Source organism: Vulpes lagopus, chromosome 7, assembly GCF_018345385.1.
Source record: "Vulpes lagopus strain Blue_001 chromosome 7, ASM1834538v1, whole genome shotgun sequence".
NCBI classification, from domain to species: domain Eukaryota; kingdom Metazoa; phylum Chordata; class Mammalia; order Carnivora; family Canidae; genus Vulpes; species Vulpes lagopus.
This window is the reverse complement of record NC_054830.1, coordinates 109,452,868-109,596,647: the sequence shown is the minus strand read 5'-3', so window position 1 is coordinate 109,596,647 and position 143,780 is coordinate 109,452,868. Positions and strand designations below refer to the sequence as shown.

The window sequence follows — 143,780 nt, the reverse complement described above, 5'->3', positions numbered from 1 at the left end:
TCTCGCGATGTGCGTCTGCGTGTGCGTGCGCGGTCCTTGCGAGCTCGCGCACGCCTCCCCTCGCAGTCCTGGGCTGTGGCGGCCTCTTCCTCCTGCGTTTGGGGCAGGACCCTGAGAGGTGGCCGCGGCGAGAGCTGAGAGTCAGCGTCCAGTTCGCCGCCAGCGGCCTCGCTGCCTGCCCCTCTGACTTGGGCTCTTCGCGCAGTGCCGAGGCGGCGGGCTGTGGGAAGGGAGCGGGGCCGGCGGGAGCTTCCCAGCTGATGGGCAACCCCTGGGCGCGCTGAGGGGCCGAGCTACGAGCGGCTGAGGTAGGTGGGCGCGCGGGGTTTTGTCAGTCTGGCTCCGAGCGGAGTCGGGGCGGCGGGAGCTCGTGGAGAAAGGCGAGGAGGCGGCCAGGACGGGAGTGGCCCGGCCCGCCGGTGCGGAGAGGTCTCCGACCCACGTCTGAGGAGGGGCTCTGGCCCAGCCCGCAGCGGGAGGAGGGGCCCCGGACGTAGCCTGCTCGTCCCTCGGCGTGGAGCCATTATTGGGGGGAAATGCCTCCTGCGGCGGGGGGGAGGGGTCACCCTTTCTTTTCTTCGAGAGGTCTAAATTAGCCGTCCTCCGTGCTCCCCGTGTTAAATTAAAGCCTGCCGGCTTCGAGATAGACGTCTAGATTGAGTGGCCTGTGGACTTCTGCAGCTTGCACAACTCCCAAGTGCACGGATAGCGGGCTCTGAATTTTGCTTCTTGGAGATTACACGACTCTTTCTCTAGTGTGGGCGTGTATCTTCTGCAAAGTTTTTATTGCTAATACATTAATAATCTCTTTCGGTTACAACAGGTAATGCATTTCCAAACGGCTCTCGTCAAATAAGGATTCTGGCCCCGGGGAAACTGCGCGTGGGGCACAATTAAGGGGTAGAAAGAAGACAAAGAAGGCCGTTATTTATGATCTGTCCTGGTATCAAAACTTTCCGTGGTGGGACAGGATGCGTAGTTTCTGGCATTCGTCTTGGCCTTTGCTGAATAGGCTTTGAGTGATGTGGGTCACAAATGGACTTTGGTTTAGAATTACAAAAAAAAAAAAAAAAAAAAAAGGTTCTATGTAATCGTTACAACCCAAACCAACCTGAAAAAAATCTTTGAGAATTACGTGATGTTTGGATCTTTGGAAGAGAGCAAAACTTGGATTTCTTGAAAGGAAGATTTCCTGCATGTTTAGAAAGCTTCAGGAATGCTTTGTGAAGTTACTAAAAATAGTTTTAGTTCTTTATGTTGGCAGTAATGAGTGCCACATTCAAGAGAAGAGAGGAATTGCTTCATAAAGAATGGCTCACCCAAGGACTTTTGGGTTTAAACGCAGTAAAAGAGCTTTGAGCATTGCAAGTTTTTGTGTGTGTGTGTGTGTTAAGGTTTATTTATTTTAGCGGATGGGGGAGGCTCTGGGAGCAGCCGAGGGCAGGAGGAGAGAGAATCCCAAACGGACTCCCCGCTGAGCTTGGAGCCGGACGCGGGGGCTCAATCCCACGACCCAAGCGGAAATCAAGAGCCAGTCTCAACCCACTGAGCCACGCAGGCGCCCCCGTGTGTGGTTTAAAAATCCTGATTTAGTCTTAGTTAAAATATGTCGAAGCTCTTAGTTGACTCCCTTATATTCAGTGAACCATCTTTAAGGTAATTAATCTTTGAGAGTCTACGCTTTGTTACGTAACTCTTGGCTTTCTTTCAGTCCAAACTTTATAGAAGTGTATTCATTCTGACTCTCTTAAGAAATGTGGCCTGCATACTTTGAACTCTGTACTGTATTGTGGGAAGTCTTACAAAGAAGGAACAGTAGGCTGACAAGCCCTGAAGTAGGAGTAGGAGACATTATTAAAAGTAGGATTAATTAATGCCTGTGTATGTAAATAGTACTTACAGACATTCATATCCTGTGTGTGTGTGTTGTGTGTGTGCAGATGATGATGCACACAAGGATCTAGTGGTGTTGATTCCCATCTTAAAAGGTTGGAATTTGAATATAGAAAGGATTGGTTTTTTTTTTTTTTTTTAAATTTTTTATTTATTAATTTATTTATGATAGGCACACAGTGAGAGAGAGGGGCAGAGACACAGGCAGAGGGAGAAGCAGGCTCCATGCACCGGGAGCCTGACGTGGGATTCGATCCCGGGTCTCCAGGATCGCGCCCTGGGCCAAAGGCAGGCGCCAAACCGCTGCGCCACCCAGGGATCCCAGAAAGGATTGGTTTTAGTTAGCTCTGTTTTCTTATTAACTACAGAAGTGACTGTCATGGTGAATTTCTTTTCCAACTCTTTTTTGTTTAAGAGAGAGCTGGCTCACCAGATACATGGTGAGCAGAGTAGGGAGGGACAGAGGGAAAGAGAATCTTAAGTTCCACATTAGTGTGGAGCCCCACTTGGGGCTCAGTCTCGCCCCTGTGGTCATGACCCTAGTGAAATCAAGAGTTGGACACTTTAACCAGCTGAGCCACCCAGGTGCCCCTCTTTTCTAGCCTTTTTTTTTTTTTTTTAAGATTTTATTTATTCACGAGAGACACAGAGAGAGAGGCAGAGACATAGGCAGAGGGAGAAGCAGGCTCCATGCAGGGAGCCCCATATGGGACTCCATGCAGGACTTGATCTCCGGACTCCAGGATCACGCCCTGAGCCCAAGGCAGGGAGCCACGCAGACGTCCCTCTTTTCTGGCTTCTTACTTAATCAGTTATTGAGTAAACAAAATGCTGATTTTTTTGCCAGCAGGGAAGGAAAACACAAAATATAGATAGAAGACTAGCCCTTAGCAATGATCTTTAAGTCAGTGTATCATTGTTTTTCCATTGGAATAAACAACTTTACTCCTGTTTTGTGTTCTAGAGCTTAGAATAGTGTTTTGCATGGAGTTGGCTCTCGATAAATGTGAGCTGTGTCAGAAGTAAATTAACATAATACAAACCAAATGCCTAAATTCCTAGAGAAGATTAAAGGAATTGGTGGGAGGGGCTTTTTTTTTTTTTTCCAAGTTACAGGTCTACTTTTTATTTATTTTTTAAAGCTTTATTTATTCATAGGCAGAGACACAGGCAGAGGGAGAAGCAGGGTCCATGCGGGGAGCCTGACGCGGGACTCTATCCTGGCTCTCTGGGATCACACCCTGGACTGAAGGCGACGCTAAACCGCTGAGCCACCCGGGCTGCCCTACAAGTCTACTTTTTAAGTAGTGTATTTTTTTTTTCAGTGTTTGTTCGTATCTGAGTAGAAGATACATGGCAGCATCTTGCCTTTAAAAGCCTAATGTAATATAAACTGAGACTCGGTATCTCTGTATTAGCTGAGTGCTAATGTATCGTGAATGTTCTGCTACACTAAGAGAAGGTAAAGTTAAGGGAAGTAAGGTCCAGAAGAAAGGTTTAGTAAATTAATGATAGGAACTGAAAAAGCATGAAATGTAAAGCACTGAAATAGACTGTAGGAAGAAATGTTTTCTTCCTTTACTGTCAGTGCTACTTGTGGAAGGGAACTTGTACCTTTCTACCTCTTTTTTACTAGAGCTTTCTTTGCAGCAGAGGAATTTGTGAATAATAAAATTGAAAAGGGCATCACTTTTTCTCTTAAAATCTTCTCAGAGGTCTGTTTCTTTTTTTTATTTTTTATTTTTTTGCATGTTGTCTCTAGTTCAACCTTATTGGCCATAAACTAATATTTTGATTCCTGCCTAATTCCTGTTTATATTTCTGAATTAGTTTATAACTTGAAGGGGGAAAGGAATGTGGTTAGTTCCTTCACAAATTCCAACATTAGCTTTTCTTGAATATGAAAAACAAAGCTGTTTGACTTTGTAGATATTATCAGCAGAAAGGTTTTGTGGATTTTTGGAGAGAGGAGCTAAAGACATGAATAAAAACTTAAACAGGAATTTTTTTTTTTAAGATTTTATTTATTTATTCATGAGAGACAGAATGAGAGGCAGAGACACAGGCAGAGGGAGAAGCAGGCTCCTCGCGGGGATACCGATGCGGGACTCATCCCAGGTCTCCAGGGTCACGCCCCGGGCTGAAGGTGGTGCTAAACCTCTGACCCACCTGGGCTGCCCAGAATTTTTTTTTTTTTTAAGATTTTATTTATTTATTCATGAGAGACACACAGAGAGAGGCAGGCTCCATGCAGGGAGCCCTATGTGGAACTCGATCCTGGGACTACAGGATCACGTCCTGGGCTAAAGGCAGACAACTCAACCACTGAGCCACCCAGCATCCCTAAACAGGAATATTTTAAAATGGGTCTTATGTTTTCATTTTAGTAGACCTGGGTGATTCTCATGGTAGGGGTTGAGTTTTGCCCTCCAGGAGATATTTAGCAACATATGGAGAAACTTTAGATTGTCAAATTGGGAGGGAGAAGAAGAGAATGTAGCTACTGACATCTAGTGGGTAGAAGCTAGGGATGTTCATAAGCATCTTAAAATACACCAGACACCCACCTCCCCCCCCCACCAAGAATTGTTTGACTCAAATGATAATGCTATTATTGAGAAACCCTGATGTATTTGTAGATTACATTGAAATTGTTGATCTGATGTCAGGTTACCTGAATTCCTTTTTGGCTTTACCACTTCCTAATGAGTGCCATTGTCAGGTTGCTAAAAATCTCTCAGTTTCTGTAAAATAGGTCTAATAATAGTATGTTCCTTATAGAGTTGTGTGGATTAAGTCAGATAATATGCAAAGTCCCAAGCTTATTACCTGGCACATAGTAAATGTTCAAAGACTTAACTTTCAGCTCATATTACTACATGGTGGAACACATTTTGATGATCTCTCTTAATTTCTGAGCTGAAATTAGAATTTGAGCTGGTGAAGTGATGATTAATAACCTATTTCTTATTATATCCTTAGGGACTGAGTGAAGAATTGCTCCTTTTAATATTTGTGTTTAACTCAATCTTGTTTTACAAGACTTCAGCCATAAACAAGTAGCTTTTTATTATAGATATTCTTTCTTTATAGTTAAGACTTTTTTTTTTTTTAAGATTTTATTTATTTATTCATGAGAGACCACAGAGAGGCAGAGACACAGGCAGAGGGAAAAGCAGGCTCCCTGTGGGGAGCCTGATCCGGGACTTGATCCTGGACCCAGGATCATGCCATGAGCCGAAGGCAGACACTCAGCCACCGAGCCACTCGGGCATCCCTATAGTTAAGATCTTTTTTTTTTTTAAGTTTATTTTATTTTTTTTTTAATTTTTATTTATTTATGATAGTCACACAGAGAGAGAGAGAGAGGCAGAGACACAGGCAGAGGGAGAAGCAGGCTCCATGCACCAAGAGCCCGACGTGGGATTCGATCCAGGGTCTCCAGGATCGCGCCCTGGGCCAAAGGCAGGCGCTAAACCGCTGCGCCACCCAGGGATCCCCCTATAGTTAAGATCTTAAGATAGTTGGCAAGTAGCTTTGTATGTGTTGATTTTCAGGAATTATTTAGTAATTTAACAATTCAATTCTATGACTTGATTCTCATTTCCTTTTACCTTTATAACAGGTTTTGGTGCAATTTTACATATAGTATAGGCAAACATTAACAACTTGGGGGCTAGATCTTACTATATACATCTGTGACTTTTTCTAAAACTGAATTAGAACCTGTATCTTTATACCTTATTGAAATATAATACTGTAGTGTCACCAAACTCATTCTCTATGTGTCTAGATAATATGGCTGTTTAGGGCTGGCTTGTTTTGGTGGTGATTATAATACATACTTTATAAAGAGAAAAAAATCATAGGGATGTCTTCACAGACAAAACAGAGACTGGTCTGTTCATTAGTCACAGGGCTCTTTTAAGGGAAGAAAATCCACAATGTTTATAATCAAGGAGGAAGCAGTATTGTACATTCAACTTTCTGTCTTGATAACCATACCTTCAAAATAGGAAGTATTTTATTATAATTGTTACCCATATTTTTGTAGTATAATTCTCACTTGTATAAGAACTCATTTTAGCTAATGGAAACCTCTGTTCACCCTTTATATTAGTACTTCCTCCTATTTAGATAGATTGGGGTTTTTTGTTTTTTGTTTTGACTGATTAGTTAATTTTTTAAAAAAAGATTTTCTGTATTCATGACAGATGTAGAGGCAGAGACACAGGCAGAGGGAGAAGCAGGCTCCCTGTGGAGATCCTGATACAGAACTCAATCCCAGGACCATGGGATCACGACCTGAGCCAAAGGTAGACGCTCAACCACTGAGTCCCCCAGGTGCCCCTGATTGGTTAATTTAAAGGGAGTCAGTACCTTGAGAGATTGTGTTCTTTGCTTGGCACATTCAGTGCTTTATAAAGTGTAGTACACTGAGAATTCTTTTTTTTTTTTTAAAGATTTATTTAATTTAGAGGAAGCATGCATGTGTGCGAGTTTAGGAAGGGGCAGAGGAAAAGAATCTTCAAGCCGACTCCCTCCTGAGTGCAGTGATAGAACCCATGAGATCATGACTTTAGCCACAACTAAGAGTACGATCCTTAACTGACTGAGTCACTTAGGTGTCCCTTTACTAAAGATTCCATATTAATAATAAATTATAAGGGCAGCCCAGGTGGTTCAGCGGTTTAGCGCCACCTTCAGCCCAGGGAGTGATCCTGGAGACCCAGGATCGAGTCCCACGTTGGGCTCCCTGCATGGAGCCTGCTCCTCCCTCTGCCTGTGTCTCTACCTCTCTCTCTCCGTGTCTCTCATGAATTAATAAATAAAATCTTTAAAAATAATAATAATTATAATAATAAGTTATAATAAGGAGGAAGTGTCCACCTTGTGGCAGCTGTGGCCAGATCAGAAGTGTATGTATGTAAGAAATAGGGGATCCCTGGGTGGCACAGCGGTTTAGCGCCTGCCTTTGGCCCAAGTCGCGATCCTGGAGACCCGGGATCGAATCCCACGTCGGGCTCCTGGTGCATGGAGCCTGCTTCTCCCTCTGCCTGTGTCTCTGCCTCTCTCTCTCTCTGTGTGACTATCATAAAAAAAAATATATATATTGTTACTAAGAGTTCTTGTGTTTGTTGTTATCCTTTTAAGGTTTCATGATCTAGAAGAGCCTATAAAATGTAACAGATTTATTCTGTACTTTATCCACTTTTCCAGTTCCTAAGCAGAAAACATGGCTACTAATGTAGTATTACAGTTGAGGTATCTTGTGTGAAGTAAGTCCATATCCTTGATTAAGTTGAGGAAAACAAGTATCTCTGAATCTGTTGATGTGTGTTTGTTTATAAGTGGTCTAGAGTCTTGCCTGTCAGCATAATTTTTTTTTTCTGTCTGTTATTTTAGATAGCCTGTATAGCTTTCGGAAGATGGGCTATTTTCCCACTGAATGCTGTCATACAGGTATATATTTGTATATGTGTGTTTATGGATATTCGTCTTTTATTTTTGGTAGAAAATGATGCATCCTGTTGCCAGCAGTAATCCGGCTTTCTGTGGCCCTGGCAAGCCTTCCTGCCTCAATGAAGATGCCATGAGAGCTGCTGATCAGTTTGACATATATTCCTCCCAGCAAAGCAAATATAGCCACACAGTCAGCCACAAACCAATGGCTTGTCAGAGGCAAGACCCGTTAAATGAAACACACTTGCAGACTACAAGTGGCAGAAGTCTAGAGATAAAAGATGAACTAAAGAAAAAGAAAAATCTCAACCGATCTGGAAAACGTGGCCGACCTTCAGGAACCACCAAATCTGCAGGGTACCGTACCAGCACAGGCCGACCCCTGGGAACCACCAAAGCAGCTGGATTTAAGACAAGTCCAGGCAGACCTTTGGGTACAACTAAAGCTGCGGGATACAAAGTAAGCCCAGGGAGACCTCCAGGTAGCATTAAAGCTCTGTCCCGTCTTGCTGATCTTGGTTATGGCTGTGGCACCGCTGCTTTTCCTTACCCTATGATGCACAGCAGAGCAGTTCATGGGGTAGAGGAAACCAGCAGCGAAGTCAAACCACCCAATGAGTGAATGAGGCAGGAAAGGAGGGCCAGGTTTAGAAGGAAGATTGTGAATAATCCCAAAGCTTCTCAGATTTATTTTGACATACATAATTTTATGGCCTGGGCTTTCCAAATTGTTTCCCCATTTGATTTGTTTTCTTCCTTTTGCTCAGAAACTGCCATATGCTGACAGATGCACTCAGGGCATAAGCAGTGGCATTGTATTTGTATATAGGTTCAAGTGTAATACCTAACTAAATCATTTTTGCTTTTCTTTTAGAGTTCTGGTTGTGTCTCATATTTCATTACTCCTTTGGGCCATTCTAAATAGATGCTTTATGTACTAAACAACTGAAACCATTATTCCTATTAGTTTGTGAAGTAAACCTACAGTATAATAAAGGTAATATCCAAGGTATTTTTAACTGATGGAACAAAGCAAACTAATGATTCAGGATTACTTGAGGTAATGGCTGTGAGTTTTTATAACATTTATTTTCATGAGACAAGACTCAGATATTTGTATGCTTTGGCATTTACATAGAACTTCAGATGTTAAAAATCTTACTTTTATTGTTCTAGGTTTAAGCAGCAGAATCTTATTTATTTTATTTTATTGATTTACATGGTGTTAATTGATTTAACCCTTATTCCTAAAAACTCTTTAGTGTTTGCCTTTAAACAATGATATGTTGTGTATTTCTTAATTGCCTAAGAGCATATATACCAAACACTACAAACAATTCATATTCACAGAAAAATTCAGCTTTTTAATAAAAACTGCATATTACATTTTTGATGAAATATGCATTCTGAGAATAGCATACTTAATAGAAAAAGAAACATTCTTAAGGTCTGCATGTAGCTGTAGTCACTACAATTTGCCTTTCATTTATTTAGTTTTAAAGCATTATGCTTAAGACATTTATTAATGTTCATTTATTAAAAATGTTTTTTAGTTTTTTCCCTGAGAAATTGTCCCATTACATTAGCACTTACTGTGGTTTCAGGTTTATATCTGCCAAAGGACGCAAATCAAGTGGTAGAGTCTAAAACTGTTATAAATAAACTGCAATTGTCTGTCAGAACCCAAATATTAAGGAATACATAGGAATACCATCTATGCATGCATCATGTAAAAAAAAAATATGTTGATAAGTTTCATTGAAATTTAATTGTGGCTCCAGTGAGACCACTTCATCTAAAAGAAAATTTTTCCAACGTTTGCTTTAGAAGCAATATAGAAAAAAAAGGTATTGGGTAGATATGGATGGTAGGGACAGAGAAAAATCACTCTTCTCCCCTTTCTGAAAGTAATAGTCTTTGTTAATAGACATTTTATTTATTCTGAGTTTGTTCTAAATAAAATAAACTATTACAAACTTCGGATTTGAAAAACAATTCCAGTCAAATCGTGGAATTTTAAATGCCTTTGAGATTATAGTATAGATTTGCAGGACCCAAAAACTTTTAAAATAATTAAAATTTTAAAAGGGCACACAATGTGTTGTTGGGCTTGCTCTCAGTTAATGCAAACTCTGATTGCAAATGGATGTCATGTTTCGTACCTTTTTTATTAGGAAAAAAGCAGCAAGCCTTCAGGTGTTCCAGTGATGCCTGACACAATGAGCTGGACTTATGCTGCTCTTTACAGTTAGAGGTGTTGCATTGTATGTGGGGACTGTGTGTGCACTGGCATCTAAGACAGTGACCTCAACAATTTTAGCTTTGCACAAACCATAGAGAACAATATTGGATGACTATATAATCAGTTGTTAACATTCTGGCAGCTAAATTGCTACAAGAGTTTCTCCTTGCAGAAGCTCAAAATACAAAACTTTGAATAATTTACTCAGAACAGTATAACTTCTGACACACACAAATGCTTACATCTTTATTCATATATTCGTGTATCCACTTTTAATATTTATGTGTCATTTAGTTGTTTCTCAAGATGATGTTCAGCAGTTGGCTACTTAGAAATATACTTAGAAGTCTTCTTCTGAGTTCCTGAAAACAGTTGTTTAATTAAATGTTATACTGCAAGGTAATATAACTGTCAAGGATTTGGTTTCCTGTTGTTTTTATACTGTGTCCATTTGACATTTCCTTTCAGTTTATTTTCATTCCTGATTTTGTTGTACATACCCTTCCCTTTCTCTCTTCCCTTTGCTTCATTTATTCCCTTCCTCTTTCCCCATCCTCCAGCACATCTACTCAGTGGTGCTGTGCTGTGTGTCAGAAGATAAAGCAGGTGTATTATTGTATAATGAATTTTGTATACATGTTACTGAAATGGTGAAATCAGCTAAAGGAATTCTGTTCATAACCGTGTTTATTAATATCAGGAGCTATGTCCCAGGATAAAAAAAGGGGGACAAATGGCTACAGTTGTGAATGGTTAACAATGTTTAGAAAGCTGAATTTTCTGTTCATGTAAGTGTTTACCTGGAGTATTAGATCTGTATGGTGGTGAGCATCTCCTGATTCCACTTCCTTTTCTCCTTGTGAACAGTTTATTGGTGCCATGCTGAAGAGAAAGACATCTAAGTGATAACATGAAGTCTTAAAATATAAAATATTTTTACTTCTCTATAAAGACTACATTGTGCATCTTTTGTAACACTGTCTCGTCATGATAAACACTGAAATAGCATGTTAAAAAATTGCCTATACTTTAATATAATCAGTTGGGGAAAACTGGCCTTTTCCTCCAATTGTATGATTGTTTCTTAAAAAGTAAATTGCTAATTTTATATGGTAGAATTCTGTTCTTCACATAATAGGTCTCACTATTCTGTATTAAAACTTGGTCAGAAAATGATCTATTCAAGTAAGTTTGCTTTACTTTTTTTCTTTGAAAACTATTTTAACATGCCTTATTTATTATCATGTTAACAAATAAGCAGTAATACAAATGAAATTTTCATTTTTTGACAGATAAAACCTTGCATAACTAATCTTTGGTATGGGATGATTTTGATACTATCTTTGGAGTTTTGCACTGGATATTAAAAAAATACTGGCACAATGTATTGGAAGAAAACAAGTATCTGATTAATTTTTAATATTTGGGGACATTTTTAAAATCAGTGTTCAGTTAGACTGAAATATTCTTTATATTTTTTATTTACTTTTTAAAGGAAACATCTGTTGAAGTAATAAAAGTAATCTTCATTCCAGACTGATGTTTGTGTGAATTTACATGTATATTTTCATGAAGTAATAGAGTTTCTTTGAGTCAAGGAGGAAAAAACAATTATCTGGACCCATTTGTTAGGTTAAAGGTGATCCATCCAGTGTAAGAAAAACCAGTGTATGAGCTAAAAAAGAAAAAAAAACAAACAAAACCCCTTCTCCTTTATATTCTAAGAAGCTTTAAAAGAATAATTCAGGGGATGTTGGCAATACCTGCTGCTCTGTCAGTCATTGTCTCTATATGCAGTAAAATTTTATCCCTCTATAACATAAACCTTCACAACAGTTCAAAATGTTTTTTTCCTTGGACATAAAATATTTAGATGCTATTATATTTTTGTTTTATTATGGCTTAACTATATGCTATTAAACTCTAGGATGTATCTAAATCTTTCCTTTGCTTTTCCCTCCACCTCCTCCCAAGTAGGTAAATCTGTACTATCACAATGTATTTAATTTTTGGGAAATTTAATGCTGTAGTAAATCAAGTGTGTGATTTATAGTAATCAGACCACTTTGATTCTTTAAGTTTCACAATTTCCTTTTTCCACAGATAATTACAGAGAAAATAATTACCAAGTAACTGATATAAGCACGCTGTCCTCTGCTGTAAAAAGTCCAAATAGATACTGTGTATGTTTTTATGTCCATGAACTTGAGCTACTCGTGTGCAATTATGTGTATGGGAATGGAGTAGTGTTCATGATTTGTATCTACATCATCATATGGATGTATATTTATTAATAAAGTCATTACTTTAAAACCAACAATGTTTACTGCTTTATTAGCACAATATTTGTGAAGTAGAGGAATGGCAAGTAGTAAACCTTTATCATGACTGGATCTTGTATTTTCTTGGCTTTCTGAAATCTCCCCTGTAGTTTGTTTTTCTTAAAATATTTACATAACTGCAGTTTAAAATCCTAACTTATAAACAAATCTCACGTTGTTTGCTTTTTCTTCCCATTATTAAAATGCAGCAGGCTACTAGTTCTGCCAAAGGCTTATATTTAAATTTGAGTATGGTTGATCTTTTTAGTTTAAAATTTTCAGGTATTGGGGCCCCTGGGTGGCTCACTCTTGGTTTCCACTCAGGTCATGATCTCAGGGTCATGGAATTGAGGCCCCTGTTGGGCTCTGCCCTCAGCTCAGAGTCTGCTTGTCCCTCTCCCAATGCTTCCCCCTCCTGCCCCCACTCACTCGCTTGTGCACTCTCTCAAATAAGTAAATAAAATATTTCCCAACAAATTCAGGCATTAAACATGGCTAATTTGTTGTTTTAATGTGGGTTTGTTTTTGTGTTTTGGTAGAGAAGCTTGCACAGGGAGCAGAGGAATGGGGTGGGTAAGGGTAGAGGAAGAGGGAGAAAGAGAATCTCAGCAGGCTGCATGCCCAATGTTGGGCTCATCTTATGACCCTGAGATCATGCCCTGAGCCATAGTCACTTAACTGACTGAGCCACCATCCAGGCACCCCTGTTTTAATGTTAACCTTAGGAAGAACAGCATGTGCATAATTGTAGTTGTTAAATATTGGAGCTATAAAAGGAAAACACTTTCCCCTAATTTTTTGAACATAATTTTTTGAACCTTTTTTATTTTCTCCAAAGCCTGTGCAGGTCACCTAGACAGAGGTTTGCAAACTAAGGCCCACTGTCTATTCTTGTAATTAAAGTTTTACGGAAATAGCCATTCTCATTTATTAAAGATTGTCTATGGCTGCTTTTTTGGCAGAGCTGAGAAGTTCTGACATAAGATCAGCAAGGCATAAAATACTTAATAATGATTCCCTTATGGGAAAGTTTACTGACCTCTCATTTAGAAGGATAAATTGGAGTAGGAAACAGAATCAAAACCTGAAAAAATATGGTTTTTATGCTTTTGAATAGTTGTAAATATTCTTCAGACTATACCTAAAAGCATTTTTATGCGTCTTTTCCTCAAATTATTGAAGTACTTTGGCTTCTATGTGAGAATGTGCTGTTGATTATAGGTTTCCTGTTCCTAATCTAAGGATGAGATCTATACTGTCATAGTACCAGACCATTCTCTGTGGCTCAAAGGATTAGTTATTTACAATGTCTACCACATTTTCTGTAGGTTTTTACATAGAGTTTTATAATAAAAACTTATTCATTATAATTAAACTTGCCAAAATTCTCACTCTCTGGCAATTGTCAGAGAGCAAATCAGTATCCTGTTTGGTTGAAAAGCCAGCCAATTGAAGATTTGTAGGTTAAAAAGAAGGCAATCTCCATTTACCACCTAGAATTCATGCATTGAATATTATTGACATACTTGTGGTTTTGATCCCATTAGTCACCAGTGGTGTGTGAGAATCACGAACAACTTTTGGGAATATAAATGAATTGACACTTGATAGTTTTATGACAACAGAAAAGCATGAATTTTGGAATACATAGAATGTTATACCTTTCGGTGAGAATGTCCTACTAGAATGAAAGTAGGTCTGCACAGGCCACCTGGGTGGCTTAGTGTTTGAGTGTCTGTCTTTGGCTCAGGTGGTGATCCCTGGGTCCTGGGATCAAGTTTAGCATTGGACTCCCCGCAGGGAGCCTGCCTCTCCCTCTGCCTGTGTCTTTCATGAATGAATAAATGATAGGTTACCAAAAAAAAAGGTCTGCTGCTACCATACATTTTCCTTTCTCAGCACCCAGATGTCTTTGTTCTGAGTTGATGAGAATTTCATTCTCAGTATCAGTAGTTTCAAGATGTGCATCATGGGCATCTCATCAAGTACATGGGAATTTTAGTGCCTGATTTTTGCAAGAGCATTAGAGTAGTAGAGGTGAAGTAACACACAAATGCTTGGGGTAAGCTGTTCGCAAACATAGAATACACTACAACGTGGCCTTTTTGGTGATAACCATTATAAAAAGTCACCCTTAAACTTGTTGCTTCAAAATTAATGCCAACCATAAATCCTTTCTGAAAATGAAAACGCAAAACCCCCATTGGAATGAAAGTATAATAGGGTACAGTGGTAATGGCATAAATAAACACTTTACATGTTTTCATTAAGTCACTGCAGTTTTGGGATGCCTGGGTGGCCCAGCGGTTGAGCGCCTGCCTTCTGCTCAGGATGTTATCCTGGAGTCGCGGGATCCAGTCCCGCATTGGACTCTCTACAAGGAGCCTGCTCCTCCCTCTGCCTGTGTCTTTATCTCTGTGTGTCTCTCATGAAAAACTAAAACCTTAAAAAAAAAAAAAAATCACTGCAGTTTTATTGAATGGTATCAAAGGAATACCCCTTTTCCTGGTAGGAAAACTTGAATCCCATGGAAGAAAAGTTTACCCAGAATTACACACCCAGTAAGTGGTAGTCAGCTCTTAACCACTATCTTCTACTCCCCATTGGAAAAAAAATTTTAATGGGGTTCTGCTTTTAGTAGGTATTTTTGTTACCGGCCCTGAGACCAATGTCACTTTGCAAAATTAATATATTCATTTTGTCTTCATGCCAGTGGCTCTTCTGAGAACCTAGGGACTCTGAAGTAGCTTCTAAGCAAGGAGAGTGAAAAAGTTAGACTTTCTTTTTCTCTAATTTGTCTTTTTCATTACTCTTAAAATCTTTAGTCTTTTCTGTTAGTTGTTTATTGCCATTTGAGGTAGGCATGGTTTTGAAAGTATAGTCTGTCCATTTTGTTTTTGAGCTTCCTGGTACTGGTTAGTGATTGCTAAGAAGTTAGTCTATTCCTTTACAGTTAGGCTAGCTTTTCTGGGGTAAGAAGTTGTGTGTAGAGGCGCCTGACTGGCTCAGTTGGTTGAGCATGTGACTTAGTCTCAGGATCGTGATTTCAAGCCCCATGTTGGACATGGAGCCTACTTTAAAAAAAATTACAGAGTAGCAGTCATACCTGTTGCTGCCTTTCAGCTCCTTGTGATCTGTCACAACAGTTTCTTTTCCCTTGTCATTTTTTGTGTTGATTTTATTTGCTAACTTTAATATGCCTCAAATAACATTTCAATCCTTTCTCATCAAAGAAAAAAATATATTTTAAAGATTTTATTTATTTGACAGAGTTCACAAGCAGGCCAAGAGGTAGAAGCAGGCTCCCTGCTGAGCAAGGAGGTCATGGGATCATGACCTGAGCCAAAGGCAGATGCTTAACTGACCGAGACATCCAGGTGCCCCTCAAGGAAAATATTTTTAATTAGTTTTGAAAAATCCTAGTTTATATATTTGTATGACCCTTGGTTCATAATAATGCTGTTTTTGATACTGGAAATTTTAATCTTTATTAGGTTAATGTCTTTCTGAATATCTGAAGTTTCCCATTCCATTTGCCTATCTGCATGTATCCTATGTATCAGGGTTCACAGTGATAGTTTTTTTTTAAGACTGTTTACTTTTTTAAGGATTTTTTTTTTTTTTTTAAGATTTTATTTATTCATGAGAGACAGAGAGAGAGAGAGGCAGAGACTCAGGTAGAGGGAGAAGCAGGCCCCACTCAGGGAGCCTGACCTGGGACTCGATCCCTGGTCTCCAGGATCACGCCCCGGGCTGAAGGCGGCGCTAAACCGCTGAGCCACCTGGGCTGCCAAGGATTTTTTTTTAAGCTCAACTCCATACCCATTATGGGGCTTGAATTTCACAACCCCAAGATCAAGAGTCATGTGTTCTTTTGACTGAGCCAGCCAGGCACCCCTCCAGTAATGATAGTTGTAACAGGGAGCCCAAAATCCAGTGGTTCTGATAAAGGTAGCGTACTCCTCACCACATAAATGTCTTGTGCAGTCTTTCAAAGACCTGGTCTCCAAGTGACTTTTGCCATTTTCAGAAGATGGTTTCCAAGATTACTCTTTATTTTAGCTGGCCTGAAGGGAAGGGCCCTTTAGGTAAGTTGTGTTACTTCTCATTCTTTGACTAAAGGTTGGTCACATGACTGCCTGTGGCTTGCAAGAGGCACTGAGAAGTCTAGTTCACCCTTGGGCAGCCACAATCAGTTACAGATGGAGAGAACGGTTTTAGTGGCAATCTTTACCATGTCCCTCTGGGTAAGGGTTGTGGGCTCCCGTTGGAGTAGAATGAAGAAGCAAAATCCTACAGATTACATGAAACCATACGAATGTTTCTGACGCTAATTTAAATCATTGCCTAGGTGTTTTTTTTTTTTTTTTTAACAATTGTTACTCATTAAAGATTCTGAGTGTCATCTTTGGGCCAAACACTATTATGAGTGCGCTAGATGACTGGTTTGCAGTCTAATGGAAGGTTCAGTCAAGTAAACAGACAATTACACAATATAATTAACGCTATTTCTGGAGTAAATGAGGGAGGAGGCTATAAGAATATCCCAAACAAAATGACATTTAAGCTAATAAGCACTGAAAGGTGAGGCAGATTGATGTGTGGAAGAGGGGAGAGCATTGGAGATGGAAAGAAAACACAAAAGCCTGGAAAGCATGATATTCAACAACAAATAATTATATGGTGAGTGATGGTGGTGAACAAGGGTTGAGAAGGGGAAATGGAATGGACCTGATTATAGAAGGGTCTACAAAATCATTTTAAAGAGTTTCTATTTTGAGGACAGTGGTGAGCCATTGGAAGGTTTTCAAGTAAAGGAATGATTTATATTTGTGGTTTAGGTTGGCTTGGAGGAGAGATGAGAGGCAGGCACAGTGGTAAAGTCTCATTTGGGTGAGATGCTAAGATAAGGATTGGGCAGTGGGGAAGAGAGAGAGGACAGATAATGATCTGAGACACAGTTGATAAAACCTAGTGTCAGTATTAAGGGAAAAGGAGGAATCAAAGATAATGGTGGGGAGGAGTACCTGGTTGGCTCAGTCAGTGGATTATGTGACTCTTAATCTCAGGCTAGCAAATTCAAACCCTATATTGGGCATAAAGATGTGATTTAAAACAAAATATTTTTAAAATAAAGATAGTATTAACTAGACTAGGAACATGGGAGTGTGCGCACATTGGGGAGAGGTTGTTAGATGGAAGCTACCCAAGCCAAGTATGACGATTAAGATGGCCTCTGCCTACATCAAAGGGTTGTTATTTCTTTTTTTTTTTTTTTTTTTTTATGATAGTCACAGAGAGAGAGAGGCAGAGACACAGGCGGAGGAAGAAGCAGGTTCCATGCACCGGGAGCCTGATGTGGGATTCGATCCCGGGTCTCCAGGATCGCGCCCTGGGCCAAAGGCAGGCGCCAAACCGCTGCGCCACCCAGGGATCCCCCAAGGGTTGTTATTTCTAGAATAACCCCAAATCTACCCCTCTGTGGATGAAATTAAATACTGGTTTTATAGCTGATGGAGGGTGTGAAGCAAAAAGGAACTTCTTTTTTTTAATTGAGGCATATTGACATACATTATATTAGTCTCAGGTGAACAACATGATTCAATATTTGTAAATATTGCAAAATGATCTCTATAAGTCTAGTTAACACCTGTCACCATACATAGTTACATGATTTTTCTTGGGATGAGAACTTTTAAAATCTCTCTTAGCAAGTTTCAAATATGCAACATAGGGATCCCTGGGTGGCTCAGAGGTTTAGTGCCTGCCTTGGGCCCAAGGCATAATCCTGGAGTCCCGGGATCGAGTCCCACATCAGGCTCCCTGCATGGGGCCTGCTTCTCCCTCTGCCTGTGTCTCTGTGTCTCCCGTGAATAAATAAATAAAATCTTTTTTAAAAACCCCAAATATGCAAAACAGTAGTAACTATAGTCCCCGTGTTGTACATTACATCCCTATGATTGATTGATTGATTTTTGTAACTGATCCTTTTCACCCATTTTGCCCACTTCCCGCCTGCCTCTGGCAACCAATGATCTATTCTCTGTATCTATGAGTTTATTTTTTTCTTGTTTTAGATTCTGTATATAAGTTAAATCATATGGTATTTGTATTCCTCTGTCTGACTTGTTTCACATAGCATAATGCGCTCAAGTTCCATCCATCTTGTCAAAAATGGCAAGATTTACTTTTTTTTTTTTTTTTACTTTTTTATGACTTAAAAATATTCCTCTGCGCGCATGTGCGCGTGTACACGTACATGTGTGTGCAAACTATATTTTCTTTATCTGTTCATCCACTGATGGCCTCTTGGATTGCTTTCATATCCTTATTATTGTAATTAATGTTGCAATGAGCACGGGGGTGCATATGCCTTTCTGTATTAGTGTTAATCATTTCCTTTGATAATTACCCAGAAGTAGAATTGTTGCATCCTTTTTTTAAAAAGGAAACTTTTTTTTAAAGATTTTATTTATTTATTCATGAGAGACACACAGAGAGAGAGAGAGAGAGGCAGAGACACAGGCAGAGGGAGAAGCAAGCTCCATGCAGGGAGCCTGACGTGGGACTCGATCCTGGGTCTCCAGGATCACGCCCTGGACTGAAGGTGGCACTAGACCACTGAGCCACCTGGGCTGCCCAAATTGTTGAATCCTATAGTAGTTCTAAGTTTAATTTTTTGAGGAATCCCTGCACTGTTTTCCATAGGGTCTGCACCAATTTATATAATCACCAATAGTGCACAAGGGTTTCCTTTTCTCCACATCTTCACCAAACACTTGTTATTTCTTATCTTTTTTGATAATAGCCAACTGTTAGATAATTCTGACAGTTGTGGGAACTAGAACATAGAAAATTTGTTAATATTTTAGGTAAGACAAAAAAATTTTTTTAAAGATTTATTTATTAATGAAAGGCACAGACTGAGAGAGAGGCAGAGACACAAGCAGAAGGAGAAGCAGGCTCCCTGCAGGGAACCCAGTGCGGGACTCGATCTCTGAGCTGAAGGCAGGCGCTCGCCTCTCGATCGCCTGAGCTGAAGGCAGGCGCTCAACTGCTGAGCCACCCAGGCATCCTAAGACAAATATTTTATTAGTTGTTTTCTCTGGCTTAATAAATTCAGTAAATCTTAGTAACTATTGAGCATCTCTGTAGTGTGGCAGCTCACATACTGAACAAATCCCCACCCTTAAGGAGCTCATAGTAGAAAACATATGCCTTACTATGTAGAACATAATTAAGCCATGCGATGGCAATTTTATTCATCCCAAACTGATATTTTAACATGCTTTATCTCTCATGTTAGCTAGTTGATTTTAGTACAAAGACAGTGAAATGACAGCCCATTTGCCTAGTCCTAAGCTTTAGGCTAGTTTCTAGATGAATTTCACAAAAGAAAACTGAGAGTGACTGGCCGACTTTGTCTGTAGAGCATGTGACTCTTGATCTTGGGGTTGGGCATTCAAGCCTCATATTGGGAGTAGAGATTACTTTTTTCTTTATAAAGATTTTATTTATTTATTCATGAGATAGAGAGGCAGACATAGAGGAAGAAGCAGGCTTCCTGCAGGGAGCCTGATGTGGCATCAGGACCCCAGGACCCTGGGATCATAATCTGAGCCAAAGGCAGACACTCAACCACTGAGCCACCCATGCGCCCAAGTCGTGAGATCAAGCCCCACATTGGCTCTGTGCTGGCATGGAGCCTGCTTAAGAGTCTCTCTCTCCCTTTCCATCTGCCCCTGCACCAGCTCGTGCTCTATCTCTCAAAATAATAAATGAATAAATCAAATCTTTTGAAAAAAGAAAACTACTTATAAGCTTGTGATGATGTTGGCTTTATATAATGTTGGGAGTTACTTATGTAACTATTGTGCTCCCTCTGTCATACAAAGAAGTAAGAACTATAAAGTGTTATGCATCCTCAGTAAGCCAGGTACAAAGTTAGCTGATGACTGAAACTGATTATGGTGTTTTGGAGTAACCAACTGAACTACCATCACAAAAACACTAAAAGTCATTATAAACATTTTGTGTAAAAATTTTTATTTCGGAAATTTCAAACATAAAATTAAGCAAAAAGAGAGTATATAGGGGCACCTGGGTGGTTCAGTCAGTTAAGCATCTGCCTTCGGTTCAGGTCATGAGCTCAGGGTCCTGGGATCAAGCCTCACATTGGGCTCCCTGCTCCGCGGGAAGCCTGCTTCTCCCTCTCCTCCCTGCTGCTCCCCCTGCTTGTGTTCTATGTCAAATGATTGTATAAAATCTTAAAAACAACAACAAAGGGACACCTGGGTGGCTCAGTGGTTGAGCATCTGCCTTCGGCTCAGGACGTGATCCCGGAGTTCCCGGATCGAGTCCCATGTTGGGCTTCTGCATGGAGCCTGCGTCTCACTCTGCCTATGTCTCTGCCTCTCTCTCTTTCTCTCTCTCTCTGTATATATCTCATGAATAAATAAATAAATAATCTTAAAAAAAAAAAAACAAAACTAAACAAACAAAAAACCAACAACAAAGTGAATATACAGCCCCTCAATGTGACCACCATCAAGTTTTAGTAATTGAAAATGAAAGCCCCTGGGGCATTTGAATGGCTCAGTTGATTCAATGTCCAATTCTTGGTTTCAGCTCAGGTCATGATCTCAGAGTCATGAGATTGAGCCCCGTGTCCGGCTCTGTGCTGTGCCCAGTGTAGAGTCTGCTGGAGATTATCTTCCTCTGCTCCTCTACTGCTTATGCTCTCTCTAAAATAAAAATAAATAAAATCTTTTAAAAAGCATCCCATGCAAAAAATAAAATTAAAAAACAAGAAATAAACTCAAATAAATAAAAACAGCACAGGCTATTCCTTTTTTTTTTTTTTTTTTAAATAATCTCTACACCCAGTGTGGGGCTTGAATGCACAACCTGGAGATCAAAAGTAGTATGCTTTACCAACTGAGCCAGCCAAGCAGCCCTGCAACTCCTGAGAAGAAGGATATAAATAATTTAGAACAAAAGGGTGGAGGTAGGGCAAATCTGTGGTTTTTTTTTTTTTTTTTTTTTTTTTTGCTTGAGGCAGGGCATCCATCTTCTCTTATCCTCAGACTTCAGTGCTTTTAGTTCTGATACTTGAACTTGCATCATTCGTCCTCCAGTTCTTGGGTCTTTCAACTGGGATTTACACCATTGGCTCCCCTGGTTCTCAGGCTGTATGGACTCAGACTGAATTCTATCACCAACTTTTCTGGTTCTCTGGCTTGCAGATGGCAGATCTTGGGATTTCTAGGCCTCCTTAATCTCATGAGCCATTCCTATAATAAGTCTTCTCTCTTTTCTTTTTTTTTTTAAGTTTTTATTTATTTATGAGGGGCATACAGAGAGAGGCAGAGACATAAGCAGAGGGAGCAGCAGGTGGAGATTATCCACTGTGGGACTGTGGGGAGCCCACTGTGGGACTTGATCCCAGGACTCTGGGATCATGACCTGAGCCAAAGGCAGATGCTCAACCACTGAGTCACCCTGTCCCTCTTCTCTCTTTTTTAAATATTTTATTTATTTATTCATGAGAGAGAGAGAGAGAGAGAGAGAGAGAGAGGCAGAGACAGGAGGAGGGAGAAGCAGGCTCCATGCGGGGAGCCCGATGCAGGACTCAATCCTGGGACTCCAGGACTGCGCCCTGAGCCAAAGGCAGGCGCTAAACCGCTGAGCCACCCAGGGATCTCTATCTCTTTTCTATTGGTTCTATTTCTCTGGAGAACCTTGACTAATACAGCTACCATAATCATTCATTAAGTGAAAAGCTGAAGAGGAATTTTATTTTATTTTATTTTTTATTTTTTTTAAGAGGAATTTTAAAATGGATGAATCAGGCAAAGGACACCTGAATCCACAGACCAATTTTAATACCATAGCAAGAGACAACTAGTTATTATGGGCAAACTAATATGATGCAGTAGGAAATACAAAATATCACCTAAACTGACTAAAACATCAAATTGGAATTTCCTCACACCTGTAGATCTCATTACCAGTTTACAGAAAATACAGTTTAGAGAATTTAAAATAACACCATGTGGATACAATCAACAAAAAACAAAAGTTAGGGGGAAATGACCTAGTTTCAACAAATAAATTACAAGGAGTAAGAAAGGGAAGAGGAACCCACAAGAGAGACTTAAGAGACACATCAACTGAATGCAACTGGGGGCCTTATTTTGATGTTGATTCCAACATTTATGTGACAAAAAGTCATAAAATATTAGCAAACCAAATCTAGCAATATACAAAGGGAATTCTGTACCATAACAATCCTGGGTTTATTTCAGAAATGCAAGACTAGTTTAGCATTTAAAAATCTATTTATGTGGGGCTCCTGGGTGGCTCAGTTGGTTAAGCACCTGCCTGCGGCTCAGGTTATGATCCCAAGGTGGTGGGATCCAGCCCTGCATGGGGCTCCCTGCTCTGCGGGGAGTCTGCTTCTCCCTCTCCCACTGTCCCTGCATGTGCTCTCCTTCCCTCCTTTTCTCTCTCTCTCTCTCTCTGTCAAATAAGTAAATAAATCTTTTAAAAAATCTATTAATGTGGGACGCCTGGGTGGCTCAATGGTTGAGCGTCTGCCTTCGGCTTGGGACATGATCCCAGAGTTCTGGGATTGAGTCCCGCATCGGGTTCCTATATGGAGCCTGCTCTCCTCCCTCTGCCTGTATCTCTGCCTCTCTCTGTGTCTCTTATGAGTAAATAAATAAAATCTTTTAAAAAATCTGTTAATGTGATATACCACATTTACAGAATAAAGTAGAATAAACCATTTATACAGTAATGTCAAATAAGTCATATCAGTAAGTACAGAAAAAGCATTTTACAAAAATCCAATGCCCATTCATGATTTTAAGTTCTCAAAAAAGTGAGAAAAGAGAACCTTCTTAATCTGTAAAAGGCCATGAGGTTTATGTATCATAAACATACAGCTGACATCATACTTAATGATGAAGACTAACAGAATGTTTCCCCCCCCAACATCAGGAACAAGGCAATAATGTCCATTCAGACTATTTCTATCCAATAATATATGGAAAGTTCTACCAGTGCAGTCAGCAATAAAATGAAATTCAAAGTATATAGTTTGGAAGAAAAGAACAACTGTCTTTTTTCACAGATAATATGATCTCAAATGCAGAAAATCTTACGGAAGCCACCCAAAAAACTTCCCAAAATAAGTGAGTTTAGCAAGCTTGCAAGATACAAGATCAAAATGGATTTGGGGGCAGCCCTGGTGGCCCAGCGGTTTAGCACTGCCTTCGGCCCGGGGTGTGATCCTGGAGACCCGGGATCGAGTCCCACATCGGGCTCCCTGCATAGAGCCTGCTTCTCCCTCTGCCTCTCTCTCTCTTTCTGTCATGAATAAATAAATAAAATCTTTTAAAAAATGGATTTTGATGGACTGTGTTTCTATATACTGGCAACGAAACAATACTAAAATGAGATAAAGAAAGCAATACCATCTATAATATCATCAAAAACAATAACATAGGGGCACCTGTGTGGCTCAGTGGGTTAAGTTTCTGCCTTTGGCTCAGGAAATGATCCTAGGGGGGCCTGGGATCGAGCCCTGCATTGGGACTTACTCATCAAGGAGTCTGCTTCTCCCCCTGCCTCTTCCCCTGCTCTCACTCATCCTCTCTCTCCCTCTCTCAAATAAATATATAAAATATTTAACAAATAAACTAAAACCCTAATAACATAACTAGGAATAAATTCAACCGAAGTAGTTTAGGTTCTGTACACTGAAAACTATAAAACAATGCTGAGAGAAATCAAGGAAAACCTAAATATATAGACAAATATACCATGTTCTTGGATTAAAATATTGTTATGATTGCACATCTTTCCAAACAGATGAATACATATAGGGGTGCCTGGGTGGCTCAGTCCGTTAAGCAAAGGGAGGAGAATTCGAAGCAGACTCCGCACTGAGCTTGAGGCTCAACATGGGGCTGGATTCCACTACCCTGAGATTAGGACATGAGCTTAAACAAAGAGTAGGATGCTTAACCAACTGCACCACCCAGGCAACCCTTGGTTTGGATTTCTTTATTTTTATTTTATTATTTTTAAAAGATTTTATTTATTTATTTGACAGAAGGAGAGAGTGAACACAAGCAGCGGGAGCGGCAGCCACAGGGAGAGGGAGAAGCAGGCTCCCCATGGAGCAGGGAGCCTGATGCAGGGCTCAATCCCAGGACCTCAGGATCATGATCTCAGCCGAGGGAAGACATTTAACCAACTGAGCCACCCAGGTGCCCCAAATTTCTTTTTTCTTTTCTTTTTTATTTTTAAAGATTTTATTTATTCATTCATGAGAGACACAGAGAGAGAGAGAGGCAGAGACACAGGCAGAGGGAGAGCAGGCTCTTTGCAGGGAGCCCGATGTCGGACTGGATCCCAGGTCTCCAGGATCACACCCTGGGTTGAAGGCGGCGCTAAACCGCTGAGCCACCCAGGCTGCCCATCTCTGGTTATAGTAAGTTTTGAAATCAGGTAGTAATGTCTTCTTACTTTGTTTTACTTTTCTTTCTTTCTTTCTTTCTTTCTTTTTTTTTTTTTTAAAGTAAGCTCTACATGCAACATGGGGCTTGAATTCAGGACCCTGAGATAAAAAGTCACATGTTCCACAACTGAGGCAGCCAAGTTATTTTTCTTGCTTTGTTTTTCTTCCTCAAAATTGTTTTGGATATTTTGGCTTTCATGTTTCCATACAGAATTTAGAATAAGTTTGTCAGTTTGTACCAATTCCTATGATTTTATTAGGGGTTGTATTATATCTATAGATCAATTTTTTTAAAAAAAGATTTTATGTATTTACTCATGCGACACACACACACACACACACAGAGAGAGAGAGAGAGAGAGAGAGAGAGAGAGAGAGGCAGAGACACAGGCAGAGGGAGAAGCAGGCTCCATGCAGGGAGCCCGACGTGGGACTCCATCCCGGGTCTCCAGGATCACTCCCTGGGCTGAAGGCTGCGCTAAACCGCTGAGCCACCCAGGCTGCCCTATAGATCAAATTTTTTTATTTTTTTTATTTTTTATTTATTTTTTTTAAATTTTATTTATTTATGATAATCACAGAGAGAGAGAGAGAGGGAGAGAGAGAGGCAGAGACACAGGCAGAGGGAGAAGCAGGCTCCATGCACCGGGAGCCCGATGTGGGATTTGATCCCGGATCTCCAGGATCGTGCCCTGGGCCAAAGGCAGGCGCCAAACCGCTGCGCCACCCAGGGATCCCTAGATCAAATTTTTTTAAAAAAGATTTTATTTATTTATTTTAGAGTGAGAGAAAGAGAAGGAAGGCAAGCCAGGGGAGGGGCAGAGGGAGAGGGCAGAGAATCTCAAGCAGACTCTGCCTCATGGTGTGGAGCCTGACATGGGGTTCGATCTCATGATGTCACTTTTAATATTGTGAAGGCAGGATTAGTGACTCAGTTTCTCCAAATACTACATTGGATACACTATCAAACACAGTAAGGTGAATTACAGTTTAAGGATTTATAGCTTGAGGGTTTGGTATTTCCTAAACAGAACTTCACAAATCTGTTATAAGCTCAAGTACTTCTCAAAATTAGATTCAGTGAATTGAGAAGAGAAGGAAGACTATATTGATCATTAGGTGATGGCTTGGATAGGTATTTTTTATGTTCCTTTCATATTATTTATAACAGTATTTTTTTCAGTTACTACTTTTTATTTTTTATTCTTTTTTTTTTTAAAGATTTTATTTATTTATTTATGAGAGACACAGAGCAGAGAGAGAGAGTCAGAGACACAGGCAGAGGGAGAAGCGGCTTCAATAGGGAGCCCGACATGGGACTTGATCCTGGGTCTCCAGGATCACGCCCTGGGCTGAAGGCGACGCTAAACCGCTGAGCCACCTGGGATGCCCCAATCACTACTTTTTAAAAGTTTTTTATTAACACAATATTACGTATAACATCTTCAAGTGTTAATACTATAGGAATCCAAATATTATTACTCACTGTGGTAAGCCAGCCTCCAATATAGCTCCCAATGATCCTTATCTCCTGGTATTTATGTCCTTGTATAGCCTCCTCCTACATTAAATGTGGTGACATGTGTAACTAATGGGATACTGCACGAACGGTGGTGTGTGATTTCTGAGGCTAGGACATAAAAGGTACTGCAGCTTTAGCGCTGCTCTCTTATGTCGCTTGGTCGGAGGAAAGCCATCTGTCATGTCATGAGAACAAAATGTCCTACAGAGAGATCCACGTGTTTAAGCACTGAGCTCTCCTGCCATCAGTTGCCAGCAACTTGTCATCTTGGAAGCGTATCTTCCATTCCCAATCAAGTATTCATTTATTTTAAAGATTTTATTTTATTATTTATTCACGAGAGACACAGAGAGAGAGGCAGAGACACAGGCAGAGGGAGAAGTCCCTCATGGAGCCTGATGCGGGACTCGATCCCAGGACTCCAGGATCACGCCCTGGGCTGAAGGCAGGCACTAAACTGCAGAGCCACCCAGGGATCCCCCCAATCAAGTATTCAGATAACTGTAGCACTACCCACCATCCTGAATGTAATCTCATTTGAGATTCTCAGCCAGGAACACCCAGCTAAGCCAGGGATATTGCCAATGCCTGAGTTCCTAACCCGTATAAATGGTGTAAGATAATGATAATTACTGTTTTAAGACACCAAGTTTTGGGTAATTTGTTATGTAGCAATAGACAACTATGCACTGATTATAAATAATTGTTATAATATTTGTTATATCAAGTATTCATATAACTAAGGAATGAATGGCCAACTCATGAAATTTCCCTTTCAGGATAATGTTAAGATTCAACTAGGCTCATGAATCACTGTATTATACACCCGAAACTAACATCACACTCTATGTTAACTATACTGGAATTAAAGGAAAAAAATTTTAAAAATATTTTATTTAGGGATCCCTGGGTGGCGCAGCGGTTTGGCGCCTGCCTTTGGCCCAGGGCACGATCCTGGAGACCCGGGATCGAATCCCACGTCGGGCTCCCGGTGCATGGAGCCTGCTTCTCCCTCTGCCTGTGTCTCTGCCTCTCTCTCTCTCTCTCTGTGTGTGACTATCATAAATAAATAAATTAATTAAAAAAATATTTTATTTATTCATGAGAGACACAGGGAGAGAGAGGCAGAGACACAGGCAGAGGGAGAAGCAGGCTCCATGCAGGGAGCCCGATGCAGGATCCAATCCCCAGATGGGGATCACACCCTAAGCTGAAGGCAGGCACTAAACTGCTGAGCCACCCAGGCATCCCAAAAACACTAGTTTTTTTTTTTTTATCTCTGCATCTGTGGGTCAGGTCATTTCTGGCTGTGGTCTCTTAGGCAGTAGGAGTTCAGGGATAGCTGAAGGCGGAGCAGAGTATTAGTGGGATCAGGGAGTGATGGTGGACATTCCTCAGTAGTGTCTGGGCTTCTCTGGGCAAGCTGGTTTGAACTTCATCAGAACATGGCAGCTTAAGACAGTTCAACTACTTTGTGTCTCAGTTTAGTGCCTCCATGCAAATCTTCCAGCGAAGAGGGTAAAACTGTGTAGCCTCAGAAGTTACATAGGATCTCTTCACGTACTGTTACATTTTCCTGGCTCCTTGTGAATCACAGGCCCAGCCAGATTCAAGGAAAGGGGAATTTGATTCTACCTGTTGACTGGGCAGGGGCATAATTATTTTAAAGAACAGCATGTGGGAGGAGGGATATTATTGTGGCAATCTTTGGAAAATGTACTTTGCTATAGTGATCTAAAGGAAAGTAAATACTCATTTGTTCATGAGAGAGAAAAACACCGAGAAGGAGTAGTTCTCATGACTCATTAGATTCAAAACAAATTAGGCAAAAAACAAAAACAAAAACAAAAACAAATTAGGCAAACCTATGAAGAGGGACAAACTAAACACTAGGTATGTGGGCGTGTATTTATGCATAACAATTACAATTATTATCAAATTATTATCATTCACAAGAATGAACAATCCCAGGCCAAATGGTGTTGGTACACAGAGTTCATTTAAGCCAAAGGAAGAAGATGATGTCAACTTTTTCACCCCTCAGAAATGAAAATAAAATGGGAGTTTCAAGATAAACCTGAAGGCAATTTTCTTGCTGAAAATAAATGCAAGTGCCCCCTGGTGGTGAGACAGTCAAATATGGATTCTGTCCTGTTGACAGCATTTCCTGCAATGTCATTAGAAGACTGTATACACAGTATTTAACCAAAGACAATTCTAACATCTGCAGAATATCTGTCCCAATAGCTAAAGCACAAACACGGGGTGGGGGGGGGGAAGGACATAATAAAAAGGAGATAGTAAACACAGAGCATTCACTTCGGAGTGTCTAGACAAATCAAATCACTCTCCTTTTTGTAAGTCTTAAACTCCCTTAATCCTCTGTCCTATTGGCTTTTATGCATCTTTGAATTAGGTATGAAGGGTATGGGAAAGAAGAAGTGAAAGAAAATAAGGTTTGGGGCACCTGGCTGGTGCAGTTATTAAGTTGCTGACCAACCATATACTCTTACAAATGTTGGAGTTGGGTGACACCTGGATGTCACCCAGGTGGTTCAGTGGTTGAGCATCTGCCTTTGGCTCAGCTTGTGATCCCTAGGTACTGGAAACAAATCCCGCATCCGGCTCCCCCAGGGAGCCTGCTTCTTCCTTTGCTTATGTCTCTGCCTGACTCTGTGTTTCTCATGAAAAACTAAATAAAATCTTTAAAAAAAATGTTGGAAGTTGGGATTCACCACGTGGCCAAAAAAAAGCCTAGGTCCCTCTCAAAGTTGGGGTGTCAGGTTTAGTCAAAAGTACCCACAGGGGGGCCATTGAGCCTGGTGGTGAGAAGAGAGAGGCTCCCCAACCAGAGTGGGGCTTCGATCTCCTCTCGGGTTTCGGCACCAAATGTCAGGTTTAATCCGATCGGTAGTGAAATGGAAAGGCCAGGCAAAAGTTGGTCGAAACAAGCTTTTAATGGGACACGCTCTCCAGCGAGGTTCCGCGGCCCCCAGGGGAGAGAGAGAGCAGGGAAGTCGCGCCCAGGCAGGTCGCAGGAGGGTTTATAAGGAGTTTTTGGCAGGAGGGTTGGTAGGGAAATATGGGGTGAGGTTTCCTTATTTGGTGATGTTTTTCAGGTTTTCGGTCTTTTCCGGGTCTTTTTTTTTTTTTTTTTTTTTTTGGTTAGGGCAAAGGTTACGGGTTTCCTAAGCTAAGTTAGGGTAGGGCAGCAAGGTGGCGTTGGCGGGAAGATGGGGGTAGGGCGGTGTTATTGGGGGATTGCTGGCCTCGGGTAGGCCATTTTGAGGTCCCCAGACTCGCCAGCCCAACAGTAACTACCAAGGATTTGATGTAAGTTCTTTAACATTTATTTCTGTGTTTTTAACCTCACTTAATGCAAGTCTGAAAGCTGCACTGATGTAGCACTGCAGGATGCCCAAAACTTGCTTTACTGACTTTAGGAGGCCTTTCCCCCTAACTGCTGACCTGGAGAGTCATTGTTTTCATCTCAGCATGCTCTCTTAGGTCCCTCCTCCCTCCCCCCAGCTCTGGAATGCGGAGCCCTGTTCCTCTGCTACCCAGCTCCCCTCCTCATCCGGGCTGTGTGCTTAGAGGTGGCCCAACCTCCAGGGGACGGGGCTTGAGGGGAGGGTCCGGGAGTCGGAGACTGCCCTGCGAGTGGGTTAGTTACACCAACCAACAAACAAAAACTGCCTGCCCTGGGTTCACAGGAGGTAGGATTACGGTTATCAGACTCCTCAAATACAATTACAGGACGAAGAAAGCTACATGGAAAATCCGGGTTGAGCATCTGCCTTCCGCTCAGAGCGTGATCCCGGGGTTCTGGGATCCAGTCCCGCATCGGGCTCCCCGCGGGGAGTCTATGTCTCGGTGTCTCCTTGTACACTCTTACAAATTAAAAAGAAAAAAAAAAAGAAAGAAAGAAAATCTGTATGTTTCTGAGCGCCTAGGCGGGGCAGTCGGTTAAGCTTCTGCCTTAGGCCGAGGTCATGATCTCACTGCCCACTCCTCGCTCAGCAGGGAACCTGCTTCTTCCTCTATCACCTCCCCCTGCTTATGATCTTTTAAAATCCTAAAAAAAAAAAAGAAAAAGAAAAAGAAAAAAAAGAAAATCCATATGTTTCTTAGAGTGAAATAAAAACCTATTTGCTGTTTCTGCGAAACTCAAATTTAGCTGGGCACCCTGTAATCCGCGCGGCCCCGGCAGGCTGGGCAGGCAGGGCAGGCAGGGCAGGCAGGGCAGGCAGGGCAGGGCCGAGGGGAAAGGCGGAGATTCCGGGCACTCGGCGGAGGCCTCGGAGCCTCTCCCGCCCCGGAACGCGGCGCCGTGCAGACGCAGCGCCTACTGCCGGCAGCCAGAGCGCCTTCCGCGCGAAGAAGGCGGGCTGCGGGTCTGTGTTGGAACCCCGTCCCGGGCTTGCGGGTCGGGAAAGCTCGAGACGACCGGAGGTGTCTAGCTCTGGGATCCTGAACCGCAGCGGACGCCAAGGACTAGAGGCCACAAGCCAGAGGCAGGCCGCCCGACTCCAAGATGGCGCTCGCGGCCGCCGCCAGCTTCCAAGATGGCGGCACGGGCTCGCGCTCGTGCTCGCGCTTGCGGCTCCCCTCCCCCAGGAAGCCAGGAGCGCGCCGCGCCGCGCCTCGCCGAGCGCCCGTTGCCCTGCGGCTCGGGCAGTGGTCCCGAACGCTTCCAGCCCCGCGCCATGCGGCTCCTCGGCTGGTGGCAGGTCCTGCTGTGGGTGCTGGGGTCTCCCGCCCGCGGCCTGGAGGGTGAGTGCGGGCTGGGGCCGTGGCCGTGGCCGGCGGGGGGGTGGGGCGGCAGGCGGCGGCGAGCGAAATGACGGCGCGTGGAGGTGGGCTCGGGCGGCGCTCTTTCACCTGCGCGGGGTCCGCGGCGCGCCCCTCGGCTCCTCGTGGCGCCGGCCCGCGCGCCCAGCCCCGCGACGTCCCGACCCCTTTCCGCGGGGGTCGTGTGGGGCGGCGGGGAGCCCGTGCAGGCCCCGCCGCAGGCGTCCGTCAGTCGCGAGAGGCAGCGTGTGGGCGCCTACGGAGGCGCGCCCGTTATTAGGGGCGACACGAATCCGCGAGGAGCCGACCTTCCCGGCGCCCGACGCACCCACCTAGGAGACCGGCTGCGGGAGTAGCTCCGTGTCCGGGCGGGGCCGCCTCCCCGGGGCCTGTCACAGCCTGCCTTTCCGCCTGCAGGGCCCACGCTTTATTTTGCACTTTGACCGATCACTTTTTTTTAAGAAGGCCGCTCTCGGTCAGCTGCCTGTAGGCCGGACAGACCGACGTACCTGGAGGAGGCTGCCCGCGTAAGCCGCTGCTAGCCACGGCACGCTCTCCGGGCACCCCGGGGGGAGGGGCCACGCTGCAGGCCCGGCCCGACCCGCGCCCAAGGCTGCGGCCTTACCCCTGCAGCGCCGGGTCGTCCCGCTCCTCACACGTTGTGCAGGTCCCGACCGTTTGGCCTGCTATTTTTTTTTTTTAAGATTTTATTTATTCATGAGAGAGAGAGAGAGGGAGAGGCAGAGACACAGCAGAGGGGAGAAGCAGGCTCCATGCAGCGAGCCCGACGTGGGACTCGATCCCGGGACTCCAGGATCATGCCCTGGGCCGAAGGCGGCGCTAAACCGCTGAGCCACCCGGGCTGCCCACCTAAAAAATATAGATATTTTTAAAGATTTTATTTATGATAGACACAGAGAGAGGCAGAGACACAGGCAGAGGGAGAGGCAGGCTCCATGCCGGGAGCCCGACGCGGGACTCGATCCCGGGTCTCTAGGATCGCGCCCCGGGCCGAAGGCAGGTACTAAACCGCTGAGCCACCCAGGTGCCCCCCTAAAGTATTTTTTTCTTGTGACGAGAACTTTTAAGATTTACTCTCAGTAACTTTCATATATGCAACGCAGTATTATCAGTATTATTAACTAGAGTCACCATACTGTGAATCTACATTCTCATGACTTATTTTGTACCTGAAAGTTTGTACTTTCTGACCATCTATACTCTCTTTCTTTCTTTTTTTTTCTTTTTCTTTTTTTTTTTTTTTTCTTTTTTTAAAAGATTTTTATTTATTCATGAGATACCCAGAGGGAGAGAGAGGCAGAGGGAGAAGCAGGCTCCATGCAGGGAGCCCGACATGGGACTCGATCCCGGGACTCCAGGATCACGCCCTGGGCCGAAGGCAAGCGCTAAACCGCTGAGCCACCCAGGGACCCCCCCCCCCCCCTTTTTTAAAGACTATTTATTTGACAGAGGGCACAGAAGCAGGGGGAGGAGCAGAGGGAGAGGAGGAAGCAGGCTCTCTGCTGAGCAGGTTGCCTAATGCAGGGATCAATGTGTGGCTCCATCCCAGGACCCTGGGATCATGACCTGAGCCAAAGGCAGATGCTTCACTGACCAGTCATCCAGGCGCCCCCATCTTCACCCACTTCACCCCCTTCCACCACCACCTCTCATAGCCACCAGTCTGTTCTCTGTATCTCTGAGCTAGTTATTTATTTATTTATGAAGATTCCACATGTAAGTGAGAGCATAGGGGAATCTGTTTTTCTGGGATTCATCTCAATTTAGCATAATGATCTATGCATGTTGTTGCAAATGGCAAGGTTTCCTTTTTTGTGGCTGAATAATGATATCGTGTGTATAGATTCTATGTTCTTTATCCTTCCTTTGGTAGACACCTAAATTGCTTCTGTGGCTTTTGTAAATAAGGCTGCAATGAACATGGATGCATATATTTTTCAAATTAGTGTTTTTGTTCCACCTGGAAGTGGAATTGCTGGATCATATGGTAATTATAGTTTTAATTTTTTAAGGAACCTCTATACTGTTTTACACAACAGCTGCCCCAATTTACATTACTTCCAAGAGCACATGAAAGTTTCCTTTTCTCTCCATATCCGCAGCACTTGTTATTTCTTGTCTTTTTGATAAAAGGTGTGAGGTGAGATCTCTGTGGTTTTGATTTGCATTTTGATGTGGGTCTTTTATATCTTATGTCTCTATACCTGCTTAACTTTCTGAACATAGTAATAGAGTTATAATTACTGTTTTAATATCCTCATCTCCTAATTCTGACATCTGCAAGCTTTGGGTCAGTTTTAATTGGTTAATTCTTGTTCTCATTATGGATCTTATTTTCCTGCTTTTTGGAATGCCTGGTAACTTTTGATTGGATGCCGGACATAAGTTTGATCTTATTGAGTGCTAGATATTTTAGTGTTTGTCTAAATATTCATGAGTTTTGTCCTGGGGTACAGTTAAGTTAGCTGAGCTTGGTTTGAGCCTTGCTTTTAAGGTTTGCTAGATGGGTGCACAGCTGTATTTACTGTAGGATTAATTGTGCACAACTACTTTTGCATCCTCTCTCCGGTGCTCTGTGAATTGTGAGGTTTTCTAGTCTAGCTGGTGAGAACAGGTACTCCTCCCAGCTCCCTGTGAGTGGTGGGTACTTACTATTGCCTCTGATCCTTTTGGGTGGTTCTTTGCTTTGCTTTGGGAGCTTACTCCCATGTAAATGTTGACCAGTGTGTTTGTCTCTGCAGGTCTCTGGGTCCTCTCTCTGCAGCTTGCCCATCTCCACTATTCTGTCCTGCAAACTCTAGATTTCTTGGTCCCTCTGAACCCTCAGTAGCATCTCCTCAATTGGAGGAGTCTGCTGGACTTGTCCTGCTCCCCGCCTTCCTGAGCTGTGGCAGGCACTCCCTCAGGTGGTAAGCTAGAGCCCCTGTAGGGCTCTCCTCTGTTTCTCTTCCTTTTCTGCAGGGATCCCTATCCTTCCTTGCGGGCTAACTAGTCTCCTGAAACTTTTGCACATTTTTGGCCTTTTGGGGGTTGTTTCACTAGGGAGGGTAAATCTGGTCTCTCTTCCTCCAACTTAGCCAGAAGCAGGATTCTGAGAGAATGTTTTTCAATGGCTGAATGAATCTGCAAATCTCTATGGGGATATTCTTTGAGCTCTTACACTAAGTGTGCATACCTTAGGAAGCTCCCAGACCTCTCCCCAACTTTAAAGTCAGTTGGTTATTCACACTTGGGTGACATGCTGTTGACAGGGCACAGCCCATTACATGGCTGGTGGTTTCCTAGCCGCAAGGCGAGCTTGTCTGAGTACAGCTGGGCTCATTTGTTTCTGCTGCCCTGTGGTTGGCACTGAGTCTGGCTGCTTTTATTGAGTTAAGGGGAGTTGGAAGGCAGGAGTCACTGTTAAAAAAGGTGAGTGGAGATTGCTCAGTGAATGAGACTTCCCTAGGGTCTTCCCTTGCCCAAAACATTTTGCCCACTCCCTGTCTAGTGGCTCCAAAAGTGGGAGGAAAGTCCTCCTTACCTCTGCTGTTGCCTTGGCACTGTGGGGTGTACCTCCTGGCACTCCCAAGGGTGGCAAGCAGGAGAGAGGCCACCTCATGCAGGAGCTGCTGTATGGCTGGAGTAGTGTTATCAGGTTGGGAGGCACAGCGCTCCCTGAGGTATTATGGGGGCAGGGTAAGGCCTGATCTGGAGTAGCAGTCAGAAGACTTCACTCAGAGACCTGGCTCTGCTGCTTACTAGCTTGCGTGGGTTGGGCCTTATGCTGCTTCTCTGTGCCTCGGCTTGGTCATCCGTTAAGTGGGGATGGTGACCCTTGTCCTGCTGGGCTCTCAGAGCTGTTATAATGTGTGCAAGGTTGCCTTGCTATAGTAGAATCTTCTATAAAGGCATCATTGTTTTGTTGGATATTTTCATCAAGCATATGAAATTGTTGAAGTATTTGTGTTATATTTTCCTAATCGGATATTTGCAGTGGAATGTTCTTGCTTATAATCGACAGGACAAATAGCAGGTATCACATGAAGGCATGTAGTTGTTCATTTGGTATCTGACATTTATTAACCTGGTACCTTTTTCTTCATGATCTGGAGAATGATGGGTGGCCCTCTGATAGTTTTATGGGGAGATTACCTTTTTTCTTGGTAGGGGAAAATTTCTTGTTTGAGGAGAACTGTAATTCTTTGGAGGGTGCGTGTACTTTGAAGTGACTTACACCTGGGAACATGCTGGCATGTTTTAGTTGCTGAGGAAGGCAGTCACTTGCAGTCGGAGGAGCAGCCTGCTCATGCTCTGCTGGCCGGAGTCGTGTCCACAAGTGAGGAAGAGCACCCACGCGGCCCTGGGGGCCAGGACAGGTCAGCGGGAGAGGCAGGCACAGTCCTGGGGCTTGACGCGGATGGCGACCATGTGCTGATGCTGTCCGTGATCCCCGGGGAGACAGACGACAAGCTGAGTTCCGAGCCCAGTGGCGGCACCTGTGGGGCCCAAGGGGAGGAGGACTCGCGGTGCAGCCTCCGAGAGCACCTCTTCTCTCTGGACGGCACGGGGGCCAGCTTCCAGGACAGAGAGGAGGAGTATTACTCAGAGCCCGAGGTGGGCGAATCGGACCCGGCCCCACACGAGGACTCCAATAGCACGGAAAGTCTGAAATCTCCCAAGGTGAACTGCGAGGAGAGAAATGTGACCGGCTTAGAAAACTTTACTCTCAAAGTTTTAAATATGTCACAGGTAAGAAAGGATGGCTTAGTTTCTTCCTCCTTTTCTGCATACTGATTTTCCTATTTAATATTCTATCAGCTATCAAACGGAGGGTCGGGATCTTTATTATTTTCTGACGGCTGCATCAGTGAAAATTGACTTTGCTCTCATGTTTGTAGGGAGAGGAGAGGAGGCAATAGAACTAGTGTCAGTTATCAATTATGCTTTGTAGGCCGCATAAGCCTAGTCACCCTTGGGGTCTTCTCTCCACCAAGCCTCATGATGGAGATCCCAGGGGCATGTGGGTGGCTCAGTTGGTTTAGTTTGAGTCTTGGTTTCAGCTCAGGTGGTGGTCTCAGGGTCGTGAGTTAGAGCCCCGTGTTGGGCTCTGCGCTCAGCCCAGAGTCTGCTTGAGATTCTCTCTCTCCCTCCGTTCCAACCCCCCACTCATGCTCTCTCTGTCTCAAATAAATGAAGAAATCTTAAAAAAAAAAAATCCCATTGGACAGATAGGCACTTAGCATCAGAATCCTAGCATTTTTCTTCTTCCAAATGAGCTATTTATTACAGAGGTAAGTTAAAAATATCTGAATTACTAAGATTGTGATTAGCAGTGTTTAGACTGGTGATACCCCTGGGAAGCAGGTTATATTAATGAAAAGTTTCTTCAAAGACTATGATTCCAGTGTTTTCTCCGGAGTGAGTTGTCCCCAATGCAGCCACGCTTTTCCAGCCCGTTGGATAAATAATAATTCCAAAGAGAACACTAGGATAATGTCTGACTAGTGGGATTGTTGAGTCAGGTAGCAGGATGAGTTAAGGCTGCTTATGTAATATGAGAAGAAATCCTAGCTCTGCACGCTATGACTGCTTATTTTAAATGAGGGTAAATGGTATATGGAGTGTCCATGGCCCCTTGAAGTACAGGGGTCTGCGCTGGCCTCACACCCTCCCCTTAGTGCCTGGTGAACAGTGTGCCTCAGCCCTGCTGGACTGTTTCTTGAGTGTCACACACTTGACCAGGAGAGAGCAGTTTCAGCAGTCTGAGTTAGGGTGGTGGCAGGGATGATGCACCCTGTCATTGAACTAGCCTTTGGGCAAATATATTGATTTGACTGCTTGCAGATCTGGATCTACTGTTCAGTGCTTTAATAATGCCATTAGAATGTGTGAAAGGCACAGGTCAGAGGTGGGGACAATGGCTTGTGCCTTGTGGGTACTTGGTATTTGAATTGACGAATCCCGAAAGATACTGAAATTGCTATATAGTACTATCAAGAAAGCCTACAGGAAAGTTTATGATTTGTTATTTGCCAATACTTTGCTGCTGATTCATGCATTCCTATGGTTCAAAACCCAAAAGGTTCTTTATTTTTTATTTTTATTATTCATGAGAGACAGAGAGAAGCAGAGAAATAGGCAGAAGGAGAAGCAGGCTTCTCGCAGGGAGCCGGATGGGAGACTCGATCCCAGGACCCCTGGATCACGACCTGAGTGGAAGACATACTCTCAACCACTGAGCCACCCAGGTGCCCCCAAACCCAAAAGGTTCTTAAGGGGATATCCTGTAGTCTCCCTATCGTGTCCCTGCCTCCTCTCCTTGGAGGCAGCAGTGTTTCCACTTTCTTGGGCATCCTTCCAGAAGAATGTACATGAACATTTACTGCTGACTTTAACACTTGTTTTTTTTTACTACAGGACCTTATGGATTTTCTGAATCCAAATGGTAGTGACTGCACGCTGGTCCTGTTTTATACCCCATGGTGCCGATTTTCTGCCAGTTTGGCCCCTCATTTTAATTCTCTGCCCCGGGCATTTCCAGCTCTTCATTTTTTGGCACTCGATGCTTCTCAGCACAGCAGGTATGTTCCCTGAATAGAGCTTACATGTCATCCTTCTGGATGATGGTTACAGTTATTTGGAGGTAGTCATTTAAATTCAAAGCTGAGAATGTAGGTGTGAGCATGGAAAGTGGACTAGCAGGAGGGATGGGCAAGGGTGAGTGGTAAAGACTCCTCAGGGAGCTGAGACTCACTTTCTGGAGGCCCCTGAAGAGAAGGGACTGTTGTCTGCATGGTGGAATTTGCCTTTTTTTTTTTAATTTATATATTCATGAGAGACCCAGAGAGAGAGGCAGAGACACAGGCAGAGGGAGAAGCAGGCTCCCCATAAGGAACTCGATGTGGGACTCGATCCCGGAACCCCGGGATCACACCCTGAGCCAAAGGCAGATGCTCAATCACTGAGCCACCCAGGCTTCCCTATCTATCTTTATGTTAATTACATCTGTTGTTTATGGAGGGCCTACCATGTGCTAGATATTGGGGAAAGTACTTTTCTTTTTTTTATTTTTTTTATTTATTTTTATTTATTTATGATAGTCACAGAGAGATAGAGAGAGAGGCAGAGACACAGGCAGAGGGAGAAGCAGGCTCCATGCACCGGGAGCCCGACGTGGGATTCGATCCCGGGTCTCCAGGATCGCGCCCTGGGCCAAAGGCAGGCGCCAAACCGCTGCGCCACCCAGGGATCCTAGTACTTTTCATTTGTATCTCATTTTGTCCTCAAAACGGGTATAGTGAATATGTACTATAATTTCCCCCCAATTTTGCACAGAAGTATGTAACTAGCCCTGGGTTGTATTATATAAATGAGTGAATTACTATGACTAAGTTAATAATTTTTAAAAAAATTTAAATTCAATTTGGTTAACATATACTGTATTATTAGATTCAGGGGTAGGCTTTAGTGATTCATCAATTTCAAGTAACACCCAGTTCTTTTTTTTTTTTTTCTTTTTACACCCAGTTCTCATTACATCACATACCCTCCTTAATGCCCATCACCTATTTACTCATTCCCCCCATCTCTCCTTCAGCAACTCACTTTGTTTCCTAGCATTAAGTCTCTTAAGGTTTGCTTACTTCTCTGTTTTTTTTTTTTTTTTTTTAATATTTTATTTATTTATTCATGAGAGACACAGAGGGAGAGAGAGGCAGAGGCACAGGCAGAGGGAGAAGCAGGCTCCATGCAGGGAGCCCGATGTGGGACTCGATCCCGGGTCTCCAGGATCAGGCCCTGGGCTGCAAGGCGGTGGCCAAACTGCTGAGCCGCCCAGGCTGCCCTACTTCTCTGTTTTTACCTTATTTTTCCTTCCCTTCCCCTACATTTCTCTGTTTTGTTTCTTAAATTCCATATATGAGTGAAATCATATGGTATTTTTCTCTGCCTTATTTCACTTAACTATACTACTCTCTAGTTCCATTGACATCAATGTAAATGGCAAGATTCATTCTTATTTTTTTTTTATATATTTATTCATGAGAGATGCAGAGAGAGAGAGGGGCAGAGACACAGGCAGAGGGAGGAGCAGGCTCCATGCAGGGAGACCGATGTGGACTGGATCCCGGGTCTCCAGGATCACACCCTGGACCGAAGGCGGCGCTAAACCGCTGAGCCACCGGGGCTGCCCAGATTTCATTCTTATTAATGGCTGAGTAATATTCGATTTTATATATATACTATATCTTCTTTATCCATTCATCTGTCAGTGGATATCTGGGCTCTTCCCACAGTTTGGCTCTTGTGGACATTGTTGCTATAAACATTGGGCTGCAGGTGCCCCTTTGAGTCACTATGTTTGTATCCTTTTTTTTTTTTTTTTTTAAATTTTTTAATTTATTTATGATAGTCACACACAGAGAGAGAGAGAGAGAGAGAGGCAGAGACACAGGCAGAGGGAGAAGCAGGCTCCATGCACCGGGAGCCCAACGTGGGATTCGATCCCGGGTCTCCAGGATCGCGCCCTGGGCCAAAGGCAGGCGCCAAACCGCTGCGCCACCCAGGGATCCCGATGTTTGTATCCTTTGGATAAACAACCAGTTGTGCAATTGCTGGGTGGTGGGGTAGCTCTATTTTTAACTTTTTGAGGAACTTCCATACTGTTTTCCAGAGTGCCTGCACCAGTTTGCATTAAGGATGGAATTTAGGGATCCCTGAGTGGCGCAGCGGTTTGGTGCCTGCCTTTGGCCCAGGGCGCGATCCTGGAGATCCGGGATTGAATCCCACGTCAGGCTCCCGATGCATGGAGCCTGCTTCTCCCTCTGCCTGTGTCTCTGCCTCTCTCTCTCCTTCTCTCTGTGTGTGTGACTATCATAAATAAATAAAAATTAAAAAAAAAAAAAAAAAAGGATGCAATTTAAAGGTGGGTCTGCTTGATGGTAGTGGAGGGGCCAGAGGACTCTTCAGGGTTTTGGTCTGCCTGAATTAGCAAGATTAGTGTCACATGTGGAACCCTCCTGAGACTCATCTGCAGTTTAAGTTTCTCCCCTTGGTAGCTGATTCAGCACCCTGTTGTGTGTCTGCTCAGGATTTCTTTCTTTCCTTCCTTTCCTTCCTTTCCCTCCCCCTTTTTTCTTTCCTCTTATTTACATTTATTGTATGCATGTTCCTTAGTGGACAGTCAATAAATTGATTGAATGAATTAATGTAGCCCTTTAAAATGGTGTTTACTGGGCAGCCCGGGTAGCTCTGTGGTTTAGTGCCGCCTTCATCCCAGGGTGTGATCCTGGAGACCTAGGATCGAGTCCCATGTCGGGCTCCCTGTGTGGAGCCTGCTTCTCCCTCTGCCTGTGTCTCTGCCTCTCTCTCTCTGTGTCTCTCATGAATAAATAAGTAAAATCTTTTAAAAAATAAAATAAATAAAATGGTGTTTATTTTTGTTTTATGTTATTCAGTGGGCTTTTGTCTTTTTTATATGTTGAGTGCGATAAGGTATAAAGAGCTTTGTTCAGATGTGTATTTCCCCCAAGGGCTGTGACTGTGCGAGGGTTTTATTTATTTATTTTTATTTATTTTTTAAAGATTTTATTTACTTATTCATAGAGACACACACAGAGAGAGGCAGACACAAGCAGAGGGAGAAGCAGGCTCCACGCAGGGAGCCGGATGTGGGACTCGATCCCAGGTCTCCAGGATCACACCCCGGGCTGCAGGCGGTGCCAAACCGCTGTGCCACCAGGGCTGCCCTATTTATTTTTTAAGAAATATTTATTTATTTTTGTGTGTGAGAGAAAAAGCTTGAGCATGAACATGAGTTGAGGGAGAGGAAGAGGGAAAGCAGACTCTCCACAGAGCAGGGATTCCGATGTGGGGCTTTATCCCAGGACCCCGAGGTCCTGACCTGAGTCAAAGGCAGACGTTTAACCCACTGAGCCACCCAGGCGCCCCGTGCATGGGTTTTAAAGTGTGTCCCTCCTCCTCTGCCTCACATGCCCTTTAGCAGGTTACAGGAGGTGGTGGGTGGATCACTTTGGAAAGTCTGGAACATGGTCAAATTGGTAAAAATGAAGTTGAGTAAAAAAAAAAATTTTTTTTTGAAGATTTTATTTATTTTTTCATGAGAGACAGAGAGAGAGAGAGAGAGAGAGAGAAGTAGAGACACAGGCAGAGGGGGAAGCAGGCTTCATGCAGGGAGCCCAATGTGGGACTTGATCCCTGTACTCCCGGATCATGCCCTGAGCTGAAGGCAGACGCTCAACCACAGAGCCACCCAAGTGTCCCCTCAGACTTTTTAAAATATTTTAATTATTTATTTGAGAGAGAGAGAGAGAGAGAGAGAGACCAAGTGAGCAGAGGGAGACGGAGAGAGAGGGAGAAGCACACTCCCCATTGAGCGCAGAGCCCAACTTGGGGCTCAATCCCAAGAGCCTGAGATCATGGCCTGCGCCTAAATCAAGTCGATGCTTAATCAACTGAGCCACCCAGGCACCCTTCAAGTAAAAATTTTTATTTTATTTTATTTTATTTATGATAGTCACAGAGAGAGAGAGAGAGAGGGGCAGAGACACAGGCAGAGGGAGAAGCAGGCTCCATGCACCGGGAGCCCGACGTGGGATTCGATCCTGGGTCTCCAGGATCGCGCCCTGGGCCAAAGGCAGGCGCCAAACCACTGCGCCACCCAGGGATCCCCCAAGTAAAAATTTTGAGTAAAAATTTGCACTCCACTGATCTTCCATGTGGGTAATGTAACTGCCAACATTTACCTAAACTTGTTTAGGGAGAAAGAAATTGCAGCAAATTAGTAATTCTCACAAGGGCTTCAGGGAAATATCTAGGTGGCCTGGCCCAAGGTAAGAGACTGGTGGAAAGGACAGTCTAGGTCAGTGTCAGACTTGGACTGGGCTCCCCCCACCCCACTGGCAGGGCTGGCCCCTAGCACCAGCTTAAAGCTCTAGGTTTGGGTCTCACCCTGCCGTTTTCTGCTGGCCTTTATCATCTGCTTTCTTCTGTCATCTCCATGCATGCCTCTCAGTGTCTGCTGATCATGGAGAGTAGAGACTTGTTATAAGGCCGGGGCATGTGTTTGCCTCATATGTTAATATTTAAGGTACACCATGTTTACAAAAGAAATAAATCCTGATTTTCCAATACTATCATTTTACTAATGGGGGAAACTGAGGCTTAAAGAGGTTAAATAGTCTGCCTGAAGCTCACACAACTGGTTCAGTGACAGACCTGAGGCTTGAACCCGAGTGTTTTGACTCCAGAGCTTGTAGGACCTACTGTATTATGTAAAGGTGAAGCAGTACCACTCAGATCATGTTATGTCCTGCTCCAGTGGTGAACTTCCTGGTGTGTCTGCTAGACCATAGATCCACGGGTCCTGACTTAACCAAACTAACTGCTCACCCTAAGTTGAATCTCGTATATGAAGGATGGAGATGGGCATTCTGGAGAGTCTGAAATTTCTTTTGTCAAAAAAATTGACATAGTATGCTTTGTCCATGAACTAGAATTTTCTGGTCTGACCACTTTCGGCAGTTAGCAACTTAAATAGTGGAATCACTAGGGGAAGCTTGGTTGACTCAGTGGAGTGTGCACTTCTTGATCTTGAGGTTGTGAGTTCCAGCCTTACGTTGGGGGTAGAGTTTACTTTAAAAAAAAAAAAAGTGGAATAACTGTGTGAAGAATAGTGCCTTATTGTAATAGAAAGCAACTCAGCATAATAGGAATGCCCCCAAATTTAACCCATAAGGAAAAAGATCAGAAAGGGGGACACCTGGGTGGCTCAGTGATTGAGTGTCTGCCTTTGGCCCAGGGCGTGATCCTGGATCCTGGGATCGAGTCCCACATCCCGCTCCCCATAGGGAGTCTGCTTCTCCCTCTCCTGTGTCTCTGCCTCTCTCTCTGTCTCTCATGAATAAATAAAATCTTAAAAAAAAAAAAAGAAAGAAAGAAAAAGGTCAGAAAGAGCTATAAGCATAGAGTTTGAGTATCAGAAACCTCTCTAGGTCACAGGAAACTGATACTGATAAACAGATTAAAAAAATGGATTTATGGCCATCCATTCTGATATGGTAACTGCGTGAGAAAACCTGCTGTTGGTTCTGGTTTTCTGACTGACTTCTTTCTGTGATGATAGCCTTTCTACCAGGTTTGGCACCGTAGCTGTTCCCAACATCTTGTTATTTCAAGGAGCTAAACCAATGGCTAGATTTAATCATACGGACCGAACATTGGAAACACTGAAAGTCTTCATTTTTAACCAGACGGGTATGTAGAAATAATATGCCATTCAAGGGATTTTATTTTACTCAGGTATATGAATTCTGTGGGTTCCTGTCTGCTCTTATTAAGTGAAAGATTCAAGATTGGTTTTCAGATGCAAACCTTCTTTTCTGGTGAACTGCTATGGTTCTATTAAAAGTTTTTCAATCAGTGGCAAGCTTCACATGAATAGGTAATTTTAATGATTATCAATACCTTTATTTTTTATTTTTTAAAAAATTTTTATTTATTTATGATAGAGAGAGAGAGAGAGAGAGAGAGAGAGGCAGAGACATAGGCAGAGGGAGAAGCAGGCTCCATGCACCGGGAGCCTGATGTGGGACTGGATCCCGGGTCCCCAGGATCGCACCCTGGGCCGAAGGCAGGCGCCAAACTGCTGCGCCACCCAGGGATCCCTATCAACACCTTTAAAAAAAACAGTTTTATTATTCTATAATTCACATACCATACACCTGTAGATAATTTCTTTTTTTTTTTAAACATTTACATTTCTTTCTTTTTCTTTAAGATTTTGTTTATTTATTCATAGACAGAGAGAGAGGCAGAGACACAGGCAGAGGGAGAAGCAGGCTCCATGCAGGGAGCCTGATGTGGGACTCGATCCCCGGTCTCCAGGATCACCACCCAGGCTGCAGGCGGTGCCAAACTGCTGCGCCACTGGGGCTGCCCCTTGTAGATAATTTCTTACATACATTTTTCATTAATGTGTAATATTTACCCAAATGTATGCATTAATTATTGGTGTGCTGGGTGATAAATTTTCACAATATGAACACCTCGAGTAACCAGGATTCAGACCCAGAGAGAATGTGACCAGTCCACCCTCAGCACTCCTGCCCACAAAGATAACTACCACCTTGACTCCTGACACAATGGGCTAGTGTTATCTGTTTTTGAACTTTATATTAATGGAGACATCCAGAATGGATTCCTTTGTGCTGGCTTATTTCAGTCACCATTGTGTTTTTGTGAGATTCATCTGCGTTGGTGGGTACAGTTGTATTTTCTTCATTTTTGTTGCTGTGTTGTTCCATTTATTCACCCATATGCAGATGCTATTTTAGTCCCTTAATATTTGCCAAAACATGTAGCCTAATTTTTTTATTCTGTAGAAGTTTGAACACTAAATATTGAAGAAATTTTTTTCTTTGCAGAAGTTTGCTCTTCAAAAGCTTGAATGTCTTAATTATGAGCACCCCACTTTTTCCTGAAGTATATTTACTGGGAATAAAAATAAGTTAAAACATACCTTACATATATATGAAATATACTTATATCTCACAGTAAAGAACAAAAAGCTGAGTTACCTCATATGAGTGAAAGGGTTGTTGGTGGGTAGTTAGCTATTCCAAGTCTTAGAGTTCCATACCCCTGCTTATCAATCAGACGGATATGGAAAGAAGGTGCCATTTTGCTCAACGTTCTAGGAAAACCTAGAACCCAAAAGAAATCAAGGAGTCATAGCATCTTTGGTAATGGCGTATCTTAGTGGTGGTTAGTTCTAACAATGTTTTCAGTAAATGATTTAAAGGCATTTTGAATTTAGCATTCATTCACCTGTGAAAACATTCTGTAGATTCCTGAGACTAGCTTTAGTAGTTACTTGTTGAATTTTGGTGTCACAGAGAACAAAAGACAACTCTTACCCTGCACTAAGACCCTTCTGAGGAGTTCATAAAAATTTTAGCATTTAGGCTTTGAACAGCTGAATGGGTTCCTGCTCCTTTGATGTGGTGGGGGAGAGGCAAACACAGATTATACCAACAGACAAGTGAAACCTGTCCCAGATACACCAGTGTATTTATTTTAAGACTACATATCTTTTTGCATACCACACAAAATGCTTGAGAAAGATCTTTAGCGGATATGTTTTCTGTCTGATTTGAAACAGCTGATTTCTTTTTCAGGCATAGAAGCCAAGAAAAATGTGGTGGTAACGCAAGCTGATCAAATAGGCCCTCTTCCCAGCACTCTGATCAAAAGTGTGGACTGGCTGCTTGTATTTTCTCTGTTCTTTTTAATTAGCTTTATTATGTATGCTACCATTAGAACTGAGAGCATTCGGTGGCTAATTCCAGGACAAGAGCAGGAACATGTGGAATAGTGACGGGCTGAAAGAAGTCGGAACGAGGAATTTCAGAAATCAGTGCTGCCTTTTCTTACATCTTCTCCAGTGAAGTATAGACTTACAACTTCAGTTAGATTAAAAGAATCATGTATTTGTTGAACTGTTATATGTGTTAAAAATTATAAATTGGTGTTTTAATTAGTACTGCAATAAGCAAATGCAAAAATATTCAGTGGCGCTCACCATTCTTGTTTTGACTAATCCAATGTTTTAAGGGAGTAATCCAGTTTCAAATGTGGAGCTGTGTTCAGGTGGAATAGTGGATAGTGACAGTTTGCTTCATAGAAGGAAGAAATAGGAGTTTCACATTATAGTTTTAGGAAACTCTTGATTCCTTATATATGTGTAAGAAGATTGGTTTCTGTTCATTTGCAGTTTTTCTCTCCGTGCAGGAGAGTGTTCTGTTGCGGAAGAATAACTAGAATTGGTAAGTGTGACCTTCTTGAGTAACTGATGGGAAAATAAAAGAGTCAAGTACTTTGGTGTTTGTAATGTTTAATTTCATTGAAAGAACTTGAAGTGGTTTAAGTTGTTTCTGGATAGGACAGATGTTAGGAGAAAGTAAATATTATCATCAAACTAAAGCTTATTTATTACCAGATCTAGGCAAAAGCATCACTCAAATTTTAGTCACAGTTACCTACCCAGCATGCACTGATTCAGCCTTTTTATAATAATTTTTTTAAAATTTTTATTTATTTATGATAGTCACACACACACGCAGAGAGAGGCAGAGACATAGGCAGAGGGAGAAGCAGGCTCCATGCACCAGCAGCCCGACATGGGATTCGATCTCGGGTCTCCAGGATCGAGCCCTGGGCCAAAGGCAGGCGCTAAACCGCTGCGCCACCTAGGGATCCCTTTTTTTATTTTATTTTTTATAATTTTTTTTTTTTTGCACTGATTCAGCCTTAAGAGGTTCTTAGCACTGTGTGAGTTTCAGTGAGAGCCAAAAGAAGTATGTAACACTGTGTTCTTGCCCACAGTTGATTCTAGTCTAATTTAGGACACATGTAGAAAAGAGACAACATGAAATTTATACCAGATTTTTGAAAAGCTGTTTCTAAGATCCTTTAAACTCAGATACGACATCTGACCACAGAAAAACTTTTTTAAAAAAATTTTATTTGACACAGAGAGAGAACACCAAGTAGGGGGAGCAGGGGCTGGCAGAGCAAGGAGCTGGATGTGGAGCTTGATCCCAGGAGACTGGGATCATGACCTGAGCCAGAAGCAGACATTTAGCTGACTGAGCCACCCAGGCCCCTGCTAAGTAACTTTTAGATTGATTGTTTCCAGTGTTCCAGATAGAGTAGTTCATTTCATAATGCACCTTAAATTCTATGGAAATAGAACTTTAGTTGAGTCACCTTCTCAGAATGTTATGTTGGGCAGGAGTTTATGGCTTTATGTTGTGGACAGCTATGGCTGGGGTGGTTACTGGCGGGAAGGGACAGTGGTTCAGAACGGTACTATTATTATTTTCCCTTTACAAATGAGCAAATGGAGGCATGGAGAGAGGTTAAGTAACTTGCCCAGGTCACACACAGTAAATAGATGAAGCTGGGATTTGAACCTTTACATGTATGTGTGTGTGTGTGTGTGTATACCTACAGAAGAGACAAAGCAAGATCAGTTCCAGGAGTGTGCGTTGGTCCCTCATGGCCAGTGAGTAGATCCTCCCCAGCAGCCAAAGGCCAGAGGGCCCCTAGTGCCTTAGCACAAGTTGACCCCCACCCAGCAGAGTCTCTAATACTGAAAGGGGAGGGCATGCCCCAGGACGATCTGACTTACATGCTTAAGACGAATAAGGGAGTATATACTGAGTCTGGATCAGGGCCTTCCCTGATTCCCACACAAGGTGCTAAGCCTCGAACAGGCTGCATGGGCTCTTTATCACTATCGGTAAGGAAGTGTTCTAGGCCCAAGGCCCATTCTTACATGGGTGAACAGGGCTTAAAAGATCTGTGAGCAGGAGACCGCCTTTCCTAAGAGTATCCACTATAAAGAAGTTGCTCAGTAAATCTTTACTTAAGGAACTTAAATCCTACTAATTAGAGACTTTCGTGTGAAGCCAGAGTATTCACAGCCCCTACTGGTGCACCTCACTTCCCTGGGGCCCTACTAGTGTGCTACTGCTGCTGCTTTTCATAACTAGAGCTGAGATGCCAGTTTCCTACAGTGGATATAGGGAAAGAAAACAATCAGGAGTTTTGTTTTTTCCAAAAATTTATTTATTCATGAGAGACACAGAGAGGCAGAGACACAGGCAGAGGGAGGAGTAGGCTCCTCGCAGGGAGCCTGATGTGGGGATTCGATCCTAGAACCCTGGGATCATGACCCGAGCCAAAGGCAGGCACCCAACTGTTGAGCCACCCAGGTCTCCTGATCAGGAATCTATTGTTACCTCACACCCACCAGTTCATTTTGCAGTTCTCACTTCAATAAGCAAGTTTGCAGAGTATTCTTCATAACTGTATACACCCAATTAAGTACTGGAAATGAAACTTTTAATCCTGTCTCCAGTCTCTGCCCACTTGAGGCACCAAAGGAAACTAGAATGTCTTAGATGAATGCTTTGAGATCAGTGACATGTGATCAGGGTCTGCAGAGAGATTCCTCCATTAAGTTTTTGTGAAGTGGGCAAAGGTAAGAATATGGATTGAGCCATAAGTCTGAATTTTAGGATATTTTAAGGCAAAAACGCTTATCCCCCAATCGATACGTGGATAAAAAAATTAACTGCTAGCACCTAAGTTGAACTTAAATGGGTACGCCTAGAAAAAATTCTCTAGTATATGACTAAATCTTACGCAAAATGGATTATATTATAGAACCCTGGGCGGCTCAGCGCATGATCCCAGGGCCCTGGCATTGAATCCCACATCGGGCTTCCTGCAGGAGCCTGCTTCTCCCTCCGCCTAGGTCTCCGCTTCTCTCTGTGTCTCTCATGAATAAATCATCTTTTTAAAAAATCGGCTGTATTATTTGCTTAAACTAGTAAAAGATCCAAGTGAAGATACTAAAAGACGGTAAACTACACTCCAATGGGTGAATTTTATGGTATGTGGCGTCCCATCGCAAAAAAAGGCAAGAAAAAAGGAGTAAGAATAAAGTATTAGTGAATACATAAAAGACCCCCGTCCCCTTTTACTACCGTAAATAATCTGCGTACGCCCCTCTGCGGAGCGCGCCCCGGGCGCTTCCCCTCGGGGAGCACGGAGCGCCGGGTTTCCCGACTCCCGGGCGGGCACGGCGGAGCGCGCAGCCGCGCCCCGGGCCGGTCCACGGCGGCTCTGGCCCTCCGCGGGCGGGGACACGGGCCGACCCACGCCCGGCGCCCACCGCCCGCCGCCTCGCGCCCCGGCCCGCGGAGTCCTCCCACCCCCCGGGCGGGAGCCCCGCGCCCACCGTCCTCGCAGCCCGCGGCGCCAGCCCGCCAGGCCCGCTCCCGGCCCGGCTGGAGGGGGCCTGCGGGGCCTGCGGGGGCCGCCCGCCCGCCTGCCGCCCGCCTGCCGCCCGCGCGGTCGGCGGCCCTGCGGCGCCCGGGCCCTTCCGGGGCGGGCCGCGCGGGCGCCCGCAGGACGGCGCGGCCGGCGGCTGGAGGCCGTTCGCAGGGCCCCGCGGCTCCCGGCCCGCCCGGTGGGCGCCTGCGGGCGGCAGGCAGGCAGCGCGCGGGGCAGCCCTCGGCCGGCGGCCATGGCGGCGGCGCGGGGGACGTCGCGGCTCGTGGTGGCGACCCTGCGGGGCCGGGGCGCGAGCTTGTCGGCCACGGTGAGTGCCGGGGGGAAGGAGAGCGCGGCGGGAGGAGGGCGAGGCCCCGCGGCGGGGGCGGGGGCGGGGGCGGGGGCGGGCCCGGGCGGGCCTCCGGCCTCGGACCGCGGGAGCCGCGTGGGGCGCGGGGCACCTGCCGGACCCCCGGGCTTCCGTGTCCCGTCGCGGTCTACGAAGCCGCCCGCCAGAACAAAACCGAGGACGATTTTGGCTTTAAAAAAAAAGAAAGAAAGAAGAGCAGGAATAGTAGCCGTAAAGCTGTCTTGAGTGAGCCCGGGCGCTGTGCTCGCTGGTGCGCCGGCTGAGAGCCCGCCGCAGGCCGCCGGCTCGGCGCGGATGAGCTGCTGTAGGAGGGTCATTAGTGACGCTTACCCATTTTAGGGGCACATCTATTCTTTCCTCTTCCGCAGAGCGTCCCGTCACTTTACCGGCCTTGGAAATTAATGTATTGAGATAAATGAACCTGAGGGAAAGTTTGGACACGCAGCACCACCTAGTGGGGAAATGTCGCATTAAACTTCCCATTTCACCCTCAGTCGCTTGCTAGAGCCCCCTGGGCACTTGGGAAGTTGTTTAACGGGATTCGTTGAAGGTAGCTTGACGACGGGGGCACCTGGGCGGCTCAGCGTCTGCCTTTGGCCCAGGTCGTGATCCCGGGGTCCTGGGATCGAGTCTCGCGTCAGGTTCCCCCAGGGAGCCTGCTTCTCCCTCTGCCTCTCTCTGGCTCTCTCATGAATAAATAAATAAAATCTAAAAAAAAAAAAAAAAAAAAGATTTTAATGATGATGATGGACTCTGTTTCGTGACCAGTAAGGTGAGAGCACGAGTTGAGTGCTTACTGACACCTAAACGTGTCCCAAGGCATACCTCTACCCAAGGTGCTGATAATCCAGTAACATTACAGGGTTCAGAGGAATGAATAAACGACATGATTTGAGTGGCTGCCACCATGCATGGTGGCTCTATGCTAGGTGTCTACATTCAAGATCTCTTTAACCCTTTCAAAAAAGTTTGACAGGTAGATGTTGTGATACCCCCACCATAGACATAGACAGAGACATGAGGATACTGGTATTGAGAGAAGCTAAGTGATTTGTTCAGTGTCACCGCACCTGAAAGTGACAAAGCTAGGCCTTGAATCAAGTTCATTCTCTCCAGACCCTATGTTCTTCCCTATCCCTGTCCCCATCTCCCACAGAAAAAAAATTAAGCCGATCGTAAAGGGTTCTGCAGAAGGTGTGTCTGCAAGGGGACCATTTGTGCTAGGTAGGTGAAGTGGCTCCATTTCACAGTCCTGGACTCAGTCCCTGTTCTTGGGCAGACACCTGTGGTAAGTACCGAGCACATACCATTGCCCTCATTGGGGATGTGCATGGTGGAGAATGTGGAGATCAGCTCAGCGGGCGTGTTTTGCTCACTCCAGGTGACTGCTGCATTACCCACAGCATGGTTAATGGTTTTCTTGGCAGCTACTCAGCGTGGACACAGATAATTTAAATTCTTTTACATAGTTTTTGGGGTTGAATTAACATATTTAAGTGACTAATAAGAATTTTAGATTATTTCCTATAGTGGGTCACTATAAAACTAATGAATAGGTGTTTTGGATTTTTTTTTAAAGATTTTATTTATTTATTCATGAGAGACACACAGAGAGAGAGGCAGAGATATAGGCAGAGGGAGAAGCAGGCTCCCTATAGGGAGCCCGCTGTGGGACTTGATCCCGGAGCCCCAGGATCACACCCTGAGCCAAAGGCAGGCTCAACCACTGAGCCACCCAGGTGCCCAAAATAAGTTGTCTTAATTTCACTGATTCTGCTCTCTTAATTACATTAATGTCAGTGATAAAAGGTTTCAGGATTTCTAAAATGGGAACGAGTTGTACTTTCACAGTGGAGGATCCAGCTCAGCCTCCAGTTGGCATTTCGTGAGGACGCCTTATAATACGTTTTGTGTTTCTGGGTGACAGTCCCTCTCTCACCTGAGCCTTCAATAGCTCCGAAAATAGATATGGTTGGAAGTATTGGTTGGCATTTATGCTGGAGAGCTCAGCTCTTTTGACTTCTCCTACAGTATCCTTCTTTCTCTAGCCGTGATGTTTAGATTTCTTTCCTTAAAAAACAAATAGCTTGGATGTGTGGGCCTGTTAACCAACAGAACTCTGGGTTTGTGAATTTCATCACCAGGGTGAGTGTAGGAACAGAGTGGACAGTGCTCTGGCCGAACTGGAGGGATTTGTCTTCCTGGTGTCCTGGAAAAAACCTCACTTTACTAAGGGCCTTTTTTAGGCAAGGGCCTTTTGCTTGTGGTCCAGAGGATCTGTGGACTCCTAGAAGTTATTATCCCAAATCCTGAGTTAAGTGGACATTTGTTTTTCTCCCCCCTCTCTGGAGCTTAGTTTTCATCAGACCTGAAAGGGGATAGTATGCCCAGAGAGTTGAGACCCATATGAATAAGCAGTGAAGTCTACCAAGATGTGTGGGAGCCTCCACAAAGAGCAGTGGACCATGAATATAGAGCCCTGAATTCTAATTCTCATGACAGTGGACTTGCAGGGTTTCCTTGCATGAGTGTGCTTACCATGTTTCCCACATCCCGGAATGCTGGCCATTGGTAAGATGACCAGTGGTCATGGTTAATGGTTGTACTTGTATTAAACCAGAGGCACAGAAATGTGAAGTTTGAGGCAACAGTAAGGTGCATGAGACAATATTCCATGGAGGCAGCTTATTTTGTACAGAGCTAGCCTTGTTTTTGTATATTTTTTGAGAACCAAGGAACCAAAAATAGTGATAAATTGTTGCCCTTAAGATATTTTTTGCATCTGTCTGTAAGGTAAAGGATTATGTGTTTGAGTTTAACCGAACTTCTACATATCAGATATGAAATGTGTTCTTTTCATAGGCAGCAGATGCTCGTGGTTTGACAAAAGAAGAGAGGAACCAAGTTATCCGTGACCTGAAAGCAGCAGGATGGTCAGAATTACATGAGAGAGATGCCATCTACAAAGAGTTTTCCTTTAAAAATTTTAATCAGGTAATTATTACATATTCTTGCTAGTGCCATGATCTGTTTGTGTCACTGTAGGCTGCAGGTCTTTTTAACACTACCGGTTGTCTGGTCCCATGTGGATTGTTAAGAATTCATTGACAGTTGCTCTGTCCTCGTTGACAGGTGCTACTATCCAACTGGATGATTCTCAGCTGTAGGGGAAGGGAGTGGTTTTTGTCATTTGGAAAATCAGATTTTGAAACCACTGGTTTGGTGTTCGTTAGGATATTTAGTTTCCCTTCAAAATTTAAGTAACATTAAAAGGGAGTATGAGTTTTTTATGTTTATCAGAAGAGGGCCTGAGTAAAAGCAGTTGAGAAAAATACACCTGCTGGACTAATTTCCCCTACTTTTCTTGGACCCTGGTCAAGTTTTCTTTCTCCCTGTACATGTATTTCAGTCTCTAAATCTGCCCTCAAGCTTCACCCTGTCCTCTGATTGGCTCATTTCCCGCAGCCCGGGAGCCAGCCCTTGCAGCTTTTTTAAAGGGCTGACCTCTCCCCTTGGGGACTCAGCCTTCACAAGGTAACTGTTCCATTAGGGCCCCACCCTGCTTAGAGAGTCATCTCCCATGACTTGCCCTTTAGCACTTACTCTACTGCATTTATATAAAGTTGGTGCTTTTGACTATTTCATGTTTGTTCAGTTAGTTTGGTAATCCTCTGGACAGATTTATTGTTTTTATTTATATTAGGTGTCAGCATCTAGAAGGCAGAGACCATGTTTGCTTCAATAACTCTCTATTGTACCTAACACAGTTCTGGGTATAAACAGGCATTTGATAAATGCAGACATTGATTACAGTGTTTGCTGGTTTCTGGAAGGGTGTGTGAGGACCAGGTTTCCACCAAAGAAACCTTCAACATGTTTTCCTAGTAAATGCCGTTGGCTCCACTGAGCTGCATGCCCTATTCTGCTCTCCATCCATCTGGCTGCCAGCCTTCTGCTTTGAGTCTCCCAACTCCTGAGGAGACCTGGACCAAGGCGATTCCATGTCCCTGCTGCCCCATGTGCTCGACAGCTCTTGTCAGGGGCTTAGCACTCTGTGGCTGGTGGCAGGGAATCCCATTGGTACAGTAAGCTCGTGTATAAGCTCTAGGTAGCATTTTCCAGGCTTATTAAAATTCTTACATGCGTACAGCCTGACTTCTTTAAGCCTGGGCTAATTTATTAGGCTTGAACATGTGGCTTAAAGTACTTGAGTGGTGTTGCCTCAGGCTCTGCCCAAGAGTCAGTTGTCCAGCCCACCCTAACCCTGTGCTTGGGGTGGCTTTCAGAAATGGGAGGGTAAGGAAGCTGTGTAGGGCATCCTTGATTAATTGTAACAGTATTCATCAGGACATTTTTTTTTTTTAAACTTTTATTTATTCATGATAGTCACAGAGAGAGAGAGAGGCAGAGACACAGGCAGAGGGAGAAACAGGCTCCATGCACCGGGAGCCCGATGTGGGATTCGATCCCGGGTCTCCAGGATCGCGCCCTGGGCCAAAGGCAGGCGCCAAACCGCTGCTCCACCCAGGGATCCCCATCAGGACATTTTATTAATTTGACTTTTTAAAAAAAATTTCTTTCACTCAGCTTTTAGGAGAAGGAGGCAGATAACAAAATCAGCCAATGTCAGGGAATGTATTCAGAGAACCAGTGCTGAGATTATATCTTGGGGTCAGTTTTCCAGCCAGGTCTCTTACGACTTCTGCATGTACAGTGGCCTATAATTGCATCTGATGTCATGATACCTGTCGATGCCCACCAGCCAGGACCGCCAGGGACCCATCTGGGCTTAGTTGAGCACAGTGGTACTTGTTTCCGTGAGGGAGAATGCACACCACAGGGAGCTGTGGGGCCTCTCAGGAAGATGGTGCTGGAAGGATAGTTTGGTCTGGATTGGATGCTGTCAGAAAATGGGCAGTTCTCTGATTCAGTATTTTAATACCTCTTCCCAGTAAGGAGAGTAGACTGCAGTGGGTTAAAGCTGAAATGGGCAAAGAAGCAGTACTCACTAGCTGGGAGAGGGAGTGTTCGGTACTTTGTATTGTGGACAATGTTCATGTTTTCTCTGTGTTCATGTAACCTTGCAGTGTGATCATGTTTTTGTTTGAATCCATCCTGGTCATGGAGTGGCCTTATCTGGTATTGATGTTCAGGTTTAATCCCAGACCTCCATGGGAGTGCCAGGTTGGTTCTGGGCTGTCAGGAGTTGCCCTTCTCTGTTTCACAACCTATGTTTAGAGTCATGATTCTCTAGCACTGATAGAGTCTCACTAACCTCTTGTTTAGGGCAGAAAAGATACTGTTTTTTATTATAAAACAGAGGAAATGCTGAAATAGGACGTTATAAATTTATTTTTTTATTTTTTTTTATTTTTTGGATGTTATAAATTAAGAACAATTACTATTGCAACTTCTTTCATCTAGTGTTCATTTCTTTTCTAGTCTTTCTCCAGTGGTAGAGTTTATTCACAATGTATCAGTTGTTCATGCAGTTACAGTCTTAAAAATCAGCTTTTTTTTTTTTTTTTGTACATGTAGTATTTATGAACTCAACACATATTTATTAAGATCTTCTCTCTGGCAGGCACAATTCTAAGCTCAGGTAGTGCCTGTTTTTTTTTTTTTTTTTTTTAAAGATTTTATTTATTTATTCATGATAGACATAGAGAGGGGGGAGGGGGCAGAGGCAGAGGGAAAAGCAGGCTCCATGCCAGGAGCCCAACACAGGACTTGATCCCGGGACTCCAGGATTGCACCCTGGACCAAAGGCAGGTGCCAAACTGCTGAGCCACCCAGGGATCCCAACGTAGCTCCTGTTCTAATGGAGAAGATAGACAATATGCAAATAATGAGTAGATGATATAATTTCTGTGTGTCTCTCATGAATAAATAAATAAAATCTTAAAAAAAAAATCCAATAATTTCAGGTAGAGATAAGTGCCACGGAAAGACCAAAGTAGGATACTGGAATGGAGGCTGATGGAGGGGTGTGCACACTGCTTAAGATGGGGTGGTCTGGCAGGCCCTGTTCAGGGAGGGGACGTCCGAGGCCTGAATCATGTGAAGGAGCTCAGCACATGAAGACCCAAAGGAAGAACATTCTTGAAGGAGAGGAAAGCAGGTATAAAATTCCTGAAGCAGGAATGATCTTGGCCTGACTGAGGAAGAGCCAAAAGGCCTGTGTTCTGGAGTGAACAGAAAGGAGAGACTGGTAGGAGATGGGGCTGAGGAGAGGGAGAGGCCAGAGCCCTGGAGCCTTGCCTGTATGGTGAAAAATTTAGATTTTATTCTGTGTAAGAAAGCTGTTGGGATTTCAAGCATAGAAGTGCCATGATTTAGTTATGTTCTAAAAAGATTGCCCTCGCTGGTCAGCCAGGCTGATCAATAGGAGGGTCAGAGGGGAAATAGGCAGACTATCTAGGGTGCCATCTGGCAGGCTAGGTAAGAGGTGTTGGGGGATTATGGAGGTAGCAGTGGAATGGAGAGAAATGTAGGGTTCCTCATATATTTTGAAGAGAGAACAATCCTGACTTGCCGTTAGATTGGATATGAGGGAAGAGCAGAGTCAAGGATGATACCAAGGTTTTGGCTTGAGGTATAGGCTATACTGTTGGTGTCATTTACTGAGTTGAGGAAGATGGGGGCAGGGTAGAGAGTTGAGAATCCTGTTTTGGATGTGGCAGGTGTGAGATACTTACTAGTCACTCAGGTGGTGGTAGCAGGTCAGCTCTTGGATGTGTGAGGTAGGAGGTGAGAATGGAGATACTGGTTTGGGAATCATCAGAAGAGATAATTGTGAGAGCACGTGGTTGGCAAGAGAGCACAGGATGGAATGAACAAGTAGTAGCACAGGGCACCCGGTGTATCCACTGTCATTGGAAAGAAGGCAGAAAATATAAATGTAGATGAAGGTTGGTTGCTACGTTTGTCCTGGGAAGTAGAGATAATTCTCTTTGATGGTTTCTATTTTTTTAGGGAGGTTATTAATTGAGAATGAGCCGGAATGGGAGGGAGGAATGTTGGAGATCTGGGAAAATTGGAAAAAGAGTAGAATAGGCATCTTGGAGGCTAGGACAGTCCACTAATTAGGGGGTTGTGGTTATTGTCTAGGCAGTTTTCAGTGTCACTGGAGATTTATGGTCATAAGTTCAGCTGTTTGGGCACTGGGATTCAAGTAGTTGAAGAGTTGGGTTTAATAAAAGCTGTACTTTTTTTTTTTTTTCTTTAGCTTTTATCCATTTATTTGAAAGCAAGAGTGAGAGCACAAGCAGAGGGAACAGCAGAAGGAGAAGCAGACCCCCTGCTGAGCAGGGAGCCCAATCCGAGGCTCTATCCCAGGACTCTGGGATCATGACCCGAACTGAAGGCAGATGCTTAACCAACTGAGCCACTCAGGTGCCCCAAGGCTGTACTTTTTGCTAAGCGAGTCCACTGGAGGAACTGAGGGGCAAGGGAAGTAAGGGCATGTACAGGACAGGAATTAAAACATTGGGGCTTGGAATCTAGCTGGGGGGGGGGTGCAGCTGTGATGTGGGAGGAGATGGGGGTGTCAGTGGGGTATCACCTTTTTAGAGGGCAGTTGAGGAGTGTGTGTATCAGCTTTTAAAATGCACATACCTTTTGTCCTAATCTAGAAGTTTATCTTCTAGATACTATCTGTGTGTACAGAACGGATATATGAGGACATTGGCCTTGAATTTTCTGTCGTGAGCCGGCACTTCCGTGTGCCTAGGCACACCTCCCTGAGGCGATGTTACCCTGGCTGCAGCCCTGCCCTTAACAAGAGTCTGGGAGGCCCCTGTGCTCCTGGCAGTGGCAGCACCTGTCCTGGCCTTGACTCTGTAAACTGGAGGGAGCCACTGTCAGAACAGATCCCCTCTCTCCCTTGGCAGAGTTCAGCCCACCCTGGGTGTTAGCATATGCTTTAAATAGTCTCAGCTGAACATACAGGTAAAAATTACATTCTTCTTTATCCTCTTTATAGATTATGAACATTTTTCAGTTTTCTACATAGTGTTTTTACCTACAATAAATCTTCAGGAGGAAGGTTACACTTGTTGGGCGTTACAGTCTTTAAATGGTTTGCTAACAGTGTGTGAAGTGGTGTCACAATTCGCTGTAGAATTCATTCCTCTTATTGCTATAAAAAATGAACCATACCTTTTATTTTTTTTAAAGATTTTATTTATTTATTTGTTAGAGACACACACACACACACACACACACACACATACACACATACACAGAGAGGGGCAGAGAGGCAGAGACACAGGCAGGGGGAGAAGCAGGCTCCATGCAGGGAGCCCGACATGGGACTCCATCCTGGGTCTCCAGGATCACGTCCTGGGCCGAAGGTGGCACTAAACCGCTGAGCCACCTGGGCTGCCCTGAACCATACCTTTTAGAAAAGTTTTTAGTGACCCTGGGTAAAAGCTCCTCAAAGCTTTGGGTTTATTCTAGGTTTTCCTCTAATAATAAGTAGCCAGCAAAATACATTGGAACTTTTTTTTCTTAGTGGCTTTACTCCAGCATATGGTTAGTTCCAAAAAGTCCACATTCATTTGATAGCTCAGATGGGTGTAAATATTTAGAGACCGTAAAAGCAGGATTCCCAGGGGGTCCTTACAGTGTTGGTGGGTGGCCAGGCTATAGGTTTTTATCACCAGAGCTGTGGTGTCTCTCTGGGAAGGACCAGTACTGAGCTGAGAGCTGCTGGGCAGTGTGATGGGCACGGTGAGCATCCATGAAGTGTCCGGGCACAGCGCTGCTGGGACTTGGAGCTGCAGGTCTCCACGCTCTGAGTGCTGGGACTCCCACACGGTGGGCTCCACACGTTTATAAGGGAGTTTTGCCTTCTTTTTACGTAGACTTGGGGAGAGAGCGGTTCCTCAGTGACAGATAAACTGATTCTTAGGTGTTTAGCAACTGTAGGGCGACTACATAAAAAAAAAATTCAGTTAGAAATGTGGGTGTGTCTCATAAGGTCCGTTTTGTTAGGTATTGTCATGTGTGGGGCCAAGTGGGGAGCCTACAAAATCAGATGCAGTTTGAAGCTTTGGAAGTGGGTGCAGCAGGTGAGGGTTTGGAACCCAGTAAACAGCTCTTCCGGATGCCAGCAGGTGGAGCCCTCCAGGGCAGGATCCTGGACTGACCTTCGGGCAGCATAGCCCCCTGGGAGGGCTCCCCCATTATGTTATTTGGGGATGCTAGAGCCACCCTTGTTGAGCATGGCAAGAAGTTAGTATCGGGAATAGGTAAGCTGTGGCGCTGGGATACCTCACCTGGTTTGGTATCTTTTGGGTGAATGAAGAATTCCAGGAGAAGGATACAAGGAGTTTCCAGTTGGTAATAGAGAACACTTTTGACTCAGGAGAAAGGGACTGAACTTTCGGAGAAAGACCTGGGATTCCCTGAATTCCTGGAGGAGCTCCCGTTCCTTGTATGTGCTTCCTCCAGTGGACCAGCCCTCAAGGCATTCGATTTTGTTAGAGTGAATCACATGAACTCGTTAACACTTAGCCCATTTTGACCCTACAAAAATGGCCCTTTTCAGCTTCACAGCATGTCATGGATAGAGCTTGCAGGCAAGGTCCAAGCTTCATTTGTTGGACTTTTTATTTATCATATTGTGGTTGGTATAACTGTTGCCATCGAGAGGGTGGGGAGCGGGGAGGGGCCTTCTGAGTGGCTGGGGTCATTAGGGTGGTGGTGCCAGGGAACCCCGTTTTGTGTGTCCAGCAGCAGTAGCACCATATGTGAGTTGGGGTTTGTAAAATGTTTCCCTTCCTGTGCCCTGGAGCTCCTGCTGTAGAGCCGTTGAAAGTTACTGTTGCTGACTTACTTTATAAAAATGTTTTATTGAGGAATCTGATAATAGGCTTATGGTTAACATTTTGAAACACTTAGTGAAGTCAAAACCTTGATGATACCAGAAGACAACTGTTAATGAAAATCTTAACAGTCCTCAGTGGGACACGACTCTCAACAGTTCTCTTTGTGAAAGAATTAATTCAGGTTTCATTGTTCATTGTTGTAAGCCAAAACTTGGTGCACGTCAAAGTTATGAGTCAGCAGTGCAATAATAGAAATGTCACATCTGAGCACTCTTGAAAGTGGAAACTCACTCTGCCTGTTGAAGGTAGGGGAACACTCCCAGGAGGATGTTCCCAAGGCTGATTCATCATGTAGCTTAGAAAGTGTCCTCTGCTGTTAACATAGGCTCATGTCTCTGTCTGGGAGCCAGATCAAGTGAAAACCTGTATGCTCACCACGCACGGTGGCTTCTGCTCCACTTGTGCCCACTGATGGGTTCTGTAGCCTCTGCCAACTTGAAACTCAAGAAAGCTTCCTCCACTGTCACTGGAATGGAGAGTAGAGAGATACATTTGAGCAAACTTGACCTAACATTTGAGGAGCTAATTAAACTATCTGTGTGGTGTATTCGTGGTGATGTTCGCTTTGGAGTTTCCCCTGGGGCTCCAGGGAGCCCTGGGCAGGATGCTGCTCGTGTTGTCAGGTGGTGGCTGGGACAGCAGTGTTGGTGACCTACAGGGTAGGGAAACTAGAGCCTAGAATGGTATCATTTGGCGTCTTGCTTCTGCTGTGTATCTCATAAAATAGGTTTAGAGCTGATGTGTATTTGTGAAAACTCATGTAATGGACGAACAAGGGGAAATGTAAAACAGGTGTCAAAAATGCAAATATGGCGCCACGGTGTAGTGTGAAAATGCTGTGGCCATCACACGGGCCTTTCATAAAAATGGACTTTTAACTGCATCGCTTTTTCTTAGTCATGTAGTAAATCTTCTGTTTACAGAACTTAGCCTGAGTATTTTGTGAAAGTCAAACAGCCAAGAAATATAATTTCCTCAGCAGTCTTTGTCTTGCCCTTTTACAGATGGCGTCAAATCAGGTGTGTAAAAAATAAAAAGCAGTTTGAGCTGACGTGAAAGGCATTTCAGATTTATGCTTTGCAGATGATATTGGTATGATTAATGCATTCATTGCTTTTTTTTATTGCTTTTCACAGATAATGTACATGATGCATGGAAAATGTTGTGGGTTTAAATCTTTGCCAGCTTTAGACTGTGAATATCAACAGATGTTATCATATACGTACTGCAGTTATTATAAAATAAAAAATTTTTCATGAAATGCATTGACATAAATTTCATTTATGTAAATTGCTTTCATTAGTACAAAACTTTAGTGTAGCTGTTAGGGGTTGCGAAGCACTTTAGATGAGATTAACTTGGTATAATGTGATCAGAAATGGGTTGCTTTAAATTTAACTGACAAGAAAATAACACTCAAAAGTTAGGAAATTACGGAGGCATTTGTTTTCTGCCTGCATTGCTGGGACTGCTTAAATAGGTTGAATAGGAATTAATAACAATGGACTGCCAGCTCAGTAATTACAGAAAATAATTTAAAAGAGACCTCAAATAATAACTTCAATGTATTTTAGTCTTATTCTTTTCTGGTCTGTATTTCTTGAGTGTACCAGCCCTTTGCTTCAGTACAGCCATTAAAAACAGTGTTCAGATTTGCAAAGCAAGAGTTTTGTCAGTACAGTTTGGGTGCATTAGGGCATAGAAACTTAAATTCAGCTCTTTCAAAATATGGATCTTGGGATGTGAAGCAGTGACCTCAACAGCTGATATCTCTTCCTACAGTGGTATGCTACCATTTCTGGGGCTGGGCATGACCAGGTGCCCTCTGCGCCCGGGAGGGATCCAGCCCACCACTGTGGATACGTGGGTGAGGGGCTTTTCCATATCTTGGAGCTCTTTGTGTTCTGCTCTTTCCCCTACATTCTTGTCAACAAAACAGAATAGCACGTCATCTCCCCCATCTTGCAGATAATTTACCATCCTGATACCCTTCTGATCTAGGCTGGAATGGGCCATTTTGACTAATTCATGGGCTTTCACAGGACACCAAACTAGACCGAAACCTTGGGATTGCTTGTGGTCACACTGGGTCATGTCACAGTGGGTATCAGACTCCCATCTCTGATTCCTACAGCAAGATTTTTAGATCCTACTACGATGCAGAAAATTGTTTTGTTTTTACATTTATTTTTTTCCAGGGGATAATCTTTTTTCCAAGGGCTATCTGTTGGATTACTTTCCACCTTAAATGGGTTTGACAACACTTCCCTGAGAAAGGCACTATTCACCAGCTAAAACAAACAAAGCTCCACTTGTTTAAGAGTAACCCAGGTATCACTGTTGAGCAATCAGAGGTCATTTAATTGTATCCTTAAAATCAATCCTATCAAAACAGCAAAGGCCACTAATGAATCTGTTTGCTCCTGTGCTCTCAGCCAGCAAGATAGGATTGTGGCCTTCTACCGTATTGTTCATCAAACTGATTTCAAATGCCCTGTCCTCACCATTGCAACTCTGGCCGTGGACACATACCAGGCATCTGGAACAGACCCAGTCATGGCTGGGCAGGGAGCCACATGGTCTTCCTGCTGAGAGCCACAGAGCCTGCCTCTGGTGGAATCAGTGAATGTAGTGAGGTCTTTGAGCTGGCAACCACTGAGGGACTAGCTGCACTCTGAGTGTGGAAGGGCAGTGTAAAAAAAGTACAAGATTCCATTTCTGCCCAGACCTTCCGATTAAAAAAATATATATTTTATTTTTGTTTTTAGATTAAAAAAATTTTTTAAAGATCTTATTTATCTATTTGAGAGAGAGAGAGAGAAAGAGGGAGAGAGAAAGAACATGAGAGAGCATGAATGGGGTAAGGGGCAGAGGGAGAAGCAGATTCCCTGCTGAGCAGGGAGTCCATTGTGGGTCTTGATCATCGATCATGACCTGAGCTGAAGGCAGATCTTAACTGACTGAGCCACCCAGGTGCTCCTATTTTATTTTTTAAAGATTTAATTTAGAAAGTGAGAGAGCACAGAGGGAAGAGGCAGAGGGAAAGGAAGAGAGAGAGTCTTAAGCAGTCTCTGTACTTGGTGCAGAGCCCAATGCAGGGCTGAGTCTCATAACCCTGAGCTGAAACCAAGAGTTGAACACTCCACTGAGTGCACCATCCAGGTGCTCCAGATTTTATTTTATTTTTTTATTTTTTATTTTTTTTCCGATTTTATTTTTAAGTAATTTCTACACAATATGGGGGTTGAACTCAAAACTCCGAGATCAAGAGTCCCATGCTCTACTGACTAAGCCACCTAGGTGCACCAGGACCTTCCAGTTTTTTTGGGGAGGTGGCACATCCGAATTGTACAGGATAGTTGATTTTTAAAATTTCCATGTTGGTCAGACACTAAAATGTGAGGTAATAATAAACTGAAGGAGGTGTACTCTAGAGTGTGGCTGCCTTGAGAAGGAGAGTTTTGAGTTGGTCCTTAAAGGTTGGCATAGCCTCTAGAAAACAATATGGAGGGGTGCCTGGGTGGCTTAGTTGGTTAAGCATCTGCCTTCACTCAGGTCATGATCCCAGGGTTCTGGGATTGAGCCCTGCATCAGCCTCCCTGCTCAGCAGAGAGGGTAGCAGAGATAAATGAATAAAATCTTTAAAAATATATGGAGGGTCCTCAAAAAATTAAAAATAGAGCTACCATATGTTCCATTAACTTATATATTCTGGGAATATATCCAAAGGAAATGAAAACAGTAACTCAAGAAGGCATCTGCATTCCTATGTTCATGGCACCATTATTTACATGACTAAGACATGGAAGCTACTTAAGTGTCCATTGATGAATGAATAGGTACAGAAGTTGTGGCATATATTATACATAGAAAACCCTGAAGATTTCACCAAAAAACTACTAGAATGGACAAATTAATTCAGTACGGTCACAGGATACAGAATCAGTGTAAAGAAAATTAATAATGAAGCAATAGAAAGAGATTAAGGAAGCAATCCAGTGTGCATTTACACCAAAAATAATAAAATACCCTAGGAATAAACTTAGCCAAGAAGGGGTCTATCAAAAGACCAGCAGTATTAGGATGTGTGGCTGGCTCAGTTGATAGAACATGTAACTCTTTTTTTTTTTTTTTTAGAACATGTAACTCTTGACCTCAGCCTTGTGAGTTCAAGCCCGACATTGGGTGTAGAGATTACTTCAGCAACAACAACATTGTTTTAAAGAGAACTAGAACAAATAGTTCTAAAATTGTATGGAACCATAACAGGCCCTGAGTAGTCAAAACAATCTGGAAAAATAAAAGGCTAGAGGTATCACAATTCTAGATTTCAAGTTATATTACAAAGTTCTCGTAATCAAAACAGTATGCATTGGCACAAAAATAGACACATAGATCAATGGAACAGGATAGAAAGCCCAGAAACAAACATGAGTATATGGTCAACTCATCTTTGACAAAAGCAGCAAGAATATGCAATCGAAAAAAGACAGTCTCGGGATGCCTGAGTGGTTCAGTGTTTGGCGCCTGCCTTTGGCTCAGGGTGTGATCCTGAAGTCCTGGGATCAAGTCCCACATCCGGCTCCCTGCATGGAGCCTGCTTCTCCCTCTGCCTATGTCTCTGCCTCTCTCTCTCTCTGTGTCTCTCATGAATAAATAAATAAATTTAAAAAAAAAAAGGAAAAAAGACAGCCTCTTCAACAAATAGTATTGGGAAAACTGAACAGCAACGTGCAAAAGAAGGACACTGGATCACTTTCTTAGACCATACACAAAAATTAATTCAAAATGAATTAAAGACCTAACTTTGAGACCGGAAACCATTAAAATCCTAGAAGAGAGCATAGGCAGTAATTTCTCTGACATCAGCCAAAGCAACATTTTTCTAGATGGGTCTCCTGAGGCAAAGGATATAAAAGCAAAAATAAACTATTGGGATTACATCAAAATAAAAAGGTTCTGCACAGTGAAGGAAACAGCAAAACTAAAAGCCTACAGAATGGGAGAAGATATTTGCAAATGACTACCCTACAGAGGGTTAGTATCCAAAATACATAAAGACCTCATAAAACTCAACACCCAAAAACAAATAGCCCAATTAAAAAATGGGCAGAAGACATGAACATACATTTCTCCAAAGAAAATATTCAGACATTCAGATGGCCAACAGTCATATGAAAAGATGCTCAACATCACCCATCATCAGGGAAATCAAATCAAAACTATAATGAGATATTACCTCACACCTGTCAGAATGGTTAAATTCAACAACACAAGAAACAACAGGTGTTGGTGAGGATGGGGAGAAAGGGGAACCCTCTTACTTTTGATGGGAATGCAAACTGGTGCAGCCACTCTAGAGAACAGTATGGAGTTTCCTCAAAAAATTAAAAATAGAACTACTCTACAGTTTAGTAATTGTATTATTGTATTATTGTAAATACTGAGTATTTACCCCAGTTTAGTAATTGTATTATTGTATTATTGTAAATACTGAGTATTTACCCCAAGAGTACAAAAACACTAATTTGAAAGGATATCTGCACCTCTATATTTATTTATTTAAAAGATTTTTAACTTATTTATTCATGAGAGGCAGACACACAGGCAGAGGAGAAGCAGGCTCCCTGCAAGGAGCCTGATGTGGGACTCGATCCCAGACTCCAGGATCATGCCTTGAGCCGAAGGCAGGCACTCAACCGCTGAGCCACCCAGGCATCCCTATTGCAGCATTATTTAAAATCGCCAAATTATGGAAGCAGCCTAAGTTCCATTGATAGATGAACGGGTAAAGAAGAAGATGTATGTGCGCGCACACACACACACAGTGGGGTCGTATTCACCCATAATTTTGCCATTTGCAACAACATAGGTAGCACTAAGAAGTAGAACATTAAGTGAAATCAGTCAGAGAAAGACAAATATCATATGATTTCACTCATGTGGAATTTCAAAAACTAAATGAACAAAGGAAAAAAAGAGGAACACCAACCAAAAAACAGACTCTTAACTCTAGAGAAAAAACAGATGGTTACCAGAGGGAGAGTAGGAGATGAGTAGAATAGGTGAAGAGAATTAAGAGTAAGTATACTTACTGTGATGAGCACTGTGAGTGATGTATAGAATTTTAAAAAAATATTTTATTTATTTTAGAGAGCACACTGGAGCAGGGGGAGGGGCAGAAGGAGAGGGTGAGACTCTTAAGCAGACTCCTTGCTGAGGGTGGAGCCCGACCTCCATCACACATCCCTGAGATCATGACCTGAGCTGAAACAAAGAGTCAGCCACTTAACTGAGCAACCCAGGCACTCCTAGAATTGTTGAATCACTATATTATACATCTGAAACTAAGCACCATATGTTAAATGTACAGGAATTAAAATAACATAAAAAAGATGTGGTAATATTACAATGGAATATTATTCAATCATAAAAAATGAGGAAGTCCTACCATGTGAGGACATTATCCTAAGTGAAATAAGTCAGAGAAAGACAAATACTGTATGATCTCACTTATATGTGGAATCTGAAAAACAAAAGGACTTACAGAAAAAGAGATCAGACTTGTGGTTACCAGGGGTGGAAAGTGGGGGAAGAGGGAATTGGAGAAAGGTTGATAATAGGTACAAAAAAAAAAAAAAAGAAAAATAAAGGTCTGATAGGTTGTTTTGAGGGTAGGAGCTAAGGAAGGATATAGGAAAGGGGGGCACATTTTATTTGTAATGTGTTGGGAAGTGTGGGCTCTAGGTGTGGTTCAGTGAGCTGGACTAAACATTGGAAAGGCAGGTCCTTGTGGTGCGGCTCTCCTGGGTTTGGCATCTCAGGTTTAGAGTATCTGAGAGCAAAGTCTTCGCTTTCTTTCCTCCAACTTGCTTGTTGCTTTCAGCAGTACCACCATTCTGTTGAGCACCTAGACCTAAAACTGAAGAATTATCTTGGTTATCAGTTCCTAAGAACCCAGTGTCTTTCACCAAGACTGTGCTGGGGTCTGGGTTCACCTCATCTCCCCCTTGAGCTCCTGTACAAGCTTTCTCACAGCCTTTTACCTCCCTGTGTTTGGTGGGCTACATATAGCTTTGTTGTGACCAAGCTGGTCTTTGCTCAGAAAATCACATTTCCTTCCTATTTTATCTTACAAGACACCATCTTTTCAGAGGTTTCTTTTCTTTCCTTTCCTTTTTTGTTTTAATGATTCTTTTATTTGGGGGGGGGGAGAGAATATGGGGTGGGGGAATGGGCAGAAGGAGAGGGAGAGAGAATCTGAAGTAGACTCCCCACTGATTGCAGAGCTCGATGCTAGCTCAACCTCATGACCCTGAGATTCTGACCTGAGCCAAAACCAAGAGTCAGGTGCTTAACCGCCTGTGCCACCCAGGCACCCCTTCTCAGAAGTTTTCAGAGCTTCCCACAGGCTGGCCCTTAACCCTACCTTTTGTTATTTCTCTGCCAGAGGCCTCTTAAAGTCTCTTAGAAATTAAAACTAAGAGGTCATTTATTTTTATTTTTATTTGTTTTTAATTTATTTTTTTATTATATTTCTCATTAAGAGGTCATTTAGTCATCCCCTTCACTGAAGCAATGGGGAAACTGAGGTTTATTTTTAAAATTTTTTTAGAGATTTTATTTATTTATTCATGAGAGACACAAGAGAGAGAGAGAGAGAGAGAGAGAGAGAGAGAGAGATTGGCAGAGACACAGGCAGGAGAAGCAGGCTCGATGCAGGGAGCCCAACGCGGGACTCGATTCTGGGTCTCCAGGATCAGGCCCTAGGCAGAAGGCGGTGCTAAACCGCTGAGCCACCTGGGCTGCCCATGGGAAACCGAGGTTTAGATGGAGCATGAAATAGTGGCCATGCTGGAGCTGGAGCCAAGACCCCCGGCATCTTGGTTCAATGCTATTCTTCCTTTAAGCCATTATTCACCTTCTTTGTTCCATTCCACCTATCTTAGGCCAATATGTCCACATCTCACCCACTTCTAGAAAGTTTTTCCTAGCACTTATGCACTTAGCACTAATAAACTGTGACTGCACTTACTGTAGGCAAGGTACTAAGCTAGACACTGGAGGTGCGGTGATGAGCAAAACAGATATTGTCCCCATTTTCATGGAGCTCACTAGATCTAGGAGTGGAGGGAGAGCATAAACAAATAAAGCAATGACTATATAATTGTAAATTATGAGGGGATCCCTGGGTGGCGCAGCGGTTTGGCGCCTGCCTTTGGAAAAAAAAAATAATTGTAAATTATGATAAGTGCCATGGAGGAAAATCCTACTAGCTAATGCTTAATGAACACTTAACCTTGGGCCAAGCACTATATTGTAAAGATGCTGCATGTATTTATTCACTTAATCTTCACAAAATGGTGTGAAGTGGAGTAGAGACTATTTTCCTCATTTTACAGATTGGAAACTGAGGTTTAGATTAAGCTAGTAAGCAGTGGAGTTGGGGTTTGACTTCAGGCGGATCCCAACCATTTCTCAGGAACTGAGAAGGTGATGCATCCCCCCCATTTGTCCCTTGAGGCATTTTATTTGCACATATGTATTACATTCCTGGGAAAAGACTCCCAAGATTTTCCTTCCTGTGTTTTCTTCTTGATTCTTAGTGGTCCATGATGCCAGCTTAGATTGTCAGTACAATGAAATCAAAGGGATGGAAGCAGGTCTGTCTGTCTGCCTGTCTCCCTCCCTCCCTCCCTCCCTCCCTCCTCCCTTCCTTCCTTTGTAGGCTCCACACCAAGTATGGATCTCAGCATCGGGCTTGAGCTTGAGCTCACGATCCTGAGATCCAGACCTGAGCTGAGATCAAAAGTTGAGGTTTAGTTGAGCCACTCAGGAGCCCCTATTCAGCCATTTTTCTAGATCTTTGAGTTGCATATCAGATCTAGGGCTGATCACCCCTTGTCCATTTGACCTGCCCGTAAGGTTCACGATTTTCTGACTGATGTAGTTATCCATGACATCAAATTCATCAACATAACTATGCTTCATCTTCAGTTAGGAACCTGACAGTGACTTTGGAGCACAGTCTAGTAAGAAAGTGGCGTTTGCTTCTCCTTTTGGCATTGCTGATGCTCTTGAAAGCGTCTCAGAGGACACACACGGGCACGAGGATAGTGGGATGGATGCAAAGAGGGGCCATTGTGAGGTATTATGGGAAACAGGAGGGGTATCTCGAGACTTTTGGCATGGGGGGAAGGACTTCGTAGTTGAAGGAGGTGGGGGAGGATGAAGGACTGATGCTTTTTTCTACCAAGACCAGTTAGAGGACTTAAAGGATGGAGTGGAAGGGAGCGGGAGACAAAGGCCACATGGGGGGATAGGAAGGAGGCTGTGTGTCCATCCAGGTGAGACCTCATCATTAGGGTAGGCCCAGCAGGGGATTTGGGACTGTGGCAGTGACACAGGCCAAGCAGAGAGCTGGAGGGGTTGGAGCTGTATTTCGGAGCTTACATGAGCAGAAGCCAGTGGTGCCACACATAATTTTTATAAATGGAAAATCTAAGATTCTCTGACTAGGGAGGAGTGGTGATAGGTGATGAGGAAGATGAGTGGGGGATGTTAAAAATGACTTCCAGAGGGTCTGGGTGGTCAGAAGTGGCCTTTATTAAGCTGGGGAAGTATGGGAGGGGAACATGATGGGGGTGCTGTGATCAAGACTTCTGGTTTGAACATTGTTATGTGTGAGTTGCCAGGAGATGTCCAGATGTCAACTTCAAGAAGACAGTTTTATGTCTGAGTTCGGGACTTAGAGTAGAGGTGTGGGTTGTGGGTAACTGGGGAGTCTTAGGTATGTGTGGAAAAAAGCCAAGGTAATAGAGGAGACGACTCAGGCAGAAAGCGTAATGCAAGGAGAGAAGGGGGCTTAGGACTTAGTACGTTTAGGGGTTGGAAGGAAGAGGAGGAGCAGAAGACTGAGAAAGACTTAGTGATATGATACAGGAAGAAAGTCAGGTTGCTGTTGTATCACAGAATCCCAAAGAGAATGGTGTTTTAAAAGACAGAGGGGGGGAAAAAAGGCAGAGAGGATTTTTTTTTCTGCTGAGACTCCAAGAGATACCAAAGGATGACCGCTGTATTAAGTGCCACAGATGCCATCAAGGCCATGGTGAGGATGGCTTGGATGATATGGTTGTACAGGCCAGCCTGGAAAGGAGGGAGCCCGTGTGTTATAGACAGTAGTCTTATTTTTTCTTGCATTTTGAATTCAGCCCCTGGGTTACCTTGTTTGTGGTGTTCTATCAGCATCGTTTTGATGATGAGTTCATGAACATTAGACCGAGAAGGGATGAGGCAACCAAGGCCTAGGGGCAAAGTGGTTTGCCCACATTAACAATGAACCAGTGACAGAATTACGATGTGACTAAGTTCAGATTAGATCATGCAACAGGGGGAGGTAGCTACTCACCTTTGTCTCTTCCCACCTAAGATACAAGCGCGTTGAGGCCCGAGACTCAGGTCGTGCTTATGTACATTACCACAGTACCCAGCCCCGGGTTACCTAGGTGGGTTGTTTTGTTTTGTTTTCTTTTTAAATTTAGATAGACCTAGGTATATTTTGAATACATGAGGTCCCTTGATTGGGTTCAGCATAGATGATCTTAGCCAGTGCCCTTAGCTCCCCAGGGAGTTGTATTTTTCATCTGTTTGTCTCCTACAGGTTATTACCTAAAATCCTTTCTCACTAGGGACTTTCCCCCCTCCCTCATTTCCTTGCTCTTGGACACAGATGGTTCCTAATGGTGACTGGTATTTTTGGCCGCTAAGTAGTTGTGTATGAGGGATGATCTGTGATGCCATGGTGCACTTCCCAAAAGAACAGCATTGATTGTCTTTGTTCAGCTTGCAGTTTTGAAGTATCAGAGAAGGAAATGGGCCACTTGTGGCATCTGTAATAAATTGCATCAATAATGAGAGGCTGAAGTTAACACTTAGGATTTTGGCTTCACAGCTTCGGCTACCCACAATTTTGTCTTTTGTGAATTTTGGTATCCTGAGAGCCCATGGCAGATTCTTCCAAGCTTCCAGAAAGTGTAATGCTGGGAGACTAGCACAGACCTGTTTACCGCTATCAATTAGGCGCTCATTTCTGTTTTAATCCCAGGTCCTTTTTTTTGTTTTTCCTTTTTCTATGACCACTGGTCTAGCACTCTTGGCCAACTTTAAAAAAAAAATAACTTCCTGGTGTTCTAGGTAGAAAAGTTTATAAATTCATTGAATACATTTTTTGGGAATTATTTATACAAATATTGATTAAGTGAAAAATGTTACTTTAAGGTCATTCTGTATACAGATAACTTTTTCTAAAAGATTTTATTTACTTGAGAGAGGGAGAGAGAGCATGAGCAGAGGGAGGGATATAGGGAGGGGGATAAGAAGAATGATGATGCAAATGATGGATGATGCGACACGGGGCTCAATCCCAGGACCCGGAAATCATGACCTGAGGCAGAGGTCAGATGCTTAACTGTTGGAGCCACCTAGGTGCCCCTGTATATAGGTAACTCTTAATGTTGCATTATTTACTTGAAATGTAGCCAAATCATTTGTTTCTGTGAGTTTGGAGAATCACAAAAGTTTTTGTGAACCAAGGAGTGTTTGAGCATCCAGTAGGTGATAGTAGGTCTCTCTTGGGGTCCTGGGAGGTAATATAGGCAAGTTTGGTTATGGTGGAAACAGGGAAGTTAAGGAACCTGTTCAGACTTGACTGAGGAAGGAGGCAGTAGTCTCCTTCCCAGGCCAGGCTTCCTGCCCTAAGGCCAAAGCTCTTGTCTGACACGGATCTGTATTTCGAAGGGTTGTGGAATAATTCAAGATGTGGATGGGCTTCCTGTTTCAGAATATCTCAGACTTTTGAATGACCAACTCTGCTGTTGAGTTCAAAATCAAGTCTGTTTCTTCATTTAGGATAAAATGCCTATTTTGGAGGGCCTAAAGGAGGCTACATGTTCTTTGTGTATTTTGAAGAAAAGAGAAGCCAGGTATTGTTTGGATTTTGACCTGTAAATTACTGTATGGTTCTCCATGCCTTGCCCTGATAACAGTCATTTATAATACTTGATCATTCAGTTATTGGCCCTAGTCGACTGAAGTCGACTACAGCTTGGAAGGGGGAAGTCATTTCCAGAAAGAAGGTCTATAGAGTTAAAGCTAGAAACTTTACTTGGCAAATTAGAACTCTGTGTAAGAGGATAAACTTGTCCTGCATTGAGAGACGCCAGCTTTCTGAGCCACTGACCGTACAGCCGTGGATAGAGATGTGTAGAAGAGAGGGCATTTGTAATTCTGGATGTCTTAAAGTGTGGTTCTGCTATGTAAGCTCGAGAACAAGTTTCTTCAGTCTTCCTATTTATTTACAACTGCAAGGTTTCAGTTGAAGGGTTTAACATGTATGCATTACTTGCATACCCCATGGACCTCAGCCAGGCCTTTCTCATTCCTCTGGGAATGACAGCACCCTGTTACATCTGTGTAGTATGTTTAATTTGTTAATAAACTACAACTTTTTTTTTTCTGATGGCATAGTATGTTTTATAATTTGGAAAGCACAAAAAAAGTACAAAGAAGAAGAATGTACCTGTAATCTTTCTGCTTGCTTAAAAAGCTGTATGTGTGAATCTATAACTTCTATGTATGTATGTATGTATGTATGTATGTATGTATCTATATAGGTTTGGGGTCATAGTGTAGATGTATTTTGCTCACTTTTTTTCCTTCATGTATAGTGAACATTTTTCTCTGTCAAAAAATATTTTACTTCATGACTTTTATTGATGGGATATATATATGTGTGTGTGTGTGTGTGTGTGTATATAGTGGGATGTATGTTTATACATATTTTTTCTTTGTCTCTCTTTCTCTCTCTATTCCATTGGATGGAAAGGCCATATGTAATTTAACCAGTATTTTTCTGCAGTAACCCACCATTTCACAGATGAGGCTTTGTGACCCTACCTTTTCTAAATGATCCATATTCATGCTGCCAGTTGATTACAAAAGTATCAGGGAGTCTTACCAGGTTGTTCTTAGGTTAAAGATATTCAGGGTCTTGATGCCCTTGGAGATCAGGCATAGATCCAATTACTTTTTTTTTTTTTTTAAAGTAAATAGAAATCATCACCTAGATTGATCTCCTGAAGCTAAAAAATCAAGCCCTTTCAAGTTACTTGAGAAGGTCAGAAGGAAAATGTTATGTTACAGGGCTTTGTAGCTACCATTCTCACAGTTCAGTGGAATGATGTAGGGAATATTTTCATAGAAATGTTTCTCTTTTAGAGATGTTTTTCAGATAAAGAAGGCTTGTTTAATTCAGGAAGAGTTATTCCATAGGAAATTAAATCTTTGTAAATCCTTTATCACATTTCCACACTTGCCAGTTCTCTAGCAAATGATGGCTTTCAAATGGTTCAGGAATAGTTTCTTAAAAGGAAACAATTCCATGTTTTATACATACTCATTTTTTAATTTTTGAGTTGGTTAGGTAAGAGAAACTTGTGCTTTTCTCCCTGTCGTTGTCTATGGGTGATATTAGCAGTTTTAAAACTCAGAATGGTAAATACTTGTAGTGGTTTTTTTTTTTTTTAATTTCACCTGATGAGAATGTTTTCTTGGGTGTGATGAATGACTCCAAAGAACTTTAAAAACACAGCCAGTGATGTTGGCCAGGTGCTGGAGAGTTGCTGCTGCATAGAGATCAGTAATTGTTACATCTTGGTTTGGTATGCCTCGTGGTGTCTAATCATGTTGTGTTCTTGGGAACCATGAAAGAATTTTCTTTTCAAGTCTTCGTGCATCATTTTTCTGACATTGATCAAAGTTTGGAAAACCAGTATTATGTATGTAGCCAGGGCATTCATAACTGTCTTACATTCTTAATCTTTTGGCTATTTGGTTGAAATATATCTATGCTTTTTAGATATTGAAAGCATAATATCCTTTAACCTACAACTGCAGAGTTAAAATGAATTTTATGTGAAATATTTAGTTGTGGACCACATCTTCAGCTTTTTATATGCCACAGTGGTCTTGTTTTTTTCCCTTCCATTGTCTGATAGTGAGGTCATTTTCAGTCCTCTGAGAAATTCTATTCCCAGCCAGATGCGGCTCATATATTAAAAGTAGCACCTGTGGCTAATATCACAGCAGCTTACCATAAATTTACATGGTAACTAGGATTATATCTGTCAAGACTGTTAAAAAACATCTAGATTTAATTTGATTTCCAGTATTGTAGGAGCTATCCAACATTTTGCTTCATAACTATATTTTAAAAGTTAAAAATCACTCCATTGTTAAGTTTTATGGCACTCCTAGTGCCCATTAAGTTGATTTGTTCAATGGAGGTCAGAGTAAAGCAACTTGGCTACATTAAGATCGGAAACCAACCCATTTGTGACAAATTTAGCCCTTTCGTGTGAATCTTCTCAACGTCTCTGCATTGATTGGATTCAGGTGTAGCTTATGTCAGTAGCATTTAACCTCAAAAGAATGAGCAGTGTGATTGGGTTGTTGTAAATTATGGAGCATTTTGCCTTCCCTTGTTTGAACGTAACTGTTGACTCTGCTGCCCATGCCTGACTGCTCCACCGCATCTGCCTAGAAATGAGTAGTTTGGTTTTACAGACATCTTGGAAAATTGGGGTGCATGCCCTCACCCCTTTCCCTCCTTTATGTGACCCTTCTAAGCTGTTTTATTCCCCATTATCCTTTGAGTCATCTCCCACATGTTATGATTTGTACACCTGCAGTTCTAAAATTATTTTGGGGTGTCGTTATATCATGTTGTTCACCAACTTTCCAGCATTTATGGATACAATAATGATTCACTGTAAATCAAAATAATTTACAAGTTACAGATAATCTACTCCTACAAATAAGAATTGAATGATTAATTTCTTTGGCATCCTCCCATTTGAACGTGAGTCCTTAAAAAGAAACCAGTAACATATTTCTCTGGATTCGTGAAAACTAACTTATAGTCCAGAACTGAATGAAAGCATAAGTTCAGCTTTCTGGACATTCTGTATTTTGACATGTAAACAAATATAAGCTAATTAAGATATAATCAGCGTCTCTGAGCAGTCATCTTGCTCCTGAGAGAGTCCTTAGGGTTGATCCCGTGGGTGAGGCAGCCTGCAGGACCTCAGGACTGGGTTCATAACCCTGAGTGGGCATACCCACGTTAGGTTGGAGCTCAGTGTGGAGGCATCTCTGCCTTGCTGACCATCCTTCTGGAGGGACCTTTGCAAGCTTCTTTGAGCCTGAGCCTCACCAAAGGGAATGGTAGCCTAGAATAAGGTGGTAGTGCATGGAAGAAATAATTTGGAGTGAGGCTAAAATTACATACATTGAGTGTGTTACCTGGTGTAATTAATCACTTAACAGTATAAAAAATTTCCGTAATGAGCAGTTTGGAGCCTTGTAAAATATTTTGTTGGTAAATCATGACATCATTGTCCACTTCTAGGTTAACTTGGGCAGCTGCCCTCTCCCCCCCTCTGCCCTTGTGACCCTGGATTGCCAGTGCAGTGTCCACTCAGAGATATGTGGAAAAGAGGGGTGAAGATGGAAGATGGGTATGCCCAGCACCAGTTTCTGACCCATACTTTCTCAGTTGTTTACTCTTCTACCTCCTTTCTTACCAGGTCTTCACAGTTGGCCTTTCTCTCCTCTCCTACCACACTGTGGGCTCCTAGGGGGACAGGGACAGTGTCACGGGGCCCAGAGTCCGGAAAGGTGCTTGGTACAGAGCAGCAGATTGGTATACATGCATATCCTGTATTTTCAGGGACACACTGTTCAGGAGATGCCAAATATTTCTGTTATGTTAAAGGTTTCAGATCCTGTACAGAAAGTGGAAACATGAGAGATTTTGCTGGCCACAATTAGTTTTTCTCCTCCATCTTCCATTGCGGTTAGAAGCATATGTGTGGTTTTGTTTTTAAACGTATCAGTTGAGGACAGCCCCGGTGGCACAGTGGTTTAGCACCGCCTGAAGCCCGGGGTGTGATCCTGGAGACCCGGGATCGAGTCCCACGTCAGACTCCCTGCATGGAGTCTGCTTCTCCCTCTGCCTGTGTCTCTGCCTCTCTCTCTAAAAAAAAAAAAAAAAAAAAAAAAAAAATGTGTCAGTTGATGTTCTGGAGGAGATAGGAATCATGAGAGTGCTGGCCATGCAATGGATCTGCCTTGCCACATAGCCTTTTTCAGGATCCCAAGGTTTAGCCTACAGAGGGCCCAGCAGCTGCATCTGTCCAGCTACCAAAGACACAGCCTTAGAAGGTTGATTTTGAGAACAAAAATAAAATGTATTTTAGAAGACCTGCTTATTTTCAAAGAGAAGTATTATTTCCCCTTAACTCAGAAATGAGTTAAATCCTAAATAATCACTGAAGTGCCCAGTGCCAGCTTTTATCACTCATTAATACTCTGTTACTGTAATTGGTTTAGATATGGTAGAAATGGCTAATTTAAAGTCAAATGGGCCAACTTTTATAGCACAAAATATGTATAAAGCACTTTTGCATGCACTGGCTCATAAAACATGTTTACTTTGGTTCTTTCATGAATAACATCTCACATTGAGAACTGAAAACTGTGGTACTTAACTGAATTTTAGAATTTTGTTTTAAGCCATGCAAAACAGCATTGTATAATTGTTTTTTCAGATGATAGTATATATGAGTATATATGAATAAAGTTTATTATATTTCTAGTAATGAAATCCTCACTTGGCAAATTTTGACTGTTGCTATATAGTTGGTGTTGGATGAACAAACAGATTTTACGTGAAACATTTTTTTATTCATTATATAAGCAAACATTTTTTTTAACTGCATGCAACTTTTCCTTCACCAAATTCTTAAAAAGTAAGTTTATTTTTAAAAATCCAAAACTTTGTTGTAATGAGTCTATGTTATATACATCTAATATTGTAATACTCTGGGTCTGTAATTAAGAATGGGCTCTGCTGACCAGTGTTGGGAAAAGGCACAGAAGAAAGTTACAATACCTTGCCTATTTACAAATTAACCATTACCTGCCAAAAGCACATCAGACCCACACAGCGGACATCCGCTAATCCAGTGGTTAGCCGTTCCGGGCTCTAATGCACACTGTTTTACACGTTAACGGTTTTGAAGTTCCAGGCCAGAGCTGACCTTTCACATGTGCTCCGTTCACAGTAGGAATCTCCACTCACTGCTTCCTGTCAGACTGGATTATGGTGACACAGCCCAGGGCTCACTTTGGCTGCAATTAAGTTTTTGATCAGAATTATTTCGTTCACAAACAATCACATTTGGTAAAATGTTACATCTGCCCTGAAAACCACTGGCAGCCTCTCAGTTTATCAGTGTGATGTGACTGTAATTCTTCATTTGTTTTTCATAAAATGGCAAACCATCTTCTACATGGTTTTTTTTTTTTTCTTTTGCCAGTTTTTGCCTTTCATTTCTTTGGGCTTGGAAGGAAACTATATCTTGAAATAAGTATAGATCTACCCGTAGACTTTGGGAATTTGAATGGAATTGTCTTTGGTGCAGAACAAAATTATCCAATTGAGCCAAGATTCAAACATTATTTCCGAAAATTGTTAGTGGTGGTTCTGTTTCTCACACAAGGAAACGTTTTAGCTTTGGGAGTGTGGGGATTCGAGGTTTTGCTTCTTGGTCTGCAGTTCTGTAGCCTCTCTGCCTACCGTGTTGCTGCCTTGCAGTATTTATCGTCATGCGCATGTCGGGCTTTGTCACTGTGGTCACTGCCTTGGGTACCAGATATGAAACCGGCTGCGGCTCTGTTATCGCCCCCCATGTGGTGCTTTGACTAGCTTCTAAAAGTGATTTTCTCACTGAGAAGTGGCAGCAGAGGTACTCTGAGGTCGCTTTTTCACTGGCTAACTACGTAGCCTCTGTAATATGGTGTGGCTCTCAGCGACATTGAGTTTCAGAGCCGATTTTCACTGTTGAGTGTCATCACCCTTTGGAGCAGAGACCGTTACATGGTGGTTTTGTGGGTTGGGTGGGACACTTGAGGAGCACAGGGTTGGAGTTTGGATTGGAGTTTGGGTAAAGGAAATGAACCTCTGACTTAATTTTGTGCAAATAGAGGCTGGGAAGCTGGTGCCGAGGTGGTGCTGTGCAGGGGAAGGGATAGAGTTAGCAGGTTGTGAAGTTAGGAATGCTTGAATGCTGTCTGAAATTCAAGCATTAGGTTTAGAAAGTTCAATTACTTTTAATGTATATGTAGAATGCTATTAAAGGAACTTATTACCAGGTTTTAAGTTATTGAGTTAAAACCCAAATCATTTCCCATTTGCTTTGGTGGGACCAGACTTACTCATTACTAACTCATAAACTTACAAGTGGCAACAGAAAGGTGTTGCATCAAAAAAATCTGTTTACCTTTAATTTTTTAAGATTCTCAATGAAGTAGGGTCTATATATACTTGTGAAAGCCCAAGACTTTATTTAAAGGGACTGTAAATATTAGATATATTCATGTAACCATCATCTTCTCTATTGTCAGTGGTGAGCGGATTTTTTTAAAGCTAATCCATTTTTTTTTTTTTTTTTAATAGAGGACCAGGGGAAGGGAGGAGAGAAAGAAAGAGAGACCCAGGCTCCATGCCCAGTGCAGAGCCTGATGTGGGGGCCCGGTTTCACAACCCTGAGATCATGACCTGAGCTGCAATCAAGAGTTCGGTATACAAAGGACTGAGACATGCATGCACCTCAGGTTAAATCCATTCTTACAGTGTTAGTCTTTAAAAAAACACCATATTTGAAATATATCTGACCATATTTACTGTTTAAAGGAAATACATTTAAAGAAAGTGCTGAATAGTACTGAATTTCGAGGGAAAACACCAACCTAGAATCTTCTCTTTTAGTTATCATTGGTCAGTAATACTCTGCCTTCTTAGAATGTGGTATACAAACAGACAGTGGCCAGACAGGATTTCTAACTTAATTACAAGCTTATGTTAATAACGGTCATTGATTTTCTTATTTTCAACTTTTTCGTCTGAGATTGTGGAATTTTTAGAACTTTATATCCATAACCTGTTATGCCCATGTAATAATGTGTGTGGGTCATCTGCTGAGTTAAAGGAAGCTTCATCATCTTTGAAGGAGGTTTTAACTGAAATTTGAGGCAGTCAGGAGAAAGTAATGCAAAGTGCCTCACCTCAGTCTATGCTAAAAAAGCAGTGACTGCAGAAATCCTCTGCAGCACCCACCATGTGTGGACATGATCTCCAGCCCAAAGCCTTCACTGCATCTAAGGAAGGCAACAGATGAAACACTTAAGAAGGTTCAAAAGTGCTCTTTCTGGAAAGGCTGGGACAGATAATTGTGACTTGGTGTCCGCTCTCCTAGTATATGAAACTGAAAGATAAATGGGATACTTAACTACCTTAAAGTTTTACTAGCTCATATAAAAACACTTCTGAGATCCAAAGTAGGTCATTTATGCCAGACAAAGAACTCTAGACTGTCTCCTAAGTACCATGAAAAAAAACAAACCCTTACTTCCTAAATAGTATGATTACTGGCTGAAGGAGACTCCAAGTCTATGCTCTGAGAAGAATCTTAATAATCTTCTTCTTCTTATCATCATCATCATCGAACACAGAACTTATCTCTGTATTGTGGTCATCACATCACCCAGCAGGAGGAACCCTGCCATCATTGGTCTTCTCCCTTACTGTTGCGGTGGGGAAGTCAAGGCTGGCAGGGAGGAATAAGTATACAAGGTGGGAGTGCTAAGCCTTACCTCGAGCACACGTTCCCCTTTTCTGTTTCTGGACTTTGTGTATCACAGGACCATTTAGGCACTTTTCCATAACATTCTGTTTGGGCTCAGAAGGATTTAAAGTTAAAGCAGAACATCTCTTTAGATGTTTAGTAGAGAAAATTCAAACTAAAAATTGCAAGGCATGCTTTTCTGAGCCTTGAGGGTTTGGGCCAGTTAAGTGCTGCAGTCCCTGCCAGCCCCAACCCCGTTGGTCTCATAAAACATGGCACTCTGGATCATACATGTCTTTCAGAACCTCCCCCGAATTTATTTCTGACCTCATTCCCACTCTCCACAATCACAGCTCAGCATATTTTTTGTATTTGAATTTGTAATTGCTCATAATTCTCAAGGTTTTGATGAAGAATATATCTCAGGGCAGGCAGGGCCCCCAAGTTTCCACTTGGTGCCTGAGGAAGATTAGGTGGAGCAAGACAATAATGGAGACTTTAACCTCATTATGGTCTACCAGTGTCATCATTTTGAAAGCCTAAGATGGAGATCATTTGATATCTGTTGTACTCTTTTCTCTAAGCACTGAAGTCAGAGCTACATAATAGCAGTTTTGCTTCCTGACTGCTTGGCCTTTTCACAGCTGCTCAGCCAGTGGTTCTTTCCTGGAGAAACCAGAGCTGAGCGTGAGGGGTGAGTGGCAAGCCCCAGTCACACATGTGGCTGGAAGAAATATTTGACAATAAGAACCTTGGTCTCAGAGAAGTCTACGCTGGGGATCTTTCCACAGCGTACTCTCCCTGCATGTTGGAGGATTTGACGACAATGTCCCTGTTGTTTGAAGTTTGTTGGGTGGAGTGTTTGTTTTTACAGGTTCAATTGTCATGGTTTTGGCACAGTACTTGTGCTAATTGGTTGCTTTAATAGGTGCTCAGCTAAAGAGGACTTTATCATATTATCTAATGTTTTTACTGCATGTTGAAAAAAAGATTTAAAGAAAGATGTCTCATTTATTCCATAGACCTCAAATTATACAGTTGGTCTTCTAGTTTTGCCCCTAAAACTCCACAATGTATTGATAGAGAATTCAAAGAGTCTTAATGTTCAGAAGGCTTGACTTAGAAAGACATATTTGGTATCCATGTCTCCAACGTGCTTGAATTGTGTACATGAAATAGTTTCTCAAAGAGAAGATGACGCATTCTCTCTGAGATTGTGTGGCTTCTAAAAAGAAGTAAAGAAGACCATGGAACTAACTGAAAAATGAGTAAGATGTTTTCATGTTCAGGGTACACAGTAAATGAATAGTACTATGACAGTTAAGGGGAAAGGCATAGGAAAAATTTTATGAAAGTCCTTCCTTTTTCTGAAGTTTTTGTTCTAATTTTTCTCTTGTAATTAAACTTTGAAAGGGATGCCTGGGTGGCTCAGCGGTTGAGCATCTGCCTTTGGCTCAGGACATGATCCCACAGTCCCGGGATCGAGTCTCACATCAGGCTCCCTGCATGGAGCCAGCTTCTCCCTCTGCCTCTGTCTCTTGCCTCTCTCTGTGTGTCTCTCATGAATAAATAAATAAAATCTTTTTAAAAAAAAAATAAACTTTGAAAGTAAAAACTATAGGAAACTTATTTTTGCTATCATTAACTTTTAGGTAAAGGAAATAAATGGAAAAAGTATAACCTGATATCAGGGATTTGTCCTAGATATACATGTGGGGGGCTTTGGAGTTGGGCATACTTGGATTCGAATCCTAGCTTCGCCTTTGATGAGGTGTGTGATTCTGGACACATGACTTAGACTCTGTAAAATAAAAATGATCAACCTGCTAGATGGTGATGTGCTATCATTATTAGCTGCTGTTCTTTTTAATTGAACATTTCTGTGTGTGTGAAGGGACTGTGCTATGTGATTGGTACACATCACCTCCTGTAGTGTCTGTAGGGAGTCTTAACCCAGCCAAGTGTTGTAGCTTGCTCAAGGTATAAGTATAGAATCCAGGTTTTGGATTCCTAGACTAATACTCTTCTATCTGCTTCTCACATAGTACTTTGTTTTTAAATGTTCTATTCCTCTGAAAATGAAATACAATTGTAAATAAATTAACCAAGTTTATCCATTCCCCCTGTTGATGGGCATTTATTTATTTATTTAAAGATTTGATTGATTGATTGATTCATTAGAGAGAGAGAGAGGCAGAGACACAGGCAGAGGGAGAAGCAGGCTACCTGCGGGGAGCCTGATGCAGGACTCTATTCCAGGACCCTGGAATCACAACCTGAGCCAAAGGCAGATGCTCAACCACTGAGCCAGGTGCCCCTATTGATGGACATTTAGGTTCTTGGCACTGCTCATTATTACTGTCAGTTCTGTAACAAGCATCCTTATGTCTCCTTATGTACAGATGTGAGAGTTTCCTTAGGTATAGATCTAAAAATGTAATTGCTAGGATAACTCTTTGGCATACAGATTAAAAAAAATGAAGATGCAGGATTGTGACAAGTCAAGGCTTGAGGACAGTCACATTGTAGCTCATTGGATAAGGCTCTTCATCAGAGAACCGCATAGTGACCTAGGTCCTCATGATTTCAGAGCATGGTGAGCTGATTTTGAAGTGGTTCTAGAGGTGTGGGAAGATGTATAAACATAATGAAAACAAGAATTAGCTGGTGGGGTCTCAGTCCAAGGTGTGAGTGCTTTAAGGCAAAAGACCTACTTTTACCAGAACTTATTATTGATAGCACTAATTTGTAATGTCGCCAGTAATATTGCTTGTTAATAATCTGTCACCTTAAATTTAAAAAAAAAATGCAGAATGTTAAATTCAAACCCATTATGGAATGTCTGTTGTCTGAAAAAAGATACTTTCTGTTTGATTTCACAAGATTTATTTTCCATTTAATTTCACAAATCAGAGGGCTCCAGGTTGTGACACAAACTGTATCTGCTGTGTTCATTCCTGTACACATCTTAGTGAAAAACTGTGCTGGTCAGGTTGGCTCAGGTTCTGCACATTCTGGAACTGGTGGAACTGGGTTAGGACGTTGCAGTGGCCACTCCAGTGGAGCTGGGGTGGAGGACCCACATGCCTGGTGTCTGCTAATCCATCTCATCCCCTTATATTTCATTTCATTTCATTTCATTTCATTTCATTTCATTTCATTTCATTTCATTTCATTTCATTTCATTTCATAGAATGCACAAGAGAGCACACAAGCAGGGGAAGGGGCAGAGGAAGAAGGAGAAGCAGGCTCCTCACTGAACAGGGAGCCCAATGCTGGACTTGATCCCAGGACCCTGGGTTCATGATTTGAACTGAAGGCAGACACTTAACCGAATGAGCCACCCAGGTGCCCCCATCCCATTGTCTTTTAATCATCTCACTGCTTTCAGTGGAGGAATCCTATTGTACACCCGTCTTGATAGGCAGAGGTAATTATATATATTTGCTTGGGTAAGCAAATCGATAAACTTGCAATAAAGTGTATCAGACCATTTCTTTGGCAGGACCAACAAGAACAGCTTGTGAAGCAGAGCCGTTTCCAATGGAGCATGAAAAGCTTTGGAAATTCTCAGTAATAGCAGAGAGCAGCATTTGAAACCATCCTTAAACAATTGTTTGTTTTCCTCTTCCGCAACCACATTTATAAAAATTCAGTCAGACAGGCGTTTTGTTTTGTTTTAAAATATTTTCAGTGAATTGTTATCTGCCGAATGCACATGTGTTCCTGCACTTTTTCTTTCACGATTGAAACTTTAAACCCTTCCCTTAAGTCCCCCTGAAAAACCTTGCTCTGCCCAGTAAGGTTTGCATATGTGAGAAGGGCTGAAGGGATTTGGACCCTGGAGAAACCTCCCAATTTGAAATCTGTCCTATGTAGTTGTGCACCAGAAATGGCCATGGTCAGTGCCCCAGGGGCTCTTTGTCTTTATCTTCTACCAAGATTACTCACCTCCAAAAAGATCTTGGTTAATTTGGGTGTTTCAGTTTAGTTAGTCAGATCAGGAGTGCTTGTGAACATAGCAAGAGGCATGATTGAAGCATTTATAAAAATATGGCTCATAGTAAGCACCATAATTTGTTGGAAAGAATTACCTCTTCAGTGATGTTAAAAAAAAAAAAAAAGACCCCAAAGATTGTGGTTTATAACACCACACCTGGTCCAGATTGTACTGGACGAATCCATATTTGCTTCGCTGTAAATGATTTTGAGGGTGGAATTCCTGGGTTGTTTTCTGTCTTGTAAGCCCTTGACATTGTACTGGTACCTGTGTGCACACAAACCTCCTGACATGGGAAAGGCCAGCTCAGCCTCCCACTGAAATCCAGGTTGGCTGCATTTATTCTGCATGTTCCTAGAATGAGGAAATGATATGACAATAAACAGAAATGCCCTTGCTGAGGAGAGAAGGGAAGCTGGTGTTTATCTGGTCAGGTGGTTTAGATTAGCCATGATGCGGCTCTGTATTATGTTACTTTAAATCTTTGTGTCCCAACAGGACATAAATTATGAAGATTGTTACAGTATGTTTCATCCTCTGTAAGATCAACAAATTGGAATAATTTTTTTTATAGGAAAATCACAGTGCTTTTGGCAAGGCTATTGAAGCCTTTAATTTGACTTGAGTTTTTCTCGAATATTATGGCCCGATGGAGAAAGTAGGATTTGCATAAGGTATGCAATAATAAACTTTGGAAAAACAAAAGGGAAGCATTTCTCTTGAGGAATTGGATCAAGTGGCAGAGTACTCCCTCTCCAGCAACATCTCTGTGTCTTCTTTGTGCCGGTGTGTGAGAGCCAGTGGTGTTCTTCTCCGGTGGGGTTGCAGGCAAGCTGTGCAGGTCTTGGTGTGGAGATGGAGCTTCATCGGGTGCTGCTGGCCCGTCAGCCCTCACGTGCACAGAGAAGGCAGCTGCTCCGTGGTGGGACTGGATGGGAGCCTGCTTGAAAGAGGGAAAGCCAACTTTCCCATTTATATACTTCCAGGAAAACAGACTGTTTTTCCCCCTCAGGATATTATGAATGATTAAAAAAAATACCCCAAACCCTAAAACCCAACGTGATCAACAATTGAAGCTAAGGTAATTTATATAGGAGTACTGTAGAAAGAATTGACCTAAGTAAGCATTTGTTCTTTTAAAGATTTCTTCTGTCCATTACTATTTCCTGAATTGTTAGCCTTACTTGTGAATTTTTATCATAGAGACTTAATTTTTTCCTTCGTATCCAGGATGCAACCAAGTTTACTTGGCCACACAGAGCAACTTTTCTAGGGAGGAAAAAAATGGCATAAAATTACTTTGTGTAGGATTCAAGCAGATTGGAACCTTTGCAGTATTGCCCAGTAACATGTTTTCTGTGCAAAGCACTCTGCATGTTTTTATGAGAACACCTTGCACAGTGAAGCTAAGTAGTAGAGCTTCTGATTTACAGGGACGGGGAGAGGTGAGTGAGGTTTAGGATTCGTTCAAGGCCAGAGAATGAGACAGAGCTGGGATTAGAACTTTTCAGGATGAGATGACACCATCCACCAGACCCTCTGAGTCTTTTGATACCAAAAGCAGGGTAAGTGCTAAGTCTGTTTTACTCTCTCTGTGTGTCCAGCCCTGAGATTTTTCTTCAATTCTTTAGTAATACTGTTTAAAACAGAAACAAAAAAGTCCCTAGTTTCAATCTTTTAACTATCCGAAGGTCTCTCCTTAAGCCTCATCATAACAGGTTGAGGATAAATTCTGAATATATTTGTGGTTTGCTTTAGCTCAGTGTCTGAAGACTCTGACAGGTTCAGGGACCTTTCCAAGTTCACAACCTCTGTGTGCACTTTGAAACAAATAAATACAGACGACTTAAGAGATGGTCTCCTTCTTCACCAGGCTTCTTCTGGATTGGCAGTGTTTTCTGAGAAGTGGGTCTGGCAGGCTGTTTGCTTGCAGTGATGCATTGCAGCCGTCTATCGCTGGAGGTCCTCTGCTGAATTATCTGGAGGTCTGATCGGGCTTGAATGTTTCAGTGGTATATTTTTCTCACAGAAGATATTGGCAAATGTCATCAAAATTGTACTTAAAAACCCTTAAAAGGAAAATTGATCCAATATAGAAATAAGCAAAGACTAAGTATGAATTTGTTGATGGTGGGATAGACCTTTTTATACAGTCACAGATTTTGTGATGTGAGATGAGACTCTCTTTTGCAAAATGTGTACTGCTCATAGAAAATGTATTTTCTGGACAGGTAAGCCAAATAGGTATTGCTTTGTTTCTTTAAAGTATTTTTTGAGTCCCATCTCTCCCTACCCCATGCTGTGAGAGTAGGTGTTCTTTCTGCTCTGAGCCTTTGTTCTATTCCTTCAACTCTTTTGGTTTTATTGTTGGAGGATCTTGACTTTCAGTTTAATTTAAAATACTCCAACTGGAGCAGAAGCTTTTTTGCCTTCTCTCTATTTAAACTTAGGTACAATAATAGGGCAGGACAGTTTCATGTCAGATAATATATTGGAATCACATAGTGTAGGTAGTAGTAGCATCTCTTTAAAAGGAGCCAGTTGATTATAAAGAAGAAAAGGTCAGGAGTAGACTGCCATTTTGCCTGTTATTTGATTTTTTAAAAATGTATTTGGCCAGATATTCCATATATCTTAGTGATCTGGATGCATAAAGTTGAAGCCTAAGGATATTTTTTTATATAAATTTGAATTTTTATAAATTGTATAATGGTGACAATGACAAGGAGCCTGAATTCTAATTCTTGAAGGATTTAATTCATGAATTCTAATTTGACTAAAAAGCAAAAAATATTTGGAAGTCTTTGCCATACCTCTTATTTCATGAGACTCCTGAAAGATAAACAGGGATTATCAGCTGATTAGGAAAGACAACTTCCAATGAGGCTTTTCCCAAGCAGCTAACTGGTGGTCATAAGCAGCCTCAGAGAGAACAGGGAGGCATGAGAAGTTACTTGATATTAGAGAACTCCAAGTAAATGGCTTCTCTAGTGGATTCCTGTTGGGATGATTTTGAAACCCATATTTTCACTTTGCTTTAGAGGGAAATGATGGATAGGAAACTGGTGAAGTGTGCTGATTCCAAGAGAGCAAAACTGAAGGATTGTGAGAAATTTCAGAAGAAGCTAATCAGACAGAGCTGTTGATATGCCCCATAGTAGCTGATGATGATGTGGGGAAATGTAATTTATTTTATTATTTTATTTTTAAAATTTATTTATGATAGTCACAGAGAGAGAGAAAGAGAGAGAGAGAGAGAGAGAGGCAGAGACACGGGCAGAGGGAGAAGCAGGCTCCATGCACCAGGAGCCTGATGTGGGATTCGATCCTGGGTCTCCAAGATCGCGTCCCGGGCCAAAGGCAGGCGCCAAACCGCTGCGCCACCCAGGGATCCCTGGGGAAATGTAATTTAAACTTATATGCAGAGGAATTTGGAAATTAGTCATGTCTTTTTAGGGAAAAGATTCTCAGCTTGTGATCCTCTTGTCCATAATGCTTCTTTGGCTCACATCAGATATGTGGTATTTGTCTAGTTAGAGGACTTTCCTTAAAAACAGAACAGAAATGATGGGCTCTTAGGTATAATTGTGGGTAGAGGTGTTGATGTTGGTTCAACTCTGCTGCCTGGAGAAGCGTGGATACTAGTAGACCTCTGTCAAAGAGTAGTCATCTAGCCTAGGAATTCAGGAGGAATTTACTAATGTAATTATAAATCCTAGTTCTGCAAAAGAAAACTGTTTTGTACCTTGCTTCATTTAACAGTATATTTTTGAAGATAGTATCATATAATTAGCTAAAAGCTATCTTATTTTTCCACATGGCTGTTTGGGATACTACGGTAATTGCCAAAAATGAAGACTTAAGAACTTTTTTGTAAGGCTCTGGAATGTTATGGTTCTGTGAGCACAGCTTTTGAGGGTAATGTTTAGAAGTGAGCATGCTACCTCACAGGTTGTGTATTTATTACCAACAGCTAAAGGGGCACTAATTTAGCCTACAGTACAGTAGAGCCAGCTGCTCATTTGGTACCTTGTGGGCATTGTCTCAGGTGCCTCGGAGAAGCCAGTTTTAAGAGAAAAGTGGGATAGTCTTGGCATGAATTATTGGAGATAATTCTCTACAGTGGATCAATTAGAAGGCAGGTAGAGTAGTGGCCTGGGATTGGTGGGGGTTGTGTCTGTCCCCAGACACCCATACTAAACTGCTTAGGTGTTGGTCCTCAGGTAAGGTCTTTAGTCTGGCTCTTCAAGGACACAGGAATCACCTCCTTGCCTCATATGCTCACCAACAGATTGCCATTTCCACTGGAAATCTTTCTATGAGGATACTTACTTAGAGAAACAGTTTTCAGTAGGTTTCTGATTTTTCATCCTTGTGAGGGTGAATTTCTTTGGTCTTCAGTGGTTCTTCTCATAGGTTTGGAAAGGATCTTCCTGTCTAGGCCCCAGACATTGTAAAGTTAAAGTGTTGGTGATGATAATAACCAGTAGCATTCACTGAGCGTCTCATAGAATGCCTGGCACATACTCCATTTTTACATAATAGGAAACTGAGGATCACTTCAAATATTAAGTGATTTCTCTGAAATCAGATAGCTAGTGAATAGCAGCACTAGGATTTCTTTCTTTCTTTTTTCTTTCTTTCTTTCTTTCTTTCTTTCTTTCTTTCTTTCTTTCTTTCTTTCTTTCTTTCTTTTCTTTCCTCCCTTTCCTTTCCTTTCCTTTCCTTTCCTTTCCTTTCCTTTCCTTTCCTTTCCTTTCCTTTTCTTTTCTTTTCTTTTCTTTTCTTTTCTTTTCTTTTCTTTTTTTTCTATTAGCACTAGGATTTCAATCTAGGTCTCTGACCCTAACATTTCTGCACTAGACCAACATGCTCAAAATATGAATGACACTTCGGAGAAAAAAAGCATGGATCAAATACATCTTTGGTTGGGTCTGTTCCTCACAATTCTCATGTTGCTAGTCCAGAGTATTCTTCTGTTGCCGGCAAATTAGTATCTGATGTTCCCTTTGCAGTGGCTAGAACAGTTAACAGTGTTTCCATGAGAAAGTCATGGTGAGTCATGTAATATTCTGGGGCAAAGAATGCCTTTTCTTGGTGCACCAGGCAGTGTTTATGTGGTTGATCAGTCACACCACCATGGGAAGGTCCCGTCCTGTGACATGTGCGTGCTTGGCAATGATCTTGCCGTGCATTTTGCTTAATAATTTTCATTATTTTTAATTAAAGTTGAAGAAGTGCAGACTCTAGCTGAAATTAAGGTAGGTTGTATTGCCGGAATCTGGTAATTACCTTAATTGATCACAAGATAGTTTCCTTGATCACCAATTAGACTAAATTGCCGATCATGTTTCAAGACGTGAAGAAATGCCCAAACTGATTTATGTAATAGTGTTTTCATTTCTAATCAGACGTAAATATCCTTTCCTTCCATAGCAATTGTGTTTTCTAAAAGAAGAGTTGTAGGCCTACAAACATAAAGGTGATTCATAAACAATAGAGTTCTAATTCATTGAATTAGTAAAGGAAGTATTTAGAGGCTTAATGGAGATTGTACTGGGGAAATTACTTTGGAGTCGCTGGTGCTCATTTTCTTAGTGGGAGATATGTTCTTTTTTAGGGCATAATTACAATAGTCTATAATCAAAATATAAAAGGCAGCAGATTTAAAGAACATCTATCAAAGAGAATTGCTCTGGGTAATGAAAGATTTGTATTGTAAATATGTGCTAGAAGTTAAGTCTTAGAACTTTAATAAATTGTACATGTTACTTGGGCTGAAGCTGCGTTTTACATTCAGGGTACTTCTGTTAAACATTTCACAGATTGATACAGGGTTTTTGTTTTGGTTTTGTGCATCTGATAGTCTTTCATATTTTCATGGAATAAAATGGAACAAAAGGAACTTTAAGAAAAATTAAAGTTCCCTAGGAATACTTGATTTGGGGTTCATGGAAAAATCTTTTAATTGCTGATGGTTTGGAGATTTCCAAATGACAAACTTCATTGGGCCCAATTTACTGTGATTGTTGTGCTTACATTCCTTAATATGGCAGAGTGACTTAAAAAGTCATACTTCATCATGCATTCATTGACTTGTTCATAAAATGTTTGTAATTTGCAAAAGAGGAAAGACTGAAACTATTATCAGCCATTATATGTTATTTGTTGGCCATATGTTTGTTTGAAATGGCCATAGCTCAATAGAATATGGCTCATGGATAAACTATGTTGTAAATTGGCACTAAAAACCCACCCAAACAGGTAGGCATATGTTAAGAAGCTAACATGAGCCAAAATATTTTAATATGAACCAGGTTACATATGTTGCACTATCTCAGTTCCCTTTCGAGTGAGATCTTCATTTGCATGACGTCTTCAGTTTTCCCCAAACTAATTTTTAAAAGTAGACCAGGTATCTATGTGGCACAAATTCAGAGGCACCAAAGACATAGTAAGTCTTTTCTGGTCCCTTCTCCTCAGCCACCCAGTTTCCCCTCTCCACCGCTGTCATTCACAGTTACCAATCTCTCATGTATGGTTGCAGAGGTATTCATGCATATAGTTTCCTCTCCTTTGTACAATTCACAGACTATTGTTATGCATTTGGTTTTCATGTAGTAATGTATCTTGGAGGTTTTTCTATGTCAACAGATAGTTTCTTCATTCCTCTTAATGGCTGCATAGTATTCCTGTGTGTAAATGGACCATCCTATATATAATCAGTTTCTTGCTGATGGACCTTTAGCTTTTTAAAACCTGTAACTTGGGATCCCTGGGTGGCGCAGCGGTTTGGCGCCTGCCTTTGGCCCAGGGCGCGATCCTGGAGACCCGGGATCGAATCCCACGTCGGGCTCCCGGTGCATGGAGCCTGCTTCTCCCTCCGCCTGTGTCTCTGCCTCTCTCTCTCTCTCTGTGACTATCATAAATAAATAAAAAAAATTAAAAAAAAAATAAAAAATAAAAAAAAATTTTAAAACCTGTAACTCTTACAGGCTGTGCTGCAGTGACCATTACCCCCCCCCCCTTTTTTAAGCCATTTATTTATTTTAGAGAGAGACAGAGTGGGAGGAGAGGCAGAGAGAGAGGGAGAGGCAGAGAATCCCAGGCAGACCCTGTGCTGAGCATGGAGCCCCACATGGAGCTTGATCTCAGGACCCTGAGATCATGACCTGAGATGAAACCAAGAGTTGGAGGCTGAACCAACTGTGCCACCCTGGCGCCCTGCAGTTACAATTCTTCCAAGTTATATATAAGTGTTCCTGCAGGATTAATTCCTAGAAGTGCAGTTATTTAGCTGAAAGGCATAGGCATTTTTAATTTTGGTGGATATTGTCAGATTCTCTTCCAGAGTGATGATATATTAGTTAATATTCACCAGCATCGTGTGAGTGCCTTTTCTCCTGTATGCTCATCAACAGAATTTTTTTTTTTAGATTTTATTTATTTATTCATGAGAGGCAGAGACATAGGCAGAGGGAGAAGTAGGTTTCCTGCAGGGAGCCTGATGCAGGACTCAGTCCCAGAACCCCAGGATCACGCCCTGAGACAAAGGCAGACGCTTAACCACTGAGCCATCCAGGCCTCCCTCATCAACAGAATATTATCATACATTTTGATCTTTATCAAACTGGTAAGTTTAACTTAGTTCCCACCCCCTGCAGCTTTACTGAGATATAGTTGATGTAAAAGTTAGTATTAATTTGTGCTTCTCTGAACATGTATGAGTCTGAACAGTTTTTATGTTTAGGAACCATTTGCTTCCTTTGTTACCTGTTATGTCCTTTGCTTATTTAAAAAACTGGTGGTTAATCTTTTTCTCATTAATTTGTAGGAGTTCTTTTTTTTTTTTTTGTAGGAGTTTTTTATATGCTAAGGAAATATGTACTGCAAACCTGGCTTGTTTATCTTTTAATTTCATTTGTTGGTTTTTATTGCCATATAGAAAAAAAATTTTTAATGTAGTAAGATTTACCTGTTTTTTTTAGGAATGGTTTAAAGTTTTCTGCCAATAGAATTCATATATTTCTTGTTAAGTTTACTCCTAGGTGATTTTTGGTGCCACTTTAGATGGGATCTTTTCTTCCAATATATTTTCTAGTTGTTTGTATAAAAGATCTTTTTTTTGGCTTGTTTTATTCTTGACTTTAATGGGAATCTTTTAGTGTTTTTCCATTTAAGAATAATATAACCTTTTAGACCAAGAACATAGTCTATTAAAGAAGGGTCCAATTTGGGTTCTTCCTAACTGCTGCTATTATGAACAAACAGTGATACATTATCCATGTAGCCAATTTTGGTATATATATTTTGATGCTGTGGTTACATGCTCCTATATACCCTTCAAATATAAAGCAATTTTTGTACTCATTACTTGTTATAAATAAAACCATTGATAACCACAAAAAGAGAGGCCCATATATTCTTAATTCATTAAGAATTTTAATACATAAGAAATACTGAATTTATCAAATATCTTTTCATAATTTATGGAAATCACATGATTTCCCTCTACATTTATTAATATGGTAAATTATATGAGTATATTCCTTATATTGAACGTTCCTTGCATTCTTAGAATAAATCCCATTTGCTCATGGTTCTTTGTTCTTTTAGTATATTGCTAGGTTTTATTTATTAAGATTTCACTTAATATCAGATCAACTTGTACTTTCATTGTTATATGCTATCTTTGTGAGAATTTGGGCATAGTATTATGGTGGTTTATAAAACTAATTTGAAAATGTCCTTCTTCTGTGCTCTGAAACAGTTTAATTAGTATTAGAGTTAACTCTGCCTTCAACGTTTTATAGAATGTCTCTGTGAAATGGCTAGAACTGTCATTTTTTGGTGTTATTCTTGTTTATATGTTTTTTTTCTTCTGGGGTCAGTTTTGATATTTTTTGGGGGTAATTTTTATTGGAGAACTGTTTTACCTATGTTTTCTAATTTCTTTGTATAAATACTTGAATTTGTTTAAAATTTATTTTTTTGTATGTTTTGAAATTTCCTTTATCTGTAGTTACTTCTCTATTCTCATTTCCCTTTTTTTTTTTTTTAGATTTTATTTATTTATTCATGAATGAGAGAAACAGAGAGAGAGAGAGAGAGACAGAGAGAGAGACAGAGACACAGGCAGAGGGAGAAGCAGGCCACATGCAGGGAGCCTGACATGGGACTCCATCCTGTGTCTCCAGGATCATGCCCTGGGCTGAGGGTAGTGCTAAACCACTGAGCCACCCGGCTGCCCCTGTTTTATTTATCTATACTTTTTCTCCATATCTTTTTGTTTGTCTTTAAATGAAGTAGCCAGTTTTCTAATACATAATTGTTTCAGCTTTTGGATTTATAAGTTCTGCCATTTTTTTCTTTGCTGTTCATTTACATTTGCTGCTCTCTTTATTTTATTTTATTTTTTAAAGATTTATTTATTTATTTATGATAGACATAGAGAGAAGAGAGAGAGAGAGAGAGGCAGAGACACAGGAGGAGGGAGAAGCAGGCTCCATGCCGAGAGCCCGACGCGGGACTCGATCCCGGGACTCCAGGATCACGCCCTGGGCCAAAGGCAGGCGCCAAACCGCTGCGCCACCCAGGGATCCCCTGCTCTCTTTATTTATATTCATTCTTGTTTTCCTCCCCAAGTTTATTTTTTAAATTTATTTTCTTATAAGTTCTTAATTTAAATATTTAAAGGTGTTTATTCTGATTACTGTTTTACTTGTGTCCTATATATAGTGCATACATTAATAATTTCTATTAAGTTTCTGTTTTGATTTCTTCTCTGAATCAAGACTTTATTTTTTTAATTTTTATTTTTTTTAATTTTTATTTATTTATGATAGTCACAGAGAGAGAGAGAGAGAGGCAGAGACACAGGCAGAGGGAGAAGCAGGCTCCATGCACCAGGAGCCCGATGTGGGATTCGATCCCAGGTCTCCAGGATTGTGCCCTGGGCCAAAGGCAGGCGCCAAACCGCTGGGCCACCCAGGGATCCCTGAATCAAGACTTTAAAAGAATTTAAAAACATTTCCAGATAGTACTTATGCTACTTCTGCCTTCTCATTTTGTTTTTAATTTTATCAGAGAATGTTGTCAGCACTATTTCTACTTTTTGGAATTGATTGAGATTTCCTTTGTGGAACAGTGTATGTTCAATTTATGTGAATTATTTTTTAAAGATTCTATTTATTTATTCATGAGAGAGAGGCAGAGACATAGGCAGAGGGAGAAGCAGGCTTTCTGGACGGAGCCTGATGGATCCTAGATCCCAGGATCACGCCCTGAGCTGAAGGCAGATGCTTAACCACTGAGCCACCCAAGCATCCCAATTTCTGTGAATGTTAAGTAGATATTTTAAAAGATATATTCTCATTGTTTAGAGTTGAAAGTATACTGTTTAGATCTACTTTATTTTTTATTTATTTTTATTTTTTTGTGGACTAGATCTACTTTTTAAATGATATATTTGGAAGTAGTTCATCTTCCTTTTGTTTGGTTATTGTGCTGTGGGTTAGGAAATAGTAAGTAAAGTTTCCGCTACAGATGTTTCTGTTTGTCTTGTATTTCTTGCCATTTCTGCCTCATTGATTTTGATGCTGTGTTACTTGTAGTATAGCATCACAATTTTTCAATCTTCAGGGCAGCCCGGTGGCTCAACAGTTTAGCACTGCTTTCAGCCCAGGGCGTGATCCCAGATCTCCCCTGGATCAAGTCCCATGTCAGGCTCCCTGCATGGAACCTGCTTCTCCCTCTGCCTGTGTCTCTGCCTCTGTCTCTCTCTCTCTCTCTCTCTCTCTCTCCTCTGTGTGTGTGTGTGTGTGTCTCTCATGCATAAATAAATAAAATCTTTTTAAAAAATTATTCAAGGGCAGCCCCGGTGGCACAGCGGTTTAGCGCCGCCTGCAGCCCAGGGCGTGATCCTGGAGACCCTGGATCGAGTCCCACGTCGGGCTCTCTGCATGGAGCCTGCTTCTTTCTCTGCCTGTGTCTCTGCTACTCTCTCTCTCTGCATCTCTATGAATGAATAAATAAATAAAATCTTAAAAAAATTATTCAATCTTCATTGTGGATATACTTCATCATAAGTTAAGCATTTTTTTTTACATTTTTAAAAAGATTTTATTTACTTATGCATGAGAGACATAGAGAGAGAGAGAGAGGCAGAGACACAGGCAGAGGGAGAAGCAGGCTCCACACAGGGAGCCCGACGTGGGACTCGATCCTGGGTCTCTAGGATCAGGCCCTAGGCTGAACGTGGCACTAAACCATTGAGCCAGCCAGGTGCCCCAAGTTTTCTGTTTTTTAATTAGTTGTATTATGGCTCTTTACATTTATTGGTTGGAAAGATGTTTGGTCTTATAAAATATGATGCAACCAATATACTTTTTTTTGCCATTAATTAATTATTTAATTTTTAAAGATTTTATTTATTTATTCATGAGAGACGCAGAGAGAGGCAGAGACATAGGCAGAGGGCTTGCTACAGGGAGCCTGATGCAGGTCTCAGTTCCGGGGTCCCTGAATCACACCCTGAGCGAAAGGCAGACATCTGTTCAACCACTGAACTACTCAGGCATCCCTTTTGCCCTTAATTTAAATCATAATATGGATTGTATTTTCTTTGCTTCGTTTTACTTGTGTTTTCTTTCACTTAATTGTGAATTTTTCCATTACTATTTTTATTCTTATGGATACTGTTATACCTATGATTTTATTTTATTTTATTTTTTTAAAAGATTTTATTTATTTTTTCATGACAGATGCACAGAGAGAGAGGCAGAGACACAGGCAGAGGGAGAAGCAGGCCCCATGCAGGGAGCCCGATGTGGGACTCGATCCCGGGACTCCAGGATCGTGCTCTGGGCCAAAGGCAGGAGCTAAACCGCTGAGCCACCCAGGGATCCCCTACCTATAATTTTTTTTTTTTCCCTACCTATAATTTTAAATAGCGGACATAATCCTCTACTTCTTTAGATAGCATTTATTTATTATTTATTTTTATTTTTTAAAAGATTTTATTTGGGATGCCTGAGTGGCTCAGTGGTTGAGCATCTGCCTTCGGCTCAGGCGTGTGATCCTGGAGTTTTGGAGTTCTGGGATTGAGTTCTACAATGGGCTCCTGCAAGGAGCCTGTTTATCCCTCTGCCTATGTCTCTGCTTCTCTCTCTGTGGTTCTCATGAACCACAGGGTGGGGAGAGTGCACATATACAAGCAAGGGGACTAGCAGGCAGACGGAGAGGGAGAAGCAGGCTCCCCACTGAGCAAGGAGCCCAATGATGGGACTTGATCCCAGGACCCTGGGATTATGACCTGAGCTGTAGATAGATGCTTAACCAACCTAGCCACCCAGTCTCCCCATATATAGCATTTCTCTAGATAGTGGTCTCCCCACTAAGCAGTATCAAAACTAAACTTCTCCTTTCTCCTACTTTCCCTTCACCATGCAGTTTTGTTACATTTTATTTTTAGTTCTAGTGCTTAGTTTTATACCTTGAAATATGCTTGTGATCTCTCAGCTTTCAGGCTTTTTACACTTTCATCTGTCTTCCCTATTTCTTCTCTTTTTTCTCCATATCTTTTAACAGCTTATAACATTTGCATTCCATTCCATGACTACAATCCCCACAGTTGTTTTAAATATATTCCTAGAGCTGAGTGAATTAGTTGCTCACTGCTGATGTGACTCTTCAAATTCACTAACCTAAATAGGATATCTAGAAATGGTTAAATTTTTGCAATCTATAGGTTTAAATCTTTTATTTCTGGAAAATTTTTTAGAATTACATCTCTCATTTCTTTCCGTGTTTATAGTTCTCTTTTTTACAATCAAAAAAATATTTATTCATGAGAGACACACAGAGGCAGAGATACAGGCAAAGGGAGAAGCAGGCTCCCTGTGGAGAACTCAATGTGGGATTTGATCACAGGATCACAACCTGAGCTGAAGGCAAATGCTCAACCACTGAGCCACCCAGGAGGCCCTTTTTCACAAAATTTATCTATATGTTAGATCTACTTTGTCTTCTGTACTTATTTTCTAATTCTTATAAACTCTTGCTGACTTCAGTTTCATTTTTTCCACTTTTTTAGTCCTGTCATCTAAGCTTCTTATTGGGTTGTTATTGGTATATATTCTGCCTTGGGCTTTTTGCAGTTTTTATTGGTGGAATGGTTTTAGAAAGCCTAGACTTTTAGCTAGCTCAAGGCCTGTAGGTTCCAACTGGCATCCTGGGAACAAGTAGCTAGGGCTTTAAAAAGAAATTCTAGAAAAAAAAGGACAGATGCTTTTCACCATCTGCCAGTTTAGCTGTTTAGTCATATTCCTTCTTTATTAATAACAGATAATCAAAATTCCCTTTTGAGGTTCTGCTTTTTTTCTTCTCTCCACTCATTTCACTTCCTTGCAGAAATCCTTTTACTTTAATTTGAATGTGTATTGTTGTGAATGTTTTTAATTTATGGATTTAAAAATATAAATATTTGGGGGATTATTTGGTTCTGTTACATGGAAGAAGGATTTTGAAATTGTCTCCTTGCTCCTGGAGCAGGAGCAAGTGTTCTTTCCCTAGGGAAAAATTAGGAGTAGATCCTGTTTATCAGGCTTTGTGTTATTTTATTAAATGCAAATATTAGGTGATAGTTGAAGGGAAACACATAAAGCTGAGGAATACACAAATTTGGAAGATCGTTGGAAGTGTCTTTTTTTTTTCTTTTCACATTGTATGTAGATATGGTAGAAAGTTTTTCTTTGATCAATGTACTTCTTAGAATCTGGGTGTTCTCTCTCTCTCTATCTCTGTCTCTCTTTTTTTTAAGTAGGCTCCACTCGTGTGGAGCCCATTGTGAAGCTCAAAGTCAGGACTGAGAAATTGAGACCTGAGCTGAGATCAGAAGTTGGATGTTTAACTGACTGAGCCACCAGGTGCCCCAATGAGCTTTTTCTTTGAAGTCATTTCTGTGCTAAAATAGATTGTGCTACCATGCTGATGGCATGCTGGTAATCAAAGATTTGAGGAGCACTTCTATGTTCAAATCATCCCTTGATCCACTTGGTTCTTGGAAGTTCTTAGGGATGCTAAACATCACTTTGGACCTTAAAGATAATAGTTCAAAGAAATGATGGCCACAGGGCTAAGAAGTTGAATGGTGACTGACTTTATCCAACTAGTATCTTGTCATTAGGCTGTTTTCCCTGGTCAGTGTGCATCAGGGGATTACCCTATAGTGTGTTATCTATTTCCTTGTGTGTGGGTTACAGTCTCTATTTATGGCATGTGGGAAAAGGAAAGCGCTATTCTTCTGGGAGACAACAACTGAAATCTTAGATTCTTAAGGCCGTGGGAGGGCTTTTCACCTATCATTACATTTTATAAAGTTTATCATGTGCAGTTTGGCCAGAGCAGTCTGGGGTAGCAGTATCTGCCATTATTGATCTCTTGCCCAGTGCCAAGTGCTGTGCTAGGTACTTTTATATCCTATATCTCATTTTTATTTTTAAAAAGATTTTATTTATTTATTCATGAGAGATAGAGAGAGAGGCAGAGACACAGGCAGAGGGAGAAGCAGGCTTCACACAAGGAGCCCGACGCGGGACTCCATCCCGGGTCTCCAGGATCAGGCCCCGGGCTGAAGGTGGTGCTAAACTGCTGAGCCATCCGGGCTGCCTGTATCTCATTTTTAATTAGGGTGATTATGTGAGCTTTTTATTATTATCTTCAATTTACTGATTAGAGAACTGAGGCTCACATGACAGGTTGTAGAGATGGAATTTAAATTCAGGTCTCCCTGGCTCAAAAGCCTATTGCCTTTTTTTTTTTTAAAGATTGATTGATTTATTTAATTATTATTTATGATAGACACAGAGAGAGAGAGAGGGAGAGAGAGGCAGAGACACAGGAGGAGGGAGAAGCAGGCTCCATGCCGGGAGCCCGATGCGGGACTCGATCCCGGGACTCCAGGATCGCGCCCTGGGCCAAAGGCAGGCGCCAAACCGCTGAGCCACCCAGGGATTCGCAAAAGCCTGTGCCCTTAATGACTGTGTTACTATTTCTCAGGGATTGTGGTTAACTTTTTTGAAAGTTTTTTTGTGTGTGTATGTGGACATATTTTAATTTTATTTAAATTCATTTAATTAACATATAATGTATTATTGGTTTTAGAGGTAGAGTTCAGTGATGCATCAGCCTTATATAACACTGAAGGCTCATGTGCCTTCAATGTCCATCACCCAGTTACCCGATCCCCCTTTACCCTCCTTCCCTCCAGTGACCCTCAGTTTGTTTCCTACGATTAGGAGTTTCTTATGGTTTGTCTCCTCTCTTATTTTGTCTTGTTTTGTTTTTCCCTCCCTTCCTCTATGATCCTCTGTTGTGTTTCTTAAATTTCACATGAGTGAGATCATATGATAATTGTCTATCTCTGATTGACTTATTTTGCTTAGCATGATATCCTCTACTTCCATCCACATCATTGCATATGGCAAGATTTCATTTTTTTGAAGGCTGAGTATAGTATTCCTCTGTATATATATACTGCATCTTCTTTGTCCATTCATCTGCTGATGGACATCTGGGCCCTTTCCATAGTTTGCTTTGCTGCTGTAAGTGTTGGGGTGCAGGTGCCCCTTTGGATCCCTCGTTTGTATCCTTTAGGTAAATCCTAGTGGTGCAATCTGGTTCATAGAATAGCTCTATTTTTAACTTTTTGAGGAATCTCTATACTGTTTCTAGAGTGGCTGTACCAACTTGCATTTCCACCAGCAGTATACGAGGGTTCCCTTTCTCTATGTCCTTTCTAACATTTTTGTTTCTTGACTTGTTCATTTTAGCCATTCTGACGGGTATGAGGTGGTATATCACTATGGTTTTGATTTCTATTCCCCTGATGTTGAGTGAAGTTGAGCATTTTTTTCATGTGTCTCTTAACCATTTGTAGTCTTCTTTGGCTCGTGTCTTCTGGCTCATTTTTGATTGGATTATTTGTTCTTTGGGTGTTGAGTTTGATAAGTTCTTTATAGATTTGGATACTAACCCTTAATCTGATATGTCATTTGCAAATATCTTCTCCCATCCTGTTGGTTGTCTTTTGGTTTTGTTGACTGTTTCCTTTGCTGTGCAAAATCTTTTATCTTGATGAGGTCCCAATAGTTCATTTTTGCTTTTGTTTCCCTTGCCTTTGGAGATGTGTCTAGTAAGAAATTGCTGCGGCTGAGATCACAAAAGTTACTGCCTGTGCAAAATCCTCTAGGGATTTGATAAATTCTTGTCTCACATTTATGTCTTTCATCCATTTTAAGTCTATTTTTATGTATGGTGTGAGGAAATGGTCCAGTTTCATTTTTCTGTGTGTGGCTGTCCAGTTTTCCCAACACCATTTGTTGAAGAGGCTGTTTTTTTTTTGTTGTTGTTGTTGTTTGTTTGTTTGTTTGTTTGTTTTGCCATTAGATATTCTTTCCTGCTTTGTTGAAGATTAGTTGACCATTGAGTTGAGGGTCCATTTCTGGGTTCTCTTTTCTGTTCTGTTGATCTATGTGTCTGTTTTTGTGCTAGTATGAAAGTCTTTTAAAGCTAAATAAGAATAATGCTTTATAGGCAAACAGACTAAAAAATTCTCGTACATCATTTAACGCAGGTTAACTCTGTATTTGGATAATTAAAACAGACTTTGCACATTTGACAGAATCTGGAGAATCAGATTATGAGATTAAGAGGTAGGAGAGTGAATATTTTTTTTCCACTGATAATTCCATGAGTGATTAGATGGATTTTGCTTGAATTTTCTTCCTGACAGGGAAAACCTTCAGGTCTTCAATTAAAGGCCAAAATGGAAGCCTTTATCTGGAATACAATTGTTCTGACATAGGAACCATTTTGAGTAACATAGAATGGTTTAAAATAGCATCTTCCATACTTCGCACATTTACTTGGAAATGTGCTCTTAATGTCAATTTGGTGATCCAAAAAGCATAGCTCAGCTAGCATCAGATCAGTTTTTCTGGATTGGGGTAATGTAGTTAAATATTTATTTATGTGGCTACAATGAGTACTGCCCTGTGAATTCCACTGTAAATTTGTAGTTAATATACCATTACCTTAGAGTCTTACCAAATATTTCTGCCTTTGGACACATTAGAGACAGACTCTCCTATTGTTTGCATTTGCCTTCATAAAAACTGGAAAGCAAGCAAAAGAAAAGTTTTTTGTCCTTTCAGGACAAGTTTACCTTCTGCTTAGCAAAATTAGGTTTGCACTTTCCCTGTGGAACAAAGACAGAGCCCTACAGGGCCACTGTTACTCATGTGCCTAAATCTGCCATCCTCTGCCCTGAGGAAGAACGTGTTCTGTTCCACATGGCATTGCTGAGCAATCACAAGAAGACCCAGAGCAGGCAAGCCAGACTTCCCTGTCTCACTTTACATGTCAAAAAAAGTCTTTTATCCCATCCTGCCCTGTCTGGGAGATAGGATGGGGAAGGTGTTCAGTTCTGCCAGCGCTTTTACTGAAGACAAACTTGGAAGATATTTTTCCATAGTTTTGGGATTGATGCCTTAGTTAGCAACCTATTTCACCAAACACAATGGAGTTGTGACCCAAGAAAAGTAGCCCCGAAGCTTTGGGGCCAGGTAGTGAGATCCAGGGTACTTGGTTGAAGGGAAATTACTCCTGTGCTATTTTGGCGAGTCTTGTCCTGAGGACAATTAAATAGTCCAGACAGGTCACTGGGTGAGACCAATTTCCTGGTTTGTTTATTTGAGCCTGATTGTTTTTCAACATTGAGCCAGCAGGTCATGTTCCTGCTACACTGTTACCCCAACTCTGTGGAGAGCAATCCCTTTCATTTCTGATTTCTGTAGGCTTCCCTAAGGATCCTAGCCTTGTCTTTATCGGGCTGGATTGCTCTGGTCTCGCTCGGGCAGGTCCAGAGTAGAAGGCAGTGCCACTAATCAGTTTCAGCTTCATTTTATGCAGGCATTTGGCTTTATGTCCCGAGTCGCCTTGCAAGCAGAGAAGATGAATCATCACCCGGAATGGTTCAATGTGTACAACAAGGTAACTGAATTGCCTTATTTGGGGATCACCTTCACTGTGAAGTTTAAGAAATTTCATTCTTCCTTGTTATCCTGTGCAATGATGTGTCAAGTGTCATTGTGCTTAGGAAAGCATTCTTTTATTCTTTTGCTGTGAATCCCTGTGTATTATTGCAAATTAGTAACAAATTCTCAGATCTACTCAAGAGAGCAGTGACAAAACTCTTTTATTTTCATGCTTGTCTTCTACTGAAACTAATGTGAGTGAGTTCAGCCAAATAAGGCTTCTGAATTAAAGTTGAAAATCAGCCATGCAGATACATTTTAAACTCTCCTAAGGTAAATATTTGAATGTAATGTAGCAAATAAGAGAGATATGGCCTTATTATCTTACTGAAATAACTACTCAAGAACTGTGCTTTAAAAATAACCGTTAAATTCTACATTCTAAGTGGGAACTGACCTTTATTAGACAAAGAGCAGGCTAAAAAGAAAGATTTTAAGTAGTTTTGAAGGGGACTCAAAGTAAGAACAGTCATGCCCCCCCACCCCCATGTCCTTGCCTTTATGGTCATGCCATTTGAAGTATCTTATCTAGACTTCTGCATGATTCTCTTTTCTCTCTCTTTGAAAGAAAGAACATTTTCTGATGTACTTGTGATTTATTGGAATAATTCAGAATACGCAGGTACCATGATAAACCTTTCTTACCTAGTTGCCTCTCTCTGCCCATAATTTTACTTTTGCTTTTTAATTGATTTTTCAAGAGGCCACAGTCTGTTCCTCCACCCCCACCCCCATTTCCCTAATTTGGAAATGGGCTTTTCTGACCATTTTCTGTAGTTCCTAAGATACTACATTTAATACTTTGGTTTTTCTCAGTGGCCTTAAAATAGTTGTGTAATTAAAGTAATGGGAGTCAAAATGGAACCGTAGTCTGTCTCTTTTTTTTGAGGGACAAGATTACAGATCCCGGCAACTGGATTGCCCTTCACGTGAAAGGACTTTTTTTTTTATCTGTGGGCAGCTGCTGGGCCCAGCCTGAAGCCCACGGTGCCCCTGCAGGAGACTTGGTTTTGGAAATGCTGCACTTATTCATAATGTAGTGTTTTGTAAATTATTTAATCTCTGCACTGTGTGTTAGATGTGAATGTTGAATAATAAAATGACTTGTGAACCACCAAAAATGAGTAGCTCTAGCTTTTTAAAACTGCTTCTGTGTTTCTTAGGTGCAGATAACCCTAACCTCGCACGACTGTGGCGGACTGACCAAGAGAGATGTGAAACTGGCCACGTTTATTGACAAAGCAGCTGCTTCTGTGTGATTTCTTGGAAAATGCAAACCCTGTGTGCCTCTTAGCCATCATGTATTTGAAAGGCAGTTGACATAAACGAACTCGGTTGTCAATTTAACTTCACCTTTTGAACAGTCTTTTGTACAATCAGTGCTTAATTACAACATGATTAAACTTGGGCCTGAGGATTTCTCATTATTTCTAATCATATACATGAGGTAAACCAACTCAGGTAATTATTTTCACAATATTCACAGAGAGAAATAACATCCTTTAAAAAATTTTTTAATTTATTTAGTTTTTTAAAAAACATTTTATTTATTTATTTGATAGAGAGGGAGAGAGCGCATAAGCAGGGGGAGCAGCAGGCAAAGGGAGAGGGAGAAGCAGGCTCCTTGACTTGATACCAGGGTGCTGGGGTCATGACCTGAGCTGAAGGCAGACACTTAACCAACTGAGCCACCCAGGTGCCCAAGAAGTAACATTCTTAAAGACTGGAAATTGTGATGTGAGAGTATACACACATTTTATAACCCAGAAGTTTAAGTGATTATGGTGACTTTACCAAGGCATTATGATGGAGAATAATTAGAAGAATGGTGAACTCTGTAGATAAAGGGTTGTAACCATATATAACAATCTTATGGTGCCGAAGTTGATTTGGATTGTAGCTATTTTAGTTACATAATTAGATTACAAAAGCCACAGAAATTGGGTAACAATACCTTGTGTTATATCCTGTTCAGAGAGGGAGTTGAAGGAGAAGACTAAGTGTCTTATCCATGGCCTCTGGCAACTTGGGGCATTATAAGGATTCACCGTCACAGTGACCAACTTGGCAGTTCATTATTTGACTTACTGCCTTAAGGGGGAACTAAGTGTCAGGGCACATGGATGGCTCAGTTGGTTAAGCCTCTGCCTGTGGCTCAGGTCATGATCCCAGGGTCCTGCGATAGGGCCCACATTGGGCTCCCCACTCAACCCAGAGCCTGCTTCTCCCTCTCCCCTGTCTATTCCTCCCCGTGCTTGTGCTCTCTCTCTCAAATAAATAAGTAAGATTTTTTTAAAGGTCTTATTTATATATTTATGAGAGACACAGAGAGAGAGGCTGAGACATAGGCAGAGGGAGAAGCAGTCTCCCTGCAGGGATCCCAGTGCAGGACTCAATTCTGGGACCTCAGATCACGACCTGAGCCAAAGGCAGATACTCAACCACTGAGCCACCCAGGTGCCCCAGATCTTTTTTTTTTTTTTTTTTTTTTCTTTTTTTAAGGAGGAACTAAGGGTGGCTCAGCAGTTGAGCATCTGCATCAGGCTCCTGGTATGGAGCCTGCTTCTCTCTCTGCCTATGTCTCTGCGTCTCCTACTGTGTCTCTCGTGAATAAACAAATAAAATCTTTTTTTTTTTTAAAGAGGAACTAAAGGTCATTTTTTTTTTTTTTTTTCTAAAGGTCATTTTTGAAAATCATCTGTAGTTTGTGACTCCTGAACTAAGGGTCTGTTACTACCAAGTTAGAAGCTACTGAGCTTTTTTTTTTTTTTTTTAAATTTTTATTTATTTATGATAGTCACAGAGAGAGGCAGAGAGAGAAGCGGGCTCCATGCACCGGGAGCCCAATGTGGGATTCGATCCCGGGTCTCCAGGATCGCGCCCTGGGCCAAAGGCAGGCGCCAAACCGCTGCGCCACCCAGGGATCCCCGCTACTGAGCTTTTATACAGGATTGAACTCTGTTTATTCTGTGTGTCATAGATAGGAGTAAAAATGGAATGCAAAGTTGTCTATTTAATGAATACCCAGCATTTGCTTCAATGTGGATGAAACTGGAGGGTATTATGCTGAATGAAGTAAGTCAGTCGGAGGAGGACAAACAATATATGGTTTTATTCATTCAGGGAATATAAAAAATAGTGAAAGGGATTAAAGGGAAAAGGAGAGAAAATGAATGGAAAATATCAGAAAGGGAGACAGAACATGAGAGACTCCTAACTCTAGGAAACGAACAAAGGGAAGGGGAGGTGGGTGGGGGGATGGGGTGACTGGGTGATGGGCACTGAGGGGGGCACTTGTTGGGATGAGCACTGGGTGTTATGCTATATATGTTGGCAAATATAACCCCAATAAAAAATAAACAAAAAAGTTGTCTATTTAAAAATTACAGTTACGGTGTTCTTTGAAGGAACTCATGAATGTACTTATTATTTTTTAACAATTTTATTTATCAGAAAGAGGAAGAGGGAGACAGAGAATCTGAAGCAGACTCCGCACTGAATGCGGAACCTGATGTGGGGTTTGATCTCCCAACTGCAAGATCATGATCTGAGCTGGAATCAAGAGTCTGACACTCAGCCAACTGAGTCACCCAGGCACCCTAGGAATGTACTTATTTTTTTTAATGTATTTTAATTTTTTAAAAGTTTATTTATTTATTTGAATGGGAGAGAGAGCATGAGATGGAGGGAGGGGCAGAGAGAGAAAGAGAAACAGGCTCCCACTGAGCAGGGAGCCCGATGCGGGACTCATGACCTGAGCCAAAGGCAGATGCTTAACCAACTGAGCCACCTAAATCCTGCATTGTGGTAGCAGGATTTAATAGGGATCATCTTTGTAACCCACCTTGTTTCAGAGACCAGAAAAATCTGTATGTTACAACAAGTAAACCTTCCCCTCCCTACCCAACCTTGGTCTTAGTCCGAGAAACCATATGGAAACAGGACAAGGAGGCTGAGCTCTCGGAAGCCGGTTCTTGATTGAGTCTGTTGGCTTGGGGGAGACAGTACCACTCTCAGGTACTGTCAGTGGTAAACTGACAGTACCTGAGAGAAGAGAGACAAAAGACACCCAGGTTCTTTAGCTATTGGGAGATCCAGAATTATTGCCTCTTAGAAATTTACTTTAGAGGAAAAGGCATATCTTTTTTTTTTTTTAAGATCTTATTTTTTAAGTAATCTCTATCCTCAACTTGGAGCTTGAACTCACAACTCTGAGACCAAAAGTCACATGTTCTTCGTGTTTTTATAAACTCTTTACTATATTATAGATTTTGGAACTTTTATACATTTTATTACCAAAGATTTTTAGCTCAGTTAATTTTTTCACATGAATTTTTTAAACATGAGCAAGTTTAAGCATATTTAAAAATAAATGAAGGGATCACTGGGTGGCTCAGTGCTTTAGCGCCTGCCTTTGGCCCAGGGCATGATCCTGGAGTCCTGGGATTGAGTCCCGCATCGGGCTCCCAGCATGGAGCCTGCTTCTCCCTCCTCCTGTGTCTCTGCCTCTCTCTCTCTCTCTCTCTCTCTGTCTATCATGAATAAATAAATAAAATTCTTAAAAGAAAATCGAATGAATAGTACATCGAATCCTTGTGCACTGAGATTTAACAGTTACCAAGATTTTATACCAGTTACTTCATAGAATTCTTCATTTTTCTTTGCTAAAGCATTTAAAAGCTTTAAAATAGCTTTAAAATATAAAAATCCCTAATAGCATGTCATTTTACCCTTATATCCTTCAGTAAATATCTCTAGATAATACAGTCATTTTCCTGTATAAACCATAATGCCATTATTACACCTAATAAAATAAACCACGATTCTTTGGTATCACTTAACACCCAGGCAAAATAAGATTTCCCTGAAGGTCAGGAATGCCTTTGGACAGTGATTTTGCTCTAATCATGAAATTCACCCATCACATTTGGTCTCTGTCATTTCGATCTACAATGAGCAAGCTCCCCCCTTTGCTCCCTTTTCCGCATGTCATTGACTTATTGTAAAAATGGGATCATTTGTTGTTCTGTGGAGTATCCGACTTTCTGAATTTGTTTGCTCCTTTTGGTGTCATTTGACTTGTTTCACTGTACCCTGAATGGAAACTTCCCCTTATCTTGAATGTAGGCGTGAGAGGCTCACCTTGTTGGCTGTTAACCTATACCACACATTAGCACGGTGGAGAGAGCAGGATAGAGCTTGTGACTGCAGTGGTGAAGACCTGAGAGTGCATCTACTAATTAGCAGCTCCATGAAGGTTTGATGTAAGGTCTTGTTAAGGGTTGTTGCATCTTTTGGAACTCACAGACTTTAGAGAATCAGCGATCCCATAGTAAAAGGCTGTGGAAGTACTCACTAGGGTAAATGGCAATAAAACGAATCTCCAGACTGTTCAAGTAACTGACATTTCAGCTCAGAAGACACTTGTCAAAGTTGGAGACTCCTGGGTTCCCTTCTATTCCACATCCTTGTGCGATGGCAGTGTTTTTTCTGATTCAGTAAGCTTCCAATTTCCCTCCATTTTCTTTGTAAATGATCTCTGGCGTAGAGAGGAGTTACAAAGACATGAACTATGACCCCTTGTATGACCTCCACAGGTAACAAAACAGGTGGCGGATGTTTGACAGTTCCCTTTTCTAAACTGAATGTTATGAAAATAATGGTTACTTTCTGGCATCGATAGGAGTTAGGAAATCTTTGGATAAACAGAATAAGGATGGTTCTTTATGTTTTTGCTCTAGAGAAAGAAGCAGTATGTATATTGTGTTTGGACACAAACCTGACTCCCATTAATGTCCTGCAGGACTAGTTTAATTATGCAACAGTCTATATGCTTTCTCATCCAGTGTTCAAAAAGACACTGGTTAAACTCTATCACTTTCAATTTTGTGGAATTTCCTGCAAAACACCAAGAGCTGGAATAGGGTTTGGCTATAAAATGTGAGCTTTTTGTTTCATTGCCAGTTCTTGAGACAAGTAAAGGAATGACACTTGGCCCCGGGACTTGAGCCACCAAGCTGCCAGGCCTGCGTGCTTGACTGCCGACTTCCCCAGCTGTGTGTGGCTGGGGTGGTGATGCAGAAGTCAGGCACGATGTGAGTTGCTGCTGGAAGGACAGAAGCGATAGATGGCCCTTTGGCTTCTTGTCCAGGGTATCTGTTGTGCCCACCTCTTCATGAGAAAATATGGATGATTTCACTTGGCCCTGGAGAAGCTTTTCACTTCTGATTCTACTCACCAGCTGAAGTTCCATTCCCAGACTAGCTATCTTCCTCAGTGACTTCAGAGACCACATTCAATTGTGCTTAGCTGTGCTGATGTAGACTAACAACAATTGGACTTTGCGCTTCCAGCTGGCCATCTTTTCTCACCCCTCCAAGCATCTTGAAAGAATTCTTTATATTCTTAATCTCCTCTCAATTTCTCTCCAAAAGTGTGCTTTTGATGCTTAAAGAGGGAAGGTATGGAAGTATACCATTGGGGTTCCTGGAGATGGACTCCCACCATGCTCACTCAGGTGCTTGAGTGAGCATAAGGACCCCTGATGTCATTCATTTGTATATTCATACAGCATACATGTACCAAGGGCCTTCTCTGTGTCCCAACTTGAATAGGCATATTGATGTATGGGGCAGGTGGAAACAGACTCGGGTGGAGTACTGAGTCAGGCTGTTTCCCAGCAGCTGCTTCAGAGGGCTGTTGTGGGGATGTTGGGCATTAGCTAAGAAGGCCTTAGGGGGCATATGACCCCCTAAGGAGGCAGTAGGAGGTATAGGAGGAGCTGAATAAATATGTTATTTCCCAGTTCAGTATATTGGTTGTTGACAAGAGTATTTTCCTACCAAGAATAGTTATATACACTTGTTTCAGAATGCCTGGGACTACAGAGATATTGTGGTGGTCATTTGCTTGTTCTGTGGTTCAAGAAGTTATGTTTTTACGACTATGATCAATTTAGCCACTGAAGATTTAATACAACAAAGGGTTACCCCGATTGCTCTGTCTAGATTTGCAGGAGATTAAAGGAAGGAAAGCAAGGAAAATATACTGATCCCAAGAATTGAACAGAGCAGAAACACTATTGCTCCTGTACTTAAAATATCTCTGACCCACAGGCTCATGAGCTCCTACGCTCTATCTAGGAGAGTCATATGTGCACATTACATGCCCCGCCCCCTGCCCGCCCCATAACCTAGTGCTGGGCATGACTAACCTCTGTTCCTTTCCTCCCACTTCTTGTGTTCTAGCCCCAGATCCATAGAAATCTTTTCTGTCCATCCTGCTGTTTCCAGTCCTGTGCCCTGGATGTATGCTCTTAGCTCTTAGAGCCCCAGAGAACTTTGCTCTTCCCTTTTATATGACCCTTAACTTACTCTAACACATCATTAAGAGGATGTGGATGGTAGAGATCAGCCAGGGAGTATTTGACTCTGGGGGCCTCCAGGCTAGTAAGGTACTAGAATGTTCAAGAATGACCTCATAAACAAAGTGTTCCCTTCCTGGGCTTTGCTCTCTGGCTTCTTAGGATCTAGATGCCAAGGAAATCCCTAAGCAGAGGTTTTTTTGTTAGATAATCAAGGAATAAAAATTGGAAATTTGGAAAATGTCTCAACAGTTTCATTACCAGAATGATACAAGAGTCATTTCCAGCTCACTGTTGGATAATCCATCACTGGTGTTCTGTGCAAGATTCGGGAAATTTCAGTAAATATTCTTTATTTCTATTGTTTGTTTAAGAAATGTGCAGATGGCAGCTTAGGGGAGCAGGATGCCAGTGTTCTCTTAGCTTTTTCACAAACATACTCTTCCGCTGCCTAAAACGAGGTATGTGCCCTTGAGGAATGGCCTTCTGTGACTGGTAAGGTTGGTGAAGGCTCAGCCAGACATTTTGCTTCTTTGGCTTTAATACCATGACTGGCTAGTTAAGTCAGCTTCAGTCACTCTCTCATTTGACCCATATACTGCATTTGACTCAGTTTAGCCCTTTTTATCTTTTTGTCCTTCTTACTTTCCTTTTATTAGCTACTATGTTAGAAAATTTGAAGGTTTTTTGGAGGTAATAGACCTCAAATCAGACAAAATTATACATCCTGTTTTTATAGATTATAAAAGTATATACATTCTGTATTTATTTACTTTTAGGAGAGTGTGTTAATTTGTTGCATATAGTGTGGGGGGGGGGAAGTAATACATGATTTTGAGAAAAATTGGAAAGCACAGGTAAATATTAATAACCAAAAAAAAAGTATTACCTGTAAGCTCACCATCCACAGGCAGGCACTATCAACATTTTGGTGTGTTTCCTGCTCAGTTTTTTCTACTTGTTTTTGCACAGTTGAGATAATATTGAGTAGAGAATTGTGTATCTTGTTTTGTTTTTATCCTTTGCCACCCAGTGGATCATAAACATCTTTTTAAAACATAGAAAGTGCATAGGCATATTTTAGTATTTATATAATATTCCATGAGATGGATATGCCATAATGTACTTAACCAGTCTTTTTTGTTAGACTTTTAAAGTGTTTCCAAGTTCTCACTACTTAAATAATGGTGGGATGAACATGTTTGGCCAAAGCCACTTTATTCCAGATTGCATTCTCTTGGGATATAGGTTCCTTGGATCAAAGGATACAAACAGTACTAAGGCTTTTCAGAAGAGTTGGCCAATTTACATGCCCCCAGGCAGTTTATGAGACTGCCTCATCACAGTAACTACTGAGAGCATTAGATACTATTATGTTTAAGTCTTTGCTAATTTCTTTTTTTTTTTTTTAAAGATTTTATTTATTTATTCATGAGAGACATAGAGAGAGAGAGGCAGGCAGAGACACAGGCAGAGGGAGAAGAAGGCTCCATGCAGGGAGCCCAATGTGGGACTCGATCCCGGGTCTCCAGGATCACGCCCTGGGCCGAAGGTGGCGCTGAACCGCTGAGCCATCCAGGGAGCCCCAAGTCTTTGCTAATTTCATAAGCAAAAACAATCGTACCTAATTTGCATTTCCCTGGTTAGTAATGCTACTAAACATTTTGGGGGAAGTTCATTACCATTTGTATTTATTTCATGAATTGACTGTGTGTTTGCCCATTTTTTTCTTAGGGTGTCCAGTTTCTTAATCATTGATGGGTGAGCACTTGTATGGGTGATGATTTGATTATTACCAGTTTTTCCTACTAGACTGACAATATTTAGTTTTGTTCACCTTGTATCCACAGTGCCTGCTGTCTGCTGTCTTGCTTGGCATTTGTAATCACTCAGTAAAAATTTGTTGAATGAGTAAATGAAGATAATGTTTTGTTTTGCTTAAGAAGAACTGGTAACCTCTCCCCCGCACCACCCCAGAGGTCTAAAGAAAAGGAACTAAGTAACTAAGTGGGAACAGATCAACTCAGGAGTCATCATACATATTTTATTGGTCATTCAATTAGCATTGTGTTACAATTTTAAAAATGCATTTATTTAAGTAATCTCGGTACTCAGTGTGGGGCTCAAACTCATGACCTGGAGATCAAGAGTCACTTGCTCTACTGACTGAACCCACCAGATGCCCTGCATTGTGTTGCAATTTAAAAATATATTTAAATTTATAGTGACAGAGGGGATAAAGCAGACCCTAGTCTCTGCAAAAAGTGTGTAATGTTTGGGATCTAGTTTTATTGTAAGATAATCACACCTCTTATTCAACTTTTTGACAGGAGGAAAGATACCCAATGTCAGGCATTTGTGAAGAGAGTCATAATGAGTCGTCTCTTTAAGATAATGATGATTAGCATCGTCTCACTGAATGCCTTTTTTGTAGTCTTGTGGACTGATTATAACACGAAATACAACTTGTTCAGACTTTTTGAGGTAAGCAGACAAAATGGGTTAACTTTCTTCTGTTTCATCCTTTTTATTGGTGAAAACATTAAAAAAATTTTAAGACATTTTGTTCAAGAAAATTTTCCATAGAAAAAACTCTCAAGGACTTGAAAAATATAGTCTAAAATCTAGGAACATGATAGCAATAGTAGCAGTGATGTCATGGTTTTTCAGTCTCTCTGAATTTCCTCTTAAAAAAAAAAAAAGCATCACTTCTCGGCCTTTTGGCTAAGATCAAGTGTAGTAAAAAAAAAAAAAAGCAACTTGGAGGGTCTCTGGATGGCTCAGTGGGTTAAGCATCCAATTTTTGGTATTGGCTCAGGTCATGATATCAGGGTTGTGACACTGAGCCCTGTGTCAGGCTCTACACTCAGCAGTCAGTGTGAGATATTATATACATATATCTTTTTAAAAAATGAGCAACTTGGGAGCAAAACCAAAAACCCATGGGCAGCATCGAAATCAAAACTAGTTAAAAAGGTATCCTTACTCTGAGCCACAGCTGCACAGTATTAGTCTCTGAGAAGAAGCAGAGGACATTAAAAAAAAATAGTAATTGGAAAATATGGGCTGATATGAGAACAGCATTTTTTATTAACATATACTGTATTATTAGTTTTTTTCTTAAAGATTTTGTTTACTTATTCATGAGAGACAGAGAGAGAGAGAGAGAGAGAGAGAGGCAGAGACACAGGCAGAGGGAGAAGCAGGCTCCATGCAGGGAGCCCGATGTGGGACTTGATCTTGGGACTCCAGGATCACACCCTGAGCCAAAGGCAGATGCTCAACTGCTGAGCCACCCAGGTGTCCCTATATTGTATTATTAGTATATAATGTAGAACTTAAGTAATCTTAAATTACTTAATTTAAGGTAGAATTTAGTGATTCCTCAGTTGCATATAACACTCAGTGCTACTTATATCATGCCCTCCTTAATGATGTCCATCTCCCAATTACCCTTTCCCCCAATCCATCTCCCCTCCAACCACCCTCAGTTTGTTTCCTATGATTAAGAGTCTCTTATGGTTTATTTCCCTCCCTGTTTTTGTCTTATTTGTCCTTCCCTTCCCCTATGTTCATCTGTTTTGTTTCTTAAATTCCACAAATGAGTGAAATTGTACAGTATTTGTCTTTCACTGACTGACTTATTTCACTTACCATGATACCCTCTAGTTCCATCTACCTTGTTGCAAATGGAAAGCTTTCATTCTTTTTGATGGTTGAGTAATATTCCAGTGTGTGTATATGTGTGTGTGTGTGTGTGTGTGTATACACATCTCATCTTCTTATCCATTCATCTATTGATGTACAGCATTTGATATTGGGAAGAGTCTTGTTCAGTCCAGTACTGGGTTAGTACAAGAGGTTCATAGTAATTTCTGAAGGGCCTAGAACAGTCTAAACCTTGTGAACTTTGAAGACTGACCAGTTAGGGCTCCCTTCAGGGACATACCCCTGCTCTCCACCCACTTAGGAGAAATAGTGGGAGTGGAATAAAAATTGAGCAGGGTAGAGACCCAGAGCTGAAGGAAGAGAAGGCCCAGATAAAATTGGAGGAGGGGAATGGAACAAAGAAACCTTAAAAATCAAGCTAGCACATCTTAAAACACACCACCAAAACAGAAGAGTTATGTGAAGTTAGAGCCATAGCATCTAAAAGTTCAGGAAAACTAATGTCATATAAAAAAGTATACTAGAAAGAGATTGAGGTAAAATCCCATACAGAATTATGAAACGAGAAAAGAGAATGAAGTACAGAATAATATCCATGTAGACAGTAGAAGCCCACCACAAAGACATGTCCAAAAAAACAGATAAAAACTGTAGCATGTTATTTCAAAACAAGGTAAATGTTTAAGAACACGAGACAAGGGGTGCCTGGTTGGCTCAGTTAAGTGTCTGCCTTTCAGGTCAGTTGATGATCTCAGAGTCCTGGGATTGAGCCCCACGTTGGGCTCCCTGCTTGGTGGGGAGTCTGTTTCTCCCTCTCCCTTGGCCTCTCCCCCTGCTTGTGCTTGCTCTCTCTGTCAAATAAATAAATAAAATCTTTTTAAAAAGAAGGAAAGAAAATGATATGAGATAGGAAAGAACAGAGGTGAGGTAACAAAACTCAGGAAAGAATTAGAAATAAAAGTCACTTCAAAAATGAAGATGAGGGGATCCCTGGGTGGCGCAGCGGTTTGGCACCTGCCTTTGGCCCAGGGCGCGATCCTGGAGACCCGGGATCGAATCCTACGTCGGGCTCCCGGTGCATGGAGCCTGCTTCTCCCTCTGCCTATGTCTCTGCCTCTCTCTCTCTCTCTCTCTCTCTCTCTCTCTGTGTGACTATCATAAATAAATAGTTAAAAAAATTAAAAAAAAAATGAAGATGAAACTAAGTGATTAAACAAAATGGGTAAGCTTAGAAGTATTGGATTAATGGAGATTTTTTTAAAGATTTATTCATTCATTCATTCATTCATTCATTCATTCATTCATTCATGAGAGAGAGAGAGAGAGAGACACAGGCAGAGGGAGAAGCAGGCTCCATGCCAGAAACCCGGCGCGGGACTTGATCCCGGGACTCCAGGATCGCGCCCTGGGCCAAAGGCTGGCGCTAAACAGCTGAGCCACCCAGGGATCCCCAATGGGGGAGATTTTTAAAACTCAATCAGAAATGAAGAAATAGGGGATCCCTGGGTGGCTCAGCGGTTTAGCACCTGCCTTCGGCCCAGGGTGTGATACTGGAGTCCCGGGATCGAGTCCCACGTTGGGTTCCTGGCATGGAGCCTGCTTCTCCTTCTGCCTGTGTATCTGCCTCTCTCCTTCTCTCTGTGTATCTCATGAATAAAGAAATAAAATCTTAAAAAAAAAAAGAAATGAAGAAATAAAAAGGATTCAAGAGAAAATGATGAATATGGAAAATGAGGGAAGGGGCACCTGGCTGGCTCCCCAGTTAGTGGAGCATGCAGCTCTTAATCTTGGGGTCGTGAGTTTGACCCCCCATGTTGGGCTTAGATTACTTTAAAGTTAAAAAAGAAAAAGAAAAAAAGATTAAAAAGAAAAAGAAAACGGGGGGAAGAAAAGATCCAACATAAGGATAGTAAGAGTCGCTGAATTTGAAACAAAAAGTAAAGGGATGGGGCAAACAAATCTATAAGAAATGCTACCTGAAATAAAAGAATTGAAATTCTTTATTGAAAGAGCACGTGTTGCACCCCTGAGTATATGGATTTAGAACAACTAACACCAAGACATTCTAGTAAAAAATTGGATGGAGGAAATTGTGAGCATCTGGGCAAAGGGGCTGATATGGAAAGGGAAAGTATTGGCAGGCTTTGCCGTGATAATGCTGTATGGTAAAAGAAAATAGTAACGTGTTTAAGATACTTAAGGGAAGAAAGTGTAAACCAAGAATTCTAGATCCATTATAATCGACTTTCAGATCACACACACACACACACACACACACACACACAGAAACTGTCAATAATCATGAAAACACTTGGGTGATAGTGTTCCCTTAAGCCCTTACTTCGGAATCTGGCAAAGAATAAGTTGCATCCAACCAAAATGACTAGAGACACATCAATATTAGGATGGGTGGTGAATGCTAATTACAATTATTGGTAGAACTAATCATAATTGTGGGTTAACAAGAAGAAAGCATATAATGAATCTATCCCATGACAGTGAAGATACAGTATGACTCAAAACTGAAGGAGAATGGGGAGAGTTAAAGCAAAACAAATTTTAAACCATTTTTAGAAGTCAATTTAGTGGAGACATTAGTAGTAGTGCCATTTTGAAACTGTTGTGTCTATAATATGGGATAAAGCAGGTGGGTAAATATGTGGCAGTTTAGTTCTATTATCTTCAGTGCTCTTGAGAAATAGGATACTCATGGAAGAAAGGACAAACAGATAAAGACAAAGATAACTAAAAACTTTCTTTTGACATTTAAGTTGGAAATGTCAGGATAAATTACTAAAGTATTTTATCCTTAACCATGAAAAACCGAGAACATTGCCACTCAGTAATTATGCATCTTCAGTGCCCATAATGTGATGTTGAAATGCTGTTTCTCTAAGGGATTCTTAGAGAAATGATTGACTGCCAGTCAAGGCAAAATGTATACCAGATGAATCAGGAATATCTTGTCATCCACATAACAAGGAAGCTATCAAAGATTATGGGAGTCCTATCAAAAGGACTTAGGAGACTACTTGAAGAGACTCCAACTTGCAAAAGATGGGACACTTTGAGCTTCAATAAGGATAATAATTACAATGGATTGAAACTCATCAAACAATCCATAAGTTTATAATGAAACCAGAAAACTAATGTTGCTTTTGGAGAGTAAAAAAGAACTAATCCTTTATTTAAAAAACTATTAAATTAAGATAAAGAATCAACCATTACTGACCTTACACGAACCATATTACTGAGTGACCATATAATCAGTAAGGAAAACTCTATAGAAGTATCCCAATTAATAAATGAAAAAATGGTAGAATTAAAATATCACTGTTTTCAACCCCTGGTGAAGTAATGAATCTAGGCAATGAGTATGAGTGGCTGCTACCATATGTCATAAAAGGAGAGACAAGCAGACATATGCCTGCTATGAAAGAACAGAGCCTAAAATTTTGCCAAAGAGATGAAGCATGAATCTGATCTTGCCTTTGGATCCAATTACCTACTTCTGGGAAACAGAGGACAGAGGAGCATACTGAGCTGCACCATGAGTGTGTAGTCAGCAAAATCCAGACTGAAATTCTACCAAACTGCTTGGATTCATCAACAAGTAAACTGAAAGGAAAAAAGGAATGGAAGACTTAAAAGACTTAACAAATTTTTTAAAATTTTAAAGGAGAAGACTAAAGTATTAGTTCCAGGGATCTACAGGGGTACCTATCTATAGAGAAATGCAAGAGAGTGATTACTATGAAAATCAGGATAGTGGTCACTTTGGGGGAAAGGAAGGAAGTTGTAATTGGAATGGGGCACATGGAAGGACTTTTGGGATGGCTGGTGAACAAAGTTACTTTCCTTGACCTAGGTGATAGTTACCGGGGTATTGGTCTTGTAACAGTCTATTAAGCTATATATTTGTTTATTTGGTTCTATATGTATGTTTTGTTGTAAAATAAAATGGTTAAAAATATACTCTGTCTTTATTTATGGTAAATAACAAATTTCTTTCTTGGTGGTAAAAATGGCCTGCATCAACATAATGTGGGGTCAGAAATCATGGAGGTGATGGAATACCCTAATCAACACCTGAAATGTGAGGATTAATGTTCATTTGGTACTGCTGTGAGCTTGTTGGTATGGGAGTGCATCCACACCAGTATTCTATAGTGTTTGGTAATGGACTGTAGAACATCATGTTAGGTATAGGACTTGATAGGAGTCAGGGAAAAAGCTGAGTTGAGGAATCTGAATCTTTGATTGCCTTCCAGAGGCCATATGGGTCACAAAACATACATCCTGTAGGGCCCTGGTTTGCAAGCCTCAGGGATGTTCTGTGCTGTGGAAGGGATGCAGACAGATTTCAGTGTCATATGAATTGAGGTTTTTGGCAAGTTACTTAATCTCGAAATTGTTCAGCTTCAACATTTGTAAAGCACTGTTATTAATACACACAGGATGGCTGTGAGGTCATTGGAAATAACATGCATGAAAAACCTTGATTAGCTATGAAACTCTGAGAAATTATTACTGTTTTGGAAGATCTCAATGAAGGCATCAGGAAAGTTCTGAGAAGACCCTGATCTCTCACCTTTGGAAAATCTTGAGACTCTGCAAGCAGAAAATGAAGGCTGAGACAGAGATGTAAACTGCTAGAACATTAAATATATGCCCCAACACTCAGAGCCTCATAGAAAAGGCTCAGAGACTTAGTGGGTCCTAACATTTATAGAAACATCTATCCATTTATTAGCAGGCCATTAAGTTAGCTATGGAGACTTTGTTCACGTATGATAAAGAATACAGACTTCACAAAAGTACTTCTGGAAAGTCCCTTTAAAAGGGGGGGGGGCACCTGGGTGGCTTAGTTGATTGAATATCTGTCTTTGGCATGGGTCATGACCTCAGGGATCATGACCTGGGTCATGGGATTGAGCCCTGCATCAGGCTCCCTGCTTGGTGGGGAGCCTGCTTTTCTCTTTCCCTCTACTCTTCCTCATGTTTTTTTTTTTTTTCTCTCTCTCAAATAAATAAAATCTTAAAAAAAAAAAAAAAGGAATGGCAACAGTAAAATTCTAAGGAGAGGGCAGCATCTAATTTTCAGGGTTCCAATTTTCTATAATTTAAAATGTCCACTTTCCAACAACAACAAAATCATGAAACATGCAAAGAAACCAGAATGTATGGCCTCCACACAAGTAAATAAAAGTACACTCAGTAGAAGCTGTCTCCAAGGAAGCCCATCTCTTGGGCTTACTTAAGCAAAGATTTTTTAAATTAGCTATTGTAAATATGTTCAGAGGACTAAAGAAAAATCATATCTAAAGAACTAAAAGTATGAGAGGAATGTCTCATCAAATAGAGAATATAGGGAAATTATTAAAAAGAGCCAAATAGAAATTCCTTAGTTGAGAAGTGCAATAATTGAAAATTTCACTAGAGGAAGTCAATAGTAGATTTGAGCTAGTAGAGGAAGAAATTGAAAAACAGAAAAATGGATTAATTGATATTCTCCAGTGTGAGGAACAGAAAGAAAAAATGGGGATCCCTGGGTGGCGCAGTGGTTTAGCGCCTGCCTTTGGCCCAGGGTGCGATCCTGGAGGCCCGGGATCGAATCCCACGTCGGGCTCCCGGTGCATGGAGCCTGCTTCTCCCTCTGCCTGTATCTCTGCCTCTCTCTCTCTCTCTCTCTCTCTCTCTCTCACTGTGTGCCTATCATAAATAAATAAAAATTAAAAAAAATGAAAGAATGAAAATGAGCAGAGACCTGTGGAACACCATCAAATATGGTATCCCAGAAGGAGAGGAGAGAAAGGACAGAAAAAATACAAAGAAACAATGGCCCCAAATTCCCCAAATTTGATGAAAAAACATTAATCTGCACATCCAAAAATATTAGTAAACTCTAAGATTCAGAAATTCATCTAGACACATCATGAACAAACTGTTGTAAGTCAAAGAATTTGAGAGTACCAGTGGAGAAGTGATTCATCACATACAAAGTATCCTCAATAAAATTAATGCTTATTTATCCCAAGAAACTACAGTGGCCAGAAGGCAGTGGAGTGTTGTTTTCAAAGTATTGAAAGAAAAATACTGTCAACCAAGAATTCTACATCCAGAAAACCCATCCTTCAAAAATGAAGGAGTGATATCAGTGAAAATGGTAGAGTAGGTAGCTCTAAGGGGTCCATCTACCCACAAAGAAATACCTGAAAAGAGGCAATAACTGTCAGAATTATGAAAAATAGTCAAAGGTTTATAGCAAATGAGTAAACTGTGAATCAAGAAAGAGTCAACTTTTATTTACTTTTTAATTTTATTTTAAGAAAATATTTATTTTAGTGAGAAAGTGTGAGTGTTGGGGGAAGAGGCAGAGGGAGAAGGAGAGAGAATCCTAAGCAGACTCCCTGCTGAGCATGGAGCATGACCCAGGGCTTGTTGCAGGGCTTGATCTCATGACTGAGCTCATGAGCTCAACTAAAACCAAGAGTTGGACACTTAACCAACTACATCACCCAGGCGCCCCAAGAAAGAGTCAACCTTTAAAAGAGAAGAAAACCTTGCAACATTTTTATAAGCCCCTGACCCACTCCCCTTTTCAGCATGGTGATAGTCCTAAAGATGGCAGCTTGAGTTCTCACTGTGGGACTCTGGTCTCCTTGGGTCCAGAAGCAGTAGAGCAGACTTTGTTCTTAAAGAATTGTGTTGTCTACTTTAATCTATCCCTTCCTTCCTTCCTTCCTTCCTTCCTTCCTTCCTTCCTTCCTTCCTTCCTTCTCTTGTTCCTTCTTCCCTCCCTCCTTTTCTTCTTTTCACTTGAAGCATTTAAGAAAATCTCTCTTTAAACACTAGCTAAAGGAAGAGACATCAAATACCACATATGACAAAGAATACAGTTTTAAAAATATTTTAAGATTTTATCTTTAAGTAATCTCTGTACTTAATGTGGGGCTTTGAATTCACAACCCTGAGATCAAAAGTCATATTCTCTACTGGCTGAGCCAGCCAGGCACCCTGCAAAGAATACAATTTTACAAAAACAACTACTACCCAGAAAAAGTAACAGACTCTGAGGAAAGGGAAGAATATGATTTTTAGAGTTACTACATTGTAGGGGCACCTGGGTGGCTCAGTCAATTGGGCATCTGCCTCTGGCTCCGTTCATGACCTTAGGATTCTGGGATGGAGATCTCTGTTCAGCAAGGAGCCTGCTTCTCTCTTTCCCTCTGCTCCTGCTCATTCTCTCTCTCTCTCTCTCTCTCTCTAATAACTAAAATCTTAGTTACTACCTTATATTTAAAATGTCTAGTTCAAAAAAATTAAGTGTGCAAATAAACAAATAGGTATTGCTTTTATATAGGAGAAATGAATAGAAACTGTCCCTGAGAAAGCATAGACATTGGAATTGCTAGACAAAGACTTTAATAAGTCCACTGTGTAAAATATGCTCTGGATATTAAAAAAAAAAGAATATAGGGGATCCCTGGGTGGCACAGCGGTTTAGCGCCTGCCTTTGGCCCAGGGCGTGATCCTGGAGACCCGGGATTGAGTCCCACATTGGGCTCCCGGTGCATGGAGCCTGCTTCTCCCTCTGCCTATGTCTCTGCCTCTCTCTATCTCACTGTGTGCCTATCATAAGTAAATATTTTAAAAAATTAAATATGCTCTGGGAGCTAAAAGAAACCTTGGGCAAAGAGCTAAAGGTAAACAGAAAAGTGTCTCAAGAAAGAGAATGTCAATAAAGAGATAAAAATTAGAACCAAAGAGAACCAAACAAATTCTGGAGCTGAAAAGTACAATAACAGAAAAATTCACTGGAGAATTCAAGAGCATACTTGAGTAGGTAGAAGAAATAATCAGTGAACTTGAAGACAAATCTATTGAGCTTAGTCTGAGGAACAGAAAGAATAAAGAATGAAGATAAATCAACAACAAAAAAAGAACAAAAAAAGAAAGAAAGAAAGATAAATGAACAGAGTTTAAGAGACCTGTGGGACACAATAAAACATATCAACATATACATATTGGAAGTTCCAGAAAGAGAGGTGAGAGAGGGAAAGAGGCAGAAAGAATATTTAACAAAAATGGTAGCTAGAAATTTCCCAAATTTGGTAAAGGATATATGCATCCAAGAATCTGTAAACTCCAAGGACAAACATAAAGAGATCCACACTGAGACACATAATTGAGCTGTCAAAAACCAAAGACAAAGAGAATCTTAGGATCTTGAACTCTCAAGAGAGAAGCAATTTGTCACATATAAGGAATTATCTGTAAGATTAGCAGCTGGTTTCTCAGAAACTGTGGAGGACAGAAAAAAGTGACAGAACATATTTCAAGCACTGGGAGAAAAATATTGTTGACCAAGAATTCTATATCCAGCAAAACTGTCTTTCAAAAAATGAAGGAGAGGGGTACCTGGGTGGCTCAGTCAGTTAGCATCTGACTCTTGATTTCAGCTCCGATCTTGATCTTAGGGTCATGAGTTCAAGCCCTGCATTGGGCTTCACATCCAGCATGAAGCCTACTTAAAAAAAAGAGAGAGAAAATAAGACATTTCCAGATATGCAAAAGCTGAGAGAGTTTGATGGTAGAAGCTCTACACAAAATGCTAAAGGTAGTCTTTTAGGTGGAAATGAAGTTAGACAATAACTGGGATGCCCGGGTGGCTCAGTGGATGAGTGTCTGCCTTTGGCTCAGGTTGTGATCCCAGGGTCCTGGGATTGAGTCCCACATTGAGCTTCCCACAGGGAGCCTGCTTCTCCCTCTGCCTCCCTCTCCCTATGCCTTTCTCTTTGTCTCTCATGAATAAATAAATAAAATCTTCAAAAAGAAGGTTAAAAAAGAAAAGAAACTAGACAGTAACTTGAAGCCACTTATAGAAATAATTACATAGGTAAATATAAAAGGTCAGTATTATATTTTTAATTTGTAACTATATATGTGTGTGTATGTGTATGTGTGTGAATACACACACTATGTGTGTATATATGGTTTAAAATAAAAATGCATAAAACTAATTATAGTTAATGGGTGCATAATGTATAAAGATGTGTTTTGTGACAACAAAACGTGAAAGGGGGAGATGAAATTCTAAGGAAATAATTGTTATATACTATTGAAGCTAAGGTTGTATTAAAAATGGATTGTTAGAAGTTTAAGAGCTTAAATGTAATCATGAAAGTAACCACCAAGAAAAGAACTAAAAAATATATAGAAGAAGAAAAGAGAAAGGAATCCAAGTGGTACACAAAGAATCAAGCATGAAAAAGAGTTGTGATAGAAAAATTGAGGTACAAAAGAGATGTGACACATATAAAAAATTATAAAATGCCAGAGGTATTTCTTCTTTATCAAAAATTATTTTAGGGGAGTCCCAGTGGCTTAGCGGCTTGGTCCTGTCTTCAGCCCAGGGCATGATCCTGGAGACCCGGGATCAAGTCCCACATCAGGCTCCCTGTATGGAGCCTGCTTCTCCCTTTGCCTGTGTCCGTCTGTCTGTCTGTCTGTCTGTCTCTCTCTCTGTGTTTCTCATAAATAAATAAAATCTTTAAAAAAAAGAATGGAGAAAATTATTCCATGCAAGTAGAAATGAAAAGAGAGCTCAGATGGGTTTAAAATATCAGCCAAAATAGACGTTAAGGGAAAAATTGTTACAAGAGACAAGGATATTGTATTTTGACAAAAGGGTCAATTCGCCAAGAAAATACAATGATTTTTCTCAAATGCAGATGGAGCATTCTCCAGGATAGACCATATGTTAGGCCATAGACAAGGTGTAATAAATTAAAAAATATGAAATCATACAAAGTATTTTTTCTGACAAAAATGGAATGAAACTGGAAATCAGTAATAGCAGGAAAACTGGAAAAATGTTCAAATATATGGAAATAAACTTAAATAACCAGTAGGTCAAAGAAAAAAATCACAAGGTAGGTTAGAAAGTAAGGTAAATGAAAATGAGCACACAGCATAACACATAAGGATTATAGTCAATAATATTGTAATAACTTTGATGACACATAGTACCTACCCTTACTGTGGTGAGCATTGCATAATGTATATAAGTGTCAAATCACTGTTGTACACCTGAAACTAATATAAAATTGTATTTCAATATACTTCAATTAAAAAAAAACAATAAAACTTATGCAGCAAAAGCAGTGCTCAGAGGAAATACATACCTGTAGATGCCTGCATTAGGAAAGAAAAAGATCGTACCTTAGTAACCTAACTTTATACCTTAAGGAACTAGAAAAAGAAGGGCAAACCAAACTGAAAGCTAGCAGAAAGAAGGAAATAAAAATTTTTAGAGTGAGATAAACATATAGAGAAGAGATAAAACCAAAAATTTCCTTTTTTTTTTTTTTTTAAAGATTGACAAAATTGACAGTATTAGCTAGATTGGCTAAAGAAAAGGGAAGACTCTAATTACTAATAATAGAAATGAAAGTTGGGACTTTACTACTGACCTTATAGGAAAAAAGGGTTAGAGAAGAATAAACAATTGGATGCCAACAAATTAAACAACCTAGATGAAATGGACAAATTACAAGAAACATACTAACTGCAAAACTAACTCAAGAGAAAAATAGAAGACTGACATGTTGGATCAGACTTATATTAAGTAAAGAGGCTACATTACTAATCAAAAGCCTCCTAACAAAGGAATACCCACATTCATATGGATGTGCAAAGAGCCCTGAATAGCCAAAACGATATTATTGAATACAAAGTACAGAGTTGGAGGACTTGTACTTTCTGACTTCAAAACTTTAGACTACAGAGATATAATAAAAAACAGTGTGGTATTGGCATAAGGATAAACATAGACCTTTGGAATACAATTGAAATTCTAGAGATAAAACCAAATTAAGTAGGCTAATTGATTTTCGACAAGAACACCAAGACTGTTTAGTTGGGGCAAGAACCTTCGGGCAGCCCAGGTGGCTCAAGCGGTTTAGTGCCGCCTTCAGTCCAGGGCCTGATCCTGGAGACCCTGGATTGAGTCCCACATCGAGCTCCTGGCATGGAGCCTGCTTCTTCCTCTGCCTTTGTCTCTCCCTCCCTGTCTCTCTTTCTCTGTGTGTGTGTCTCTCATGAATAAATAAATAAAATCTTAAAAAAAAATAGTCTCTTCGTCAGGTTCTAGGACAGCCTGATATCCACATTCAAAGAATAAAGTCAGACCCCTACCTCACACTGTATTAAAAAATTAACTGTATAAAAGCTAGAATTCTTAGAATTCTAGGGGTAAATGTTTATGGCCTTGAATTTGACAATAGATTCTTAGAGATGATACCAAAAGCATAGGCCACAAAAGGAAAAGTAGATAAATTAGACTTCATTAAATAAAAACATTTGTGAGTCTAAGAGCACTATCAAGAGAGTGAGAAGATAAGCCACAGAAAGGGAGAAAGTATTTGCATATCCTGAATCCGATAAAGGGTTAACATGCAGACTATATAAATAACTCCCACAACTTGACAGTAATAACAATAACAACATATGAACAACCCAATTAAAAAATGCCCAAAGGAGATGAGCACTGAGTGTTATGCTATATGTTGGTAAATTCAATTTAAATTTAAAAAAAAGCCCAAAGGACTTGAATAGTCATTTCTTCAAAGAAGATAGTAAATGACCAATAAGCACATTAAAAGATGTTCAGAATCACTAGTCATCCCTTTAGAATGGGAGATGCAAATCAAAACCACAATTAGATACAACTTCACACCCTAATTATTACAACTATTATGAAAACAAAAACTGCAAAATGGAAAAGAACAAGTGTTAGTGATGTAGACATGAAGAAATTAGGACATTTATGCATTGCTGGTGGGAATGTTAAATCATGTAAAAGCTCTAGAGAACATCTTCTCAAAAAGTTAAACATAGAATTGCCGTATGATCCAGCAATTCCACTTCTAAGTATATATTCAAAAGAATTGGAAACAGAAACTCAGATACTTGTACACCAGTGTTTATAGCACCATTGTTCACAGTAGCCAAAAGGTGGAAGCAAATCATGTGGACACATGAATTGCCACATGACACATGATTGACAAATGAATAGATAAAGAAAATGTGGTCTATATGTAAAGTGGAATATTATTCAGCTTTTATAAAGAATGAAATTGTGATACATGCATGCTACAATGTGGATGAACCTCGAACACATTATGCCAAGTGAAATAAACCAGGTATAAAATGGCAAATATTGTGTGGTTTCACTTATATAAAGTACCTAAAACAGGAAAATTCACACAGACATAAAGAATGGAGTTTTCTGGGGGCTGGGGAAGAGGGGAATGTGAAGGTACTGCTTATTGGGTACAGAGCTTCTGCTTGAGAAAATGAAATAGTTCTGGAAATGGATGGTAGTGATGGTTGTACCATATTGTGAATGCACTACTTCCACAGAACTGATCGTACACCTACAAATGGTTAAATGTGTACTTATCATGTTATATATATATATTTTACCCTAATCAAAAACAAAGGTTATGAGTACTCAAAAGTTAAACCCCTCTTACTGAATTTTACTTTTTAAAATGATGAATTTTATGGTACATGAATTATACCTCAATTTAAAAAATTAATGAGCTGACCTTTTGGAAAAGAGCAACCGAATAAAATCAAAAAGAAGGAAAAAGGAAGGAAAAATAGAAGAAAAGAAGGAAAGTAGAAAAAAGGAAATAATAAAGATAAGAGGAAAAATTAATGAAATAGAAAGCAAAGGGGCAGCCCGGGTGGCTCAGCGGTTTAGTGCCGTTTTCAGCCCAGGGCATGTGTGATCCTGGAGACCCGGGATTGAGTCCCACATTCAGGCTCCCCGCATGCAGCCTGCTTCTCCCTCTACCTGTCTCTGCCTCTCTATCTCTCTCTCTGCGTCTCGTGAATAAATAATAAATCTTTTTTTTTTAAGAAAAGCAAAGATTCAATAGTATTAATAAAGCCAAGGTTTGATCTTAGAAAACGATGATAAAATAACTTACTTCATGAGACAATCAAAACAAATGGCAGCCCTGAATCATGTTAGGATTTTTTTTTTTTTAGATTTTTTATTCATTTGAGAGAGAGCAAGAGTATAAGCAGAGGGGAGGGTCAGAGGGAGAGGGAGAAGCACAGTCTCTGCTGAGCAGGGAACCTAATGTGGGGCTTGATCCCAGGACCCCAGGATCATGACCTGACCTGAAGGCAGATGGCTGATCAACTGAGCCATGCAGTCGCCCCTAGGCTTGCGTTTTATTTTATTTATTTATTTAAAAAATTATTTAAGTTCAGTTTGCCAACAAATAGTATAACCCCCAGTGCTCATCCCATCACGTGCCCTCCTTAGTGCTCCTCACCCAGTTTCCCCACGCCCCCTTCCCTCCTCCCCTTCTGTAATCCTTATTTGTTTCCCAGAGTTAGGAGTCTCTCATGATTTGTCTTCCTCCAATTTTTCCCACTCAGTTCCCCTCCTTTCCCTTAAAAGCCCTTTCACTATTTCTTATATTCCACACATGAGTGAAACCATATAATTGTCTTTCTCTGATCAACTTATTTCACTCAGCATATCTTCATGTAAGTATTTTATTTTATTTTAAAAATATTTTATTTATTCATGAGAGACACAGAGACAGGCAGAGGGAGAAGCAGGCTTCCTGCGGAGAGTCTGATGCAGGACTCGATTCCAGGACCCTGGGATCATGATCTGAGCCAAAGGCAGGTGCTCAACCACTGAGCCACCCATGTACCCTCATGTTAGCTAGCTTGTTTTCTTGCTTGCTTGCTTGATTATGTATGTATGTATGTATGTATGTATGTATGTTAGCGTTTTAAAATTAAAATAACAGATACAGTAGATGTCAGAAATCTAATAATTTTATGTCAATAAATTTGAAAACCTAGCTGAGATAAGATAATTTTCTAGAAAAAAATTGACAAAACTGACTTTCAACAAAAAAGCAAAAAACTGAGATAATTTTTATATGTCCTTATATTTCTTTTAATGGGTATAAAGCGTTGAATTAGTTGCTAAAACTTTATCCCCAACACCTACAAACTAATCTGTACTAGATGGTTTTACATTCGTGGAAGATATAATTTCAAACATAAAATGCTTGCAAGTGATCAGATAAATGAGTATACCTGCCCTGCCCACATATAGTTCATCTTGTAAGGCTGACATAATCTTCATGCCAAAACTAGACAAGGACAGTATGAGAAAGAAAATCACACCCAATTACATGAACATTAACACAAAAATCCCATGGGGATCTGTGGGTGGCTCAGCTGTTTGGTACCTGCCTTCGGCTCAGGCTGTGATCCTGGAGTCCCGGGATCAAGTCCCACATCAGGCTCCCTGCATGGAGCCTGCTTCTCCCTCTGCCTGTGTCTCTGCCTCTCTCTCTCTCTCTCTCTCTCTCTCTCAGTCTCTCATGATTAAATAAAGAAAATCTTAAAAAAATAAAAAAAAAATACAAAATCCCAAACAGAACATTAGGAAACTGAATTAGAAAATGAATGAAAAAGAGTATATGTTATTGCCAGGTTTGTTTTTTTCAGGAATGCAAGTATTAGAAAAATCTACATATTTTATTAACCAGCTTAAAATATTAAGGAGAAAAAAGATAATTTCAAAAGATGCAGAAAAAAGTTTATCATGAATATCCTTTAAGATAAAAACTTAGCAAACTAGGAATAGAAAGGGCTTATTTTTAACCCAATTAAGGGTACTTTGTAAAACTTGGATCAAAATTCACACTCAGTGGTGAAACTTTAGCAGTATTCTCTTTTAAGGATTAGAAAAATACTGTCATTTTTGCATAGAACTCTCAAAAGAATCTGAATAAAATTGTTAATAAAGTTAATACTAAGTCCAATAAGTTTGCTGGATATATGATTAATAAATAAAATTAATTACATTTAGTATATTAACTGTAAAACAGCACTTCAAATAGCAAGATATGCAAAGTATTTAGACAAAAGATGTAATAAAATTTAATAGATCTCATAAAAGATTTGTGATCTTTTAAAAAAGATTTTATTTATTTGAGAGAGAGTGATCAGGAGCATGAGTAGTGGGGGAAGAGCAGAGGGAGAAGCAGGCTCCCCACTGAGCAGGGATCCCAGCCTGGAACTCTATCCCAGGACCCTGAGATCATGACCCGAGCACCTGAGTGGCTCAGGAACTGACTGAGCCACTCAGGTGCCCCTAGATTTATGTGATCCTTAAGGAGAAAACAATATTCAAATACATAAAGGTCATTAAAGAAGACAAAGAAATGTAAAGATCTATCAGACCATGGTTAGAAAAGCTCAATTTCTTAGAGATGCAATCTCCCCAAATTAATCTGTAAAATCAGTGCAATTCCAATAAGAAATAAAGGCAGTGTGTTTTTCATGGGTTGCCAAAAGTTGATGCTAAAATTTAGAGAAACAAAGAGAATCTCTCTATGTCTATCATAAATAATAAATAAATAAATAAATAAATAAATAAATAAATAAATAAATAAATAAAAATAAAGAAATCTTTAAAAAAAGTGGGGAAAAAAAAGCAGGGGGGTGGTGGGGATACTTGGGTGGCTCAGTGGTTTAGCACCTGCCTTTGGCCAGGGCGCGATCCTGGAGTCCCGGGATCAAGTCCCGCGTCAGGCTCCCGGCATGGAGCCTGCTTCTCCCTCTGTGTCTCTGCCTCTGTCTCTCTCTCTCTCTATCATAAATAAATAAATAAATAAATAAATAAATAAATAAATAAATCTTAAAAAAAAAAAGAATTAAAGAGAAAAAGCAAATAAGATGACTTTGAAAATTAAAAGGGGGAGAAAAGGGTAGACTTAACCAGATAAAATTTTGTTTCTTTTTCTTTTTTTTTTTTTTTTTTTTCAGATAAAATTTTGTGTAGAGCTTTAGTAATGAAGGCGAGAGTGATGACGTAGTAGACAAAGAAGCCAGTGCAACAGGTAAGAGTGCTGGGAAACAGACCCTGGCCCATACAGAGACCTGGTACCTGTCAGGGGGCGCTGTAGGTGAGGGGCAAAAGGGTACCTACTGCTAGAAACAGTACTAGGACCATAGGGTGTGTGTGTGGGAAAAACATGTAACTGGATCTCTGCCTCACAGCGTACACAACAGGGTTAAAGACCCAATGTGAAAAGGGACACTTCAGAATGTTTAGAATAGAATATTTATAATAATCTCAGGAGGGGAAGTTTTCCTTTTTTTTTTTTTTTTTTACAGATTTTTTATTATTATTATTTTTTTATTCATGAGAGACAGAGAGAGAGGCAGAGACACAGGAAGAGGAAGAAGCAGGCTTCTTGCTGAGTCCCCTGATGTGGGATTCAATCCCAGGACCCTGGAATCACACCCTGAGCCAAAGGCAGCCGCTCAATCACTGAGCCCCCAGGTGCCCCAGGAAGCTTCCTTAAAGCTTGTATTTTGTATAATACAAAATATATGTCATGAAAAAACAGTTTGGTTCTTTTGATTCCATTAAGATTTTAAATTTTTGTTTATCAAAAGATCATTGAAAAGGTGAAAACATAAGTCAGTGTAGGAGAAGATATTTTCAGTACATATAACGGGTAAAGAATCAGGATTCAGAATATCTGAAAAAGTGATCATTTGGTAGGCCAATAAGAAAAAACCAAAAACAGTCCAGCAGGCAATTTGGCAAAAGATAAGAAACAGGTGGTTTACAATTTAAGTATATAAAGAGACATCCAACTTCATTAATTAGAGAAATGACAAATATTCATCAGTCTGACAAAAATGAAGAAGCTCAGCCGTGGGAAGCGTTGGTTAGCAGGGAAGACAGTGGGAACATTGCTGGTATTAAATTGGTACAATAGCTTCAGAAAATACATCTCACTATCCAGTGAAGTTGCAGTTACTCATATCCTACAACTTGCTAATTCTACCCCGAGGTATATAACTGAGAGAAGCTTTACACACATACAAGAATTTACTCACCCTTTTTGTACTCTTAGGTTGTTTGCAATAGTAAAAATTACCAACAAGCCAAATATCACCCAATGGGTAATGGGTTAAATAAATTACAGTATTTTCATGAGTGGTGTTGCTACATAGTAGTAGAACTATAAACTACATTTACACATACCAACATAGATGAATCTCGTAGTTTTATTTATTTTAAAAAAGATTTATCCATTTTGGAGAGACAGAGCACACGTGTGTGCATGTGCATGCTGGTGGGAGGAGGGACAGAAGGAGAGGGAGACCCTCCCGCAGACTCCCCGCCAAGCACAGAGCCCAATGGGCATGGGGCTCAATCTCATGACCCTGAGAACATGACCTGAAATCAAGAGTTGGATGCTTAACTGACTGAGCCACCCAGGCGCCTGAATGTAATTTTAAATGAAAAACAAAACAAAACAAATTGCCAAAGAATACTTCAGGGTCTATGCTGTTTCCATAATGTATAAAAATGCAAAAAAATGCCATGTACTTTTGGGGTACCTTTGTGGTAAGAGTATAAAATACATGAGCATGACCTGCTGCCGACTTACAGTAGGGTTACTTTTGTGAGAGGGAAGGGACTTGGTCAGTGGAGACTACCTACAATGGTAATAATATTTTATTTCTTAAAGCTGGGTGGTAGTATATGGTTCATTATATTATTCTTTATGCCTTTTTGTGTATCTTAAATATTACATAGTCATTAAAAAATAGAAAGGTATGTAAATGGTTGCCAAGTAGGGGGCCACAGACACAAGTATGCAGGACAAATAAAAACACCAGCTGCCTTCATGTTATCTAAGTGGGTAGCTATGGCTTGAGTTACATTTTCCAGTGGTAGTGTCTGACATGTATTGAAAAGGTGACATATCTCACAAACTTTTCTGTTTCCCTCCAGAATCTCTCTCTAGCCCACTTCAGCCCACCCCAAACTCATCTCCGGGAAAGCATCACCGCTGACCCTTCTGTCTGAAGCACTAAAGTCTTCCTTGGCCTCTTGCCTTTCCTGAACACCCCAACTCTGGCAGCCAAGTCCTGACATGGTAGCCTCCAAAACACACACTCTCCTCTTCCCTTCGATGCCAACCATCCCCCAGTCTAATCATTTGCCTGCCACCTGCCTCTTCCTCTGTAAGTCCCCCCACCCCACTAGTCGTCAGTCTTGCCAGTCTTCCCACCAGTCTCTTTTCCACGGAGGTCTCTTAAACATGCCAATCAGTTCCTATCACTCCCTTGCTCAGAATCCTCCAAGGTGGGGGTTAAACTTCAAAGCTCTCACCAGGCCTAGAAGGGCTTCCCTATCTGGCCTGCCCCTCCAACGGCATTTCCTGCTCTGCTCTCCCCTTTCTCTTCTAGTATGCTAACTTCTCTGTTCTTTGAACCAATCTTTGCTCACCTGAAGGCTCTCATACTTGCCACTGGGGAACTTCATCCCAGTTTTTATTATGGCTCCATTCTAAGGCTTCCACTCCCCACCTTTTCTAAAATACCTGCTGGGCGCCTCCCTCCCTCCCTGGCCTGCCCAGTCCTATCTCCTTTGGCTGTTTCCTTTTCTCCCCTTCCTTCCTACCTGATGTTATGTTATCTGTGTATTTGTTTGAGCATTCATTTCTGTCTCCCCCCTACTAGATCATAAGCTTCCTGGGCACTGAACACTTTTGGTCTTATTCATGGTTGCATTTTTCCATGCTAAAACAGTTCTTGCTTGGCTCATGCAGGCCATGCTTAATCAAAGCTCATGCTTAATCAGAGCTGCTTCACTCAGTGAATGCACTGATAATAAGGAAAAAGTAAGATGACTCAGGAAGTACCTTTTGGGAAAATGTCCCTGGAGTTGTAGATGCATGAAAATTTGAATATGATTAGATTATTTCATCAAGTGTAAAAGTGGGAAAAAAGCAGAATGTTCATCAGAAGTAGTTAACTGATTTTCGGTATTGTGATGAACATTACTAATATATATTAGTAGATATTTGAGTATTTCATCTCTATTCCTGAATATTCAGGTGGGCCAGAAAACTCTTGGGATCTTCTCTTTGGGAAAGCTTACATTCAGGTCACCTGATATGTTGAGTTGCCTTATACTGGGGTCTAGATGGTCATTCTGTTTTCTGGTCAGTCCGTCGTTCTTGAGCACCCTGGGTGTGATCTGGGTGTGATCCCCAGGGCTGAGGGCTGCAGGGAGGGGAGATGCAGAAGGGGAAGAGAATCAGGCACAATACTGTGTTGTCTACTGTGTGCCTGGGTTTCCCTCACACACAGTGGACCTAGGATTACACTCTCCCCAAGATGCACACAGCCAATTGGGTGCCCCAGGTAGGGAGAGGACAGAACTATGGGGTGCTGCAGCTTGGCCTGACCATCTAACCCTTGACATCCCTGCAGGTCTCAGAGCTGGTCTTTGTGTCCATCTATAGCTCCGAGTTCTGCATGAAGCTCTATGTGGACCCCATCAACTACTGGAAAGATGGCTACAACCTGCTGGATGTAATCATCATCATCACAATCTTCATCCCCTACGGTCTCCGAAGATTCAAGGGCAAGCACTACCCCTACCTCAACATTGCTGATGGCATGCAATCCCTGCGCATCCTCAAACTTATCACCTATAGCCGTGGCATCCGGGTGAGTGACCTAGGGGTGCCATGTCTGCCCACTAGCCCCTGATGAAGTCATCATTCTACCACCATCATCCAGTTGCTGAATCCTACTGTATGGCAGGTTGATCTTTACCAATGGTACCTCACCTAATCTTAATGAGGAAAAGTGTCATCATCTCTGTTTTACAGATGGAGAAATTGAGACTCACAGTCCCTCAGCAGTTAGATGACACAGCTGAGATTTGAGAGGTGTGGCTGGCTCCAGTGGCCACACAAACCTTTCCTCTCTCCCATGCTACATGGTGCAAGGCCTTTAAACTATGTTCCCAGGGGTCTCTTGCTTTTTGGTGGCACTGGTCACTTTCAGTTATATGCTTTCCCCATACAGCTAAAAATCTGCTGCTTCTCTGGATGAGAATAATCTCATTACTTTGTTCAGGCAGCTCTAGAGATGGTGCTCCCGCTGAGAGGTCGTGAGGTGACTAGTTTTTCTTTGCTCAGAAGGTATCAGAAAAAACTTCATCGCTGACCCAACCTGCCATTGAGCATTCACCTCGGGGACAGTATGTTTCCCTGGCACTGTGCCCTGTGTCCACGCTTCTCCGGAAAGGGGCTGCTTTGGACTCATTTGACCAGCTAGGGTGTGTGTCAGCCTGTTCCGCTGAGAGATTGCCCCCAGCCAGGCCTGGGCTTCTGTCTAGGACCTGCGACCTACACTTAGCAGTCCCAGGCCTGGGGGACAAGATGAGGAGAATGTTAAAGAGCCTCCCCTACCACAGATCCCCATTGACTCATTTCATGCTCTCATGTAGTGCCATGGCTGTGTGTCCTCTCCCAAACTCAGGCCAGGCCTCCTCTCCTCTCCTTCCGTTGCATCCTGGGAAGATGTGTCTGTAACTCCTAGTCCCTGCTTCCTCACTGGTCATTTGTGCCCTGGCTTCTTCCCTCCAAAGGAACTAGCCTCTCTGAGGTTGTCAGCAATCTCTTTGTTGCCAAGTCCACTGGCCAGTTCCATTGTCCTGTCACTGCCTCTTTTTGCTGTTCCTCCAGCCTCATGAGCACTTCTTGGGTACCTGCTTGCTTTGCCTGGTCTATATGTGCTGTTTTCTCAGGACTATACCCTAAGTTCTTTTCGCTGCTCCCCTAACTCTGCATATCCTCTTTGGGTGATCTTTTCCACATTTCAGGGATCTTCACCTGCCCATGGCTCTCTCTGACCTTCAGACTCACAGCCTCCTGGACAACTCACATGCTCCTCAAACCCATCCTGTCTAAGCTGGAAGTCATCGCTCTCCCCCAATCATATCCCCAGACCCTGGCCCCTCCTTCTGTATTATATCTTTTTGTGAAGGCTGTGCCCCATCCCCATTCAACTGCCAGGTCATAAATTTGAGTGTCAGCATTGACGCCTCTGTCTCAAAGTCCTGTTGCACGGCCTCCTACGTGGTTAGTGACCTGTCCACATCTTTTTACCTCCTCCCACCCCACCCTGCCCCCACTGGCCATCATCTTTTCACCATTCTCCCCCACCTTCATCAGGATTCCTGCACTGGCTTCCCATACTCCTGCGAGAGCCCTGGGGCAGAAATGCCCCTGCAGCTGGGGAGAATCTCTAAAGGGTACATCAAATCATGGCAGCCTTCCTTTCAAACCTGAGAGTGGCTCCCATTGTTTGTAGGCCAGAGATGGACCCTATAATGTGTCCTAGAAGCAGGGGAGGGATGTGTCAGAGGTGCCGGGCATTGGAGTCCACGTGGACAGGAAAAAAGACTGGAGGTCCTTGGGAGGCGGATACTGGGTGATAGATACCTCAGATTGAGGGCACAATCAGGTGATTGGAAATGTAGTCTGCTTAGTGCAGGTGTTGGACAGACACCAAGATAGTGGAGGCCTAACTTGGTGCAAAGGTCACTGGAGATGAAGGAGTTGAGGGACAAAGAGGCCTGGGGGATGGTTGATATTCCATAGGGATACTGAAGGCCTCGAGGATGACAGCAGCATGTTGTGGATCCTGCAGGCAGAGATTCCAAGACATGAAGGGGAATGTTTACCTAGAAGGCTGGCTCTTTCTAGAAGCAGGGGCTTCACCAATGGAGATAGGGTCTCTGAGAGAGAGGCAAGGGTGGCCTCCTGAATCAGGCTGGGAAGAATAGGCAGCCTCCCTTGAGAGGGCTGCTAAGGAATGATGTCCTGCCAAGGAAAGGGTTTTCAGGTGAGGCCAGGAGAGAAGTCAGCACAGAATGAAAGTGGCAGAAACTGGTGGGAAACATGTGAGGAAGAAGGTGATGGCTGTGAGCTGAGGGAAAGGAAGCCCAGGGCTGCGTGAGGAGGAGGGAACCATATAGGACTGAGGTCTGGGGCAGGGACAGTGACCCAGACTGACTCCTTGTGAAGCTGAGGGCATGAGCTGTCTGCCAAATGCATCATCTTAGCTATGTTGTGGCAGCCTTGTTAGAGGCTAAGGCCTGAGGTTTACAGCGTGGCAGGGATAACCCTTATTTGCAGGGCAGGGATCTAGTAAGGAGAGGACAGCCCTTCCTGCTGGCCAACATCTATCCCAAAGCTCAGCCTGGCTTGCTTGGTGACCACAGCCTTTGGTTCTTGTAGACATGAACAGAGACCCACGGGCGTGCAGATAGAATATTCACATAGACATATGGCCCATGTTTGACCTCAGGGGTTTCTATCATTAAGCAGAGCCTCGTATCCTAAAGTTGTTCCCTGTGGCTCATCAGGCCACTTGGCTGTGGCTCACCTATGGCCTTTGGAATATCATAGGACCCCAGATTCCTAGGAGCACAGAAGTGACTCTAGATTACACATCCTCTGTACACTGGCCAGGTGGAGCTGGAGGTGGGGACCTGTACCTCTGTGCTAATTTATATTCCTTGAAGTCTAAATGATGCTTTAACAGAGTCATAGCCTCCAAGCCCACAGAGCTGGTACTCTGGCCAATTCTTGGCTCCTGTCCTCTGATTAATTAAAATGACATTCTGTCTCCCCCACCCTGCCCTCATGACAATAAACCTGGACAATGAGGAAATAGTTCCTTGTTATTTTGCACACAAAGAGGTTCTGTTGGCTGGGTACCAGGAGGCCACACTACCCCTGTTCATCTGTATTTAGGCCCAAAGAACAACCATCAGATGCTGGGCTCCTACTTCTTGGAGCTCATCACTTTCCACACATCTAAGCAGCGGCACAGAAGGGCCCTCTCAGAGTGGCCAGGCCTGGACACCTGCCATGCCTCAAGATCTTCTCCTTACCCTGAATGCCCCAGGGCCAGGAGGGCAGCTGTGGCTTAACCTAGAGCTTTGGATGGATGAGCTAGCGGCTAGGAATTGCTTCCCCCAGAGAATTTGGAAATTCAGAATCAGGCACTTATGGGAACCAGGTCATAGCTTTGAAAGCCCAGGACTTCCATGGGGAGGAGTCATCAGCCTGTGGGGTTCTGGGCAGTCATCCACTGGGACTGGATTTCTGTACCTCTGGACTGCAGACTAATGGAGCCCGCCTGGACTGTGTTTGAAGGACGTTGTCAGGGCCAGCTGTCAGGAGTCCCACATGTCAGGCCTTCTGGTGAGCGTGACCTCTTCTCTACTGTTGTTCTCGAGGCTGCTCAGCTTTGGCCTCAGGTTGCACTGGGCCTCTCACGCTGGCCTGGAAGTGCAGCCCCCAGCCAGGGCCAGTCCTCCACTCTCCTGTCCCTGGTGCTCTAGGTTCTCTGGCTCAGGGCTGCCCCTTCCAGGCCCACCTGGGCAGACGTCATCCATACTGTATGCCTGTGTAGCATTTTCTCATGGCCACTTCCTTCTTTACCTGCAGTAGTTCTTGTGAAAGAAGTTCTGTCTCTGTGTCACAGGGAGGGAGGCAATTTTGTACATCTCACCTCTTGATTTTCTTCTCCCAAAGAGAGGAAATGTTCACCTCTGTGGGCAGCTGTCAAGCCAGTCCACACGTAGGGTAATGCCGGGGCTCTCAGCTTGTCTTTCTGATTCCCACATTATCCCAAACTGTCATCACTTCCCTGTCTTGGGGCCCAGCTCTCTCGAGTGCTTCTTTTCATAGTGTGAAGCCAATAAATGGTTTCTGGACCTGGAAAATGAGGCTTTAATGGTTGAAGTTGGAGGCACAAGGCAAAGGGCTCAGGAGTTGGTTCTAGCTCTGCCACTATATTGGAATGTGATGCTGGCCAAGGCTCTTTGCTTTTCCGAGCCTCTGCTTCCTCATCTTGAAATGTGACAAATGATAATGGTCACCTGCCTTGAAATCATGTCTGTGGCAGCATCTAGGTAGGTGACCATGTCTTAAGCACCTATTGTGTGGAGTGTAGAGAGTGAACAATGAGGAGGCATCCGCTGTGTGGAGGCAAGCCAAATGCCCATTTTCTAGGGCATCTGAAACAGGATCCAGAAAGAATGGGAAGTCATATTCCTCTCAGCCTTCGTCATTGCCACTCCCAGGGTAGCTCCCCTACTCCTCCTGGGCTTGGCGGAGCATTCAGGGCTGGCCCTCAGCTGAGAGGCAGGAGCAGGACACCTTGGGATGACCACAAAGGCAGGCCAGGGCTCAAGTGGAGTGGCCAGTGGTGCTGCTGGAAAGACACCCAGGCCTGAGGCAACCAGCACCATCTGCCCATGAGTGACAGAGGATAGAGGCCAGGCACCAATCAACCACTATTGGATTGGTCCAGCCTTCAGTTTGGACACAGTTCACAATCATCCATTCATCCATCCATCCATCCATCCAATCCTTTATAGAACATCTACTGTGTGCCAGGCCTGGCACTGGATACTGGGGACAGTTGGGGTCTGGGCAGACTGGACCTGTCCGCTGAGCCCCACCCAGCCTGGCTATCTGGCCTAGCCCCAGTACCTCTGCCTTGCAGACACTCATCACTGCCGTGGGGCAGACAGCCTACATCGTGGCCTCCGTGCTCATCCTGCTCTTCCTCCTCATGTACATCTTCGCTATCTTGGGCTTCTGCCTGTTTGGAGTTCCAGACAAGGGTGACCCGAATAACTGGGGGAACCTGGCTGTGGCCTTCTTTACCCTCTTCAGCTTGGCCACGGTACTGTGTTTGGGAACAGTGGTGGGGGCAGAGGCCTTACAAAGGGAGAGCCAGCTGGGTGTGTGGACAGGCTGGGCCTCACATGGGGTCCTCCTCATGTTCAGATACTTAGCTGGGTTGGGGAAGTGGAAGGCTGGCCTCTCAGGAGAGGCCAGGGCCCTGGCCAGGGGTCCATTTCTCTCTCTAATCTTGTGACTCCCTAGAGCATTCCCATTTGTCCCACAGAGTTGTAAAACTTTAAAAGAGTTCTCAAAAGAGAACGCTTTTGGATTAAGTTTACTTTAGAAATGAAGCCCATGTCACATAGGCTTTTTGGGACTAGGCTATCACAAATCCACCTAGAATCAAGCTGCAAAGCCCAAGTCTAGAAGGGTAGACTCTGAGATCTTTCCAAAGGAGGGCCTTGCAGAGAGACAATATAGTTCTTGGAAGGATGGGAGGCCTTTTATTTTTATTTTTATTTTTTTAAAATTTTTATTTATTTATGATAGTCACAGAGAGAGAGAGAGAGGCAGAGACACAGGCAGAGGGAGAAGCAGGCTCCATGCACCGGGAGCCCGATGTGGGATTGGATCCCGGGTCTCCAGGATCGTGCCCTGAGCCAAAGGCAGGCGCTAAACCGCTGCGCCACCCAGGGATCCCGATGGGAGGCCTTTTAGAGAAGAGCCTCCAGGGCACCTTGGCCAGTAGTGTCTATATCCAGTGGCGCCTTGCATCCCCAGCCCCCATGTATGGACTGGAGTCCTTGGACAGTGGGTGAGGGGCTGATGTGAAGGCAGAGCCAGCTGCCTCCTCAGTGGGGCTGGGGCTGCTGTAGCACAGGTGAGGAGGAGGCCTGCCCCACTGAGCCTTGGCACTTGGCCCTGGGCACACCCTGCCTTGCCCAAGCAGGTTGATGGCTGGACAGACCTGCAGGAGCAGTTGGACAGTCGGAACTTGCCTCTCAGCCGGACGTTCACCATCACCTTCATCTTGCTTGCCTCCTTCGTCTTCCTCAGTATGTTCGTGGGTGTAATGATCATTCACACTGAGGTGAGGCTGCCCTTGTAAGGCTAGGGGGTCAGCTTAGGTGTGGCAGGCAGAGCCATAGGCCAAGTGTCCAGGACGGGGTGGGGAGGTGGTCAGGTGGGCCCTCCTGTCCCCAGCCCTGCTCTTCTTCCTGAGCCAGTGCATTTTCCTGTCTCATGATGGCAGTCAGCAGGACAGGGGCTTGGGGAGTCACTGCAACTGCAGATGGCAGCTTGAGCTGAGGCTGAAATGGGGTGGGGCTCCTCCTGCTGAGGAGCAATGCAAGGCTAGGGAAGAAGAAAGATGGGGGTAGGTGGGTGGGGAGGCAGTGAAAGCCTGTGTCTTACCTCCATCTTTCCACTCTCTAGGACTCCATTAAAAAGTTTGAGCGGGAGCTGATGCTGGAGAGACATGTGACGCTCATGGAAGAGAAGCAGGTGATTGTAAGGCGGCAGCAGGAAGAGGTCAGCAAGCTGATGCAGATGCAGGTAGGCCATTTCCAGGCACATGGACCATCAGACCTGAAGGAGTGACCACAGAGAGGCCCTTGGGGCCAGTGTAGACAGAAGGTGGTGTTGGGCATCTCTGGTCGTAGGCTGGGCAGGTTCCAATGCTCTGTGTTTTCCACAGTTTGGCTTTATTCTCTATATTTTTGTATTTCTCTGGACCTCTTAGAGAGTTGAGAACTATAGTTATGGTTTCTCCCTTCTCCTTGGGCACAACTCCACTGCCAGGCCCACTGCCTAGAATGCTTTTGTGACTGAGGCTCCTTGATCACCAGGCAGCCCATAGGCCCCATTCACGGAGTTGAATGAGGTCATGGAGGTCCTGATAGGTGCTCCTGGTTTTTCTAAAGTGGAGTGAGGATAAGCACACCAGGCTGGTGGTCTCCTGTCAAGCATGATACACCTGTGAAAGCTTGGGGAGGGAACATTCTTTTTTCAGCCTAAGCTCTCTGAGCTCCTCTTGCAGAGCCCTGGGTTCTCTGCTGGGGGGTCCTGAATCCCCACCCTTCCTCCCCTGTGATGCAGTCAGTGCATCACTCCTCAGACTCTTCTCTGAGCTAGAGACATCTGTCTGGACCATGCCCATTTGTCCAGGGCACAGTGAGAACGCCCAGCCACACTTGGGCTCTCCCTGGCTCTTTTCCATGTCAGCTGTACTCACTTCAGTGATGGTGGCTTATGAGGCTATGGTGGTCAGGGGGATCGAGGCTTGGAAGGAGTCAGGGCGAACCCAAAAGTCAGCTCAGGCCTTTGCCTGGGCCCCTTGTGAAGGGTCTGCAGGTCTTTCTGCATCTTGGCTATTGCTTCTTTGTCTCTATTGCCCTCTTTATGCTCCCCTCTCTAGAAAAATGCTGACTACAAAAGTTTTAGTGAGCTGGTGGAGAACTTCAAGAAGACCCTGCGACACACAGACCCCATGGTCTTGGATGATTTTGGCACCAGCCTGCCCTTCATCGATGTCTATTTGTCCACTCTGGACAACCAGGACACCACAGTCTACAAGTCAGTACCCACCCCGCTGCCCCTGGTCCCTTGGAAATCAGGCCTTTCCTAGTCCCGAGGCTTCCTTCAGGGTGGGGCCAAGGCAGGTGGTCTGGGAGAGCCAGGGGGCGGTGGCTGATGTGCAGGGTGGGTGAAGCGAGGTCCTTCTTGGGGGTGCAGGACTCTGTGTACACAGGGACAGCACTGCCATATGGACAGGCCTGTGACCCAGAGGCATCTGTCCCCCTGCCCCTCCCCTGGTATCAAGGTGCTGGTCCCTTGGACTCTTCCAGCTCCTTTCTCACTGCCCCCTTTTGAGAAGTCAGAGGAAAGAGTGCTGCGTGGCAGGGCAGGAGCTGAGGCTCCTGGCCTGGTTCTGACACAACCTTCTTTTGGGACTCTGGGGAGGTCTCTGCCCCTTTCCCATCTGCCACATGGGGGCTTTGAGTGGAGTGTGTGGAGCTTTGAGTTGGCTGGGCTCAAGGCTATGCTACATGTGCATCAGCTGGAGTTATACCTGGGCCATTACTGAACAGGAAGGGGAGGGGCATGAGCACAAGGAGTCACAGTGAGCTCTTGATGAAGGGAGGGAGAATGTGAGCAGGGTGGCTTCGTGACAACAGCCCCCTGGAGAGCTTCACAGGCTGGAGGAACTCCAAGGAGGGGGTCAGGGAACATCCACTTGTGGCCTAAGAGTGGGGCCAGGCAGTGTCTGGTCACCTTCACACTATCTCCAACCCCACACATGGGTTAAAATCACTTACTCTGGGGGCCACAGGCAGAGTAGCAGACCCGGATTTTAGCTGATCTGATCCAGTTCTACAGTCCTTGCTCTTCCCTGAACCCATACCTACCAGGTGTGGTGAATCCACAGGTGCAAGCATGTGGGGGGTGGGGCTGTGGCGGCATGGAGTCCCTGCCCCGAGCTCAGGCCCCCTCTCCTCTGGCTCCTCTTCCAGGCTTCAGGAGCTGTACTACGAGATTGTACACGTGTTGAGCCTGATGCTTGAAGACCTGCCACAGAAGAAGCAGTCCCAGTCCTCCGAAAAGGCTGATGAGAAGTAGAGGGGGCGTGGACAGCCAGGCACTGAGGTGCCTCGCAGGTCGAGCCAGTCTCTTGTTCAACACAGGCTTTCTGAATTGCCCTCTCTGCAGTTACTTGGGATCATGGTATTTGCCTGCCACTAGGGGTTGGGCCCGGGTAGGCACCCATGAAGTCTGATTGCTCCCCATTCCACATGATGCAGTCAGGCCTGGGGAGTGGAGAGAGGGATACTCAAGACTTGCCCTTGGCTAGAGGCCACATCCAAGGGTCATACTGGCTGTCTCATCCCTTGACCCCAGCAGCGAGGACTCACTGGGTTCCTGGAGGACCCCAGACCAAGAAAGGCCTCCAGCAACCCCATAAGTGTGTATGGCTTCTTTGGGCTGGTATAACCACACTAATCTTGGAACCTCTTAAAGCTGGGCTCCTCTTTGTGGGTGCCTCACACCAGGGAGAGCAATATTTCTATGTACCTACTCCCATGGGGACCCCTCTTTGGAAGTTGACTTTGCTGTTTCTTTAGGCTCACAGTGGTAATGATGCTGCAATGGGTGTGGTCATGACCAGTAGGACTGTATTGTGTGGGCATGGAGCTCACAGTAGCCTGGCCTGGGGCAGTGGCCCACCAGCAGTGCTGGGGCATCTCATATGGTGTCCACGGAGCAGCAGTATCAGGCCCTTTGGGCTGTTGCCCCTCCTATGGTTAGTTAGGACTCTTTACTTAAAAGGTGACATTTTCTGTGTCATTCCTGGCCACGTGACTAGCAGGGTTGCCCCTGTCCTGGCACTACCTCGATCCAGCCATGATGGAATCTTCTGAAGGCATAGGAAGGGCAGGATTGGTTGAAATGACACCCCTGGTTCCTGACCGGCCAGGCCAGAGGCCCTGCACTGCCCCTCTGTTGCCATTTCTGGGGGCTGTTCTGGAGGTTCATCACTTTAGCAGTGCCCTGTCTGACAGTGGGAGGAGTATGTTCTGGGTGGAGCTGGGGTAGGACACTGGCATCTATAGTTGAGGGGAACAAAGCCCCAGATCCACACTGGGGAGTCAGGTCAGCAGAAAACACATGGGGTAAGACAGAGCAGCTGGACGAAGAATCCCTGTGTGGACCCATGGTCTCCCACTATGGGTGACAGCGCCTTCAAGGCCTTGGGACAAGGGCACATGGAAACCTTTCCTCATGGTTTTGTTCATGTTCCTCCTCCTTACTGAGCTGTGCTGGGTCCTGGGAGTACTGTAATGAGAAACCCACAGTCCAGTTCTGGTTCTCTTGGGGCCCTCGGTTATGCGGAGGAAGCAGTAATCCAGCCAGACTGGAGGAGAGATTTTCCCTGAGGAAGTGACGGTTGTTTGAATGCAGAGAGCACATGTCTTCTAAGATACTCAAGTCATTGGCATTTGCAAATGTTCACACTCTCAGGGCCAAATTGAAAATTGAAAATCGTGTAAAAGCGCGAAGAAGGCTTGCTCTGGAGGGTGAGAAACATCACCATGCTATAGGGGAGCCCTCTGAGGGCAGGGGCTGTAGCCTCGCTGTTTCCTGAGGCACAGAAGACCTTATGCCGGTGCGTTGGAGGGCTCTGGTTCAGGCCTGAGGCAAAGCAGACATTGCCGCTGCCTGCACTGCTGTGCACACTGTTGGCATGCTGTGTGCCTACATTGCTCAGGAGAATATGAAAACACATTCCCCTGCTCTCACCAGGAATCCTGAGAATCGCCCTAGGTCCCTGGATGTGAACAAAAGATTAAAAAATCAGCCTCAGGGAGGTAAGTCAGAAAGTGCCACGGTTCTGGAATGTAGAGGTCAGGATTCTGTAATTGGGTGACCTCAGGCAAGGTGCCAGATCTTCTGAAAATTCAGCTATTTCCTCTGAGAAATGGGCTGATAAAATGGACCCACTTCTAAGATCAAATGAAACATGTGTGAGGCTGTGAGGAAAGCTGTGGTCAGCTGTGGCCGGTGCTGCTTCGCTGTCAGCTCTGCCTCTGCTGGGTGGCCAGCTGCAGTGGGCCGTGCTGGTCAGGGGCAGAGAAGCACGGGGCCAACACCAGGGTGGCGCCCAGAGCAGGAAGCAGAGGTCAGGAACCTGTGTTGGGGGTGGGCGGTGAAGGGGTCTCTACGGGGAGCTGGCATGGAATGGGCAGATGGCGCGGGACCTGGAAGGCCTGTGTCCCCGCAGGGGAGTCCCAGGCACAGGACTCTGGCTGCGGTGTGCCGGCGCGAGCCGCCTTTAAGGGCACAAGTAGAAGGCAGTCACAGAGCAGAGAGCCGGGAGAGGGTGACGTGTGGAGGGCTGGCCCAGCACCGCTGCCAGAACAAGCCAGCGGATATTTGGCGCAAAGTCCCAAAGCAGCATTTCTGTTTGGCTCTATTCGTCTGCAGAGCAAACACTGGCAGATTGGAATTCCCACTTGGGTCCTCACCAATTCAAACAGGCTTGGCCACGACTTTCAATCGATTTGCTTGGGGCAGAAGTGCTCTGCCTGCCCAGGCCTGGCAGTGGAAAGCAGGACCCTCCTCACCAACCCCCAGCCTTCGGAACCAGCAGAGCTGTCCCCAGATGGCTCGTTCATCTGCATTCTGCCAGCCTGGCGGTTTGGTAGCTGCCTTGGGATGCTGGGGACCTGGGGCTTGAGTCTTTTGGTCACACTCAGGCCCTCCCCTAGCTCCTGTGGGAAGGATCTGGAATCCAAGGCAGGAGGTGTTTGGAAGGTGGCCGGATTTTTTTTTTTTTTTTAACTGCTTGTTGATTCCACAGCAGGAAGCAGTCCCTATATTATGGAGATCCGGGCAGTGAGTGAGAATATAAACTCTCTTCTATTTATTCCAACAGCCCCTAGAAATCTTATGTAGATGCTAGAAACTGCACACCTTGTGTTTTCTTCAAATGTGGATGAGATAGGACCCCTCCTAATTTAAAAGGCCCTTTACCCAGTCACACTCCACTCTCAGTGGTCTCTCTCCCTGCTTTGGTGTCTGTGCCTGGCCCCAGGTTGTCTAGGCCTGTTCGCTTGGTTCACAGGCTCTCAAGAGAGAGGATGGCTCTGAATTTCTAAGTAGGCTACCCAGAAGGGAGAGCGATGACTGCTAGTTCTAGTCCAAGGGCTTGGGAAATGATGAGAAAGGGGACGCCATGTGACCGAGACAGATTTATCCACATGTGACTGCCCCGCTCTTCCCCACGTTCTGCTACCCGGTCAGCCCCACCCCTCACCGTTGTTGAGTTCTGTCTGTGACTTTACTATAGACTCTAGGTGACAAAGTGCTGGGGGGTTGGGGGAGAGCCAGGACTAGACAGGGAAGGGAAGAGAATTGTTGAGCTTGAATGCTTTCTTAATTGGTGCTTTCTAGGTCTCTTCTCCGTGATGGAGAATCAGGGTAAAGGGTGAACAGAGAGCAGGTGAAGAGACCAGTCAGATACAGTGGATCTACACCAACAGGAACTGGGACAGGGAGGGAAGAAGAAAGCAAAAGTCGAGGACCAAGAGTCAGAGACTTTTAAGCAGAGGTTCTGACCCAGCTGGAGTGTGAGGCTTGCAAAGGGGAGAAATGGACATGACAGGTGTCCTTGGAGGGGGTGGGAACTGGATCCTCACTGATGTCCTCTGAGAGAGGCAGCTCATGCTTGGGATCATTCTAGGATGATTTTTGGTTGCTAACTGTGCCCTTTACAAATGGAACCCCCTGAATAGATTTGACCATGTGGAATCTGGATTATATTTGGCCAAAAGATCATTCTGTCTAATAGAGACCTCTCAAGCTAAAATTGGGAAATGTTAAAGAGGGCTTTGCAAACCACTGCCTGAATCCCCAGCTGGGCTCAGAAGCCTCTAGG

General features: G+C 42.4%; 4 protein-coding genes and 1 pseudogene across 4 annotated transcripts in view; all 5 read left to right on the top strand.

The window, feature by feature from the left end:
* C7H5orf24 (chromosome 7 C5orf24 homolog) overlaps window positions 1–11,915 on the top strand; it is an 11,954-nt gene extending 39 nt beyond the window's left edge. The window contains exons 1-2 of the mRNA XM_041763026.1: window positions 1–308; window positions 7,409–11,915. The exon at window positions 1–308 is cut by the window's left edge and continues 39 nt beyond it. Coding sequence (XP_041618960.1) covers window positions 7,412–7,978 — 567 coding nt within the window. The 5' untranslated portion in view covers window positions 1–308; window positions 7,409–7,411 and the 3' untranslated portion in view covers window positions 7,979–11,915. The remainder of the gene's footprint in view (window positions 309–7,408) is intronic.
* An 18,605-nt stretch (window positions 11,916–30,520) lies between these two features.
* TXNDC15 (thioredoxin domain containing 15) lies at window positions 30,521–45,658 on the top strand. Its single transcript, XM_041763527.1, has 5 exons — window positions 30,521–30,743; window positions 35,026–35,513; window positions 37,182–37,345; window positions 42,907–43,037; window positions 44,960–45,658. Exons 1-5 carry the CDS (start codon window positions 30,536–30,538, stop codon window positions 45,154–45,156), a joined length of 1,188 nt encoding a protein of 395 aa, XP_041619461.1. The 5' UTR covers window positions 30,521–30,535; the 3' UTR covers window positions 45,157–45,658.
* Window positions 45,659–46,950: 1,292 nt separating this feature from the next.
* On the top strand, window positions 46,951–102,136 carry PCBD2 (pterin-4 alpha-carbinolamine dehydratase 2). The gene is made up of 5 exons (XM_041762481.1): window positions 46,951–47,085; window positions 48,349–48,954; window positions 51,859–51,990; window positions 100,605–100,685; window positions 101,893–102,136. Exons 1-5 carry the CDS (start codon window positions 46,951–46,953, stop codon window positions 101,986–101,988), a joined length of 1,050 nt encoding a protein of 349 aa, XP_041618415.1. The 3' UTR covers window positions 101,989–102,136.
* Window positions 102,137–105,283: 3,147 nt separating this feature from the next.
* CATSPER3 (cation channel sperm associated 3) lies at window positions 105,284–140,797 on the top strand. Its single transcript, XM_041760530.1, has 7 exons — window positions 105,284–108,433; window positions 110,423–110,576; window positions 131,118–131,357; window positions 137,295–137,435; window positions 137,780–137,899; window positions 138,762–138,919; window positions 139,858–140,797. Exons 1-7 carry the CDS (start codon window positions 108,333–108,335, stop codon window positions 139,961–139,963), a joined length of 1,020 nt encoding a protein of 339 aa, XP_041616464.1. The 5' UTR covers window positions 105,284–108,332; the 3' UTR covers window positions 139,964–140,797.
* Window positions 110,797–110,961, top strand: LOC121496401 (annotated as a pseudogene).
* Window positions 140,798–143,780: the final 2,983 nt, after the last annotated feature.

Bases quoted from the DNA above. Each gene is read 5' to 3' on its own strand.
- CATSPER3 (XM_041760530.1), top strand. From the start codon at position 108,333: ATGTCTCAACAGTTTCATTACCAGAATGATACAAGAGTCATTTCCAGC. The intron at 110,577-131,117 runs GTAAGCAGACAA...ACATCCCTGCAG, and splicing joins ACTTGTTCAGACTTTTTGAG to GTCTCAGAGCTGGTCTTTGT. The intron at 137,900-138,761 runs GTAGGCCATTTC...TCCCCTCTCTAG, and splicing joins GCAAGCTGATGCAGATGCAG to AAAAATGCTGACTACAAAAG.
- PCBD2 (XM_041762481.1), top strand. From the start codon at position 46,951: ATGCCCCAGGACGATCTGACTTACATGCTTAAGACGAATAAGGGAGTA. The intron at 48,955-51,858 runs GTGAGTGCCGGG...TTCTTTTCATAG, and splicing joins GCGCGAGCTTGTCGGCCACG to GCAGCAGATGCTCGTGGTTT. The intron at 100,686-101,892 runs GTAACTGAATTG...TGTGTTTCTTAG, and splicing joins GGTTCAATGTGTACAACAAG to GTGCAGATAACCCTAACCTC.
- TXNDC15 (XM_041763527.1), top strand. From the start codon at position 30,536: ATGGCGGCACGGGCTCGCGCTCGTGCTCGCGCTTGCGGCTCCCCTCCC. The intron at 30,744-35,025 runs GTGAGTGCGGGC...GGCATGTTTTAG, and splicing joins TCCCGCCCGCGGCCTGGAGG to TTGCTGAGGAAGGCAGTCAC. The intron at 35,514-37,181 runs GTAAGAAAGGAT...TTTTTACTACAG, and splicing joins AAGTTTTAAATATGTCACAG to GACCTTATGGATTTTCTGAA.